The sequence below is a fragment of the Pempheris klunzingeri genome, chromosome 6 (assembly GCF_042242105.1).
Source record: "Pempheris klunzingeri isolate RE-2024b chromosome 6, fPemKlu1.hap1, whole genome shotgun sequence".
NCBI classification, from domain to species: domain Eukaryota; kingdom Metazoa; phylum Chordata; class Actinopteri; order Acropomatiformes; family Pempheridae; genus Pempheris; species Pempheris klunzingeri.
The window spans coordinates 4928627-5046712 of NC_092017.1; the positions used below are offsets into that span (position 1 = coordinate 4928627).

A 118086-nucleotide genomic window follows, 5' to 3' on the forward strand; every position below is an offset into this window, starting at 1 on the left:
ATGTCATTGGCATGTATCATTACTCTTCTCCTGTGATGTCAATGCAAAGTGCAAATGCTTGAATCAGCATCAGAGCCATTGGAAACACAAAAGATGCTCAGTGTGGTTGGACAGTGAGAGCTACTGCAGAGGGATTTGGTGCAATATCAGCTTTCTGATAAGGAATATTCTATACAGTGATGTTAATAGTTAAAAAGTAGTTTATTAATGCTTTATACATTTAAAACAATAAGACATTAATAAGGATATTTGGGTTGCCAGGATTAAAAAAAAAAGTGTATATCTGACTGTAGTTAGTACAATTTGCAATATTTTGACGCAAGCTAAGCATTAAAAAGTGCTTGTACAAATAATGATAATGATAATACTTTTAAAAATCCTCTAACTTGTTCTTGCTGGTTTGAAATAGACATCATCATGCATTGCCTGAGTGTTCTTTTCTTTAAATAGCTCAGCAGCAATTGTGTGTGTGTGTGTGTGTGTGCGTGCTGTTTACATAAGAGTGATGAGCACACACCTCAGTGTAATTCCACATCAACATCTCTTTTGGCATATAACCACGTGGGGAAGGTATAAATAGAAACCTAAAAAAAATATCCAAACGTTTGTAGTCCCAAAAATAACCAGCGTGACTGCTGTGTCTCTCAGCTCTGTGCTATATTTAACTACAGGCTACATCATTACTGTCTGTGGTGTGTTTTATCTCTTGTGTGTAAAAGCTTGCAGTGATGGTTGAGAGACAGCACGCTGCACAGCTTCAAACACACCACTGTTATTATTATCATCATGTCGAAACAGGCCGGAAATGTTAAAGAGCAGTGTAGTCCAGCAGATTGACGCATAGTTTATTTATAAAACCAAATGGTGTAGACCTGGCTCAGTGAATTTCAAAATGCAGTGTGTAGGAATAGATACAAAATAGTACAATAGTCAACCAGCACTGACATTTTTATACATGAAGATCAAGATAACAACATTCTCTACGTTTAAGCAAGTATCTCTGAGGAAAAAATACAAAGAAGAAAACTCCTTTAGACAACACTACCTGATAAAGGGAACGGGAGAGCTATGGCTCCCAGAGGACTGTGCCTAAAGAAGAGTGGAGCGACCCAATGAAACATACAAGTCTAGCGGACGACGCCACATCCCAGTCTCTCAGGACATCTTTACACCGCGACAGCTCGGAAGTTAAAAAGGCACCACACAATACAAGTCACAAGGAGATTTTGCCACACATTTGTAATGCTGTAACTGACAAACTTTAAGGCGGATGTCATGTGCAAAAAACATCTTGAATATGTGTCACACGTACTGCCCAGCGTCCTCTCCGGTGAAGTGTGCTTTGATTCTTTCCTTTACTGCTGACTTCTTTAAAAAATATTTGAAATGTGAAAGATTTAAAAGAATGATTGCATTATCACTATGTTGCTTGGTATCACAGGCATATTCCAGGCTTCCGGGTGTGGCAAGTGAGGGAGGGGGCGGGGGGAGGGCTGGTGGAGGCCTCGCTGTGGATTTAGTTCCTGTAGCTTTTACGTCCCTCTCCCTCCTTGAGGAAGGTCCATATGAGGGTGTTCACAATATCAGGCTGGTCCTGCTGCAGCCAGTGACTGGCCCCAGAGATGATGTTGAGACGGAAATGATTGCGGATGTAGAGGCGGCAGGCCTCGGCCATTTCCTGCTCCAAGAAGGCGTCCCGCTCGCCCCAGAGCAGCAGCACCGGGGACCTGACGTGATTCTGGCTCAGCGGGAGGGAGCTACAGAGAGAAGAGAGGAGAAGACCTGAGTGCAGCCAAAAATTATCCATGAGAGAACATAAAGGAAAAAATACATCTTAAAGCAGAATTTACAAGGTGATATTTCAGTAGTTATGGACGGTGAAGTCCATCCTACAATCTATGTTAGAAATTTAATTTGCGATGGCTGACCTCCATTTGGCCGCCTCAGTTTTAGGGTCCTAGTTTTATTCATGCTGGCTCACTGTCACACTGTCGTAGTTTATTGGATTTTCTTGGTTTTTTCATTCATTTATGACTTTTCCAACCAGGAACATTCCAGTAACACACACCCTCAAACACCTCTACTATCACAATTCTCTATTTCCAAAGCTTTTTGGTGGACTGGAGGCGAGTAACATCGAGTGGCAGCATGACATCAATGTCTCGTGTACGGTGGTAGAAGCACTCTGAAAACCATTTGAAAAATCTATTTCTGTCAGGCTTATCATATCAACTCCTCCACGTGTCAGCATTTTCACAGGCAGACAGAAATGTTCCTCATCTCAGCCTCTTTAGAGACTGCTTCTAATTCTAGAAAGAATATAAAACAATAACAACATATCAGCAGCAGCAGCATCATTGAAATCACACACAGTATTTGAATCATATCCTCAGTAGATATTTCATATTGTGGATGTGGAGGAGGCTCCAGCCCCCACCACCGTGGACAGGATAAGTAGATATATGGTATATGAAATGGATGGATGGACGTTGGTGTGTGCTTATGTATTTGTGTCCCTAGTGCTTAGGCACAGTATGCGCTTGTGAGGAGACTCATTGGGCATGGGTCCGTGATATTTGTTTACGTAAGCATATAAAAGCTATTCTGAGATAACTCATTGCTTGAGACGGGAGCAGATGGCTCGCTCAGTCATGCATGTGCAGTTCACATGTCAAAAATACATGCACTGATACTTTCTTTGATCTGATTTGTGCCAATCACTCTTGGCCAGCTGGTCAGTTTTACATGTGAGAACGACGGTATATGTGCATGTAAATATTTGACAGCATTGTGGCCTTTACAGAGGCCACTTCTGAGCTCAGACAGTAGATGGCGCTACTAAATTTGAATTAAATAACTTTATAAAAAGGTCTCTATGTGCACAGTACTCAATGTACTGTAGACCATCAAGTTTGTGAAAAATGCAGATCATATACACTTGCAGTGACTGCCTGATAACACTGAGATGCTGACTAAAAAGAATCTCAAAGTACTGCAGCAACAGTGAAATGGTCTCCTATGGCAACAGCATATCCAGCAGCTACAGTGTCTTAATGATGCACTGTTGTAGATTAAACTACTCTACAGCATATCAAATAGTTCATAGCCAGCTACAACAGCACAATGCCTCTCCATTACTGTGTAGCACCATTAGATACAATATTTCGGCATTATGAGTACTTTTACTTTGGATACTTTACATTTTTCTAATAAAAACTTTACCTGACTGGCATTTTCAGTGCAGGGCTTTTATAATGGAGTATTTTCATACTGCAGGATTGCTGCTTTTTACTTAATAAAGGACTGGGATACTTCTTCTATCACTGCTATTTCTAAATCCCCGTATAGAATTTCTGAAAGATCTCTGACATAATCCATCTTTTGGTGAGTGAACTATTGCTCACCTGAAGACATTCCTATAATAGTTGAGGGCTCCCGTCAGAGCTCCCGGCTGTGAGAGCGCATACAGATACGCCTCCAAGTCCTCTGCAGTGAGCCATCGGCCTTTCCTTCCAATCCCCGTGCTGCGGCTGGTGAACAAGTTCTTCAGAGCCTGCAGCAGAGACAGCCACACACACAGAGGTGAATTTATGTGACTGGTACAATTTGATATAGAGAACATTCACAGAAGGACGTCACTGTAACATGAGTCAGAAAAGGTACTTTGGCGGTGAAATCAGCTCTGATGACCTTCGGTCACAGCTCTGGCACCCTGACTTACTGCTGGCTCGACAACTTTACATGCTGTGCTTTTACTTCTGAAAACTCCAGCACAGGCATAAAGAAACATCATCCAATGATTCATTTAGTTAGCAGATATCTGAAAAATGTCACCATTAAATCAAATCTAAAAAGTGCCTTGTGAAGCCAAATCATTACAGGAGGAAGTCATTTAGATTTTAGAAAATTAAAGAAATCAGAAAACATTTTTGGGAAATATGCTTATTCACTTTCTTAAAGAACCATAAATATGAAACTGTGGCCTGTAACCAGTTAGCTCAGCTTTGCTTTGCAGAAAAACCCTTTGAAAAAATGACAGGCTGTGGTGTTCCGGGGGGGGGGCTTCTCCCAGTCTTTTGTGCTAAGGTCAGGTGTGGCTTTTTATTTGACAGATATGAGAGTGCTATCAATATTCTCATCTCTTGGCAAGGGAAAAAATATCACCCAAATGTCAAACGACTCCTTCAATTCATTGAAAAAAAATTCATGCATTACTAAAACTGGTAAAGTTTCAAAATTGTAATGAAATGACTGAATTTCAATGGTACATTTTATTATAAACAGCATGTTTGCCGTTATGTGCTCATCCAGTTTAGCATGTGATTGGTAATAATCTATCAGTTACCATTTCCTACAGGATTAGTTCATCCTTTTGTTTACTACTACTGACCTCTTTCACAGCAGGTTATTTTTAGTGGCACTGATGCAAACACTAAAAATAGCCTGACACTGTAATGACATGGAGCATACACCAGCACACACAACACTACACACACACACACACACCCAGACGCAAACACACACAACCTTGACCTTGAAACAGCTTAAGCCCACACATAAGAGACCACCTTGAAATCATTGATGGAGAGCATGAGCTCCGGGAAGCGGGGCAGCTGGAAGAAAAAGAAATGACTGGACTTCAGCAGCTGGCTCGGGTGACGCAGAGCGTAATCTGGAGGAGAAGAGAGGAGAGGAGAGGAGAGGAGTTCAGTTCAGTTGTTCGATAGTAATTAAAGGCCAAGTTTGGGGGTCGTAGATGTAACAACATTCAGTGACTTTGCTTCTCTGTTTGCACCAGTTAAACCAGCTGTTCCAGCTTCACATGAGCCTCCTGTAATTAGCTTCTCATCATCTTCCTCTTAAGGCAGAAGAGGATTTGCCAGATGGATGCAAACATGGAAGTGAAGTAATAACTCTTCCTAATTAATGATAATAATTATGGTAATAATCCAAGAGCCAAACCAGAGAGTCTCTAATTAGTATGAGGAAAATATGATCTGACGGTCCATTCGTTTGCACGTGGTGACATCATACCTGTGAACACAGAAGGATGGGGACAGTTAAGGACGATGAGTTTTGTCACCATCTCTGGGTAGTGAATGGCGAACAGCCACGCTATCGTCCCGCCCCAGTCGTGGCCAACAAGGCAACATCTGTTGTACCCTTGGAAGAAAAGCAAATGCACATATAGCAGTGCTTTGTTATTGTGGTAGAAGACAGCGACGCGCTGTTTATTAAAGCATGTCAGAGCCTGAAAATCAATACTGGTCTCACTTCTTTATAGCTGGCTTCCTCCCTCAGAGGACATTTACACCCATCAAATGGATGTATTTCATGACAAACAGCCAAATGCAGATCAAGGTCAGGGCATCCGTCTGAGGGATTCTGATCACATTACTGTTTCAATCCCTACAAACTAATCTCCTGTCCTGTACTAGCACCATTTACACCCACTGGTATGAATCATAGCAGGCCTCCTCTCAGCACAGATATCACATATGCTTCACAAAGTAAGTCTGGGAGCCACTTTTGGAAAACGACAGAGGGCCAGATCGGTCCGGTGTTTGACGTGAGATCTGATCATTTGTTACCAAGATAAGAAAAGGTTACATGCCATGTATGGTTAAAGGCCAAACCTCTGATGGGTGTAGCACTACTGGCTAGCTGTGGATGTGGACTGCATTGTGGACAGTGTGGGCTCCAACAGTCGGTGTAAACAGGGCTCTGTGGTCCAATCACAGAGCGGAGCACAGCAGTTATCATATGATCAATGCAAGCCTCCCACTTCCACTGCAATGACCATTAAATGAATCATTTGCACAGCAATATGCATTGCAGTGCCTAGCTCCTGGGAGCCTGTTGAGAAATTAACAATGACGGCTAGAACAATGCAAGAAGAGACACAACATCGACTACAGAACTCCCTCAAAAGCACTTTCTAAGAGAACGTAAATCTTTAATAAGGAATGTGCTTAAAAACCGGCTTGAGACTATGTTCAGGCCATTATGGTGCCAGTGGGCTGGTCTTTCTGGGCTTACATTTTTGCTGTAGCATTATTTAAAGCTGCGCTACTCAATGTTTTTATAATAGCACCCAAATTATTAATATGTGTAATGTGAAAGATGTCACTAATAGTGACAAACCCGCCGAGAATGATCACCTGATTCTGCAGTTCCCTCTTGGTAAAATTCTAAATTGATCGTGATATCTAAATTGTTGAGCGTGCAGCTTGGTCAACCGCCCTCAAGGGGCCAAAAATAGTTTGAAATATTGCTATTAATAGATAATCACAGTTCATTATAAACCAGTTCTCTTTTTCATAGCTTTGGGCTTCATTTCTCTCTGTCATGATGATGTACTCGCTGTAGTGGTCCCTGAGATCTGACAACAGACAACAAATACATGAAACATTAGCAGTTAATCAGATTATAAACACGACGGCAGATCAGTCAGATAGCTGTAACACACTTGAATATGACTAAGATGGAGCTCCCAGGCACTATGTGATGTTCTTGGAGTCATTACTGACATTTCAGTTCTAAGACATATCTCACACAGTGTGGAACCAGTGCTATAAAAAACTGTGATATGCTGGCCAGTGAAATAGCAAGAGAAATGTCATTCTGGCCAGATAATCATTAGTGGATGCTGGTGTGTGCAGACAGCCTCGGGATAGCTTCCTGCTAGTGTTAGCATGCAGTCAGCAGGCTGTGGGCTCTGTATCTGCACAATGTCCCGTGTTCAGTAAGAATGAGTCAGTGGAAGTTTGTCATACCACGCTGCAGGCCCAAGGCCTGTCCGCAGCTTATCACTGACAAACAAGTTTATTTTTGACCCAAGACACTGTCAAGGCGCTGTCCACTCCTCGGAGATGATTAAAAGTTACAGACACACAGTTCTCCTGTGTTCCCTCACCTAAGTACTCCACAATATCCTTCACGTCGGTCACCAGGTAATCGAAGCGATAGCTTTCGGTGGAGAGCGGCAAGTCGGACTCCCCGTAGCCCCGCATGTCGATGGCCACCACGCGGAACTCACTCTTAAACTCACGCAGCTGGTATCGCCAGGAGAACCTGAGGCACACAAACACAGAGAGAGATCTCTTACTTATTTCCATTTCCTTTAATTACTTTTATACTCCGAGAGACAGCTTTACAGCCTACTGTCATTTCCACGGGGTTCTCCAGTGATTTGGTATTGAAAGTATTATTTATTGAGTGTGATTAAAAGAGAATTGTCAAAGTCCATGCAGCAGAAGTAGATATCCTCACTTTTAGTAGGCCATTAAACAACTGTTTAATGGCTGTTTAATTGAACTTTATGTGCATCATTGGTGGAATGCCCCTTTAAACACTTAACACAGTTACAAACAAACCTCACAAACTTTTTTTTAAAGCTACAACTCAGCTTTCTTTCCAGCACAGTGAAGGTCACCTCTGTATAAAAGAAGCTGTTTTAGATTCTAATCCGCCCACTGATCATGTGGACTGGGACGACTTCCTCGCTGAAGATCTTGTCTGCTGTAGATGCTCCTCATCACAACTGAAATCCCCCTCCGCCACCTCCTCCTCCTCCTCCTCCTCCTCCTCAGCCGGGCGAGGGGAAGCAAGATGCAGAGCCCTGACTGTGATTCTGATGAGTCAGTATAAGATCCCAGCACTGAACCCTCAGATCTTAGAATATAGATGAGCTTTAAAGCACAGTAAGCCCCTTGGACCCCTCCGCCGTCCCTCTGACACACACACACTCACACACACACACACACACACGCGCTCTTCTTTCTCATTTCTAAGAGGGAATTAGCACATTTTCAGTTAGTGTGAAGAGTTCTTTCCAACCATCTCACTCTCAGCACGGTTCATCATTCATGTGAAGAATGCAGCAAGTGAAGCAGAAAGAGCTCCCCTCTACCATTAATTAATCCCTCTCCCTGTCAGCAGCTTAGATAGCATGTTGGAGATATGAGCAGGCTTACAGCTCTTGACAACCTCTTTAGCCCCAATCCAGGAGAAAAATGGTGTTGACACCATTTTTCATTTCATATCAGGAGGAAGAGATCTTGAATGCTTTGGACCATTCCCCCCTCCACCCCCCCACCCCGATGGCAAATCATGCTTGTGAACGAGGTGGCGTGGATTTGTTTTTGCAGCCCCGGAGCCAGACCGCAGGGACTGAACAGTGAAGCCGAGGATTTCTCACAGTCAGAGAGGTGACCGGTGTAACAAACACAGAGCAACTGAACAAGCATAATCTTACAGCAGCCGCTGAGTGCAGTGGAGCTAATACTGTTACCGCAACTGGCCCCCCCACCCCGATTTCCCTCTGACCTACCAGAACTCAGGGAAGCCGTGTAAAAACAGCATGAGTGGCTTTCCTCTCTCTCCTGCAGCGACATAGTGAAACCTCAGGCCGGACTCCTGGGTGGAAAGAAGACACACGGGTGGTTACGTATAAACATTACGACGATACTCTTATCTGCGAGTCAACACTTTCAAAAGACTACTACTGAGTGTAGAAGTGTGGAGATAAGGGGGCAGTAACAGAGTGAGCAGGGAAACAACACAGGAATCATTTCTTTAGTTCTGAATCAACACATGAGTGAGAATCAGATGGTGCAAACTGAGTAAATTTAAAGACCCCCTCCAGAAATGCTTGGAGACATAAAAAACATCCTGCTTTTAATGTGTCAGATATACATTTTAGCAAAAGATCAAAATGAATAAACTAGTTCAAACTTCTTGAAATTACATCTGTTCCTTCACCCTAATTGAAAAATACAGAGTCTATGAATATGTTTAGCTCTGCTTCACTGTAAACTTCTCAGTGTACGAGCACTGGAGGTTCACACCTCTGAAAGCTGCATATTGCACCTCGATTGGCCTCCAGGCCACTCGTGATGTCACTAAATCCTAGTGTACGTCCAGGTGTTTATCTGAGATTTAAGGGAACAACAGAGAAACTTCCATCTCTTCAGCAGGTGACTTTAAAAACGGCCTTCTAGTGTCAAACTCTGCACATCCGTCATTCTGCACAGTCGACCATCCAAGTGAATGTACAATAAGCACAACACATCCTTGAGGGGGGGGGGGCTTTAAGTTCCACTTTCGCAGACAAGGAATTTTGGGACATTTCTGTTAAGAAGCTTCTTGTGCCGTCGCTGATCCAGTGCCGCCTTCACTGAGCCTGTTTTGTTTGATATACTGGTTTGACAGCTAAATTTAGGATCAAACTGCAGGTGATGCAACATAGGACTAGCAGTAATGAATGCGCTCCATTATTAGCATTACATTTAGAGGTGTGGGACTGCTGCCTGCAGCTCAGCCTTGACCAACAGACGCTGCATCACATGTGCAGTATCATCAATGAGCTCCTGAACACAACATGGCTGTAACAGCCACAGTGGGTTCATATAGAAAGACTCCAGTAAATAATAAATGCTTTTTCTATCCAGGTGCTGTACTGTGGAAGCCGTAGACACGTCAGAGCTTATTCGTGATGTAAGGTGGGGGGTTATTAATAAGAGTTCACTTGAGTTATTAATCGGTTTTTGTCTTTGAACATCTTGGGGCTTTGCTCTCAGTTTAAACATGCTGCTCCTTGGATTGGATTGTGTTCCGTAGATACAGTAACAAATCTCACCAAACAGAAAATGGGATTATTGTGGCGCCTATTCTCTCTTGAGAGAATGGAAACCAACCCCACCTCCTTGTTTTCAGAGGTGGCTCAGTAAAACAGGTATTCGTCTCACTCTGTTGAGATTTGGGGTTCCATTACTGATTTATCAATAATGACTTAGCAACTTAGACCTGTATGTTTAGTCCTGCTGTGAGAGTGGCTGCGTCAGCAGTTTATTTGAACCGCTTAAATCACTTTTTCCAAACCAAACTCACTGGACAAATACATGCAACCCAACATCTTTTTCTTCTCTTTTCTTTGTCGGACTGTGATTTTTCTTACTTTTACTTTAGCTGCACTATCTCCAAACGGACATCAGCCACTTACCATGTAAGATCCCAGCATCAAAGCAAACACAGGCCATCTGATTTATTGCTAAACTCAGGTTTAAAACTCAGAAACAAAAACGCTAATAAGGTGCTTTGAGCAGCTGCAGCTTTGAGGTACTTCAACTTTCTACCACTTTCTTGTTTTGGTAACTTTACAACATGTTTGAGGAGAATATCTACTTTAGATATGTGTTTTTAAATATAAGCAGTGTTACAGGCTGAACTTCCAGACAGTCAGATGGTTACATTTAGTTCTCCGTGGAGAGGCTAGGATATTAAAATACTTCTCATGGTCAAGACTGTAACACAATGGTAGGGATCATACTTTCAGAACACTTGCTGCTGATAATACTCCATCTGTACTTCTACTTGTACATGTTTGTCACTGCTGCTCTCACCTCAGTCAAAGAATAATTACCCCTTAGGCTTTGGTGTTAGGTGTGTTTCTCGTGGCAGACATGCCTCTGTGTTCAATGACATCCTAATGCTGAGCACACACACACACACACAGCAGAGTGGGCTGTCAGGCGGAGGAGCTGTTCTTTCAGCACCACCTGAGCGCAGCGCCAGCTCACCGAAGAACGGCTCCAAAACACCAACACACGCCTCATGATGTGAGCGCAGATCAGGCCTGTTTGTCTTCTCACGACGCGGCGCGCCAAGGTGTTGTTTCATTTCACATCCCAGCATCCTGACGTGCAAGAGAGTCTCTCCCTCTCTCCCTCTCTCTCTCTCTCTCTCTCACACACACACACAATGGGCTTTTCCCCCTTACAGACAGCAGACACCTTCCATGTCCAAGTGCATGTGTGTGCGTGCGCGCGTCTTACCTTGATCCTAACATAACAGTGGGTTCCCAAGGACGTGTCATTCAGACAAGCCGGGGGAGTTTCACGAATCGCCCATTGGAAGGTTGTTGTCGGCCTCAAGATGATGTTCCACCAAAGTTTCAGCAGGGCTACGACGGTGCAGAGAGCACAATAACCGTAGATCAGCGACCAATACCCCAAAACTCTGATTTTCAGCGCAAGTCTGATGAGAAATAACAGCAAGTTGTGGAGCACTCTCGCCATCTTTACATTGCCGCAGGAAATCAATCCAGATCAAGTTACCTATCGATCCCTGCCTGTTAATCGCCTGCTCGTGTCTGAGCAGTGCTCCGACAATGCCGTTGTTTCGTTACCAGCGCATACGCACGACTGTCTGAAGGGAGGATCCCGACAGGCGGCTGAATGGGACGGTGGCAAGAGCATCACGTCAGATTTCACGCTTGCGTGTGACAGCAGCGGTTGTTCGGCAGGAGACGGTGTTGTTGACTATACAAGGCAAGTCCGAAATCGGGCAGCCAGCCAGTGGGTGCAGTCGGTGCTTTACACAGATTCGTGCACAGCTACGAGGCGCCGTTAGACTCGGAGGAAGCCCCGAAAATGACCGCAGAGCGCCGGGGCTTCTTCCGCTGTTATGGCAACAAAAGGCAGCATATGCACGTGGCCAACACGATTCCTGCCTTTATCAATCAGGTGGCTCGGTTTCTCTTTTTAATCGTCTCGCCGGACGGTTCTTCGGCAATAAGAGGCCGTCAGAGAGACTTCACTGGCAATTACGACAGGGCAGCGCATTAATATGCCAATCAGCTGTAATGCGGTCACAGGTGTGCTCCTATCGGGCCCTGTTAACACAGACACGGCCAGCTCAAGACAAGAGAACACGCACAATAAACCAGTTAACCAATTTCAGATTAGCCTAATCCGTCACGTGATTAGATCTATGACAGATTAGGACCTTTGTAGTCCTCGGGTCAGATACATGGTGGCCCTGAGCTGACAAAATGAAGTAAGAATGAGTAACACTGAGAGTCACTTAATCCAAATGGAGTGTAAAAAGAAGTGTAGAGCTTTTCCTTTAACCTCCATCCATTTATGAAATTGGTTTCTTTCATTGCTTTCATAAGAGCCTTTATTTTTGCCTTCATTTCTTTTGTTTATCTACCTTTTTTCTTAATTCCCTCCCTCCCCCAAGCAACATTTGGTGGTAGTTTTGTTTTTTCATCTCCCACCCTGTGTAAGTTATTCAACTAACAGTCTCATTCATTTATGTGTTCAGTGATATTTCTGACTTGCCTGATAACCTTTTACTACATTTAGTCTCTGTCAGTCCTCCAGAGTGAGAAGTTTCTCTGCTACAAAAATTAAACATCACCCCGGGCTGTTGGTCATGCCAGAAATAGTAGGCTAATCTGCTTGCACATAAAACAGGAAAAACAGTATGAATGCCAGATATGTACCCCTGCACGCTGTTGCTACACAGGGCAGAACCAACATTTCAGAGGTGAGGGTGGCAAATTAAGTCCTCTGCATGGCTCATATCTCATCTTTAAAGCATTAGTGAATGATCTATACACTATCAATTATTCACAACTCCTGAACCCTTCAATTAAGGCTGCTTTATTATTAGGAATCATTTTGCATTTGTATATTTATTGCCCACATTACTGCTGACACCTGTCTGCCTGTTACTCAGCTGTCTTTTGATGCTCAGGTGACTGCAGGGACACGGCCTTGCTTTGCCCGACTTAGACGACTCACTAACACCAGATCATTCCTCTCCCCTGCAGACGTAGAAAAGGTCCTCCATGCTTTTATCTCCTCCAGATTTGACTATCGGAACGCACTTCATTCTGGAATCAGTTGGCAAAACATCCATAGACTTCAGTTAATACAAAACGTTGCTGCCAGTGACCCCATCAGACCAGTCCTTGCTGCCCTTCACTGGCTACCTGTGAATTTTAGAACTGATTTTACCGCTTGTTTTTAACATCTCAGGCAGACAAACTCAGTATCCTCTTTTACAGCTTCACATTCGACTGCAAACCCCTCCAGTGTGTGATGGAGGCCCACAGAGAACATGTTTCACTGCCTGCTGACAATACAGACACAGCTCTCACTCACATTATAGAAGGATGGCTTGTAGTAACAGCCCACGTACCCCTCATATGACTCGGGGACTGCAGGGACATGGTTTAAGTCTTCATCAAATCCACTAAAAGAATGTAGACTGAATGGGAAAACTCCCATGACCCCCCCCCTCCGTAACCCTGCAAGGACAAAGAACTGGTCCACTGTTCCACAACCAGGACACAATCCGCTTTTACTTCTCTCCAGCACCCTGGCATAGGCGTTCCCAGAGAGGCTGAGCAGTGTGACACCCCCATAACTGGAGCACACCCTTCGGTTAAAAAATGAGAACCACCACCCCGGATCGCCATTCTGCATCCACTGTCCCCGACCCCCAAATGACATTCCTCAAAGTGTGGGTCAGCAGTTCTCTTCCACAGGCAAAACACAGCCTGAGCCAAGCGCCCAGCTTCCTCTACCGGAGTGGTTTGTCTCCAAGTCCATCTCCATGGCTTCCCTGAGCTCCTTTTTTACCCCAGTTCTCGCTTTGGCAACAGCCCCTCTGGCATCCCGATACCTAGCTGCTGCTCCAGGAGACCCCTGGGCCAGCCAGCCCAAAAGGCCTCCTTCAACACCACTGGTGTCCACCAGCAGGTTCCTCATGTTGCCACCAGGCACCAGCAACCTCCACAATGGACACTTGCCCCCTTGGTTTCCATGTCCTCAGCCTCCCATGGGATGCATGAGAAATTCTTTTGGAGACGGGGGTCAAAGCCATTGCGTCCCCTTTTCACATTTCATTTCTCTGAAGAACTAATACCCGTGTAATGAGTACACTAGAACTCTTTCCACCCCTGCTTGGAGAGCAGATGAAACAAAAAGTATGGCTGCAAACATGTAGCTCCTTTTTGCTTTCTTTTACTGGTCCAAGGAAGTAGGCCTACCTCCATACCTTTGCACATCACTGCTGCTCCTGTCCTGCTCTGGTTATCTCACAAATGACCTTGAAGAAAATGGAAAAAAAAACAAAGGTGAGGTGCTAAAACACTGCTAAAATTGTAGGACATACTATTAAAAAAAATATATGAAGTGCACATACTCTGTAACGAGCCGTGCACCAGGTAGAAAATAACCCTGCAGTGTTGTCTCCATGCATATTGTCTCCCAGCATGTCCCCGTCACATATTATGGTCAGAATAATTCAGATGTACTCATGTTTCTGCAGGGTAAATACATGGTGCAGCCATTGACTGTATGTATTGTATGTATGAGAACAAACAAACATATTCATACTGCACTGGTACAGGTCATGTACAAGTCTTAGATGGGACTGTAGGAATAATCTACTGGTGAGCTTTGGACTACACTGACATTACAACAGCATGTAGTGACAAAATAATAAAGATCCCTTAGTGAAAATAGCTTTATTATCTTGAGTAAGAAAAAAATATATACTTTAGCTTATACAATCTGTAACATACAGAATATGTTGATAATCTCCAAAAACAACTTTGGAACAGCCAGAACTGCATAAACAACAAAGTGCTATGTGTGTACAGTTAACACAATGTATGGCATTTTCAAGTAGTCAAGCAAATAAGGAACTGAAATTATTCATTTCCATGTTGGGAACGTCTTAAATTTCAATGTACTTCTGTGCAAGAATGTTAACTAAAGAAAAAAAAAAAAAAAAAAAAAAGTCATGCGTGCATGTAACATATGCATATAAACCAGTGTTTTGTCTACATTCTGTGTATTTTTGAATGAGGGTTAAACTGAAACATGGTGCTCAGGGTTCATCAATTGGGATAACCTAACAGAAGAACAAAACAACACCGCACATTTCAGCAAACAAGACAACAAGGTGGCATTTTAACAGCAGTGTATGGGTACTTTCATTAGCTTGTCATACACAACAGTGAGCTGTGGGAGAACAGAAAAACATGCACAAAAGACTCCGTTTTGACAGTGCTTCACCCCGATCATCTCACATTCAAGAGTGCATCAGTGCAGATATTACCAACCATTTCAACTACAAAATAAGGGCAAGAACCATTTACATTTTATACATATACATCTTTTTTTTCCCTACAATTACCAGTTTATTTTTTTGGGCTCAAGAACAAACTTCAGGTTGATGTGATGGTGGCTTTTGTGCCCAAGTAAGAACCAACAGCTCAGTTATTCTCTGAGACTAGACAAAGAACATCGTTGTCTCAAGTTGGTCTGAGTTGACTGTTAGTCCAGATTGAGCTCAAATGTAGTCATGATGTCCCGCTGCATAGTCATGTCAATGCCAGACATCTAGAAAGAGACAAACAAACCAGAGCAGCTGTTAGAACACCATTTGACCCATACCGAAACAACAGAACACTACATGGATGGCGGTACTCACAGCCTCTCTCCTGCGGCGCTCTTGCTCCTTTTTGCGGGCCATCTCCCTTTGCCTGTCCATGGGAGACTGTGCGACCAGAGGTTGCGTTTCTACTGGAGAGTTTGGCTTTTGCTGCTCAACGTCTTTAGGAGCATCTCCGGCAGCTTCTTTACAAGTGATTTCTGGTGAATCAGGATCCTCTTTAGCAGCTTGTGGATTTGTTTCTGCTTTACATGGGCCTGGTAAGCTACAAGGAGAACGTCCTTGTTAAGGGAAGCGATTTTAGCCTGGACATTTAAATAAAGAGATTCAAATTTGAAGCAAATACCCGTTCTTCTCTGGAGCCTCCTTCTCCTTGTTTCCTTCCACCCATTTCTTCTTCAGTGCCTTTTCGCGCTCTTCCTTTTCTATGGCAGCCTTACGGAACTGCTGGAAGCTCTCCTTTGAGGACTTGATTGCAGATGGAGTGACTGACTGCCTCACCAGTTTCGCCCAAGACTCTGCATTTTTCAGAACAATGTCCTAAACAAGACAGATTTCCATATTTAGCATCCATTTCAAACGTGGTGGGAGGAGGGGGCACCAACGGCGAGCAACTTTAAAGCTCCATTAATTGATTTTTGGCCTCTTAAAAAAAAAAAAAAACACCTAATAGAATTTCATTGTCATGGATAACGGCCTCTGGTGGTGAAGAGATAAAGTGCATGATACAAGTTTGAACTGATACAAAACATCATGCACTTAAATAACATCTGTACCAGGTAAGTTTGAATTGATACAGAGTATATACGCAATAAATCATGATGCAACTTTTAAAACTAAACAGTAAAACAATACAAATTTATACATTACTGTGGATCTTACCAGAGTTTAATATAAACATGCGTCATTTCGCCAAAAGTAACTTCACCTTGGTTCTTTAAAAGTAACTCTCATTGGTGCAACCCACCTGCCCTCATCTGCAGAATCAGTTTTCAACAATTCATGCCAACCTTTTTGGGAATGTGGGGTTTTTCCTCCTCAGTAGATTTACTGGCTGTGTTGGTGAAAGGCACATTAGTCACCGGACTGTCCAGAAAATCCTCAGCGTATCTGAAATCTGGCACAGTCACTTTAAAAATAAGTGTTCTGGCAAAGCACGGGTTACTTTTAAAAGTGTTAATGTGAGAGTAAGGGTCTTTTAGGGACTTACTGGACCTGGTCTCGTCTTTGGACTGCAGTGGGCTGTCTCTCAGAGGGGACAGCACCGGGCCCTGCTGAAAGGGGAGATTTAGCTTTGACATTTAAAATCTTTACGTACGTAATGCTCAACCAGCATTTCAGAATACTCCAAACAAATGGAAGCACTTTGATTATAAAACTCTACACAGAAAAACATTCTTGATATTTGTGGAATATTGTGGTTTCACCAGAAGCACCTCAAATCTGGAGGCAGCCCAGTCCAGCAAAACTCCTGGAGACGCCATGGGGGACAAAAGGGCGGACAAATCTGTCAAACAGTAAATGACAGATATTGATCCTCAACACATAACTACGTGAGAGGCGATGAGCTACTGTGCTTTTAGCTATACATTAAAACTGAAGGCAGGAAGAAGCATCATGAGATGGAGACTAATGGGGGGCGGGAGCCCAGAGGTGAACAGGCCGTGCTGGAGGAACATTTATTGGATGTTATACTAGTCATGATGTGGAGTCACAGGTAGCGAAGGAGGAATTAGGAATCTCAGTGAGAGATACTTTTTAGAAGAAGCTGATCTGTGAGCACAGGGTTTTGGGGAGGTACTGATGCTGATCTGGCACTAGGTCTCAGAGTTTGCTGGAAGGGACGGCTACAAAAGTCCAGGAAAGAATGAGAGGATAATTCAGGGGGGGGAAACAAATCTGAGTGTGAATGTCCAAAGACTTACTGACTCAATTTTTCTAAATTAAAATCACAATCTTAAAGAAAAAAATACTTTAATGTGCTGTGAATGAAATTAATGTGCTTTTTTTTTTTACAAATCTCAATCCCCTCTTAGTGAGTGGCACAAAGCACAAATGTAAGCAGTACCTGGTGGAGATAAAGTCAGCTCATCACAGGTCTGGTCTGCATTACGCAGCGTTGGGTGGCCTTTGCTTTCTGCTGCCGAGGGCTGCACAGGAAGAGGAGCCTCACAAGTCTTGACTGAGGCTTTTGTCAGATCTTTTGCCTCCAAGATCTGCTTACTGCAGGCAGCATGAGTCACCTTAAGAAGAAATCACATCCTTACTTTTCATTATTTCATTATCTAACCGTGAATCTCTTGACTGCAGTAAGAAAATACTGAACACTGAATTACCTTCCTCTTGACCTTTTTGCAAGAGTCTTTACTTTTCTGCTTCTTTATTTTTGGCACTGAAAGACATGAACATTAATAAGTTGTCTATATATCAAAAATAAAACAATGTTTTCCTTGAGTAATGTAGGAAAGGTGAATATGACAGCTAAGTCTAATACATTGCAACAGCTCTTGACCTCCATATAATTTGTAATGATTAGCTTTTCACATCAGTCTAAGATTTTACACCTTGACTTTTTTTTATTAAATATAAATTCCATGAACCTCTAGATCAGTTGGTATTCACCACTCGCCTGCTTCACTCACACACATGAAAATCATCTAATTTTTGTGCAATTATGTGAATCTAAACATTAAAAAGGCCTTAAATAAAATGTTTTAATGTTCAACTTTGTCGATGGGTCACAGTACAATAATAAAATGCTTTTTCCACTGTTGTACCCGATTTATGGCACTGCACAGAAAGTGGCTTAAAGTAACAAAGTAGTTGGAGAAAACATGACAAACCTCTGACCTGACAGGCCTCTGTTGAGGATAGAAGAGAGCAGTACAGCAAGAGTATGAGGTAGGGCGGTTACCCAAGAGGATCAAATAACAGAACGCTAAAATTTGCATTAATCCAACTCAAAGGGTAGGTTACGGTCTAAAAATAATATCCAAGTGCCTGTAAGTGCATTGAAACGATTGTAGTTAATTACAATCATCAGCATCCCATTCATACGGGCCCTTAAGTGATCCCTTATTTGTGTTTACGTAGGTTACTCATTGTTTACTTGATTAGCTGTGATGTTGTAATGGGATGCTGAAGCCTCATTTTAAAAGGATGACTGGTGTATTTTAAGATGGGCACTAATTCTTACAGAATTTGGGTTCCAGATGACAGGTAGGTTAAAAAAAAAAAAAAAAAGTTTGGGAATTAGTCTAGTAGGTTGCCTCAGCTCTGGTAGCTGAGAATGGCTGTAATGTAATCCTTCGGGACAAATGCATCAGATTAAAATCCAATATGTCCAATAAAAGTTGTTTTCGCCACCGACACTCACATTTGCGATGTACAAAAAGGTTTTTGTACCTCCCGGTTGTTTCAAACCCAAAATATGTAAATATGGGACCCTGGTTTAAAAATCCTGGACTGGGAAACTTTGGAAGGCACTACATTACTAAACTATAGAGACCAGTGACTGTGGATTTTAACCGTAAACACTGGAAACGGAGCGGGAACAGGAGTGGTTCTGTGCCACTGATGCAGAATATCAGGCAAAAATTAATGTCGGCTGCAATAAAACAACTGCTCTATCAAACACTTTACTACCATCGTCTCTGATGTCATTGTGGAAGGTAGGGGAGGGCAGAGCGCAAAGGGGAGGGCAGCTAACCTGATTCAGAGTCACTGCTATCAGAGGAGCTAGAATGGCTGCTGCTGCTGCTGCTGCAGTCAGAGCTGGACGACAAGCTGTTGCTGCTGCTGCTGCTGCTGCTTTCACTGAGGCGTAAAGTGTAGCTGAGGTCAGGAGATACCATAACTTTAGCTGTGGACAAAAAATGAAAAAGAAAAGGTGAAGTGCAATGTTTTATATTCAGTGGACGCCTAACAGTTGTGATTGCGTTGGTCATAAAAATCAGCTCTTACCTACTGGTTTTTTTTTCTGCTCTTTACTGACAACCTGTGATCTCCCAGCATTCTTTAGTTTTCCAGGCTGGACTCCTGTGGGCTTCGCTAGCTTCTTCTCTGCATGACGGAAGAGATAAAAACGCTCCGTTCTCATCACAAAGAGATGTTACAACATTTTATAGAATCAAACTAATGAAGCAAAGCTGCATTTGCCGACGAGCTATACTTACTGCTACCGTTCTTGTTGCATTTCCTCAGACACGCTGCAACAAATCTCTGCAGAGCCCTCAGTGTGGACGGCTTGAGCACTTCAAAGTCTACCTCAATCTCCTCTAGGGTGGAATCTCGCAGACACGACTCCCTGGCATGAATGATGTTCACCAACTTGCCCAGTTTGTCACCAGGCAGCTTGTCGATGTCCATTTTCAGCTGCTTCTTCTCCTGGTAACTCACTGGTATTGATGGGACCTCATCCTCACATTTTATAGGTACTCCATGCATACTGTGTCTGTTGCCGTGCCTACACATACACACACAGCATATGTTGTGGAATACAGGTCACCATTACTTGTCCTAAGTGTAAAATGTGAACCATACCAAAAAGTCAAATGGGGCTCACTTACAAAGCCAAGCTCTTGTTGTTGGCCATTTTCTCTACAATAGATTTGTATTTTGAGGATTTGTGCTTTAGCCGAGCGATATCCCTTTCTTTGGATCTTTTTTCCTTTTTCAACTTGTCTCTCTTCTTTGATTTCAGGGGCTCTTGGGTTAGTCTCTTCAGCTGATCACTGACAGCTTTCAACTGAGAAGCCAGCCATTAATGAAAGAATTAGGTAATGTGCACTGAAGTGAATAACTTCTGAAAAGCCACTTGCACGGTTACTGGCATGTATATACCGACCCGCTCCTTTAGATTTGCCAGCTGCGTGGCCACTTCTTCTGACGAGCTCTCTGCCTCTGAGGAGCTTTCACTTTCAGAACTCTCGGAGGTCGGCAGACTTCCAACTCCGTCTCCTTTTCCCTTATCATCTCGCTGATGAGGTACGAAACAACCCTCTGCTTCTTGGGGAACCTTCAGATATCGGGCCTCAAATATTTCCTGTTGATGATACGGACACAAATGTTTTGCCACGAAATGCAGGAGGAGCCTGCTAGCAAGCACGCATTGATGTTTGTTTCAAATTCCGTGTCTCCAAATGTTTTATGAGGAAAAAAATACATCACACAAGCACATTTATTTTTCCTTAAGGATTGGCACAGTGCATTTTGGTGTGAGAGTCAATAAAAACATAACTTGGTTTACAAAAATACTCCACATGGTACCAATTAGCATCGTCATACTGATTTGGTAGAACAAAGAAACATAATAAATACAAATTAAAAGAATGAAATACAAATTAATACCTGCAGTTTTCTTGCCATGTAGACCACCTCATGTGAAGGTGGATTATATTTGTAACAGTTGGAGAACATCAGGCGGAAGTCAGCAGCAAATTCTTTTGCATTTGCATACTCTCGTTGATCCATTTTTTTCTGAGGACAGAAGACTTTGTCAGGAAAACCTGGCTCATAGTGAAAATAATGCTCTATACTCTGATTAAAGTAGCATCATCATAATCGTCTTACCCTGATGGTGCTCAGGTCCATCGGCTGCTTGATGATGTCATGGTAGTCGTGCAAGCCCAAAGCAACCGCATCAACAGGGCTATAAAAAGGCCATGCGTACGCATAGTGTCTCTTTGAGAGCATCTCCTTCAGGATATCATTGCAGTACCTGAGCGGCTCAGGCAACCTGACCTTCTTGCCCTCAAAGGCAGGCAAGTCTTTCTTAGGAGGTTTGATGGGCCTTCCGCTGCCTCTCCTGGAGAATAATGTACAAGGTGCCGACTGGTCCTCAGACAGGGAAACCTCACTGCTGGTGATCACTGCCGTGGTGGACACTGGGGGGTCTGCTTTCCTCTTAAAACCCTTTTTAACCTGAATATTTAGAAAGAGGTCGCACATAAGCAGGAAGTCACGACATAACCTGAAGTTAAACAAAGCAGTACTTACAATTTATTTTGCATTGTTTTGATTCAAGTTTGTGAACCACTACCACTTTCACTAATGTGATGCAATGGAGAAAGTGGGTCCAACATGAGAAAGGTTATGCTGCAGTGTGGTATGAATACATGTTTGATGTCCTTGGCCATACCACCACAGAATGACCCACTGCTAGTGCAGCCAGTGCAAACATTTATTTTATCTCTGGGAGAAAAAGTACACTAACAAAACTAGTAAAGAGTCAGAACCAAGTCGTAAACTCTATGATACCTAGTTATAGTGTGAAAACATGCAAAAAAGAGGCTCAGCTAGATTGTTACTATTAGACAGTTGAGTTCATACTTTAAAGTCAGCATGTACACTGTGCAAGTTACTTACAAAACCAATAAAATACTTACTGTTGCATCAATGTCTGCAGAGAGCTGGATGGGTGGGATGAGTTGAGGCACATCAGGAGGAATGACTGTCACCGTCTGCTGGAGAACAACCTCTGAAACAAGGGGTCTCTGCTTTATTGCACCTGCATGACAGGAGGGAAAGAAGAATATATGCACAAGACTTTAAAATGGTAAAATTAGCACATCGACTGTCCAGAGGACGTTTGTGCAAAATTCTAACATGCTTATATCTGAGGGTGTTTGGGGCCGTTCAACTTATTTACATCTGAAACAATCAAACCAGGTCAAAGTCCAGTGAAACAGAACAGACCAACCGTGTGGCATACTAAACATGCAATATTAGACATCTTAAGGGGCTGTTGTTGTGCAAGATACCTGTATTTGTCCTTCTCCCTTTCACTGGTTCCTTTGCGGTGATTGATGTGATGTCACACTCCTCCTTAGGCATTTGTGACACTTTCTGCAAAAAAAGCTTCTCCAGGGTCTGTGCCATAAAAACAATGTCATCTCCGGGCTGTGGAAAAAAAACGGTATGCATTATAATACAATAAAAGCACTCGGTGTAGCATGTATTCTTATGACAATCCCATTTTAAAAAGCATAAAAACTTTAAGAGAACACTCAACACTCTGATGGCCTCTAAAAAAAAGCCATTCTGAGTGGGTGAATCCGAACTGCCTCATTTGCATTCGTGTCATACAACAGCAATGTTATGTCGGTTCACAGCCCTACAAAACTTCACAGCTAATTTTTGATACAGTATGTGTATCATTTCTACGTGAGCAAATACATTTTGCAGCTGTACATACATGTTGGTGTGTTATAAAGCACCGAATGGTATTCTCTTACCCGATTGTACACATAGCAGTTGGTGAACATGGTGTTGAAGTCTTCTATACACTCAAGTGCTTGCCAATAATATTTGCTCTGAAGACGCTTCATAATAGTGCTCAGATCCATAGGATTTGTAATAATTGTATAATAATCCTGAAAGACGACAAAGGCAAGAAATGCTATGACAACATCTCAACACATCTTAAAGCTGGGCTGTGATGCTACAGTCACAGTTTTATTACTTACTGGAAGACGCAGTGCCACTGCATCAACCGGCTGGCGAAAAGGCCACGAAAACTGATGGCTCCATAAAGCTTTGATGACCACCTTCTTCAGATACTGCAGCTGATTGGTTACACGTCCAGGCCTCTTGGGATTTATGACCTCTGGTGGAGGGGGATTTCCACTCACAGTGGGACAGACTTGAATATCAGACATTGTATTGTCCAAAGGCCATGAAGGGGGGAAACTGTCTGTAGTACACTCTGCTGCGACTTAGTGCTCATCACACGTTTTCCTAAAAAAAGGAGTGAAGAGTAGTTTCCAGTGCTTTGGTCAAAATGTTAGTTAGGGATGGCAATTTAGTCTGTCTGTCTGTAATTCTACAGCAATGCTGAAACCTATACTACTTTTGTGCCTTACGTCTGACATCCTTAAACGTGCTGCCTTTTACTGGTTCCTTTGTAGTGACTGATCCATTACCAGACACAGACCAACATACCCCCCCCCACCCCAAAAAAAAAACAATTAAAAAATAAAACTATAAATTTATACTCCATTTATTTTACTGCTTTTCAGAGTTGGGCTGAGTACCACAGAAAGTAGTGAAGTTAGGTTTTGCTCCTGGTTAATATGAAGGCCTCAACAGTTAGAGATTTGTCAAAAGTAAAAAGGTACCAAATAGTCACAGTTTCATTAAATGGAAAACTAAGTCGTATGAATGGAACATTTAGCAGCTCAGGATATAAAGTAGGTACAACTTCAAGAGCCATCTCTCATTAGAAATAGTCTCATCATAATCCACTTAAATCAAGAAGCAAGACTTAAAGCAAGAAAACTGCCAAGAAGTTCAATGTCAGCACTCAATAGTTTGTGTTTTTAGTTTGATCAATATTTTGTTTGATCAATATTGCTGACTGGCTATGAAATTACAAAAAGTCACTGTATTAATTATTCACTCAAACTGATGTTTGATGCTATATAGGAAGGAAGGCAAATCACTGCTGGATGTAATGTAAAATAACCAACAGTGCCACTACTGTTCTCAACTGCTCTCCCATTCATTTAATATGAACAAATCATTTTGCTAACTTGATGTGAAATCATAGAGTGATATCCACTACACAACTGTTCTAGTTAAAAATGGATATCAACAGTCTTACAGTGGATGCTCTAGAGAGGCATCCTTCCTGCTAAACATGAGTAATACTGCCACCTACAGCAGCTCCCAGAAATAGTTCAATTCAGCATTTTAGCTCAGCAAAAAACAATGTTTATGATGAACACGTTCAGTATTTCAAGAAGCACAAACCATATGTCATGCTCTACTAACTACAATGTGTCCTATAAGCACTGTTTGCACTACATTATTTTGCGCAAACATTGTTTAATTGGCTGAGCCATAGCTTTATCTTGTGCATCTATCTAACTTGGGTAAACCTCTGAAGGATGCTTATGCTTATGCATAGTGCACTCCTGCCTTTCAGTAACTGAGCTTTGTTGTTCAACAGAGCTTTAAAACTGATGAAACAGCCTGATGGTCTGTATCGAACACTTAAGTGCCATTCTTGCCAATTTTTCAATTCTTTCTCAATCTGCAAGTCGAAACGATTTTCTTATCACACAGCAATTATTGTTATTTGAAACCCAACCCATTAAATTTACATTGCAAGGACTTGATCTTACTTGCATTTTATTTTATAAAAAACAAGAAAATACCTTCATATTTGAATAAATCCAGTGGAGTCCAGCGCATCATATTTCTGTTCTCTTGTTGGTGTAAAGTGAATTTCAACTAGTATACGAGCAGTACTTGAGGTCCTAAATGATGAGCTCCTAACAATCTCCCCAGTCTTGCTGTAACAGTGACCTGGTGGTGAGTTTGTCCTTCACTTGCAAGACTGTGGGTCATATGCTATTTGACATTCAGTTTCATTTATGGACATAATACACGTGAAAGAGTTTATCAAGTAATTAAGAGAAAGGTATTCGTTCTCAACAGTTAGCCTATTTCAAAAATCAGTTATTTAACAAAATCAGTTAGTTATCAAATAAAACTGCTTTCAGCTTCTTGCACGAAAACGTTTTCTCGTTTTATGCATTTCATATCACTGAAGGCAAACAATTTGCCATACTTTGGGGAGCTACCAACAACTGTGAGGGGAATAGACTAACTTCTAAAGCAATTCACTGAAAACATAATCAAAATATAATGTAATGGATAATGCAGTTGCACCGAAACAATGTAAAGATGTGACACTATCCTACTGTGAAAGGAAGGAACGCAAAAGGGGTGTCTGACCAATGCAGCTCCCCAGAGGTAGATCCAGATCAGACCAATTATCCTACGATCACCGTTAAACTCTTGGTGTCCAACATTCAGAAGTAACATAACGCAGAATAGTGAACATAAGCACGGCTCCACTTCGAGTTGAGGGATCAACATACAAACTCCTTCCAACCATACGGGGCTGCCAGAACTTTCACTGCCCGGCAGATCAAGGTCATCACTTTTAGTACACATCAAGATGGTCACCACAAAGTATTTGCCGTAGACATGAAGTGGGATAGTCACTTGTGAGTCACTTGATCACAAAGTGCTGACAAACCCTCTCCCTGTGTGACAACACAAGCCTAATAATCTGGAGTAACTTGGACATTTCAAGTGCTATGAGAAAACCGAGCACATGACGTATCCAGCTTTCATTAACTATTTAATCCCTAGCAGCCATTAAAGCCCACACAGTGTGACTACCTGTATTAGATCTGTCCTGAATACCTTTATGTCAGTATCGTGACGGGCCCAATGACAGTAAACATCACTTCCCCTGTCTGAGGTTCAATGCTGCACCGTTACTTTATTTAAAAACGTCCATGTGTGACACCAATATCTTATCTCACACGTTTGGTTAATGAGTAGCGACATTAAAACTGCACATTGCGTACTATTGTAAGGTTGGAACTCTCCAATCTGACACCCACTGCATGCTTTCTCCTTTCCGTAATGCCAGCCCCGTAGTGTGAGTGCTCAGGCAGCAGCACTGCTCTCTGCACTGTTGACAGTCCTCTGCCAACACGTGAAGCCGCCACCACGCCCACCGGTCAGTGTAGCAACTTACGCTAGCAATGCTAACATCCACCTCTCTGAGAGCACGCTAACATGGATTTGAGAGGGCTGAGAGGGAAGGTAATGCTAGTTGTCCGAGCTGCGTTTAAAAATGTCTGTAGCTTCAATATCGTCCGACAGATTATGTAGCCAAATGACGCAAGCAAGGCACGTTAGCAATTCCGTAAGATGCAGAAAACGTCTGAAAGATGCTAACGTTAGCTAACGTTGCCGGGCGACTTTAGCTATTTTAGCCCGCTTGGTAGCTAACTGGCAGTCGGCACTGCGTTAACGTTAACTACTCATTTACCCTTTATTCTTTTAGCTGCCGAAATAAGATTGGCACGGCTGACTGGGTGCGTTTTCTCTTGAATCCATTCACGCAAGCATCTCGGTTAGCACAGCTAACGTTGACGCGTTGAGGTTAGCTAGCGTTAGCTTCTAAGTGTGGCTGCGTTAGCGGCGTGGGCTCTTTGCCAACTTACGTCAAGTGTTTGACTGAATGGCACAATCCCACCGGCTACCTTACTAAAAGTTTACGCGTGGATATCATGCCATTTCACGCCAGTAAGCACGGTCGTGCTTGCATTACCTTACGAGCTATCGCGGGCTGTTGGGTTGAACTCTTCAGAGGCAGGCAGACGTCTCTACAGCAACCGCCTCAGATTTATAGCCCTGTGCTCGAGCCTCTAGAACTGATTGGTCCACACTCTCACTCTACCTGCACGTGTTGCACTTTGCTTCCCTGCACAGAAACACGCTTTTACGCAAAAACCCACTGTGTCCTGCATGTGTGGCTACCTGGGTTTTTACAGCATTAGGGAAAGGTTTTTGTTAAGTTGTTCGAAACAAAATGGCAACTCGATATCACTGAAGGATCCCGGATAATTATCAGTCGGTAGGAATACTGACGGATCAGTGCAAAGTCACCAAACCTCCTGTGTGTACTGTGGCTCGTTTGACTGACTGACTGTCTGTCTGTCTGTCTGTGAAGGCAGGCAGAGGCTCTCTGGCCGCCGCGGGGCTGGAGGGGTAACGTGTCTGTGGACCGACAGGAACACAAAAGTAGAATCTGGGCGGAGTGGTGATTTCACGTGCTGACCCAGAAGCGGAAACCTGAGATTCGTTGACTATATAAACGCTACCAACCCCTCCCTACCAGGACAAATAACTATAGTAGCTGTCTGATTTACCACCATTGTGTTTTCGTTGCTCAGACGATAGAAAGCTACACATTGTATGCAATAACACGACTTGTGTCACGAATGTGGGGGCTGATGTGGTGTTTACTGGGGCTACTTGAACTAGGCATCCCTTTACTTCCTGTGAAATGAAAATTCACTTCAGGAAATCCTGAACAACTTGGCCGAGGATTTGTGTTTGTTCTGTGCTCATGATTGAATGGAACTACAAGATTCAATAATGAAAAGAAAAAAAAAAAAAAAAAAAAATGGACATTAATAGCATGAAAATCAGACTGAAATCAGTTCAAGTGAATCTGTATTTCCCAATGTCTCAGTGGGCTTTACAGAATGGAATGAGAATAAGCTATTGATTCATTCTTGAATCAAGAAAAAACAAAGATAACTTAAATCAGTTTTAGTCACATTGCAAACATAAATATCAAAGATGGACTGAATGTACTAACTGATATACTTCTGTCTGGGCTATGTGCTGTATGTAAGGATTGGTAGATCAGCTATGAAGGAAAATACAGCTCTGGCATGTATAAATCCAAATCCACCATTAATGAGTTCTGCAAGAGAGTCATTTTACTCATAATTACATTGACCTTTTTCTTCAAATCACAGTGGCTCAAGATGGCCACTGTTTCAGCTCATAAATGACAGGATTTTAACTACCCTCTTCTTGATCATGTACACCATCTGTCCACAAGATGGAGCCATTAGCAAAAGGCTGGCCTTTAGACTATCCTCCAGAGGAGGGAGATGTGATGGCAGAGGCTCTTTCTACTTTTTATTCTTGACACCCAAAAGTGATTGAATGAAACCATTTGCAGTTTTGTATAGACAAGACAAATCTAATAGTAACATATTGTTATTTCACACCAGAAAGCAAACAGGACGTGTTTGTAGATCACTGTTATGAAGGATTTAGTCTGTTACACCCACTGAACCTCTTTGTTCAAGGGGGATAATGGAATTCATTTTACTGCAGCCTGAAGATTTATAAACGGTATATAGGTTCTTTCTATACAATGAAGCAGTGACAAACCCACATAACTGATGAGGTTTTCTGTCCTCCTCTCTGTTGTAAATAGTTGTACGCTGCATGCTGTAGGTTTACAGGTGCTACAGGTCATCTACAGTCTCTACAATAGCAGATGAAGCACATATGCAACATAGCAGTCTACAACCCTGGCACAGGAAATAAAAGGCAAAGAGCAGGGGAGACTGAGAAAGTGAGAGGAATGGGTGGCGAGTCAGACTGTCACATGTCCTGAATGAGTGTCAAATCTGAGCATAAATACTGACACAGTGTTTGTTCGCTTGACAATGACAGGAAGCTCGTTCAGAGGGGAGGAGGTCATATAGGAAAAGGATCTGCCCCCTGATGTTTCAAATGTGAGGAGTAACAACGGGTATTTGTTTTTGAATGAATAAATATAAACTCCTCAAACCAAGTGAGGGAACAAGCAAAGTTTACACACACGACTTCTACTGCTACTGCTACTCTGTGGTAGAATGTAACCCAGTACGATTACTATGTACAACAGGGCTTTTAAAATACTTTACTTGAGTATTTCAATTTTATATTATCTCACATTTCTATAACTACATCTCAGATGTATGTTTGTACATTTGACATCACAGTCATTTAACAGCTATATAGTTTTCCGGGTTAAAAAGCCTGCAGTGACCTCGTGAAGATGTCATTTTTGTTGATGAAACAACCTAAAAGTGAATAAAGTAGTTACATGTAGCTCCACCTTGAACAGCTACAACTTACAATGCTGCCTTCACAGTAACACAACACAACAGCACTTTTACTTTTGATGCTTGAAGTACATTTTCCTACCAATACTTGAAGACTTCTCTCTTTAAATGCAGGGCTTTCACTTGCTGTCATGTATTAAACAGTGGTGTTACTGCTTTGACTTAATTAAATAAAGGATCACATGTCCACTACTGTTACTGCTGCTACCTACACTAATGTGTACATTTTTAGCTGTTTGAGTCCGTCAGTAGAGTTGGCCTGATAAGAAATAAGCGCAGCCAGGCCTGTGCGTCTGAGTATTACCTCGCTCCACATCCATCAGAGGGCAACAGAAGCCGCAGAATTGTGTTTACCAAATGGTTACCCCGAGCCACGAGTCCTTAAAAACTCTTAAAACATCAGATTTACTATCAAATGGCCTTAAAAGTATTAAATAGTCTTACATTTTAGGGACGAACATATTTTTTCACATTAAAAAACATATTGTAACAAGTGTTTGTTAACTTGAACCAGTTATTCCTCCTTACTTGTGCTTTAGAACAGACAGTAAATGCATTTGTACAACTGTATTTTCACATTTGATGTTTGTTTTTGTTGCAAAATCGGCCTTAAATTCAATTGAACAGTGGATTAAGAAGTCTTAAAAAGTCTTAAATTCAACTTGCTCATACGTGTAGACACAACTTTATTTATTCGGTTTTGAATCGTAAATCACAAACTGCTCCAAACGTACAGACACACACGAAGGCACTTAAAAAGCCAGTATTTGTGAGTACACAGAGAGAACAGGTGGGAGAGGTGCTGACAGGGATGACTCTGATTGTTAGAAAGTCATTTCAAAATGGACTGTTTTTACAGAAAACCAAAATAGACAGGCGGCATGCTTAATACACATGAATCTGTCATTAACTGGCTTTTCAGTTCAAATTTATTCTTAATGTGCCCCATATGTTGTTGGTAAAAGATGGGGAGTCTGCTCAAATAACTAAAGATGTGTGGAGAGGCCCAGGAGCATGTGGTTTGGGTTTTAGATGAATTAAAAGGAAATTCAGCATTTGAATAGAATTCAGATGCGTTTCTGCTTTGATTTAGAGCTAAAACCCAAGTATTACAAAAAAATGCACGCTGTACAACAATGAAAATCATCTCATCTTTCCTGCTACTGAAAGGTATTCTACTGTAAATCAAAGTAGGAGTATGCGAGAAACTGTCCTGCTCCCTTCGCAGTCATAGTGAAGTACCGAGAGGCAGCTGGAGTTTTAACGCTGGATTTGCCTTTTTTGTGGCTGTTATATGATTCAGCAATTATGAGACGCAGCTCCGTCGTCACTCGGGCCATCAGATAACTCCTGGCAGGCTCAAGTCTACGGCAATCTGTGCCCAACTCAAATATTTAGAGTGTCCCAAAGACGCTGCTGGAACATAGACAAAGCAAAGGGGATTTTCACAGAGATGACAAGTTACTGTGTTCATGAAAAACAATCACTGCAACCTGATTCAGTTAATAAAGTTAAAATAACGAGCAGGACACATTCAAAGCAAAGCGGGTTGTTACAGAACATGTGTCCTATATAGCAGGCATGAAGAGCTGTGGCTCTTTGGGCTACACAAACCATTGCTGACAGTTACTTTCTATGTGAATGAAATGTCCATTTAAACTCATTTAATTCAGGTTTCTCAGAGTCGGTTGAGTAAGTAAGTTATTTACAGCTTCATACAGCTGATGTGCACAGTGCAAAAACCGACTTCATGAAGTGACACTGTACCTTCACCTCATCAGTGTCCGCACAAGTTAGTCTTTTAATCCTAACTTGGCGTGATAGCATACAGAGTGCTTGAGATGAGGCTGAACACAGAGACTGACTTGAGGTAAGGACTAAATCATGGATGCTTGTAACCCTGCAACTTTACATTTTTCCTACATGTGCTCACATGAAATTCATATTTGACTTTATTTGGTTCTTCTATTGCACTACATCAAACGGTCTTTGGAACAGGACGGCACCACCAGCTCTAGTCACGGAAAGTGTATCCCCCTGCCACAGCCACAGTGGAACTGCACATTTGTTTTCTTTTTTTACAGTTTACTGCACATGAAATGACCTGACGTGGCTTTTCAGATTAAGAAACTCGAGTTTTCCTGTGCCTCTGATTTGTTTTTCAACTACACTTTCATTTCTTTTACCGAATTAATATCACTGCACCGTAACTGTACTTTTGCTTGCATTTTATCCTGCCTGCATCTTGTAACATATTTTCTTCTGTTTTATGGCTCTTTCAACAGCTTCTGTATGTGATTATTAATAGTTCTTAACTTTTATTCTATTTTTCATTTTCTGCTTCTCTCCACAGTGGCTTGCATGTGGTTTCAATGCGTTTCTTTGCATTGTCCAAAGCACTTTGGCTTGAACTGAATTGGATTGGCTTGGCTATACAAATAAAATGCCCTAAATACTCATTCATTGAATGTGTTTGTGCATTTTTCTTCATGGAATTGGCCCAGCCTTCTTTTTTATTCAAGAGTTTCATCAAATGGAATTTTACCTTTAAATAGCTACGGCTTCTTCCTACTGTGCTGTCCACCACATGATCATTATGAGACGTTAATAGTATATATTCACTCACTGCATGGACACATAGCCAAAAACAGAGAGATGAAAGCATTTCTTCTGGAAAATGATGCTCATATCAACCCCAATTGCCTCGAAATGCAGTGTGTTTATTGGTTGTAATACAATCCAACCGCATACTGAGATACTTGAGTTCAGCGTGATGTCTCTGACAGAGTAATGTTGGACTTGACAGCTAGTGCAATCAACTAGGTCAATACAAACTCAAGGAATCGGGTTACGTTAATGGAAAGTGAAGATCCTTCAGATTGCTCATATCTTTGATGCACTGTTACGCTTTCTATTCCCCTTCCTCTCAGCTGCATTCACAACCCTAACGCAGTGTAAATAAACAAAGTGGAACGCTTTAACAGAGACATGCATATGTATGAGATGTAAAATAATTTGATCCCTTTGAGCGTTTCCTTGTCAACTCTCAAAAGCAGCGCATTGAGTGATTTTGTGGGTTTGTGTGTGTTTTCCACAACAAAAGTTTCCTTCCCCCCTTGTCATAGGTGCCATCTCATTAGCGGTAAATCACTGAGCCGACATTTACGTTGTACCCAGTCACACAGCGTCTCCTTTTCAGTGGGAGTCTGATATCACAGCAAAGCAATGCAGTGTTTGTTCAGCAGGGTACAAGAGATTTCACACACACAAATCATTCTGCAGTTTAGTGCTTGTGACTGGAGTTGTGGGGTGGTGAACTGAAAGTGGGTGACAAAAAAAATGTCTCGTGAGAACTGAAAAAAAATGTTTTACATCCTAATATTAGAAGCCACCCAAAAAATTTAAATATGAGAGAAGCCAAATATGCATGCGATGTTTATCTGTCCTCGCGCTAATTCCGATCACACTGAGGAGCTTGAAATGAAAAAGAAGCTACTCTCAACGTCTACACATCACGTAGGAGGTTGAGTGCACTCATTACGGAGGTTTAAATGAATTTATAAGAAGCTTTCCCTGTCTCACATGAAACAAAATGTTGATGCCACACGGATGGCACCTTCCTTAGAGCCGTGTAGCAGTAGAACATACGAGTAAAGCAGGGCTCATGTCATTAGAAATCAAAAGCCCTATCCTGTCTCGTAACAAAAGAAAGAAAGAAGGGTATTTTTTTAATAGAACTACTTTACGATGATATGCATATACTGTATTGTCTATTGAAATACTGGACACTAATGTTTGCCTGCAGTAATCAAATGGAAATGGCAAAACTACTTGATTGTGGCTAGAATGTTTGAGTTTTGTTGCACATGTAGTAAGATGTTGGGAAAATATACCGCACCTTCATTAGCATATGATGGAATCTCTGCTGTACAATGCGCTCTCCTGTTATTGTAATTAACAGTGGAAAATAAGTATATACCTGGTAGTATAGTGTGGATGTGAATTACTGCACCTGTTAAGATTCTGGTATTAGGTGATGAAGATGATGGCTTTGTTGTATTCCAGTGTACCAGGTGGCTGTTTGCTGGTAATTCCAAACATGTTGAATTGACAGTGTAAGTTCGGCAGGTGAGGCTGAGACGCATTTCCTCCCACAATGTGAAACCTTCAGTGACATAAGAAACAAGTTCAACTCTGTGAATCCAAAGTACTCCTAGCAGGAGGAGACAGAGTATATCTTACTGCCCAATATGTATGAGCATGCCACAAACTGAGGGACAATGAATGAACAAGACACTCATACATACATACATACATACATACATGTTTGTACGTGCCAGGTGATAGACCGGTGACCCCCCTCACCCCTTGTGTGCTGGGACAGGCTCCAGCCTGCGGTGTAAATAATGAGTGGAGGGATAGAATTAATGGAACAATGTAAAAAGTACATTCATTTATAGAAATAATACTGAATAGTGAACATAATCGAAGTTTAGTGAGGTAGTTAATCAAGTCAAGTACATGCTGCTTGTTACTTAAACTTAATATGAGAATCATATTTCTTCCATCACCAGTGGAGTCACCCCAGGGTGACCTTCCAGTGGGGAAAACATGATGCAGCGCCATGTAGGCTTTGTTTTTGTCATTTGTATTTTGCTGGGCAGAATAAAGTAAGACGTAATTTGTAAAGAAAGGGCTCGTATTTCTGCCTTGAAGCATTTAAATACATTATTAATGTCATTTTATTGTCAAGTTATGCACATTGTTATCCCATTAACTGTAGAAATCTGATCTGATCTCATCTGATCCACTTCCTCAGTACATACGTGGTTGTTGTCACTGTGTAGTGCGTCTGTTACTCTGCCCGCAAAGCACGATTCCAGACCTGCGGCCTCGAGCTGCAGTGGTTTGAGTTTCAAATGACAAAGTGCTTGTGTATTAATAATAACATATTCAATACATTTCTCACACCAGTAATTTGTACTTTAAATACACTTGATAATCAAGTATTTGCTATTTTTGACAAGACACTTTTTGATGTATTTATGCACACACACACACACACACAAAGTGAAAAGGGGGGGCCAGACCTGTGTCTGTGACTTTGTGGTGCCCCACTGCATGAAGCCCTTTTTATTATTCCCTCCTCTGGCCTTCACACAGCCTGAGTCCTCCCGTTTGCCATGCACATTTATCAGCCCCCCCCCCCAACAACAGGACACATTTAAACCCTCTTTCTGCACAAACTGATGCCCCAGCTGAGGTATACACAGCACAGCATTACTAACAACTGTCACCACTCACTCTTGCTTGGCCAGACATTCTCATAATCTGGCATCAACAACCCCCCCACATAGACACAGATCGCTCCCTGTGTGATAAGAGCGACCTGTAGCACCCTAGTGCAGTAACATGTGGGGAGTCTGGGGCAGAGCTGCACATGTGTGTGTGTGTGTGTGTGTGTGTGTGTGTGTGTGTGTGTGCCCTGTACTGAGTGCACAGACTGCACGGACGGACGGACGGACATGGGAAGTGTGTGCAGGACCTGCTCTCGGTCTTGCAGGGGCTCCGGAGGGGGCCGTGCACCCCGCTTTGGGAAGCCTCAGTTCAGCCTCCTCGGGCGAAGGCCCGCCCCCAGATGGAGCCCTTAGTAAAGTGGCCACAGATAGTGGTGAACTGTGTGAAAGTTGGAGCTAGAGGGGCTGTCTGCCCACACTTCGCTCACATATCACGCCAGCTTCGTTACCTAAACCCCGGAGAGCTGTGAGAGAGGAGCCGCTCTGACACTCGTCCAGCGGAGCGACCCGAGCTGCGAACCGACTTTACTCGGGCTTTTTCTGGAGACTCCGCACGGTACGTCCGCTCCCCCTCCGGAGGCTAACGCTGTCAGCGCTCACCTCTTAGCTTGTTTCTAGAAGCCTGCTGTTTAGCGACAGACTGTCCTTGTACGCAGTGTCTGTGAAAGCTTTAAAAAGAGTCTTTTCCAGCTCGCTAAACGCCCCTAAAGCAGAGCCGAACATCGGACATGCAGCTCTCCCTCCTCCTCCTCCTCCTCTGCTCCTTCAGCTCCATGCTACTAGCTAACGGCTCCTCATGCTGATGCTCACGGTGGGCTCTAACTTAACTCCTGCATGGCACTAATAAACATGAGGCACATGTATCCACAGTAGTTATCCCCATCTGACAGAGAGCAGCATGTCTCTGGCTCTGTGTGTGTGTGTGTGTGTGTGTGCGTGCGTGCGTGCGTGCGTGTGTGTGTGTGTGTGTGTGTGTCTCACTGGCTGCCAGTCCTGTGGCATGAAACGTGACTGACAGTGTGTGTAAGATTTGACATAACAACCGAGGAGCTGTGCTGTCAGGTTGTTAACTGTGTACATGAATGACATGACCCTGATCAATAAGTACTTGTTAACTATGAGAGCTGTCTGATCTGAACCTTCCATTACTGATGCACTGATGCAAGTTTTCTCAAATGCGAATGAGCAGTCTAAACATTTGAATTGCATTTCAACATTAACATTTAAATGCCACATTGAATCAGATGTTTTTAATATACAGAGGCTACTAACAGTGACTACAGCCCGCCAAGGATTTCTTGTTTAAACTATCACTTTTTACGATAATTGATCAGTTGTTAAATCTGTGAAATGTCAAAAAAAAAAAGGTAAAGTAGCAAATCCTCACACCTGAGAAACTGGAAGAAGTTAAGAAAAAGACTGAAATGATCAAATTATCCCGAAAGTAGTTGAATTTTATTTTTTGACTTCTGCAAAGCAGATTGTATGTTTCGTAGCTGATTGCTGCAGGTACACGTGTGTGAAGAATCGCTGTGCATGGCGTCTGAGTCGACAAAGGTGCATCACTGTGGTGATCGGCCTTTCAGAGCTGTGCTTTTGTGATGGAAGGAGTGGGAGGTTTGGTGGTTTGACTCCTGAGCCTGTAGCTGCACATTCACACTGGAGGAGGAGAAGAGCTCATTTAAGATCATTCACCAGGTCATGTGACCACATGCACCTCTAGATGACTTCTGAAGCAAACTAGTGCCAGATTAGTAAGTCTGAACAACGTTCTCACATACCACAAGATGCTGTGTGTTACACAGACACTGCCTCGGCCTTTCGTGTTGCTGCTCTCTTTGCTTCTGGCTTTGCGATTACGGGAACGTAGAGTATGCCCTCTGGACGTAACAACACTTAACCCCGGTCCGCGCATACGTGATGACACAGATATAAGCCAGGCCTTAAACATTGAAGTGACCACAAGTATGTAGCTTGGTTTCGGTAATGTGCAGCACACTCAGTCTGGGGTCTGCATGTTCTGATGAACTTTCCAGATCTTCTTTGGGTGGAATAGTTGCTCGGCTTAGACGGTCAGGGTTGAAGAGAAGTCACATGAGGTGATTTGAGTTGTTGCTGCAACAAAACCAGCTCCGCGGCCTGGAGCTTTTTGAGTGAAACCTGCACGCTCAATTCAAAAAAAAAAAAAAAAAAAGTTGTTGCTGCCTTAAGTTTAACAAAACTCTGATAAAATCCTTTCCAAACTCTATGTGACCTCTCAATAGTATAAGAAACATTTTCTCATAAAGACCTCAGGTCCTGCAGGACCTCTGCAACTGCAGTATTAATCAACAGAGTAAGCAAGACCCTCTTGAATGCTGCTTTCCTTTCATTTGTCTTTGCCTCTAGGAAGGTATTGCAACGCAGTTAACCTTTGTTTAGTCAGTGAGGAGATGAAGGTCAAGGAGGGGCATAAATCAAACAGGGCACTGGCTCTCCCTGACTGGCTGAAAGTGTAATATTTGTCATGATCATCCAAAATGACTTTCCAGCCCCTGCAGCCGCCACACAGTGAAAGGCCCTTTTGTCCTGTGCAAGCTGCTTGCACTGCAGTGCGATGCACCTTTAGTAGGTTGTGCATCACAGCCCGTACAACCTCTATGGTTCACCACGAGTCAGATGGGTGCACATCTGTTTCTTCTACACGGCACTGTACTAGTCACACACGCTGCCTTTAAACTGTAAGTGAGTGCGATTCCTGTCATAGCACCTTCACTGTGGTTACCTTTACAGCAACGCTTTTGTTGATGTAGAAAAAAAACACCCAGTGAAGTAGTTTGAATAACTTTGTCTGTGGACCATATCTTTCTAACAAAAATGTTTTGGCTGTGGCTGCAAAACACACCCGCTAACAATCTAAAACTAGCCAGAGCCACAAACATACCAGTGAAAATGATTTTCAGAATAAACCAGTGCAAATTTAATCTTTCGATCATCCACTTTTTGAACCTTGATTCAGCCTTTAAAAAAACACGGCCCTAGATGATTGGAATAGAGGATAAATGTTAAGCATTGCTCTGTGCATAATATGCTGCTGTCTCCATCTGAATCTCACAGCTCACCGCTTTGATGCAATGGCATTGATATCTTTCCATCTCATGTTTTTCCTCTTCGCTTTACAGCCTCTTCGAAGTCAAGCCGACGTATATCGGTACGGGCGAAAACTGAAGTACAGAGAAGTTTTGTTTGAAGCCATTTAGAAACATTGAGGCCGTGATACAAATAGGAGCACTTACAATTAAATTTTTCAGCAAAAATGTATTTTCTGTACTAAGCTATACCACATTGTTGAGCTACAATTTGAACCCTTTTCACTTTTTGTGAAAAAATAAACGACAGGGATGCTGCAGCTATTGGGCACATTTCCCCATTTCTAAAAGAAGATCTAACCCTGTTTAGACATATTTGTGGAAACAGCATCTAGGTGTCAGTCCTCTGGGTGGGTTTTTCCCACGGCAGCAGCTGACTGACATCTGAGGGGTGGCTTTGCTTGGAGACACACCGACAGCTTCCGTGGTGCTTTACTGACTAACTAAACCCACACAGTGCTGGAAAGTCATTTAAGACATTCGAGACATTTTGCTTTTTGTCACGCTCATCCAGCTAGGAGGAGGAGTGGGTCTTTCATGGTTGCAGTTATAAAGCAAGGTGACCTGACTCACAGAGAACGAGTGGCTGTGTGACCTCAGCTGTCTGTTAGTCACCCAGTGATTTGAATCATCTCACAGAATAATGGAAAGAGTGCTCTAATCACAGATGGGACTAACCATTGGCTAATGATGAATAACCCCCCCACAGCTGTAACTGCAACTGAAGTGATAGCACTGTTAGGGGCTGCCCACACACATGTTGCACCAATCACATTACAGTTGGAAGTCAAAACAAACATGGGATCTGTAAGCACATTTTATTTAGCAACAATATATTTTAATGTCAGTTTAATTGTTTAATTTATTTTATTCAATTATTTCTTTTAGGTCAGTGAAGAGTAACTCTGAGTGTCTGAAAGTGTCGGTACGGTACAGTGCATGGACTTTTTGCCCCATCACAATGGCCAACGTGTGAGGTTAGATTGCTAAAGTTAAAGCTTCAGATGATGTCATGCTGATGAGTGCGATGGTAGCAAGCTGCTTACTCAAGACCCCGCTGGAGCATCCAGTGTTTCCTGACGCTCTCAATTAAAGTGCGTTAACAACCTGTGGCATGTTCCAAAGTGTTTCCCACCCAGCAAGGCAGCCGGTTATCCCCACACACTCCTCACACACTCTGACTGGCTAGGTGTGTGCAGCACCGTCCTGTGAAGCATGCGTGACCCCCAATTAACCCTCCTGGATTAATCCCCCCCCCCCCCCCCCCCCCCCCCCGCTCTCTAAACTGCAGCTTCTCTTGTCTCATCTCATCACTCCCACAGGGTGCATTAAGCGGAGCCCAGTCCCCCGCTGTTTGTCCGTGCTCAATACAACCTGCTTCTTCTGGCTGACTCTCTCTATTTTTGTTCACTTTGCAGCTGAGGCTTGACGCTGACTTCCTGTAGACTGCTTCGTAGAGAGGGAGACCTTTGTGAAAGCGGGAGAAAGGCCTGTTCGCCCACCTTCCTCACACTGGAAGCTGCAGCATAATCACAAAATGGCAAGAAGATCCCCAATTCCCTTGTTGCTTCTTGCAATATGCTGCCTAGCATCCGCAGGTAAGTCTGTCTCACTGTTAAGCTACGTTCACATGACTGTTGTTTGTTCACCCATACAAACTCTTATAGGTAAGAGCCAAAGTCAAACCCATGTGACTCTGGTATCAGCAATAAATTATACTGACTATGCACCAAACCTTGCAGTTCTGTGTTGTCAGACAACCACAACTTTGCCCATACTCTGGGATTTTCCACTGTTTCTCCCGGCATGCCTTTCTAGACGGTGCTTGTCAGGGTTTTGCGGAAGGGGGATTTACATTTAAGAAAGTGCTGACAAGTTCAATCTCAGTAAACAAACGCTCAGCAGGCCTGCATGTATCTGTCAGCCTGATTGGAATGAGACTCAGAAACTGCCAGATACCCAATAATTTACAGCTGTTCAACTACCAACCAGAGAGAGAGAGAGAGAGAGAGAGAGAGGCAGAGTAACGGAGCCAACGGCAGCTAAGGTGAATACAGGAAATGTAAGTGTGATATCAGTATGTCTTATCAATTCATGTAAGGCTCTGGATGATCATTTCCTGCCACAACCCACCCCAAGTGAGTCTTATCTAAGAATGAGAAATACTCCACCTCCCTCTTTGGGGAATGTGCATGTCACTATACTCCAGTAAGTTCTTGTGAATATGTGCTTTCCGGGAGCGCTGAGACTTCTGTGTGACAGCCTGCCACTTTGCTTACTTGACTGTCACAGTCACCTGTATCTTCTTTAGATTGCTCTCTTTGTTGTTGTGCATTGCTGAGATTATTTCTGGCTGCAGGAGGCAATGACTGACTCACAAACTCCCATGAGCGCGCAATGTCGAGGTTAATGTACTGATATCCAGCACGTATGATTTGGACCATGTTCACAAGTTTAGTTTAGCATGTTAGTTAGTGAATTAGCAGGAGCATTGAAACGTTGCAATTAGATTAACATCCAAAGGGGCTTTGGGACACAGCAAAAATGTAGAGGTGAAGGTGTGGCCAAAACCGACATACTGGTCAGATCGACCTTCTGACCTGATGGTAGCACAAGTTGAAAGACCAGAGGATCACCATTATAATTCATCCTTCATGGGGGCCTGAACATCTGCAACAGATTTCATGGCAGTCTCATAGTTTTGGATACATTCCACTCTGAACCAAAAATGTTTGTGGCACCAGATGATGTATCACTACATCAGTTCATGGAGAGTGGTGGACTGACTGATGGACACGCTGCTGTAGAGCCCTGCCGCTAGCGTGGCAAAAACCAATGCAAATATGTCACAGCTTATTGCTTTAACATAATTGTGTGTGCGGCACGGTAATGAATTGTGTTGCATCATTGAATCTGCCAATGATGTACAAAGTGGGTGGCTCCACAATTCACCAATCACGTTTCAGATTTGTCCCAGGCAGCTTCTCTTCCTCAGGAAAACAAATATTACATGACAGTCTAATTGAAAATGATCATTCAGAGTTATTTTCCCAACATGATTCCTTTTTGCTGAAATGAATGTTGATATTCTGTTTTCTAAGGAGAAGTTGGGTTGTGGTCTTGACTGGCTAGAAGTGGGTGGAGTTTCATGTTGTTACGGAGTGGGCCGCTAGATGTAATTAGAGGAACTGTCATTGCTCTAATGCTCTTATTGGCTCCAAGTTTCAGCAGCAGTTTGCGTTGCCTGGTAACGTGGGCAAAATATTCAATTTACTGACCTTAGCCTGACACTGAGCCCCACAGTTTGATGAAAAATCTGTCAAGTTGGCAACAATCTGGCACGAACCACGCTGAGAGCCCAGTGTACATACCTCTTTGCTATTTTTCAGATTGTGAGATGTCCTATTTACAGAGGCTGGTTTCATAATGTACAGCTTTGGACCTGAAGTCGCTCCAGCTCTAATCTGCAACATCCCATGTTGTTTTTTCGTGGTAGCGCAGGAATAATTGCCCAGTAGGAGGGTTAGCTACATAGCTAATGCTCCAAAACACTGCGGTTTGCATTTTTCATGCCTTCTACGGTCCATTTGCCACCGTAGGTTATTATTTCAAAAGTTCTCTGGAGGTTTGAAGTGCACCCCAGAGAGGTGACTTTTACTGAAACAATAGCAGGGTAGTCAGTATGTGCTGCGGGTAGAGCAAACATCATTTCTCCCACAATGCCAGGATCTCCAACACAATGAAGTCACGTATGAAGTTTTCCTCTAAACTCTTCCTCATACTGCACAATGCATTGTTGTACTGTGTCACAGGGGACAGATATTTACAGTGAGACAACCAAATGCCCTTTCCTCCAAAGTGCCCTGGCAGCGAGCGTCCTCTGCGATTTATGGACAGAACCAAGTTATCCAAACTGCTGCTTTCTGAACAGGTGGAATGCAGTTCAGTAAATATATTTTGGGTTCTTTTTCAAGATTATAAGACACTCCTCCATCTCCATTTGGCCCAGTTTTCACTGTCAACGATAAGCGAATCAATCTTTTTTTTTTCAGCACTCCGCCACTTCAGCTTATCTTTCACCTCTCTCTCTCTCCCTTTCTGTCTCTTCCTATCATCTCACAGCATCTGTGTAAACAGTCACATCTGCCCTCTAAACTTGTCAGGAGAGCTCTTACGTAATGTTTAGATTAGTCTGCAATGAGTCTTCTCTCAGCGTAATGCAATCCAGGATCTGGGCCTCCCATAACTCTTAAAAGTCAGACTGAGAGCACCTTGACGTCCATATTTCAAGTCTCTGCTCTGCTGCTTCACTCTATTTTTTGCTGTTTATAACTTTTTTCTCTTTATCCCCACTACCATTTTGTGGTTGCCTCTTCTCAGCTTGCCAAAGCAGTTATTTTGTGAAGGCTATATCATGTACATTTGGGCTGCGTTTAGGTTTCGTTGATTCTCGGAGGAACCCCGCCAGATATTAATTTAGGGCACTTGCCAGAAACAGCTCCAGCAGGATGCTGGTAATACTGGAGGCACAACGCTGGGCTGGTGGCTCACTGAAAAACACACGACGTTATGGATTGCTGAAGTACTTTCTCCTCCTTTTTGTAGCTTTTTCCTGATTTTACTTATGAGGCAGCTTGATGAATGATGGAGCTATTAATGCTTATCTGTCCTCAGCTATTCACTGTGGAACCACAGTCAGATTGTTAAAAACAATAACAGGAACAAGGAATTGAATTGTGTTCTTATTCACAGTTCGTATGTTCAACTTATGGATTTTTAACTGTAGGGTTTTACAGTAAAGTAAACAACTTTCTCTCAGTGTGCATTTTTGTATACTCTTGGCAGACAAGAGTAGCTGCGATGCCAAAAGTGGTTGTAATTTTTTTTTCCCCCCAGTTGAGCAAAAGGTTCGTTATATCCACAATACTTTCTGAGGGCCAGCAAGAGGGGGACTGCCAAAATGCATTGTGCAACCACTGTAACCTGAGAGGTGGGATAGCCAGGGGGAGGAGAGAGGCAGGCGCAGGCGTGGGTCGCCTGGTCCAAATCGACACACTCCACACACGTAGAGCGTGCCAAACCGACAAAGTCCCTTCCAGCATGCTAAACCAGATGTTGCCCTGTGATTCATGCGAGGAGCTGGAACAGCGCAGCACAGAGGCAGTGTGCTGCTAGGCAGAGTGGTTGGGATGTTTACATAGCAACGGGAGTCCCGTGTGTGTCTAATTACAGGTCTGCTCTCCCCCATGGTGAGGCCTTTATCTTAGCAGTGCCATCAAGGAGGAGGCAGCCTGTCTGTTTCTGGCCCGGTCTGTTTATGTCTTTTGCTTATTAAATAAGGATCACACCGGTATTACCCAGTTTAATTACCAGTGCTGCATAAATTAGATTGTGGATTATTGACTTTGATTAAGTCTCTCTTACTCTGCCTTACTCTCTCTGTCACTCACACAAGAAAGAGCACATGAATGGTCTTCACAGACAGCTTCATATCCTCGTCCAGGTCCATCATATCTCTATGCTTACGCAAATGTGAAGGAGTAAACCACCCCCCCTTCTCTCTCTCTCTCTCTCTCTCTCTCTCCCTCTCTCCATAGTTCCAGTAAGCAGGCGTGTAAATAATTTTGGTCAAAGCCAGTAATGAGAGACAGCTGGGGTGACCGTGCGTTTTCCATTGTGTTTCACAGCACTATGAAAAAAAGCCACTGGAGCTGGAGAGAGTAAAGTGAGAGAGTGACTTCATTGAAGAAAGAGAGAGTAATTGTAAAACACTGGACCCCCTCTATTTAGATTATTCTAAGGAAGCAGCACAAAGTAAATACTGTTGTTCTACCTCGTCCTTTTGGTTGAGGTGTGGTTTTTATTTTTCACCATAACCAGTAAGTTTAGTAAGTAACCAGTAAGTTTATAGAACTTAAGCTGCCTAATCACTTTTCAATGGTGCCATCTACTGAGTGTGTGACTCTTAATTTGCAAAAAAAAAAAAAAAAAGCCCTAATATGGGATTCTAGCTGAAAGCTACCAGGTGGTGTCTGTCATCAGACCAGCCCCTCCTGGGGCCTCACCTTCCCCACTGCGTTTCCACCAGATGAGTCCTGCTGAAAGACCATGTCCCAATTTTGGAAGAGTCCTTAGGAAAACTGGAGTGTCTGTCCAGAAACTGACAGAAGGCCCTTTACTTTGCCCTAAATAACAGATATTTTGGTTAGATCACAAACACACACGCACTTGGAAATGCTCTCGTTTTCCACTTGTTTTTCAAACTTTGATTTCAGATATCTAAGTTAACTAAGTGTGATACCTAAGATTTAGTAGTGCGGGTCTAGACTGTTATAGGACTAATATAATGAGCAGCTGCAGTGGTATACCCTTTAAAAAGTTATGGAATATAGCCTGCTTATCTCATTATTTTAGACATCTGCACAACAAAACAACAATAAAATCAGTTATATGAGTGATACCTCGGTAGCAAGTGAAAGTTTGTAGTGTTCCCTAAACGTCATTTATATTATCTGCTGAATTTCTATTTGTAACTTTTTCATTGTCTGCCGACTGTTCTAACAAGCCAGTTATTCATCACACTTTCCGTTTGTTAGCTCTCCAGTTAAGAGGCCCTCCCAGTGTCCTTTGTGTGTGTTAATACATGAGGCAGCATGGCATCTGACAAGTCATTCCTCTTTTTTGCCCTCCCTTTCCTGAAGATGAAGAACCCTGGAGGAATGTAGTCCCCTCCAGCTGGTGTGAAAACGCTGTCTGCCTTGCCCTTTCTCACCTCCCTGGCTCCCTCGGACCAGGCTCACACTCTGGCACAAAGGCCCAGCACTGTTTCACTCTTTGCTTTCTGTTGATGGCAACCTGCTGCTTCTCAAAGGCCCCTATTATCACATCTGAGTGATGGTACTTTCGTGAAATATCTCCAGATCAAAGACATCTTTTTGGGCTGGTATTTGATCGATGTCAAAAATAAAACAACACCAATCCCCTCAAAGTGCTTGCTATTATTGAGTGCCCCTCACAAATCACAGAGGGAAGACTTATCTGTTGCTTTTTCCTGAGTTTGTTCCTTTTGTAGTAGAACACATGGCTGAATAAGTCTCTTCTTGATACCCAAAATCAATATCATTGTTGTCCAGATCATCCAGTTGAGACATGATGTGGATGAAAAGTGGCGTAATAAACTTTCAAAATGTGATTTGAACATGAAAACATGTTCATTCTGCATTCTGCTCGTTTATCACAAATAGAAAGCATTTCAGCAAGCATCCTTCAAGCTTTCAGCTGACCTCTCTGTCTGAGGTATTGATATTAAATGCTGTATGTTGAGGATTTTCTGACAAGGCACATGATCCAACAGAAATGAAATGAGGCTCATATCAAGTAGGACAATACAAGTGTCCCTCGGGCACACCTCCCTGCCTCCCCTACTGGGTCCGAATCTTTGTGAATGTAGACAAAGTGGCTGCTCCCAAACCCCCGCCAAGCTGCTGTCAGAGAACATGGCTTTTGTAGGCATCTGTGATTGATGAGTGAGACGTCCTTGGAGCAGCAGGACAGACATTTCTCTCCACTGCCACGTTTAACCAGAAAAGACACCCCTGTTCGGGCACTTTTAATGCTGCTAAGTACTGCAAAGTGATAGCTGACGCAGTCCACTCATGGTATTGCAACAAAGTCAGATCTGGTTGAAACGTTCCCACGCCAACACTCCATAATGATGCCAGTACACATACATTTCATGTTTTACACTCGAATAACTAACCACATCCGGAGTGTTTTGTTTATACTCTTAAACGTATTGGTTTAGTTAACTGACACTGGACCAGTTTTGGGTGCTTTGGACTACCTTTTGGATACACTAACAGCCAGTTCTTGTTTCGTGACTGCGCTGACAACTTTCTTTGTTCCTTGACATTATAGGTCCAGACAGCACATGTCAGCACCCATCAGTAAAGACATACAGTGGTACAGCACAGCCAGTAAAGTCTTTAGTCATATGCACATATGCTCGGTCTCTCCCAGCTGTCTCACTTTACACAGTGGCTCCTGTGTTCCTCTGAGAATTAGCCCTGTCATCCATCTCTTCAAAGCCCTCAGATTTACGTCTGCATTTAGAGGTCGAGAGAAATGTACCCACTTCCCTCTCCTCTGCTTGCCTGTTGCTTCGTATGCTTCTCGTAATTGGTCAAGTATTTTTTTGTCAGCTGATGGTGATGGTTTACCAACAGGTGCCCACTTTGTCTGTCAGGGCTGATGAATGATAACCAACGCTGTCCTTTACAAACCGATCCTCTAAATTACCTGTATCGCAGTACACTAGCAGAAAGTATGCTCCTCTTCTCACACAAACACACAACTGACCAGCTCCAGATGTGATCAGCTCTGAGGTGATCAACATGTTTATTGCATCCCCACAGCCCTTTTTTGACCTCAGGCAATATAGTATATATATAATTTAGTAGAGGTTGTTGGGGTGGCCTTAGTATACTGCAAACCCCTCAAGCTGATTTCTGGGTAAAAAATCCCCTGATCTGATCAAACTGAACATGAATGAAAAATGGCAGTAAATGACAGTGCTCTTTTTAGTAAACATGTTTTATTATTTATTTATTTATTTATTATATTTATTTTAACATAAAGTATCAAGTTTCTAGTAACCAAACTAAATATGATGACACTTATTAATAATAATCATAGTATGCTAATAATAAGACTATGAGGTTGACATTTGTGGTTTTGACTCAACAACTATTGACGTCACAGACGTCACTGTCCACCTCAGGATGATCAGTAATCACTCTGGTGATTCCAGAACTTCCCTAATGCCTTCCCATCAACCTCTGCTGTACTTTAGTGCTAATTAGCAAATGTTAGTATCCTAACACACTAAACTAAGATATGGTACATATGGCCTTTAGCTCAAAGCACCATGGTGATTACATACAGCCTGACAGAGCTTCTAGCATGGCTGTGGTCGCTTATTCTTGTTTTTGTCATACTACCGCCATGATGGAAGCTACGATAACCAACTTTGTAATTATTTCTTTACTAGACTGTTATACATCTAGCCATCAAGGAAGGAGTCTCTGTACGTCTGTCCTTGGCTTATCTCGAGAACAATTCATGCGATCACACAACACTTTGCTGAAGTATTGCTGAGGACCCATGGGAGTGCAGTGTCTAGTGTGTAGTCGATCGGATGAGCGGTTCTCAAGAACACTGCAAACAGCACTTCAGAGGGCCAAGCAGCCGGCCTGCACTGAACGGACACAGTCCAAACATTCCCGCCCAGCACTAGTGTACAGAAATGCAGGAAAGTGCATGCACCTTTATTGTGCCCTCTCCCTAACCTATGTGCTGCATATGAGAGGAATGCATTTTTACTGGCACTTTGTTTTTCTTGTAGTCCGTGTCTTCTCTGTTGCTGTTTTTACATCCACAGGGATGCCATTTATTGTCTGAACATCTGTTCATATACTTAAGAACCAACAAAAGCTTTGCCTGTATATCCATACTCGCTCCACATCACCCACATAAATAAAATACAATCCGTTGAAACTCCTGTCTTTTAACTGTTTTTGTAATTATATGCCAGCAGACGAGATTATGGTGGATGAATCTGCCCATAAAGAGTGTTGTGTGTGGTTATATTAAGTTACCGACAAGTTTGCAGGATATCTGACTTCAGATTTCACACTTTGATGAGGGAGTTTACGACTTCCCTAATAGAGTTCAGGCTCACCCCTGCCCTCCTCCCTTCATCCCATTCCAGCTTCCTCCTCTTATGCCTTCAATTTTACAGTCCAGAGATAAATCCTTTTCATAGTCAGACCAATGAAGTGAACTTACACTACCCTTATGAAAGGCTTTACTCACTTCCTGTAGTAGTGGCTGAAGGTTCAGGGGTGAGTGGGCTGCGCTAATGTCAACACTGCAGAGCTAGTGATTCTGTAGTCCAAAGCCCCTTAGGAAAACAAAAGCGGGCAGAATATTACGTTCCCTAAACTGGTTTGTGTGGTTCATGGTCCATGGGAATCATGCCCTGCAGTAAAAAAGAAAGAGACCAGAGGATTCATTTAATCCCGTTGTTCATATGGGAACTGGGATATCTTAGGTAGGGAGGAGATATATTGAAATAAAGAAGCCCCTTTGTGTTACTTTGTATTTATTGTAATTGAATTGGCTTTATTCTGTCTTTACGTTATTGGAAAAATGTATTTAAAATGCATTAAGTGTCATGGTTGTCTTCTTCTGCTCCATTGTCTTTTCATGTAGGGAATGATGGTATTGTTTTGTGAAACACGTGTTGGCATGTGTGAGGTAATCTTCACTGCTTTGACTTTCTCTGGAGAAACACAATTAGCCTGCCTGCTGAAGGATACTGGGAACTGGGCATGTGAGGATGTGTATACACACACATGGGGAAGGTTCTGTTTGTTTATCTTCGGAAATGGCTTTGTGGGAATATCAGATTTGTCCCTAACTGGCACACAGACTGACATCACTTCCTGTACCCAAATCTTGGCTCGGTGCCGCTGTGCGGAAGGCAACAAAGTGCTTTCTTTGGAAACAGAGGCATTTATCTGTGGTGAGATAGGACTGGATTGATCAATGCACCCAGCATGGAGGGTCCTACTTTTTGTAGTCCCTTAATTAATTAAGTATTCTTGAACTTGTAGTTCCATCATAACTTTGAAAGTGACAGAAGCTTTGATGATGAGTATAAAAGATGGACCAGTTTGTCTAGACCTTAAACAGTTAATTAAGCGTTCAGTCAAAGGAATAAAGACCAGGAACTTTTTTAATAATCAGTTAATAAATACTGCCCAGACTTTTTCATTCTCTTTCTGTCTCATAGTAAACTCAATTTCGACTCTTGCTCGAGCAGAACAACATTTTGGGCCTCATGAAAAGGCAATACATATTTTCCTGAATTCAATGAAACAGTTGCAACCCTAATTCTGCCGTTATTTTTAGTATCTGATACTGGCACAGTGCATGCATTCTTTAGTTATTCTTTTTTTTTTGTCATCCTCTTAGTGAAAAAAAAAAAATCTGTTCCATCCATTACTCTGGTGGAGTAATTACAGATATCTAGTACTTGATGTAATAATGGTGATAATATGACATCAACCTACATTAGAATGAAGCATTCACTACATGATCTTTGGAGCATTGCTAATTATTACAGCATTACATCTATTCTGTCTCCAGGTTCAGATTCCCCAAGTTCTCGTAATCCTTCAAACTCCACTGATGTTTTTGCAATTGCGTTTGTGGTGGGTTTGTGTTACTTGAAAATAACTGTTTCAGACAAATCATTTTCTAAAACTGCAAGAGAGCAAGCAGCCTGCATTATGTCAGTTTACCTAGTGATTGGTTTCTGCCCTTGAAATACGATGTGGATACACTTTGAAAAGTAAGTAGCCTGCAGGACTTTCAATCATCCTCATTTTATCATGTTATAATAGTCTAAATTACAACATATCCGAAAGAGATATTAGTACTTAAATCATGAAAGAGGTTGTAGTCCAATGGGAGCCTGCCAGAGAATGTGAAAAGTATCTAGCGTCATCACTGCCTGGACCTCACACTGTTTAAATATATTAAAAGTGAGTATTTATACAGTCTCTCCTTCCTTAATGTGGATTTACTGTGTCCACTTCCTGTCTTACCTCGAACACTACGACAATCAAGCCTAAATGCATTTTAGGCAATGTAGAATAATAAAAGAGTATAATTAATATCTTTTTACAGAAAATAAATTCCACTTGCACATGGTCTTGTAATGCCATATCCGATGTTGTCGTTAGAATCAGCCTGTGTATATTTAGTACTAATCCCCCAAAAAGGCGTAACTGTAGCAATAACTGGAGGTGGTTTGGAGAAAGAAACGTAGTTTAAAGGTTCACATCAATCACACAATTGCGAGTTTCTCACATTCTTGTCTTTTACTTCTTGTGTGGAATGAGTGACGCTGCGGGGGACCCTGGTCACGAACTGCACAGGAATGGACCACCGTTAAAGCTAATAACTGATGCATATTGAAATAAAGGGCACCTGTTTTCTAAAACACTAAAAACAATAAGTACTGCACAGTAACTTTAAATTTGAAGTTCTGTGAATATGAGTTTCAGATGTTACACTTCACCTGCCTGCTGTGTGCACATTTGGATGGTTTCCAGTGCTCCAACTGCTGCTGAGATTTCCACTACCTTCGTCTACCTACCTTTATTTCAACTGATTTAATCTTACTCTTCAATTCAACCCCCTTCCTCGCTGTCCCGAAGAGTTCATCTGATGTCAGTGATTACACTTCCAGCTCACTTTCTCACTTACACTTTCAACTCTTGCTAGTGCTTGAATTTCAATTGAGTCTTCAGCTCTTTTCAGCACCTTTAACTCAACTGCTAACTGCTACTCTGCTTTTATTCAGGGCTTCCACCTAAACTGAAACTTCAGTTTCCTTTAGTATATCAACTATTTCAAATGTTTCAACTACACTAACTGCTTGTTTACCAGACACTGAGTATTGTTGAGCAGCTAAAACTTCAGCTGAAGTCGTGTAATTTTCTGTGACTGTGCCCACCTACAGTCAAAGAGGCTGAAAGTGGTGATAAGTATACATAATCTGAATCAATCTGTCATGTTTTCCACCTAGTTAACTCCCTCTAACTTCTTCATTTTCTTACACCGCTGAATGTGTTTTTTACACTTGTGACATTTGCTGTAGTTGCCAGTTCTAAAGCCTGTGTCTTCTAAAGCCTCATTTTTCGGGGGAATTTGTTAAGTGCTGCCTGTCAGCTGACTCCAATGAGGACAATCCTCACTTTGTATTTACAAGAGCAAAATTAATGCTTAACATTTCAGTTTGATTATGTACAGATGTGCCAAGCTGATATGCTGGATTCTGGATAGCAGCCGATAACAAGCATCTTTTCATGGATCCTATTGTCAAAATCAGGTCTGATTCATTTCTGATCTGATGTGTATTTGCTCCAAGGATCCCTCAATATCTGTAAAAAATGTCCAATATAAAATACAACAAAAAACTCAGATCCTGCTTTCAAATTTTTAAATAGTAAAAATCTTACTTAAACATTCAAATCATAGTTTCAGTTACATGAGTTGTGAATGTGACTTGACCTCACAGCTGGACAGACGGGTGGGATTGGGGCGACGATGAGATGTTGATGTTGAGTCTGTTGGGCAGGATCAGGATCTTGTCCATGTTAGCTTTTTGGTCCTAAAGCCTCGTCTGTTGCTGATTTAGCCTGAGCTGGAGAGTCCGATGAGAACTAGGCCCCAGTTCTGTGAAGGAGAAAGTGAAGAAAGGGGTAGATGGAGCTCTCCTGCCTTTTACTGGACTTATTCTACGGGGTCAGTATGCTGTGGTTGAGTGGATTGAGATTGGTGTACAATACAATGAAAACATAGGATCGTTCTTCTTTGTGCAGTATCTCAGATATCGTGCATCACATTTAACCAGATTCTTGGGGAAATGAAACATCTCACCACTTTATTCCACTACTTTAACAACTTTACTCTCTGCCAGTCGTCTTTTACACAGTAACTCCTCTCATCTCTCTGACGACGTCTCATAGATGATAGCGATTACTGTTGTGGTTACCATTAGCTGCATCTGTTGGGTTAAGCTGGTGTTTGTATATAGTATAGTTTGCAGGCTGTGTCCAGGCTGGACTTGTTTTTCAGACAGATTGAACAACAGCTTCTCTCATTCCTCTGCTGTGGGCGTTTGGCCTGGCCAGCTCAAAGGCACTAGTAGGAGCTGGACAGGACATACTCAGTACTCCACCGATGACTGAGGAAACAGAAAGATGGCTGGGGGGGGGAGACAGAAGCGGGGGAGAAAGGCAGACAGACAAGGTGACAGAAGACACAAAACTGTTCATGGAGGTTGTAGGCTGATGGTAAAAGCACATGTGATGGGATTGGGACTCAGTTACTTTCAAATAGAACAATTGAATGAGTGTTGAAGCCCTTTGTCTGCTGTTATAAATCTTTTTAAAGATTTATTTTAAAGGTTTAGTGGTACTTTTATAGGCACATAGACTTACTATAGATTATCACAGGGAAACTACTACGTAGTTCCTACTACATAGTAAGCTCATTGTTTTGGTTTTGGTGCCTGCAACTTAACTGCTTTGATTCATTGTCATGGCTGTCATTAGAGGAGTTACCAGATGCAACAGGCAGCTGTTTTGTCAAGGTGTAAGCTCTGGTAAACACACTGTACGCTACCTGTCTAGCACCGAATGACTGACAAAGTTAGCAACTAGCTAATGAATGTATTTCCAAGACCAAACCAGAACTAAAAAGATAATTTGCCAATAGACTAAAATTTTAACCACTTTGGTGCAAATGAAAGGTCAGGGAGGTCACCAGCATTAATAGGAATCATCCTCTGGGGACAATGCATGTCTATGGATATGTTCACAGAAACCCAGCTGATGTTTGTTGAGATTTCGTTCTTTGGAGCCAAGTATTGAACAGACAGACTGACTGATATTACATTTCTGAGACTCCACAAATACGATGCCACGAAAGTTTAAATGCCCTACTTTTTTTTTTCCTCCACGCCCCCCTTGTCTGTTTCATTTTCTGCTATTTAAAAAAATCACATCATTGCCCCTCATGTATTGTAATCTTTTGGCAGTCTCCCAGAAAGAACTATGTTTTTCATTGTTTGTCTGGCAGTTGTTTGTTATTCTCCATGTGTGAGGGGAAAAAGTGAGTTGGAGTGCCCTCAGACACGTTTGTGGGAGGGAGGCTTGACGACGTGGTTAGAGACGGAATAGGCTTCGGTCCTTTGGGAGGAAGGGGGGGGAGGCGGGGGTTGAGATACTGATGCACCACAGGTTTTTACCATTAAGCCTTGTCATTTTATCGCATATGTATATATTTTTTTAATACATGTATGCTTCCAATAAGAGTTTCAAAGGTAATCTCTCTGGGCTCGGAGTGGATTCACAAGCAGCAAGAGACAGCACAAGTCCAGGTTGAGACGTCTTTCAAGGGCTTAGGATTTATCTCAGAGACAAATATGGTAACAATAAAGCCTGTGTTTTTCTCACAACAAGGAGAGGGGAGCTATGCCATACATGGTCTCCGACTTTATGATGATCTAACATCAGGCTTATTGGACAGCACGGAAAGAGCAAACAATAGCTATGTGTTCTAAGCAAAAGAACGTTTCCCCCCTCGCTGTACCCCGCTGCTGAGGCACCATGTTTTTGTCAGTCAGTTGGGGAGAATTTAACATTGTTATCTAACTGTCTTTCAGTTAGACTTTAATTACTTCCAAATGTTCCATCTGATTACTATTGGCAAGCTTTGCATGTTTAGCGTGATGTGTTTGAAATGTGAGCGGGCCTTGGCTGGCACAAGGCTGTGGGGTAAAACACATGGTCTGACCCCGGGAAAAAAACCTGGCCACAGACGTTCTCATAGGATACATGACTCTCTAATGGAAAAGGGCTGTTTGGTACTCTCTCAAACCTTGGCACTGTGCTTTTATGCCACCCTTACTTCATGTGAGATGGGTGTGTTCTTGTATACGTGAAGAAGATCTCAGGCTGTGGTGAAGCTTGTAACCACCTGAAAGCTTGTGGCTGATGAAAGGGAAGTTCCACATGATGCAAGAGCAAACGTGGATGATAAGTGCAATCCCGTAAGCATGAGTGAATCTGTCTTAAAGTCGAGTAGTCCAGACGTTCACACATCACTGAACTGTTCATTACAGCTGACTGTGCAGCAGACAAAACACTGATAGAAACCCAGCGGACTGAGCTTCGGTGTCCTGACACCCCGTGGAGTGCTTTATTTGATTGACCGGGTTCAGCCACTGTTTGTAGTAGTCGTGTCTGCTGTGATGTCGGTGACTGATATGAGAGCATCTCCTAGAGGGTAAAAGAATAAGTGTCAGTCTTTGTTCCTTTTTTCTGGTAACGTCACTAACGGCAATAAAGATTTTCATGGCCCATAAAAGCTTTTTTAGTTTACCCTGTTTATTTTCTCATTGTCAATACAATTTCTGAAAACAAGTTGTATTTATCATATTGACAGACATTGTTCTTTATCTTTTCTTCTCTTAAAAGAGCGCTGCGTCAAATTACCGTTGCTCTTCTATGATGTCAGGGCAAAAAGCACAATCTCAAAATCGAGCACCTACGTTACCCACAATACAGCTCAACTGCCCAGTCAGAGATTGGGTTGATGGTGTGTTCTGCTAGTACAAGCTGGTTAGTAGCAGTAGCAGTTCAGTAAGCTCTCCTCCTTCTAACTCCACCCTCCTAGATTTTTTTCATCTTCAGACTTTGTCAGCCCCAATGATGCTGACTCAACTGACATCGCTCGAGGACACTAATCAGACTTCCCACACCTCTGCAACCGCAGAAGACTTTATATAAATTTCCCACATGCAGCAATATGCCCAACACCTGTAAACATGTGTGTGTTGATGTGTCAAACTGGTAGAGTCCCCCCCCCCCCCTTTAAAGAGCTAACATCCTCTGATTCAGTCAAAATAAATGACTCTACCCTATTATTTTTAGAAAGTCTGGTAAATTCTAGTTCTCCTAAGTGGTTACAGGAGGTCAAATTTGACCATTCAAGGAAAATGAAAATGGTTGACATTGCCTGAAGAGAATTGTAATTGGAACACTGTGTGTTGATTATATGTCTCACATATTACTCAGCCTATAGCTAGTCAGTGATTGCTCTTTAGAATAAGGATTTGCTCTACAGGAAAAACAGACACCTCATCAAACTCAGAGATCCTTGCACATGCTGTGGCATATGATTCATACGCTATATTATTTTCCATACTGCAGGGCCATTGTTTCGCAGCCCATGTGAGCTGCTGCCGGTGGGGATGGGTCACCCGGTGCAGGCCATGTTGAAGAGCTTCACCGCCCTGTCAGGCTGTGCAAGCAAGGGCACCACCAGCCTCCCTCAGGAGGTCCACATCATCAACCTGAGAGGACATGCTCCAGAGAGCCCAGACAACACCCCAACAGAAGTGAGTCATCGTCAGTAAAAGGAGCCAAACTTGAGTTGTATTTTCTACCACCATAATTAACTCTCCAATAAAAACAGCCAAGATCAGACTGTGGCCTAAGATAGCACATAGAGAAGCATTCAACAATGCTCTAAACCTCTCTAAATATTCTAATGTAATAAATAATCGTACAAACGATGTACAGGCAAGCAGTTGTGCACTGTCCTTTTAACATTAACAATATAGTCCAGTGAGAGATGATCTATGTTAGCTCATCTTCTGGTGACTTTATTGTTCAGCCTGATAAAGGGTGCAAGATCTGCTGCGCTCAATATTCTGCTGTGACTCTCATAAAGGCTGCCAATCCTTGTCCCTTTTGTTAAGAGGAAGCTTCTTGACCAGAACTAGAGAGAAAAGGTCTCGTCACATAAGAGTGACACAGGGAAGTTCATCCACATGTCCTGGCAAAACAGGCGGCACAAGAAGCTCGTTGACAGGGATTATTGTTTTAATTATTATTATTAAATGAATTGGTTTTGCTGAGAAATTTCACAAATTTACAAATGGTGGTTTGACAGAGCTTTAACACATTATAAATATCTGTTGGGTGTCATTTTTAGATGTCATTGTCATTTACGTCCACTCTGCCTTGTGGTTCCACAAGGTAAAGTGGAATACAGACTTAAAGGACTTTCCAGGGCGAGAAAAACAAGACAGTGGTTAGTTCGTCATTTAAATGGCTGTGCATGGATATTTCCAATAACTCATTTGTTTGGAGCTGATCTCTTTAGTGCACTCATTTAAACTGTCTGTACATCTCCGTACGTCTCTGTCTCCTGATAGTGTTGCAGTGGTTCAAAAACCACTCCCAGTCCTCAGGTGTTACACAGCATGCGTCACGGCAGGACTCTTCAAAGTTAGCCATAGTTAAATCATGAATCATGGTGCTCACGGCTTTTGAAAACTCTGCATCTGGATTTGAAACTGTCCCAAGTTCCCATCCCCCTCGGTCACAGCAGTGTAAAAAACAGCATGTATAGACTTGCCATTGCAATTTTGCTGCTGATGTAGGCTTAAACATTGCCACGGCCAAATAAACAGAAACAAAGTGAGTGTGAATATGCTGCATCAGCAGGTAAATACTGAAATTAGTTAGAGGGTATTGTTGTGTGTACAGATACACTTGTGTCAAGGTGGATTATGATTAGACACAGAGAACATACACACAAAGTAAACTGAGTTGGATTTTATTTGGCCAGAGTGCCCTTTCATGGGACACATTATTTAGTGTAAGGCAAAGTCCATGCGTTAAGAATTTTTGACATAAATGATCTTTTCTGTTTTTAAACTTTTACACAGAAGGATAGATTTAAAGCAGAGATATAGATTATCTGTGAATGATCACTCACAGCACAACCTTTAGTTTGAGAGTCTGTGAAATCCATCTCTTCACGTTAATTCATCCAGCTGTTGGTAACCCATCACCTCCATGGTCAAGTGAGGACTTTTGTGGAGGAGGCAAAAAAATCCAGCTGTCTGTTCCCCTGCCTACAGCCTTGGTTGCAGAAGGTCACTCCGGCTCTGGGTGAGATTAGGCGGCCCTACGGAAGCTCATTCTGCAAGATCCCCTAAAGGACACTTGGACTGGACACTCTGCTCACTCCCCTTCTGGTCCTTGATTGCATTTCCACCTGCGTCATGGGCACAGATTGGCCTATACGGACACAGGCAGCCTCTTCCTAAGTGCTTAGCCTTCAAAAAGGCTGTTTTGGAGGACACGTCGTGCGTCAGACTGGGATCTCATTGACACAATCTGGCCCTGATCTTTCATGACAGGAGGCGGCGATAATCCAGTGGAAAAAAGGAATCACAACTTGAAAATGATTTTAAAATGCTTCGCATCCTTGGACACACTTGGGCAAGGACGCTCTTGCCTAAAAGGCAGTGAAAATGGACCACATTGCTCTTGATTCTTCATGCTTGACCAACACAAGTCTAAGGCATGAAACCGATTCCTCATTTATGAAGCAAATTGAAAGCAATTTAAGTTGGTTTATGTCACCAAGTGGAAGGTTTCTTTTACAAACTTTTCCAAAACATGAAACGTGACAACTACTTCTCTTAAAGGATTAGTCCACTGCAAATGAAATTTAAATACGAAGCAGTAACACCTGTAGGCTTGAAAGGTGGCTCTGAAAAGTCTGTGGCTTGCTCTTTGCTGTAGGAGAATAGCTGTAGTCAGTTTGGACTGACAACAGTTGCTGTGGATTCCAGCACCACCCCAGTTTCATGACTCCTTACCAATAAAACACCCACATAAACTCCTGAAACCACTCCATTCCTCCTCTGTCCAACTGTATTCTCAGTTTGTGCCAATGACTCACATTGTTGCTAAAATATGACTGTGTGTGTACAGCTGGATTTATTGCCAGTGCGCATTCAGATATGTTGAGCTAACCGACAGACAGAGAAAAGATGGCCTCTACTGGAAGATTGTTTTAGACCAAAGATGTTTAAATAGCCTTAATTCGCTTTTTGTCGAGAGTTCGATGAGAAGATTAGTAATTCAGTGCTCTCTCGTCTGTTTAGCAGAAAGACTTGAAATAGGGGGAAACAGCCACCCTGGCTCTGTCCCAAGGTAAAAGCACCGACAGTACGAGCCCCTAAAGCTCACTAATTAACACAGATGTTTCATGTAAAATGCTGTGGTTTACGTGGATAGCTTGATATTTAGCGTGCATACACCAGAGTGGCTGTTATGGACCTTGATATTTAAATCTTGGCAAGAAAGCAAAAAGGGTATTTTCCAAAATGTTGAACTATTCCTTTAATTTTAGCCTTTTTAAGCCATTTTAGTTGTGATGAAGATGTGGAAGCTGGCAAATTGATTTCACTCTCAGTAATGGGTCTTTTCCCTTGTTTGCTTTGGCATATTTATCCTTTGCTTATTTTCACAGTCAGAGAGGTGGCTGGTCAGTCTGTGATTATGTAGATTTTCTTTAAGTTCTCCTCTTCACCTCCACTGATGGGGGAGGAAGTGGTGTCTGGGCCGCAGAACAGATTTGGACGTTTTTGTATGATGGCAGTACAAGAGGTGCCTGTGGCTGATCTTTGCTGTGCTACACTGGCAGTGTGGGCTGAGGGGCCGCTGGAGAACATGATGTGCCCCAGTGACTCCTCACTAAGTGTCTGCAAAGACAAGCCTTGACCAGGTAGGGGAACAAATCTGCCGTTGCACATGGTGTGTATGGACTAATGTGGACGAAGCGGATCACATGGTCAATTTCAGACAGCATTAAACACACACACGAGCAGACACACATCCTGCAGCTGCGATGTGTGAGGCCTGCTTCTGACACCCTCGCTTTCACATCCATATGTGAAAGTCGCAGCTTGCAGTTTGTCCATATTTTCAGTAAAGACGTGAGAGCAATGAATTGTTTCCTGCCTGCACCAGTGAACCCATCCTGTATGGGTATTAACTAAGGGGTATGAAGTGTTACCCACAGAAAGAAATGCACAGCTGGACCTGACTCAGAATACACACTTTGGCACCTGGCCAATCTCCACAGCAAAGCTGAGTTATTAAGTGCAACAGAACACCTCAGTAGTGACTGTGCATAGTGCTTCGTCTGGGATATCCTCACATCTACAGGCCGTGCAGTCACCGTAGAATAACACACCAGAAGGAGAAAATATGGTAATCATTCATTCAAGTAGCCCAAAGCTAGAAATATCCATAATAATATTTTGAATAGTATTCTGGTGATGTACAAGCCATGTGTTCAAATCTGCTGATGTGAAAGTATAGCAGTTTATTAAAAGAGGTTTAATGCTGTATGACTGACGTTAAAATGGCACAAGTTATGATGAGGTCAAATTTGATCTTACAGTTCTAGATGCATCCCTAGCAAAAGCAATATCTTTAGAACCACTTGCATTTAATACAGGTGCTGCTGATTTATAGCAATGAATCACAAGAGCTGTCGGGCTCTTGTATGTATAGAAGATAAGAATTCTGGAGTTGGTTTAGTCTGGTATTGCAAGATAGTTTTTTCTGCGTAGACATAAAATGACTGAAATCAAATAGAGCTTCTGAACTTTGGTGCCCAGGTGCAGCGTTTGATTGCCCTGTTACTGTCCATAATGTCCACCAGTGAGCAAGTATTATGCCTTTATTGATGCAGCACTGAAACATGGCAGTAGGACAACAAGTAGTGTCGGGTGGAAATTATAATATCCTTGATGCGTTCAGTCAAATCTTACTGTGGTATGATCACGCCAATTATACTTGATCTCAAAAAGTATTGGATGGATTGTCATGAAATGTTGCACAGACATTCATGGTTCCCTGCTGATGTACCCTAATGACTTCGGTGGTCCAATGACTTTTGTTCTGGCACCCTCAGGAGGTCTTTAAAGAAATGTTGAATGAATTGTCGTGAAATTTTCCTACACACATTCATGTCCCCATCAGGATGAATTGATACAGTTTTGGTGATCCATTTACTTTTCAACTAGGGCCATTATCAGGTTAAACATTCCGTTTCTCCAATATATTGATTTATGATCAAGCACTCGATAAAGTAACGACTTTCCCATCAGTCTCAGCTGTACCACATTTTGTGCTAATTAGCAAATGTCTGCATGCTAACGTGCTACACTAAGCAGTATTCTGGCTTAACAATAGCATGTTAACAATGTCATTGTGAGCATGTACCATAGGAATTAGTACCAGTGTGTGGCTCAAATCACCTCATACAACTACTAGCCTGGCTGTAGTCTCGTTAGAAACTGATTTCAGTGGGTAAATCAAAAGAAAGACATTTCTTTTGTTGTTTAATAATATGTCTTTTTGATATTTAAACAAATGAGATCATTGCTATTCATTTTCTTTTGCATATCTTCAAATGACATCTGCCCGACCTGACAATGCCCACTGAGCACTGCCAGACCACAGTGAGGGAGATTTGTAGGCTGGCTTTGCTTCGCCAGTTTGTGATTTCAAACTAACAATTTTTCTTTTTATCATACTCTGGATTTTTACTCAAAGCTCCTTTCAGACAGTGGACTGTTTGTTTCATCGATTCACAACTCTCCATTTTCATAAAATGACCATTTCTCAAACTGGCTCATCTGGACAATAAGTTTTTTTTGCTCCTCAAGTGTTATTCACATTTGTCTGAAATAAAAAGTGATGATTTCTTCAGCTCCAGTGGTCGTGATCAAAGTAACAGAAGCCCCTTTTCTCTCTTAAACCTATGTGGGTCTATAGAGAAGACAGCCCAGGCTGAGGCAGTATCCTGGAATAGGACTAATAAAGTGACTGCTCTGGGCTGGCAAGTCACAGAATGTGTGTCTGCGGGTAGTGAGTTCCTTAAATAATGGAATAATAATTTTCACATTTTCACAAAGTTCTATTAGATTGTATAACAAGGATCTAATCTTCTAGAGCAAAAGAACAAATGAGAGTTACAGTCAGAGTGAGCTGTGCTGCAGAGTAGACCTGCCGCTCAAATTTCAGCCAAGCTCCAAACCCCTTGGGATTTGGAGGCAAAATATCTTTTCGTCGGTTGACTATTGACCTGACAGTGTTGGTGTTTTGCCACTTAAGCTCTACCAAAACAGTGACCTCATCCTGAAGTGTGCTTTTCTGTTCCCCCTGCTCTGGTTCTACGATGTAGGTATCAAGTTTGAACATTTTTCCACATGTTCCCTCTGACACACGCTATAGTGGCTTTTTTGGACCCGGCTAACAAGCCACCACCACATGTGCATCGCTGCAGAGCTTGGCACTATGGTAGACGCTTAGCTCCCTAGTGACTGCAAACTGTAGAGAAAAAATAAGCAACTAAAGAAAAAGGGAGGCCTGTCTGGGCATACAGTCGGGTGATAGGGTAGAAAATAAACAAAAGGGGCCGGTGGTATCTCAAATCGGCCATCTTTCTCTAATCAGCTTACCAAAGGCAAACATCAAACACAGCCACTGGCTCTGAATTGGGGGTGAGGCAGAGCAGATGATTGTTTTATCAGCTGGAATCCGCAGATATCTTTGACTGTGTGAGTGACTTGCTGGAGGAGCTCACCAGGCACAAACAGCTGGTGAGAGCTCAGTGTCAGATATGAGTTGAGCTCACACACACGACATACTGCACACTCACAGCCAGCAGTGTTTTTATTTAAACATGCTTTGGGGCTTTTGTATGGCCTCACACTGTTATCAAATGTTATACAGGTCTTGATCACTAGGTCTGATTTTTCTCTAACATTTGATGATAATAAACTCACAGCAAATGGATTTTAAGACTGTATCCACATAAAGTCTAAGTAGAATTTGAATTCTCACTTTTTATTAAATGAAATCTAAGCTATAATGATACTGTGGCAAGTTCAACACTGTTCAATTGTTCAGCGCTGGTTTCACGGTTCCAGCTGTGGTGACGCAAATGACCAGACTGACAAAACTCGCAGCATCATGTAGTCCTGTGACCTCATTCTGTACTTTTCTTTTACTGTTAACATTCGAGGTGACGGAGGAACGTGCTAGAATCACAAATTAACTTTTAGCAGTTGATTAACTGCCTCTATATAAAGTGAGACTACAAACTCTTATTTTTCTTGCCCACACAGAGATAATCGATGAAATTCTTATCTTCAGTCGGAACCAAAAGTCCTCTCCCCCTCGAGAACACTAATGTCGGGGGCACACAAGTCAAAACAAACTCCAAGGTATAAACTCCTGCAGTATAAACTGATTGTTTTGCAAAGTGGATTATAATTTCAGCTCGACTCTAATCAGAGTGTAATCTCCACCTGACCCCCGCCCTCCCCCGTCTAGATGCCGTGTGATTTTCTGCAGCCCTGCTGTTCTGCCATATCACTCAAAGATTGCTATCCAGAGGTCCCGTCTCAGTTTGACGTCTTTTCAGGCTGTTCAGGCTTCTTGCAGTATGGCGTTGAGCTGAGTGCAGACTGATTAGCATCACAGTCGAGGGGAAAGGCTCCAGGTAGCATCCCCATCGCACTCAAATATGTGGGTGGCACTGATAAGAGCGGTCAACAGGATTTGCTGTGCCTCCCCTCCATCACTGTGCTCCTTTGCCCTGGCCCCCTTTCCCTCTGTACACCCTCAGTGATCCAGAAAGAACCAAGATCCAGACAGACAAGACACACGCACATACACACACATCAGATAACACAGTGTGATTGGTCCCAGGCAGTGCGCCTTTCTCCTCTTGGAGCCACAACGTTTCAGTTCTTAGTGTTCCAGTGTTTGTTGTAATCTATTTTAACTCATACTGATCCTATTAAAACATGCACGTTATTCAGACGCTGCTCGCCATGTCTCTGTTTCATGTCAGTGAATATAATGTGCTTTCTTTCTTTCTCAAGTTGATTGTTATTTCCTGGGAGGGAGAGTGTGTTCCCAGATTAGTTTTACTTTATGGCTAATTAAAGGATGTTTGGGGTTTTCTCTGAATCAGCAGGGATCATCAGGCACTTAATTGGCTCTGTCAATAAAGGAAACTGCGAGAGCTCTGAGCCGCACTGATACTGAGCTCTGACTGCGGGTGTCAATGTTTGTCTTTCAAAGTATCGCATTACAATGCTGCTGCACAGTGTTTATGAAGCACACTTGAAACTTACTGTGATTTAGTTGGCTTGAAAGGTCATGAAATTGCAACCACATGCTAAGACAGGACAAACAATTCACCCATTACAATTACAGTGCCACAGACATCAGTGGGGTTTAAATCTAACCATGTGGCTTTGTTATACAATAAAGGCTTGTGTATGATTCATCATTCGGGTTTTCGTTTCAGCTGACGCTGTATTTGTTGTCGAAGCTGATCTAGAGCTTCAAGCTGACTCTGTGTTGTTTTTTTTAAAACCTTTTCATTGTTTACACATGCTACTACTACTAATGGTATGCTCTGTGACGGGCCCTGCTTATCCTGCTACAGCTGTCGTCCCTTGTGTGGAGTGTAATTTCAGCAACATGATAGGTCTCCATCCGTGGCTGCTGGCAAAAGCGCCCCGTAACTGTAATGGACACCGGACCCCCAAATCCCTGTGCCAGCCTCCCGTTAATCAATCAGGCGTGGCCTCCCGTCCCCGGCAGACCCTCTCCGCAGGGTCCAGTGAAGGACGCAGCACCAGGGACAACTCAGCGCCACCTGATCCTTGTGAAAACCATCAGAGGCACTTTGACGCCTGGCTTCTCTGCACCTCCTCTCTCCACACCCTGGCTGTGTGACAGAGTCGGTTGCTATGGGCACCAGTCTTATCAAACCTTATGACAGCAACTCCGTGGGCAGAGATGCACACCAGCTGCTTTTCAATCCTGATCATTGTGTAACCCAGCTCTGGTCAGCACTGATATAGCTCGGCGTTATCACTGTTAACTTGCCTCTGTAAACCTTGAATAACTGCAGATAATTGCCGCAGCTCTCCCTTTTTCACCGCGAGCGACTCTTTGCACTTCCTCCCCTTAGCGCTCTGTTTGTGTTTATGCTTTCAGGTGACTCACGTCTCCTGGAAATGTTTCTGTCTGGGTTTAATTTCCTCATCTTTTACAACTCTCTCCCTCACTCTCATTTTTCTTCTGTCTCCCTCTCCCATCTCTCAAAGCCAGGGCCTCAAAGCCAAGCCAGGTATGATTATATCTTGGTTGTTGTTATTCTCAGAGGAGCAGTGCACACGCTTTTTCCGTCTGGACCAACGGAGGGGGGGGCGGGGAGAGTAGTGAGTCTCTGATCTGGTTGTTTGGATGGCCATTCAGTTTACCTCATAGATAACTGTTCAGTAATTTCTTCCAGTTTCTTCTCTCAGAGAAACCTTTGAATGATTTTTGCAGCACTTTCATGGGCCACATCACTAAACAGTCATTTGTGTTGTCCTTCTCCAGGGCCTACATCTGTGGAGGACAGATAATTAGGCCTTGGTGCTTCATGTTTCGGATTGTCTATGCTGTCAGTGCCTCTTGTTAAAAGGCTTTATGCGGCATCACTGTGACAAGTCTGCCAGATGTGCCAGATGATAGAGCTCACACTTACCTGGATAGATTAGTTCTCTAAGGGAGGCAGGAGTCTAGCATGCAGTTGGTTTGGTGAAGCATAGAGAGTGTGGGTGTGAGAGAGAGACATGTACAGCAATATCCGTCATATCTTGCCTACTGATGAGGTCGTGACCGTTTTTCTGACCAATATGGCAGCTTGAATTTAAGGCCCTTCTTGATCTTGGAAACAATAGTCTAAACTGAAGATTAATTTATTAGCTGTTCAAAAGCTTTTGACAATATCACGTCATCTTCATCAGCAGGCAGAGTTTGCCTGGTTGTCATTTTTTTGAAGTACACTTATTGGCTCTCTTGTCCAGGGTTGGATGATTTATATAAAGCCATAGCCAGCAGGCAGTTACTTTAGCCTTGCATAAAGACTGAAAATTGGTGGCAACAGCCTGACTCTGTCCAAAGCAGCCAAAATCCTCTTACCAACACCTTTAAAACTCACTAACATGTTATATAACTTGTTATAGCTCTCTTTTGTGACCAACCAGTGACTTCGGCGGTTTCTGCACATTGCCTGGCAACCGTACTGTACAAGATTCGTAGATTAAAGATTTGTTTAAAGTTTGTTTTGAGCACAATCACAAATCTATCTTCTATCTTGTTTGTTCGCTTACACTTGTTTATTTCAGTGAACTTTGTAAAGCACTGTGAGACACTCTGTTGTGATATTGGGCTATACAAATAAAATTGAATTGAATTGAATTAAAAGAAAGGAGATAAATGATGCTGTTGCTTGTTGTTTATGCCCAGAGTTCTTCTCTGACTTTAGGTTAACTTGACAAAAACAATTTAGCTACATTTAGCTGACAATGCATAGTGATTTTGAAATGACATTAACAAGTGGGCACTTAAAACTAATCTAATGTTGTCAAGCCGATGGTAAATCAGCCTTACAACATTACAAAAGAAAACGTGTATACGTGCAGAAAATATTGTTTGGATGAAAGTAAACTTTTCACTCAGTGACAGACTATTACATAAATTCTTAATTCTATCCTGATACAAGTCACTCTGAAAGAGTACAGTATTTGTATGTGAATCTTGATCGTTGATTTGTAGTAATTGAAATAAATTGCTTATGAGTGTAGGAGACATGCCTTGTACCAGAAAAATGGTAGTGGTTTCCATCAGAGATAATCATGGATAATGTACGCACAACAACCACATCCAGACAAATTATTGGAATGAATGTTTTCTGAAAGTTTTAATGGAACTCATTCAAACACTCCTAATATCAAACTGTCAACTCAGTTTTACAGTCTTCACCATGGTAATTACAGATCGTTTATTCCATTATTAGCTTCAATGGAAGTACAAAGGCTGTATTTATTGGGAAAAGCAAAGGGCCAATATTTGTCTGAGTCATGACTGATGAAGTTACTGTTGGGGTCATTATATCATATAATGTGAATCCTTGTGGGCTGAGTTAGTGATTTACTACTTTTACTGCTGACACACATGATGGGGCTAATATGATTAGTCTGGGAATAGGGAGGGGAGCAAGTTTAAAGACTTTCAAACACACCACCAGACCCTCCAGTGTATCACTTTCATTCAAGCTAGAGAGAACAATCGAGAATTTTGAACAGCCCTTGAGTAAGCTTTGGTTATGACTTAACAGTACTCATCTGTGAAGAAGATGATTGACAGCCTGAGATGAGTTGAGTTCGGTGCACGCTCAGGCCATGAACCATCTAACTGGATTTGATCGAAATGGTCCAGATAAGTTGAGCACTGGAAACAAGAAAACAACAGTTCAGGTCCCAAAACATCAAGTTTGTTTTCCCCATCTATCTACCAGACTGTGAAAATCTATTTTAACAGCAGCCTGAGAACCAAAGGCATAGTTGCATGCTGTAGAGATGGTAACAGAGAGCCGCCACTTACAGTTTTTTCCCTCTGTTAACAAAGACTCCACTGTGTGAAAGTTCAGATCCCGCTGAGGCTACATATCAGAGCTAAGCAAGTGCCTTTTAGGGAGAACACAGCATGCCGTCTTTGTGAGTTTATCAGCAAAGTGAGTGCATAAACAACCACAAAGCCTGATAAAGAACAATCTACAGCATTGTGGCACTGCAGTTATTCCAGGATAGTGACTGCATCGCCTGATATTTTTGGTTATGTTTCAGTGAACATAAGAAAATTAAAGCTTTGACATTTTCACAGTGTAGCTTTGTGAAATGGGATCATTTGACTACTGTGACTGATCAAGCAAATTTTCTCTGTGTAGGCGCTTGTCTCTTCCTCAGTATAATGACACTTTTTTTTTGTTTTAACCAGTGTGTTCTTCCTTTACGTGACTCCTTTCCCTTTTGTTTACCAGGTTGAGCTGCATCTGAAGCCCATCCAGTCTTTGCTGCGCCACAAGAAGCCGCTGGTCTTCGTGCTTAACTCCCCCCAACCACTGATCTGGAAGATCAAGACAGAGAACCTGGCCCCGGGCATTAAACGTACCTTTCATGTGAGTCCAGCATCGCTAAAAGCCTTTAAGTCCTCCTTCCTAAAACTGTGTATTCATTTCCTCACAGGCTAAAACATATTTCCATTTCAGTAGCCTTCTTTGAGTGAAACATTTCCAGTAGTATACATTTACAGAGGAGGCCTTTCCATATTCCATAAGAGGTTTCTCATGATTTGATCTTGATGGCATGCAGTCACAGTCATCGTGGCGAGGCATTCATCTCTGTGTACACATATGTAATGTTTCATCTGTGCATACTCAGCTCCAGCTGTGCACTCATCTCAGAGCTTAACTTTTTCTTAAGTATGATTGTAAGACACGTGTGGAAGTAATTTCATATCAGCACAAGTTTTATTGATGAAAATATTGCTTGATTTGGATCAAATGATTCAGTATGTAATTGTCTGAAAAGATGAAAGCTGCTTTGTCAGCTTTATTCACCCTCCATAACCACAAGGCTGTATCCCCACCCCCCTTCCCTCTTCCAAAGAGTCCTGTTGATAGCTTGGCAGCTGTTCAAATCTGACGGGGCGTATCCATATACCGCAAAAAACCCTAACAACGGGGAATGTGTGGTAGCAAGCACTAAACCACTAAAACTCTGCTGGGGAAGGAGCTGATTTCTCATCTTATTTTATCTAAATCCTAACTTATTAGTTATTGTCAGTTTTTGTAAATAATGCTAATCTTTATAGTTGCATTTTGTGTCAAATCTGAGGTTAACTGATCCAGATGTGTAACATCAGCAAGACACTTCAGTGGCACTTAATGGGCAGTGGCTTATTAAACTTGCCTTCGTTTCCCAAGATTCTCTTGAGTCTGTTACTTCAAAAGCATCGTCATATTAATTCTATGCCCTGCTAAAATGTAGTGTAACAGGAGCACAAGTAAAGGACAGTCATAAAATCAGCGCACAGGCTCATTATAGTTAGTCACAGCCTCTATTTGAAGTCTGTGAACATTAGCTAACATTAGGCACCACAAGCCGCTGGTCACACTAGACCAAGTAAGGCTGTAGAAGCAAAATGTCAAGTCTTGACGATCAATACAAGAAAGTGTGTTGAAAGTGTTTTTTTTCTTTAAAAAGTGACATGGTCTCAGTTAGAGGTTGTTTATTTATCAAAATAACTCCGCAGAGGTTTATGTTAGGACCAGGGTAGATGTGGGGGAGGAAGAGAAGAAGTTTTGGTGAGGGACATGTCAGTGTAGTTGGAGCCCGGTCCCCTGGAGAGCCCGCCATATTTAGCAAAGGTACCATGGGGCCCTGCTGGGAAACCTAATAAAACATGTAAAAACAGAGTGTGTCGGTGCCCTTGTTCAAAGTCTGTGCATCACATGAGAAAATCAGATCACAATGAGACCCAAAGGCTTCAGCCAAGGCTTAACTATTGCGAAGAAAACATTTTCTTTGACTTTATATGCTCTGAAGGCTTTTTGTATTTTTGGCTTCCCAGAAGTAATCATTTTCAATTGTGTGTTAACACCACAGCATTCTGCAAGAATGCAGTATCAGGTACACTAATTCTTTCCATATGCGGCCCAGTGTTTGCTTGCTTACTTCTCATGAGCAAAACATCCTGCCGTGAAAGTTATTGTGACACGGAGAGTAATATACACGAATTGCTGAATCCCTGGGTAATGCATCGGCTCATCTATACACACACACACACACACACGTTTTACACAAGTACACTAGTACCTTGTGTTCCTCTCACGCTCTCTGCGTCCCAGCCCCTTTGACATTTAGGACAGCCAGAGAGTAGTAATATGCATTTTCTACACCAGTTCATGACATGTCACTTTGACCACACATATTAGTAAGTCATCACCTCTCCTCTCTCAGTTTCAGGTTCAGTTTTATACTCGTCTTGCATCTAGATAAGTAGCTCTTGTAAGAGAATTCTTAGAGAAATTTAGACAATCTGTTGTTGTAAGCAACAGAGGTGTCTTTAAAGGTGATGTTTGAAAACCCTGCAAAATTGAAAGTGAACAGGAATGCACCAGAAATCGTGTGTGTGAGTAGGATCATAACTTTCAGAGTACACAACGTGAAGACATGAGGCCGAAGTGCCAAATACACCTTATAACTACCATTTCCTGTAGTAATGGGAATATTCTCATGTCTAAAGAAACTGACTCCTTTCATGCTGATGAATGTGCAGCTGGCCCGGTTATATTTTCCTAAGCTGTGATAATGTGTGGCCAGTACGATGTGTGTTTTGTAGAGAGCAGCAGGTCAGCATCACAGTAAATGTCCTCCCTTGTCAGCAGTGGCAGACAGAACACAGCTGACGGCCATCATTAAAGCCTACAGTCCAGGCAGAGCTCTATCTCATAATGTTGGACATCCGTGCTTTTGCAGAGCAAGGAGTTTTCCCTTCTTCGTCTTAAACTCGTATGAAAAAGTCTGTTTTGTAAGTGCTTTTCAAATGATAAGTACAGTAGCAGTAGTAGTAAAACATACTCGGCCTACATCCTAAGATAGTTTTTCTGAGACTGAGGTATTAGCTTTCTCTGTTTCAGTGTGACACATAGTTGAAGTTTTCAAGTGGGGCAAGAAGAGACTAAAGGAATCTGAACAGTGGAGAAAGAGGCCCTGCAGTCAGACAAAGCTGATCTAATGGCTTTGACCGACTGTAAGGGCCTCCCCTGAATTAGGTGTTAAGTATTTAGTGTTTGAGGGACAGCCGGAGCCCTGTGGCAGTGCAAGCTGCAGGTATCTTACCCACCAGCCTGACTGCACACGTCCGTAACCCAGAGGGAGTCCCAGACGCTGCACAGGTTCCTCTCAGTGATGCCTCGATGACATGACGTGCCCTAACACCACACAACATCTGCTGGAAGAACAATCCCCAGCCTCCTCTTATCTCCACTCAATCTTTTCATTAATAGTAAATCACAAAGACCTGGCTCCCTTAGTTACTGTTGCAGCGCCTGTCAAGCTTCCCGTTCTATTATAGCAGATATACAGTTTACAGTCATTGACTTTGCCGACTGAAATTGGACAGTCGGTTTAGCTAAGTGCCAACTAAATTAAAAACTTGTATCAGGCCACAAAACCAGTGACCGCGGATGTGAAAATCCCAGGGTGGTAGTGACCTTTCCAATTCCCACATTGTAATGCGTGCCTCGCAGGTGGAGAAGTTGCTGTGGTGAGAGCCTGAAGTAACAGAGGCAGGAGGAACTGGTATTGGGCTTAACACTTCAGAACAGAAACCCACTGCCAGACCTCCCTCACACTGCTTTTCCATTGGAGAGGCTGCTTCCTGGGACTAATTGGACCCTGAATCAGGCCTGCCAGTCCTTGTTTCCTGGTCCCAGCTCTCTGGGCTCCGCGGACACAGATGGGCTGCCTGGAAACGCTTCAGAGATGTTGAGCACACTGTTGCTGTTGGCCACTGGACCCTGTCGTCTTTTAAAATGCCAGAGTCCAGACTTTTGTTGTAAAACATGTTCTCCGCAGTACTCCTTGTCAATCAGCAGCAGGCAGGAACCATCAGGGGTCTAAAGTGACATGAAAAATGAATGTTGAATCCAGGCCAAATTTTATTTTACCAAGGGACACTAGAATTCCAAGTGAGACACATGTGCAGAGTGTGCTATGTTGACTCTATGGCCAAATGTATATATTTCTTTTTGGGAGTTGGGGAGGAGGGCTGTGTTGCATCTCTGCTTTAAAAAGGCTTGATGTGGATCGCGTGTTTTATGACCCTTGATGGAACAGCACTGTAAAGTTTTGCTGTTGGCTCGTGTTGCCCATTGTTTGTTTGCCAAGCTTTGCCTTTTCACTCCTGTATTTGTTTCATTAGTTGAAGGCTCGTAGTATGAGTTCTTTCTCCCTCACACACCAGCACTCTCCTCAGTGTAATTGTTAATGGAAACCATGGGTAGCCACTATTGGTTTTTATTTGGAGTCAGGAATGGCAGAGGAACGCTCCAGAGTGGCGCTGAGACATATGGTATTGTTTTCTCCACAACAGAGCCCTCCAATTCGCACGAACGCACGCACAACTTCAGCGTGATTACCTTCACATATCTCCTCGAGAGAGACGAGCTCAAATCAGCCACAAATGCATTTATCACATTAACATCACCAGAGAGTTATTGCATGCTCATATTATCTATCAACCGTTCCTGCACTTTTCACCCTCCTCCTCTGTTTGCAACACGTTTTAATTTCCAAACAGCCTCTTGCAATTTCCCAGGCTCAGGGTGTTGCTCAGTGAGAGCGCAGGAGGATCACAGCTCAGTGATAATTGATCTCAAACATTTGGCATGCTTTCTTCTTAACTGCACATATGGCAGTAATATGTTGATGCTTAAAGGCAGAAAGAGCAAGAAATATACTGCTAAACGTTTTGGGCTATGTAGGGAGCTCAGTATTAGCAGATGTACTTTTTTCACAATAGATAATGAAGTGTTATCTTACAAATAAAAAGTCAGTTTATTAGAATGCTGCTTTAAGCAGATATAATACTGAACTAACACTGGTTATGTTATGTCAGTGAAGACAGCAGTCACCATATAAGTTGCCTGCCTGCAAATACCATTACAAACATTTACATGAGTTTCTACCATTACGAACATGAAAGCGTGAGTTTCAGTCCCCATGGTATGTAACTTCTCCTCTACATTCTTTGTTTGCGGTCAACTGCCAAGTCTGAGGAATTCCTCTTAAGTCAAGGTAATATCTAGTTTTCATGTATTTCGACTTCAGAACACATTACAAAGCCTTCAAAATCTAACTTCAAGACAGTTTTTGGCAGTAATAGCAATAGATTGCTTAGTAAAAGATGAGTTCTATTTTCATATATTGAGGTTTTGCTTTACTTGGCAATGGGCTGCCACTTGCAGCTCTGAAGAACTCTGGATGGACATGAAACCTGAGAGCTGGCTGGTCACGAGGCTAAACATGAATCCAACACAACACTAGAATTTTCTGATACAAGCATTAATAAAAGGAGTTTCAGTAATGACCAATCACATGAGCTCCCTCAAGAGATTTAAATTCCTAAATCAGTGAAGGTATCCACGCTATGCCAGCTGTGCATGAAGTAAGCATGACTTTGGCACGGTGTAAGTGGGATTTTCTACCATGGAGTTTGTTCTGAGCAGAAGAAAACTCAATTGAACATGATTTACTGAAACCATGGAGGGTGTTTTTGCCTTCACAGTCTTCTGTGCTAGTAAAAGCCTTGGCTGGTTTGTCCCATTCTAATGAATGTGATATCTCAAGAACACCTTCATTAGATTTCTTCAGATTTGGCACAAACGGGCATTTAGACTCAAGGATGAGCTGATTAGATTTTGGTATTCAGAGGTCAAGGTCTCTGTGACCTCACATGTCTCATTCACGTGGACAAGATATCGCAGGCACACCTTGAAGTACTTGAATTAATAGATTTTGGTGGTCAAAGATCAAGATCAGTATGACCTCACTAAACAAGTTTTTGGCCGAGGAATTCCTACATTAATTATGACGATGAAGTGATGACATTTTATGTTTGTCCATCCATGTCTCTCTTGTGAATGCAATATCTCAATACCTCAAATTTGGGACAAACATCCACTTGGACTCAACGCTGAACTTTTGTTGAAGATTTTAATGTTGTAGATCGCTGTGACCTCACGTCTGTCCCATTCTCTTGAACGCAATATCCTCGGAATGCGGGAATTTCTTAAGTTTTTACTCAAACGTTCACTTGTCATGATCACTATGACCACACAAAACAGGTTTTTGGCCATAACTCAGGAAGTCATTCAACCAAAAGGTCAGAGGTCAACCTCACTGTGACAACATAAAGTACTCCAAAAACACTTTTCTGGCCATTATTCAACGGCATAACTCAGGAACAGATTATGTGAGCATATTTCACGTTTGGTTGGATATCGAATTGGTGACACAAACCGTGGGTCTGGACAGAGATGAATATAAACTGTAACTTGACTGGTTGGTGAAAGCATCCAACCACGAGGTGGTAATTGTAGTTTTTTTCTATCATTATAACCTCCTGCCGTTGTACGGACCGACAGTATCCTGCGCCTTTAGCTTTAGCTTTCATAGTCCAGAAACAGCTCTGATTCTATATATGGTAATAGGTCAGGTCTGGTCTTTGCCGGTGATGGGCGGGTACAGGTTTGCAGAGTGGACTCATGTTACAGAGATTAAAACACCACCTCACGCTGAGCTTCTATAAACTTTTCTGTAAATATTTAGAATAACATACATGTTTCTGGTTGTATGGATACGCTTCCATGCACAACTACAAATATTTATAAAAGTGACTGCTAGTCAAAAATGTCAAAATGGAAAACTCACTGTAACAATACTCTTGACATGACAGACAGAATGTTTCAACTCTCCACAGAAAGTGATGTTTGGAATGTTTCTCATGATAATAATGTACAGACTTCTTTGATTTAGTGAAGCTAGCTCACCCTGAGGACAGCTGCGTTACTTTAGGTGACTTTACTATTAAACTTGAAGCTTTCCAGTCTGATGTTATGTGCCAAAGTGAACACCAAAATTGCACCACGCCATCTAATCTAAACTGGCCCATAAACACAGCCTCAGATGTGCCTCTCCTCCCACCTTGGTGCAAAAACATTTATTTGGTGCCAGGAAGTTACCAAACAGGCCCAGACTAAGAAAAAAAAAGAGGAAAACTGCATAAAAACTGCAGTTTCCTAATGCTGGCTTTGTGCCTGCAAGAAAATAGAACCTGAAGTCTTTTTGGTCTGTCAACTGCGCATGCAATAAGAGCAACAGAGAGAGAGAGTTTGTTAAAGCCCAGAGAAGGTCCCTCTCTCTCCCATTTCAAATTCCTGAGGTTTTCAGTGCTCTAGAAGGCCTGGAGCTAATTTGGCTTTCAGGCTTTCCCCTCTAATTCTTTGCGACTAATTATAGTCGTATTCCCGCAATTAAACTGATAAACTCTGCTGAGCTTGGCAAGGATAGCGGAGAAACCCCAGCCCCTCCCCACTGGCTCAGGGTACCACCTCTTCCCCCATTTTTCTCTCTTTCTTTCTTTCTGTCACTTTCTGCTGTAGTAAACACACTAAAAATAAAATCAACCTGAATTCTTCGACAGAGTCAGTCTCCTAGGCCCTAGTATTTACTGCCTATGGTGACAATGCCAGGAACACTGAGAGGAGCGTCCAGAGGTCAGACAGATGTTACACATGAGGGTTTTTGAATAGTTATGTCTGAAAAACCCAAACACCCCAAAGGGATTTTATTCTATTATCATTAAAGCATGATTGCAATTTAGGGACAACTTCATAACATCATCACAAAGAAGTGGGCTTACGTAGTCCTCTTGGATTCAAATGGATTTAATTTTTTAATTGGGCCTGCCAGCACTGTCTCAGCTCATGCATACAGATAGGATACCAAGGGAGAAAGAAAAACAAGCATGGAAATAAAATGAGGTAGGCTGTCTAGACCGTGTGCTCGGACTTGTTTGGTTGTTCGGTAGGTTTTTCAGCACATGTGAATGTTTATCTCTCTGAAATGAAGCATATGGGCTGAGCTCCATTAAGTGCCAAGGGGGTGGTCCCTCCTCGGTACGGCTAGGCCAGTTTCTCTGTCAAACCCAAATCAGCACTTCTCTGCCATCCGTATATATAAGACTTCTCCCTCATTTCTGCCTTTTTGTGACTGCTTACATGTCACAGCTGGATTCAGTACAGCAGCCACCACTTTCTGTATATCACAGTAGTATTCGATGATCTATGGCATGCAAGAAGTTATTGTGCTCTGGCAAATGTTTTTTATTCTAGCAGTTTATGGCCCAAGTAGAAGCATATGCCATAAATGTGAGTGAGTGTTTTACCTCTTCTGAGTGTGTGTGCCCACCTACTGGCCTTCCTGTGTGTCAGCCTGTCTGTGTCAAGTGTTTGTGTTTTCTCTCGTACCCCTTGTGGCCATTTTGACGCAGACCTACACATTTGCGATGACGCACTACAACGCAGTACTCTGTATAAACACTGGAAACCAGACACCTTATTGTGTGAAGGAACATGTGTGAAAATACACGGGGCATATTTGTAGAAGCTTGGGTTGGGATGGAGTGTGAAGGATGGGTTTCACCAATGTTTTGGAGAGCAGGTTTAATTTTGGAAAGGCTGAGCCCTTTTTCTCAGCCTGCCAGCAGGTTCTTCATTTTATTGTTCTCACATTTCATTTAAAATAGGAAAGCTGAAGCTAAAACAGAATAGACATGCATTTATCTCTCTTTTTATTGCTGCATTTACCATCACATCACACAGAACTGAGATAAGAGCTTGTCACTGCAGTTATTTTGTCCTCTAATCCTCCGCCTTTTTTTTCCCCCTCTTCAAGGTGTCTGAGGGCTCAGAGGTCCACTTTCCACCAGGGAACTTCTCCCTCTCCTGCCAGATTCAGAAGGAGTCCCTTCCCCATGGCAATGAGCACCTCCTCAACTGGGCCCAGAGGAAGTACAGGGCAGTCACCTCCTTCTCTGAGCTCAGGATGACTCAAGACATCTACATCAAAGTCGGAGAAGGTGTGTACGAGATTCCCAAAATTCCCAACATAGCTGTAGGCCCCAAGGCACGCCCCCCCCCCCACTCGCTTTTAGCTCCCATAACCTAACTGAGCTTTTGTGTTGGAGCCATTGCTGGAGGTTTACATGCATTACTGAGAATAGATATTCACACTATTTAACAAGCGTCCTTTGGTAATAGTGAGATGTGGCTGCTTATAGCTTTAAGTACTATTGAACCCCCAAAAATAAAGGAAGAGTACAGACTATATTGAGCATTTGGCCTCAGGATCGGTGCATTCAGTGCACTATATACTGTAGTTTACTGTACTGTACTCTACTGTAGTTTTATGTACAAACATGTACTCTCTCTCTCTCTCTCTCTCTCTCTCTCTCTCTGGCAGTCTTTAAGATCTTTCTATTACAGGTGAACTGATTTGTTGATTATTTATTATATAATTTATTTATTTTCTATCTTATGAGATAGTAAAATGAAGAAGCTTTGGATTTGGACTGTTCAGACAAAACTCAGTTTGAAGATGGACAATAGGAAATTGCGGCATTTTTTTAAATATATTGTGATGTTTTATAGATCAAATGATGAAGATTCAAAGACGAAATAATTTATAGAGAATCAATAATGAGAATAACATTCAGCTGCAGTGCCACTTTTTAATGTGCATAGCACATGTTGCTGCATGGTACCTTTGAGAACAGAGCAGTGTTTTTCCCAGAACACATTGTGTATCCTTGAGGTCTAACAAACATATTTAATGTATGTACTTCCTTGTAAAACACCTGCTCATCTGATTTTTTGAATATTTTAGGTCATGTGATAATTATATCCATGTTTGCTAAGTAGCTGTTGTCTTTACTGTTTATATGCATGTTACTGCTTCCATCTGTCAGTCTCTGGAAAGTGGGAAGCGAGTGTCAAGACAGCGTATCACGCGCGTGCATGTGCGGCTTTGTGTGATGCAAAACAGTGGTGTCACTTCCGTCGTTCTCACTAATATGAGGCTGCAACGAAAACAAAGGGAAAAAATTGTGGTGGGCCAGTTGTGAGATGGAAAAAAGCAGAGGTAAGTAGGAGATAGGCCATGACTTACACATTTTTCCAATAAGTAAAGTGAGGGGGGAGTGTGTCTGCAGTGAAGAAGTACTGGGGGACTCTCACGAGAGGCTATGATTGATCTCCACACATGTTTGAGTCGCGCACTTGCGATTCTTCACTCTCCACTAGCCGCTCCATACAGTGAACAGACGGCACGTCCAACTTCACAATGCATCAGCTCTGAGACAGGACATGTTGTTTTTAATGAGCATCTTTCACTACATGGAAATAAAGCAAAGCTCATGTCTGGAGAGAAATAATGACTCCACTACTGCCGGAGAAAAGTTCTCTCTGTGTGTAGTTAGTGCTGTGGAGAACAGAGTGGCTGCTCTGCCTTCAAGTGTTTGGCTCGTGTCATTAGGGGGCTGTGGTTTGGCAAAAGCCCAGAGTGCCATGATGTTTACTCCAAGCAAAGAGCTGTAGATTTCCACTCCTTCACATCATCAGTAGTGTTTCATGAAGATGGACAGATTCTCTCTTTGCTTCCTAACCAGGCCCACACCAGTGCCACAAGGGTTCCGGAGAGGAAGGTGCCAACCTTCAGTTTACACTTTGTCTAAGGCTCTGTTTGCCAAATAAGGAAGCAGCTGTCTTGTGTTTTCTCTGAGTGCTGAGAAGGGGCCTAACTTCTCGTGTTCTGAAGGTGCTTTCTTAGAAGTTAACACATTTTCGAACAGTCATGAAAAGTGGAGGAAGAAACACTGGGAGGTTTGATTAAATGTGTTTATGAATATTATTGTCCTGCTTTTACAGAAGAATTTGATTATTTGATTTCTTCATTTTTCCCACGTAATTTCCCAGTCGATAAGAAGATTGGTCATGCCATCCAGAGCACGTCCAACCTCATTGGAACACAAAGCTGGGCCCAGTTAGCGTGAGACAATGGGAATACCAGCTGCAGGGCTGTGTAGTGAAGTGAGCAGGGAAACGGTTCTTCAGCTGGAACGACTGGCTCAAAACAAACATCCTCACAACAGAAGTCTCCGTGAGCAGGACACTGAATTCCTCGCAGAAACAGGGGGTGCTGTTAAGAAGCTGGCCTTGGCTCTGACCTTCCTGTGGTGGAGGGGAGACAAAAAGTCATTTTCTCCTTTGTGGGATCAAAATAGCCTGGCATAACCCCCCATGAGTAACATAAACATCTGTCCACTTTCAGATGCAGTGTTTTCTGACACCTGCAAGATTGATAGCAAGTTTCTGTCTCTGAACTACCTGGGCGGCTACGTGGAGCCACAGACATCAAAGGGTTGTGTGCTCTCTGGACCCGACAAAGACCAAGAAGTCCACATCATTGAGCTCCAAGCCCCCAACTCCAGCAGGTGAGCAGTCTAAACCACCAAAAAACCAAGAAAACATGTTGCCATGGTTTATTTTTGAAGTCAAGATGCTCACACTGATCTCTGAGGAGTTTGTTTTGGATGGAAACTAACACGAAGGTGGGGGGCAGCGGGCAGGGGTCCTGTTCACTTAGTGGTGTTCTTTAGAGAAAGATATTTGAAAACTGGCTCTCAAAGTCCGGGGTTGCCAGATAATCTCCTCTCTCCCTCAGTGGAGTGATTATTTCGTACACCCAAAAGACCACAAATCTGGGAACGTGTTGGTAGCTGTATCTCATTGTGCTGCTATCTGGTCTGTCGTGCATATGTCTGCTTTTTTTCTGGGAATGCATCCAGCTTTCTAATTAGTTGGCCAGACACAGGCAGCATGATAACACCACGTCGACCTAACCCTCCAAAACTCTCTGTCTCCCTCCTTTTTCTGCAGTGCTTTCCAGGTGGATGTCGTAGTGGAGCTACGGCCTCTGGAGGACGATGCCCCGCTGCATCGTGACGTCGTCTTGCTGCTCAAGTGCGCCAAGTCTGTCAACTGGGTCATCAAGGCCCACAGTGTGATTGGCAAGCTGGACGTAGTGGTAAGCAAGCAGCGTGGTAACAGATAAAAGCTTTCCATCTAGGAACATCTTTTTTTCTTTCCTTTTCAGACTGCACCACTGAGATTTTATATAGTCTTATCACACAAGCCAGTAGCTCACAAGCCAAGCCACAGACAAAAGTGTCATCACTTTGCACCACTGACCAAAGACTTTGTCACACCCGAACGTGTGTTCACTTGGCACCCGGTCCCTGCTGCAGGACAGGGTGCGGATAACAGGTTAGGAGGAACTGTGAAATTTCATCTCGGCAGCTCCAGGCATTGTCATCACATTCGGAGAGCCGGTGGCATGAGTGGTGGGGGCATCACATATTTTCAGAGCCAAGGCTACCGCACAGAGCCTAAGCTGCTCCCCATCAGCCAGAATGTGAATTGTGAGCAGCGCTTGCTTGAGGCACTTTCTTAAGCTGCAAGCTGCAAGGGCCTCCTCGCCACACACAAAAGGCAAACAGTGACTAATTACGGCAATATATCAGAGTGTCCTTTACTACGCTGAATATGAGTATACAGTTTTGATATTAAATCTTCATTAATGTTACTCAAGTCTCTCAGGACTCCGAGGAACTGTTAGAATATGACACCTAGAGCATGTGCATTTTGGAGGAATAGTTTAACTGTAGATCATTTGGATGGGGAATTGGCAGTTGTCCAGCCAGTGTAATTGCTGAAGGGGTGGAAATTTAAACGCCATTTCTTGGATTAAAAAAAATGCAGTGAAATGTCAAAAAAAGCCAATTTTTTACATTTATCAAAATAATTCAGTTTTGCTGAGTCTGGAGACATGTTGTCATCCACTGGGTGTTGTTGTGTGAGCAGTTAGCCTGTGTGCTGTTAGCGAAGTGCTTATTTCAGTGTTGGTGTGTTGGGGGTTCTGTGTTTCCTCAGTGTGTAATGCTGATACTCCTACAGGGCTGCTGCAGCCATGACACCGCACTTTTGCCGGGAGCGGTGTGTTTGTACAGCTGCCGGGTCACTGCTGTACAGTAAGTCAGTCAGGTTGTATGAGTGTGATGCCAGGTCAAAGCCTGGACTATTTACACAACAGTATAAGTGTATGGTGATGCCTCCGGTGAGGTGCCCAGCAGATTTATGTTTTCTTATACCCACTTAGCACTTTGACCTTGGAAACAGTATTGTAGTTTGGGTTAGGAATGTAAATCATCTTTAGCACGGCTCTATGGACAGCAATGTCGGTCTGTTCATCAAGTCTGTCCTGTTAAATCAGACTGATCTCAACAACTACTGGATGGATTGCCAAAAGATTTTGTACAGACATTCATGGTCCACAGATAATGTGTCCTACAGACGTTGCTGAACTGCCTTTTTCAGCATTTAATACATGCACATGTTCACAACATACTAAAGGGCAAGGAGAATGGGTGTTTAAGTGGTTACCTTTAATTTTTCCCACTGGTCTGTAGCGATAAAAACACTCAAAGTTTGTTTGTGCTCACACCAAACCAGTACCTGCTACAGGCAAAACCATTTTCAAGTACTGTCATACATTATCATCAGTTAAACCAGACAGTTCCCAAATAGCTGACATTTTGACTTTTTATTTGACAACAGTGGTACACAGGATGCCGTGCTTGTGCAACCAGTGTTTGGGAGAGTGTCAACTATGCATGTGATATGATAGCCTCGTAAAAGCGAGGCCTCGCTTCTGTCAGTGAGCGAGTTCGCCTCAGTGTTGCTCAAGAGACTTGAATGTGTGGGAAATGGCTGTGAGAAAGAATCATTGCTCCCTCATACAGGGAGGGTACGCAGCAGGGCAGGGACAAACGAACATGCTGGTCTCTCAGCATTGATTGAGCTGTGACACGCCCATTACCTCACACTCATGCACATGATTCACAGTTGACACAGAATGGCTGCAGGACTGTACTTGAAGTTGAATATCTTTGGTAATACTTGAACAATAAATCATGTCTTTTGTTTCTGACAATCTTAAAGGAGCTCACGTAAAAGTACGGAAGATTAACGACACCTCTGCTTACTTTTCCACAGGCCTCTGATACCGTGAGTGTTAGTTCAAATACGGAGAGACTGATGCAAGCCTCAAAGTCCCCCAAGCAGCACTTGCCCTCGGGGTCACAAGCCTTGATAAAGTGGGCAGGGGAGCATGGCTACAGTCGAGTCACGTCTTACACCAGCACTCCTATGGCTAACCACTTCAATATCCGACTCAGGGAGCCAGGTGAGCTGAAGAATCATCCTCTGAATTCTCCACTCGGTATCATTTCTCATGAAGCTGAGAGAAAAGGAGTGTTCAGTTAAATTAAAGCTAAAACACTATTCGAACACATACAATTTAGCAGCTGCTGCAGCTTTTTTTCATGGCTAATACTGCACATTTCACAGTTCTCATAAAGAAACTAGCGTGAAATTGTTTTATAGTCACGGTCCTGTGTAATTTCCCTGCCTGTAAAATCAGCCTCGTGAGGTTCTAACCATGTGTGATTCCAGATGTGGTGGATCCTCTGGAGAGCATGTTGCCTCCAGAGCTCTCCATCCTGCGTGACTCCGGCCCTCATCCACGAGTGGGTGCTGCTTCGCGACACTCCAGCCTGCCTTTTCCCTTCCCTCCACCCGTGTCTGACGGCCTGCCCTACCTCCCTCTGCCCTCCTCCCTCGATGACCGTCCCTGGGAAAACGGAGAGCCCGAGGAGCACCAGGGCATCCTGAGCGTTGGCCTCAGCGTGCAGTGCGAGGAAACGAGAATGGTGGTCAGCATCGACAAAGAAAGCCTGCAAGTGAGTGGACAGCGTGCCTTTATCTGTCACGGAAACATATCGAGCTACAACTAATGAGCGTTTTAAATAGTTCATTTCATTTCATTTTCTGTCTCGAAGCAAGAATAACACACAAACACACACAGCATGAAAAACACTGGAAACAAGCAACACAGACAATTTACAAGTAGCATGTAAGATAAGGTGTAAAATAACTATACATTAGATTGTTTTTAAATACTTATAATATACTACCACAAACTACACATTTATTAACTTTATATTCATAATTATAATTCTAATGATATGAAACTGAGAAGAGCAAGCAGAGCATATGTAAAGCTCTATAAAATAAAAATCAATATACAGATTCAACAGGGCTAAGGGGGTGTTGAGGACTGTTCCCCTCTAATGTCAAATAGACAGAACAGTTCTTTTCTCATATTCAGTGCCCAATGATACTTTATTCCCTTGTCTGAACACCAAAAAAACTAAACAATTTCAGACTTCAGTTTTCCAACTAGACGTTTAACCCATCCATGATTTACAATGTGATTCATACATCTGATTGATCAGACCATGAAACAATTTTCAGATGTGGGGATCGCTCTTGGGGATTGTGTTTTTACATCTCTGCTCTTGCGACACAGACTTGATGTGACAAAAAACAGACAGACAGGAAGCAAGAAACATGGAGGGCACCCAAAGAGAATGCCAGTGTCTGCACCAATTAGGGGGCAGAATAAATGTTGATAGGATAGAAACACTGGTAATACAATGAGAAAATGAGAAATGAAACAGGCTGACATTGAAGCAAGTAGGACGCTTAGCAACATTTGGCGTCCGATCACGGGGACAGCACAGTCAGCCCACATCACAGAATGGAAACTGGCATGGACTGTAATTAGGAGAAGTTGGGGCTGGAGCTAGACCACCTTGTGGGATTTGTTTATTCCTGGGAACTCAAAAACTCAAAGTCTCACACAGCCACTTTGACTTTTTAGTTTTCTTTTACAGTTCTGAAAATGAGTTAATAAAGGAAACATTTTTTTTTATCTGTATCCAAAGATATTTTTTTTCTTGATGTTTCACCAGGCAAGTGGGTTTGCTCACGCCAACCTCACACTCCAAGACCCAGCTTGCAAAGCAACAGTCAATGCCACCCACTACACACTGGAAACTCCTCTGACCGGCTGCCAGACCACTGTGTATCCCATGCAGGGCAGCCCTATGGCCCTCTACATCAACTCTGTGAGTACAGTACCTGTTATTACATTTTAGTTAAGATAAGTCAGGCCAATGAAGCTGCTTAACCTGAGCCATTTAAAAGTGGCTCCAGTCAGTTGAGCACCATAGAAGTCAACAGCATGTTTTGTTGCAACGCCAGATATCAGATGTCAATCAACCGCTGATGGGAAAGGCCCACACAGAGGCTTGAAGCTTAAACACTGTTTTATCCTATTTCTTTGGATTTTCTTTTTCTTTTTGGATGAGCGAGGAGAAATCAATTTTCCATTCGACTCTAAAGTACATGTTCATGTAATGATGAAACACTCAAGTGTTTTTATGGGACACAGGATTCACATCAGACATGCCTAGTTATCTTCATTATTATGGAATGCATTCATTCAGCATGTTTGTTCTAACAAGCAAGGATGAATCACTTCCTCCCCAACCTTTTCAAATCTCTTGTGGAGACAATTTGGAACAACACATTTTCTGTCTAATGCAGATTGAAAACCTGGGCTCTTGTCCAAGGTCGTCTTTTGTGTCAGCACTTGGATGCAGGGATACCCTCTGACCTCCACTCAGAAGACATATATTTTCATTGTGTCTCTCTACACATCAAAGATAATCTGTCTTGGCTGTTGTTTCTCCTGACCTGTGACATGTTGATTTTATTCAGCAGTGGCACCAGCGTTGGGGTCGAAGTAACATTTGGTGCAGACCTCAGAAAAACACTGTTAGTGTCATTGAGATTGTCCTCTCACCTCATTAAATCAAGATTTTCTTAAAGCAGCATGCACTCATCTCAGACCCCTGCATTCCTCTGCTCTACTGAGAAATCAAAAGTATTTTTATGTTTTTGTCCAGGATGAGTCCCACTGCTGAAGCCACAGGACATTCCCACATTTTAAATCCAACTTATTGGTTGCAGAATGTTTTGGCGACCCCTCTCAGATTCAAATCTCCATGCCTTTGGCTGACTGAACACACAAGAATTAGGCAACACTACTTACAACTGGATCTGTTTTAAAAAAGAAAAAGACGTCTTTAGAGGTTTCTTTGTGAAAGTTTTCCTGATGAAGTTTATGTTTTGTGAGTAAGGAACTCTGTGGATTGCAGGTTTTGATAAGTCATGCTGAGACTAAGGATGGGAGTGGTGGGCCGCTGGATTATGAGGATCTGGAATCTGGAGACGTGCTGCTCCCAAGAGACCCAGTGGAGTTAGAGAAGACGTTTGCGGAGCCCACAGAGCACCCGTCCGTCATAGTGGTAAGACAGTGGAACCACTGTGGTTCTGTCTGTGTGGGAGCTGCACTTCATTGTTGGGCGAAAGTTGACACACTGATCATTTACATCTCTATGTAAATCATGAGGGCTGGAAGACACTCCACTTCCCAGGGTCCCTTGGTGCCAGTAAAGACTAATCTCGCCCCTAAAATCTCCCTGTCTTTCCATGATATCTGTTTTATGAACCTGACCTGACATTTTCCATTTTGAAGTTTCCCTATCTCCTTCCCTCTACTGACTTATTTTCCTTTGTCTCATCCATTCCTCGTCTCCTACTCATTGTTCTTGTTTATACAGCATCTCTCACGTTCCTTCACTATTTTCTGCTCCATCTTAGTGCGGTTAAACACTGACACACAGTCGTGTAGGGTGATGGTGCTTAGCGGTGGAATCTGATGTCTGATCCCTGCTGATATTTGTGTTGGCTTCGTCTTATTCTCCCCCTAGTTCAATTGCACGTACCGAATGAGCCAGGAAACCACCTCAGAAACACTCCACAGGATTGTACCGGGACCAGGGAGGAAACCGGTCAACAACATGACGTTTAACATGGAGCTGTACAACACACTGCCCTCCAACAACCCTTCACGCCAGCCCTTCTACACTGTTTCACAAAATCAGCAAGTCTTTGTGGAGGTATGCTGTACATTTCTAATACATTACCGCTCATCAGTATTGTCTTATGCAGCTTTTGCTTTTGTCCCTAAATTAAAACTTTGGTGAGAAGACTGTGCTCTGTGTACTCTCTGTCTGGGACTTTAGCTCTTTCTGCTTTGATCTCTTAGTGTGGCGTCCACGGGGTCAATTTGTATTTTGTCTAGTTGGGGCTAAAAAGCTGACACTCGCTTTCACCCCTCATATTCACCGGACCTCCTCATCCTGCCTGTCTGGCTCAAAATCCTGTCTGCCTGTTTTGTAACACTAATTATGGAGGTCATGTAAGAGATGGCAAAGACACATGCTCCTTTTGAAGAGATGATTTATAATGATATCAGCGGGAGATGCCTCACAGACAGTGTGGACGCAGAGCCAGCTGGTTACAAAGAGTTTAGTGTGTGCAAGAGCTTTCAAAAAAGGATGTCATCACTGACGATCCGAGGGAAAGACAGGGGATAATAACTGAAAGGGCTGTGTCATGGATGGAAAGGTATCACTACCATCCTAACTGTGACTGAAATACTACTTGAAGAAACCTGTTGACGTAACTAATGTGTTAGCAAGCAGTTGTTACACATCTAACAGACCAAAATAATGATCTGAAAGATGCATCACGGCTTTGCAGAGCTGAGGGAAACAGGGTTTTGTCACTATGAGCAATCCCTTCCATAAGAAAAGTCATAGAAATATTGCTTTTTGCTGCCCTATGGATGCACTTTTCGAGAAAAACTCCAAGCCTGTTTTCCACTGATCTTTAGTGTTTGGAGTAAGCAAAAAACAAAAAGGTTTTGAATAGATCATTAGAAAGTGGGTGTAAACTGATGTATAAGAGCAGCAAATAATTCCTTGTGTAAACAAGGCATTTCAGCTAGGCTGAGCAGGAGAAGCATTGCATTCTTGTTCAACTTTGTCATTAACAAACAACTTCAGTCATCAATCAAGGATTCATGAAGAGGCATATCAAGACAAACGATCCATGCATGTGAAAAGCAAATGTTTTTTTCTTCTCCCCCATCTCCCAACCTCCCCTCAGGTCACATCAACCGCAGCGGATCCGGAGCTGGGGTTCACCATCACATCGTGCTTCATTTCTCCCAACTCCAACCCCAGCGTGGCCTCAGACTACACCCTCATTCAGATGGTCTGCCCCACGGACGACTCCATCAAGTACTATCCTCGGAGGGACTTCCCTATCCCTCACACCCAGATGGAGAAGAAAAGTTTCAGCTTCACCTTCAAATCAAAGTTCAACGTGTCCCTACTTTTCCTGCACTGTGAGATGTCTCTGTGCTCCAAGAGGTCTCAGAGCAACCAAAGACTACCGCCGGTACCCGCTATGATCTTCTCCAAATCACTTTTGTTCTTTAGCATGTGTGTTTGTATGAGTTTACTGTACTCGCCGACAACATTTTTTAGTCTCTTCAGAGCAATGTATTATCAGCCGCATTTGTTTGTTAGGATTTGAAGTCAGCCTACTAGTGTACCACCTTTACTTCAGCTGACCTGAGCCATTCAGTGTCAGGTCTGCGCCCAAAGCTAAGCAGGAAGCATGAGTCGATATACAGTTTGCCAAGTATCCTGTTGCAGAACAAAATAAGCATCTGTCTTAGCCATCATTTTCAGTTCTCTCTTACTGTGTTATCTGTCCAACTCATACAATCTCTCAGAAGAACTTTCCTCCACTTTTTTGACCTTTTCGCTTGCACAAAGCTTTGCTAATGTAGTGGCCTGAGGCTGACTTGTGACAGTGAAGCTGATTTTTATATTCTGATTACGATCGGGGCCAGGTTAAGGCTCACCAGTTGGTCATTTGTTTGATTTCAAAGTTTCTACTTTGGGTCTGGGGTGACAGAAGGTATATACATTGAGAAATGTGAATGTTTGCTTATGTGTAGAAAATGGCTGAGCATAAATGGATATTACTGAGTGGCAGTTTCTTTTTAAGCATTTAAGTTCTTCATTCTCTTTGTTTCTTAATTTTTATCCGCACAGTGCTTACAGCCCAGTGAGAACTGTGACTCTCTATCTTTGGACAACATCCTGGCGATGATGATGAACACCAAGACGTCTACCAAGCCGCTGGTTGTGGTGGATGGTTCTGGTCCACCGGACATGGCAGGTTAGTTTAAAGGGGATAAAACACTTTTTACTCTCACTTGGACCTCTCGCTGTCGTCCGTGTTTCTCTTTTAACATCACCACACATAATGAAATAAGCTCTGATTTCCATTGTTTTGAGTACAACGTGTGATAAGGAAAGTGGAGTAAAGAGAGAAGCCGGTCTGAGAGCGAAGGAGCCAGAAAAGGCTCGGACCGGTTCTCTGAGATTAGACCAAACCACAAAACAGTGCACATCACTTCCCCACATCTGGTCATCATTAACTGCGGTGTGTGTTATGTGATTGTGTGTGCAGGTGTGTGTGTATGTTTATGTGGTGTGTGCGTGCGTGCATGCGTGTTTACATTAATGTCTGTATACACGAGTGTGTTTTTGGGTGTGTGTGCATGTTGTGCTATCATGTGGTGAGTAAAGGGGAGTGTGCTAACGCTGAGGCCCAGTTCGGCCGCTCTGGACCAGTCCATGCTGAGGGAGAGGTGGAAAAAGAGGAGTCATACAGAACCAAGCTCCAGTTGTTTTCACTTAGAACCTTCATCGTGGCCTCCTCTTTTCACCAGGGAGGGGGCGAAGGGAGGAGTGTATGTGTCTGTGTATGTGTGTGTGTGTGTGTGTGTGTGTGTGTGTGTGTGAGGGGGGTGGTGGTCCTCTTGATGGCTTTGGGAGTCCACTCAGAGCATAAAGGCCCCTCGATCGTCCCTGGTTTAGTCGCTCATTCGCTTACTCGTTGTATTGCAGAGCCTGTACATGGAGGCGGGTGGGGGGGTGGGGGTGCCTGAGGTAACCTCCATCACATTTTACTAATTATGACCTAATTTGAGATGGGGTGATATCATGAATGCCCGATCTCTGGTGGACTGCCAGAGCATTTCCAATCAGCATCTCCTCTGAGCAATGACATCAACTTTATTGAGTCATGAGTTTATTATAAATCACATCATTTTAATCGGTGTGAGCTAGAGCTCAACTGATAGATCAGCTCGGCCGATACTGGCCAGTTTTTAGAGAGAAGATGCCCAAACAACATGTTTTCAGGAATTTGATAGTGTCACATTGTCCACATTTGTCCACCAGGAAGGACTGACAAGCAGTGTGGGTTTAAGAAATGTGAGGATTTTCTTCTAGCTATAACACATCTATACTAAGATGGTAATAAGGATCACATCGATGTGAAACACCCACCCTGCACGGACGCAGAAACCAGTGTTGTACCAGAAGGTTTGAGGTGGCGTCTGTGGCGGCCAGTCCGATTCACTTCTCAAATATCGATATAGGCATCGGCTCCAAACGTCCGGTATCAGTCAGGCTCTAGTGTGCACAGTCAGAGCTTGGTCACTAAATTGCAGAACAGAAATGGGTGGATTTATTACATTTTAATTAGATGTTGGGTTTCACTGCTGGGCACAGAAGTCCCAGTGTTGATGTTGGAGAATCTGCTGAAGCTTGGTGAACAGGGAGTTATTAGTAAGTGAGTGAGCTAAGCTAGTCCGGAGTCGGCAGCAACATGCTCTGCCCACATCGCTGTGCCAGTGCAGCCGGTTTATTTTCCATGGAACAGATTAAGTAAACACTGATATGCAATAAACACAGTGGGGGGAAAAAAACTCAATTTCAAAGGCCCTGTTTTATAACACAAAGGCATCTCTCATGCTAGCATGGCAAACAAAACAAGCAGCCTTTTCAAGGGCCACAGTTGTGCACTGGATAGCTTCCCAAAGAGCTGAACTCGATCTACAAATCAAAGAGGGCCACTTGTAGCCAACTTGGTGCATGGAAAAACATAACAGCTTCAAAGCCCCCCCATCAAAAGTATATTTACTGCTTCACAACATCAGTAAATTTTAGCCCTTTTTACGGAGCTGGTAATGCTCAGGAAAAGTTGAAAAGCACTTATTTGAGAGGCTGGCAGCGTAGATTCTATCATTACACCAGTACAAGTTGACATTGTTTAAGAGTAAAGGAAGAAGATGCAAAACCTGCAACATAAAATGTAGTCTGCTCTTAGCTTTAGATATCAGGCTGACTGTGTTAAAGAATACTGGACGGGCTAAAGGTGCAGCATATGAATTATACTTGGCGAGTGATACGTTGACCCTTCAGGTTGCTTATCTCTTTAAGAAGCAGATGTATAGAATAAATATCTGTGGTGATGCATCACCTTAACATCTGCTGAATGAGCTTATTTTGCTCTCTACATGGGCTGCTGTATTCACTGGCAAGTTACTATATCACTAAAATTGTCATAGAACCAAAACGTATCATTTTAAAACTCATAAGAAAAAGATGTTTCGACTTGTACATGAGTTTGGATTTATGCCTTAGTAGACTGTGGCCATTAAACAAGTATAAACCGTAGAGAAAGAGAAAGATGTGCGAGCAGAGCCTCTATAAGAACCTCGTGTAGTTATATGAAAGCTCTGTATATTATCACTTGTATGTGCTGTTAATTGCCGTAGTGAGCTTTGATCTGCAGAGTTCAGCCTTTATAAGTACGAGCAACCAGTGTCAAGACTCTTGCGGAGGTGACATCAGTGGTTTCTGCGCTCTGTGAGGAGGGGTCAGAGTTGAACAAAAACAAGTCATTAGGCAGGGGAGCTATCTCATTCCATAGCAAGCACACTTTCATAAACAAATGACGTTCACAGAGATACCAGAACTGCTCCAACTTTGGCAACAGCTTAAAGCAGCAAACTTTAGTCATGAGTTTAACTTCCAGGACGCTGTCCGGTTCTGTTAACACAGTGAACTACAGTCAGGACCTGACTGAGCATTGTTTCCCAGAGACATCTATGCATCATTTGAAAAGCTACATCAAGTTTTCAGCTTGGGTGTTCTTAGATGAAAATCATGTTTCTCCACAGAAAACATGACAATCCGTAAAGTCAAGTTTACAAGAGAGCATTACACGCCGCTGTCTTTGGCTGGCCTCAGCTCAGCTCAGCGTGCTCTTCCTCTCTGGTGCTTGTGGGGCGTTACTGGCCACTCTCTGCATTCTTAGCATAACAAGTCACACGGGACAGATAACACGGCAGCGATGGGATCAGGGTGAAGGGGTGGCAGAGAGGACGTCCTCTGGCCATCGTCCCCTCTGAAATTAAAGTCCTCCCTGATGACCTGTCATCATCCATTATGCGAGATGAAAACTCAGAGGTGTTCTTTCCAAGAATAGCACCCATTGTGCCGGAGTCTTGGACATGTACCAGGCTCGCCTCTTGAGTTCGCCCGTACACAAGCGCCTTTGTGTCGTTTGTTGAGACATCATTACAGCTAAGTTCACTTTTGAAAGCCGTCCAGTTGGTTTTAAATAAATGGGTAAGCAGAACTGATTGGAGTCAGTAGGTTCATCCTTTAGGACGCTGTCAGCTTACAGAATAACGGCTCTTGGAGTGATTTCCTGGTTCAGGTTTCTGTTTCACATTCCACAGAGAGTTACTTATCAACACAAGACAATATCGGCGATCTGCTGATCGTGCTTCCTGTGGCTGACAGGCTGACTTCGAGCATGTATTGTGTTATTTTTTTTTAAATTAGAATTTATAATGTGTACTCAGCACCACTATATTTGATGGTTAACATACATTAAAATTATATTTTCTTTTATTTTGCAGTTACTCCCACTCCCTCACAGGATCCCCCTGACAGTAAGTTATCTTAAAAGAGTATCATACTATATTATTTTATGGAGTCCCAAAATGTTCAGTATTGAATAGGCAGATAAGACCGTATGTTATCGCATCAGTTTTGTTTTCATAATTACAGTATTCCCTAGTACATAATGAATTATCATAACTGTAATTTAGTTTAATTTAATTCAAGTGTACTTTATTTGATTATAGATTTTTTATTTTTTTTTTCAAAGCACCATTCTGATTTTATTTCATGATGTCACTTTCCATGAGTAACATCACTAAGTGGATTTGGCACCAGTTCCCTCCATCTTACCTTTCAGCCAAGCACGTGCCCCCAGCCACGCAGCAGGCTGTCACCCCCCCCCCCCCTATAATTAGTTAATTTGTATATTTAACACAGTTAATTGAAGTTATGATTTATTTAATAATGTCTTTGGAGCTCCATAGACTTCATGTTTGAGAGGTCTTAAATGTTTCCAAGCTGTCGTGTCAACATGCATGAACTGCTTGCTGCTTTGTTCCCCAGACAGGCTGTACGTGCTGGACACTCCGACTGTGGTGGGGATCGCCTTTGCAGCCTTCGTGATCGGGGCTCTGTTGACCGGAGCCCTGTGGTGTATCTACTCACACACAGGTAGGTCCTTTACCTGCTGGTCCACGGCCCCGGCTCACCGCCCTGCATTAATGAAAAGATAAGACGCTAAGGAATGTCCGAGTGTCTCAGTGCCAGAAATGTGCTGCTGGGATTGCCAAACATCCTGCTGCTGACAGGGGCCAGTTCACAATAACATATTGACTCCTCAACTGTAAATATATCCTGTTGGTCAGCAGCAAGAGCTCTTCTCTTTCCTGCCTTTGAATGTTTTGGGGGCTGCGGGGTGGTCACTGAATATTCTCAGTACAATGGCTGGAGAAGAGTTGGAAATTCCCCTTGTTGGGTTTAGCAGCCCTCAGGAAAAGACATACAATCTGTCCATTAGATGCCAAGACCTTCCCCATCGTCCCCAGCCTGCCGACCCCAGCCGACCCCTGAGAGGAAGTGTGCTCCCAGCAGCCCTTTGAGTTCACCGTTGCATAGAGCTGCCCTGTTCTCGTTGGCTTCACTTCTTGACTCGCGATCCGCCATGCCACTGACCTGCTGCCCCGTGGCTGATGTGTTCTCCATGGACGCCTTTCATAAACGGGGTCAGGATGTTTGAGAGGAGAAGTTGGGGCTTTCAGAAAATAAAAGTTTATGCTGAGTTTACAGTTTGGACCAAGCTCACAGTTGAACAGTGTTAGATGGTTGGGTTAGTAAATCATCCTCCCTGATAGCTGTGAATGTGGATACAGACACTTGTCAGAACTGTTGCAAACTGTTTAACGTTCCACTCGTGCTAAGTCACGAGTGTTTACTGAACAGGATTTCATGCAGCAGAAAAGATCAGCTGTCAGATTTTAGTGCCCTTATCTTTATCACAATATTGGTATTGGCTCCTTTTAAGAAAGCCACTTTATTTAAGCCGTGTGAGTTTCCTAGAGTGACAAAGAAACACGTGCCTTGTTATTGGCTGGTTTTTCCCAAGATATTAGATGTTAAAAGGGAACAGTGTGCATAGCAACAGGTGTAAGGATAGTAGTAATGGAAAGCCTTTCACAACATAGAGATAAAGGCGCATGCTCCTGCTGATGTTATTAAGATAGGCTGTAGTCGGGCGTGTTAGCTGTCTGGCTCAACTGGCCTTACATGGTAACATTGGCAGTTCCGTGTAAACCCCAAGAATGCAGATCCCCAAAAACAACCACCGAAAATATCAGTTCAGAGTGTATTTTAAACCAGTGTACAGTGATGAAACATGAAAACAGATCTGAGTCCATCCCCTCTGGGTCTGAGGACAATGTTCCTGGCCTCTTGAGAAAGAAACTTTCCCCCTCTTTTTTAAGTTACATATACTCATTGGCATTATATTTAGGGTGTGTATCCATTTCAGTTTTATTCCCTAAAAGGAAATTAGAAGTATAAATACTTTCAAGAGCACCCACAGTATATTATTTGACATTTTGCTCATTAACTTGGCACATACAAAAGGCCTGCACTCTGCCAGGGCTGCAGCCACGTCTGCCAAGAGATCTGCTCTCCACCTCGGCTCAATTTGTGAAATAATATACGAATGAAAGATTCAAACCAATTGTGCAAACAGGCTAAATCACTTACATGGGGAGAAATTTCACACGTTATCTGCTCTGAAATCCACCCAGATGCTACAAAATTAGAAAATGATGGTGATCAAATGGTAAATGCTCTGTATTTGTATAGACCCTTTCTAGTTATTTCAACTACTCAAAGCGCTTTACATGACATCCTCATTCACCTATTCACACATCATTCTAATTCTAATTTGGAGGAGACTATTCTTTCATACTCATTCACACACTGAAGCCATGCAGTGTCTTGCCCAAGGACACTTGACCCGACATGTTGACCCATAGGAGCTGGGGATCGAACCCCCGACCTTCTGATTGAGGGACGACCCACTCTACCACTGAGCCACAGCCGCCCGTGATCAAACACTGCACAATAGTAGAATAAGTTGTCTCGACAGAGAAAACAGCACACTAGCTTCTTTTGTAGCAGTGCTGGCATTAAGGCTCTTGGATTGGCAGTGTTTGTCGGTCCGTCCCTTTGGTACAGACTGACGTATCTGACTATTAGACAGATTAACATGGAATTCATGGTACCCAAAGCATGGAGTCTAATGACTTTGGTGGTCCTCTGACTTTTCCTGTTGCGCCACCATGAGGTTGGCCGACTGTCGGGTGGACTGCCATGACGATGTTCCATTGTTATATGACCACTACTTTGGTTGGAGACCAAATCCCTGCTAAACCAATGACATTCTCATCAATGTCTGCTGTAATTGGCATTTAGTGCCGATTAGCAAATGTTAGCATGCTAAAGGGCTAACATGGAGATCATGTTAAACCTTATACCTGCTAAATATTAGCATGTTAGCATTGTCACTGTGAGCATACTAGCATGCTAACATTAGCATTTAGCTGAAAGCACTACTCAAAGTGCCCTTGTAGCCAAACAGACTCAAAGATATGCTGTGTAATCTCAGCCAGCTGCCACAACCTTCGTCCATTCAGATCAGATTTTTCCCATAAGACAGGTTAGTCTTACAGTTAGTAATGGACTAGAAAGATGGCTGAGACTGAGGCAAGTCAGACATAATAGAAAAGGTCTTAGCATTTGATTTTAGAGGCCGGACTTCTGCTATTGTAAACCTCAAGCCTTTGACTCAGTTTTCTGTATCATATCTTGGGTTATTTTGTTCAAGACATCGTACGTGTGGAGTGTTGACTGTGCCAAGAGATACGGAGTCGTGCTTCTGCTTTTGTGATTGCCTCGTCCAAGTGTTAAGTCAGATTGTCCATAAGGAAGTCATCTGTTGCAACAGCTGCATACAGAGTTACAGTGTGTTTCTGTGACATTAAAGCAACCTTTATCTCTCCTATCTAGAAAGATAATATTGGACTTGGGAATTTATAGTTTCTCAGACAGATGAGGTGAATCCAAGTCCCTTTGTTTTGTAGAGCTCTTGGTCCTGTGAGGGAAAGACCGCTGGCAGCTCTGCTCTGGTAAACATTAGCAGAACTTTGGGGCCCCGATGAGGGAGCGGGATGCAAGATCGCCTGTGGACACATGTGCCTGTCATATACGCAACCACTCGTACACGCACACACAACCTTTAGTACAAACCAAGCCGTCCATAGAAAAAGTCTTTATTTAAGAGAGCAAATTTTATTGTGTGCCCTCCGTTTTTCTGGGAAGACCAAAGCTAGGAAGCAACCAAAGAACAGACTGCAGTGTTAATACTGCCAAATACGCAAATTTAACACAGACTTGGCTTCACTTCAATAGCTGTTCATTGTCTGTCAGAGACGATTTCTGTAAACAAATGTTAGCACTTTTATTTCCCCTTTCATTTTAAGCATTGGATTCGGTTTACGAGTTTACAAAATGAAATGCTTATTTAGTCAAAGAACAATAAACCAGTCAGCGGTTAGAGCTCCAGTCAGAGGGTCCTGTCTTGTGTTTGTTCTGCTTTATCTACTAAAGGCAGGCTAATTGATTCCAGATAACAAAAGAAATGAACTGCATGAATGGGAATCCTCCTTTTGTCTTTTTGTTGAAAATATCACATGTCAGATAGGACGTGAGGGGTTGTTTCTGAGCTCCCTGAGGTCAAATCTTTTTGGGCTCTAGCTGTTGAAAACACTTAGTGAATCTGCGGCGGTTTATGCTTGAAGATGGTAAAAGTTCAGCCAGATTAAGTCCAGATTTCTCTTTGCTTTACTTGCTCATTTGCCAATTGCTTTGTACTGAAAACAGCATGGTTTTCACTCGCGCTTGAGTAAGAATATCAATCAATACAAGGCTGTGCACAAACATCACGATAAAGAATTTGATTTTATCTGAAGTATGAGGCTCATGTCAAGTAGTGACAGTCCTATTAAACAGAAGGTTTTTCTGTAAGAGCACAGAGGAACAGTGGAGTTTCAGCGTCTTTCAGCATGCAATTTGTAGCTTTAACCAAACCGATTTGTCACGTTCCTGCCTACCTCTGCCTTTCCGTCACTTATATCCATTTTCTCTGTCTCCCTTTGGTCTGACCCCCTCCTCCCTCCCCCTCCACTCCCTCTCCTGCTCTGTGTCTAGGTGAGACAGCTGGCACACAGCAGGTCCAGAAGTCCCAGCCTGCCTCAGAGAACAGCAGCGCGGCCCACAGTATAGGCAGCACACAAAGCACGCCCTGCTCCAGCAGCAGCACAGCGTAGCCCAGGACACGACCCAGCGGGACGCAACGCCCTGCCGCAGCACAGGAAGAGCCCCGGTGGCTCACAGGGACCGGTTTGTTGATCTCCTTCCATGAAAGGAACTATTTTGGGGGATGCAATAGGAAGGAGAAAAGAACGATTTAAAAAAACAAAACAGAAGAAAACACATAACCTTTGGTCCTTATATAAATTCTTTTTGTGCCTTCAAGTGAGTGCCAACAAGTATACTGTCCTGGTGGTGTTGGTCTGGATTAGTAGTGAGCTTGGCAGCCTCACCTCAGACCTAGTACAAAAAAGTACAAGAAACAAATGTGAGTTTCCACCAGGCATTTCTTTCTAATCAAAATGCTGCTTTTCCTGACCGCAGCACAGCCTCCTGTTTTGACCTTAAATGGTGTGATTTAGGCTCTTTGTAACAAGCAGGTGTACTCCAACGGCAAGGAGATCAATCAGGCTGCAGGGATGTCAGTGTTAATAAGTGAGATGTTGATGGCTGGACTATAACACATTACTTTACGACATGCTACCCTGAAAGTGGCAAAAGGAGCAAAGCAACCACTATAAAAAAGCGGACTAAAGTGCAGTATGAGCAGAAGTCGTCATCTTGACACAAAGAGAGATAATGGCTTTTAAAAGACAGTGTAGGTATTGAATGTATGCAGAAGAGTTAACGCCAAAAAATGTGAAAGAAAAATGTGAAAGACGTTTTATAAGCCACGTTTTCTAATGAACTCCTTCTTCCCTCATAATGGATCTAGACACACAGTGCTCTCTATACAGTAGTTACAGTAATGCATAGTAGTAGATGGGGGGGTCTGCATCTCAATTTTATTGACGTTACTTAACTTCATAGGGGCTTTATGAGATATTATCGATGGAATAGTTCAACATTTTGGGAATTAATTAGCATTTTAACTATAAGGCAGATGAGAAGATCGACTTCTCTCGTGTCTTTCCATGAAGCCTGACACAGGAGGTGGATACCCTGCAGCACGAAGCTCCAGCATCTTATTTTACATCTCTGTCTGTGTACCGATTAAACAAACCACATACAGGTTTAGAGATGTTGGTAGGTGTTAGCACAAAGACTGGAAGCAGGGGGAAACTAGCTTGCTAGTGTCCAAAGCTGGTGTATTTTTTAAGCTTTGGACAGAGCCATGCTAGCTGTTTCCCCCTGCTTCCAGTCTTTATGCTAAGCTAGGATTATCATCGCTGGCCTGGAGAGGCACCTACCAACACCTCTGAAGCTCATTTTAACATGTTATATCTTGTCTGTTTAATCTGCACACAAACAGAAATGTGAAACAACAGTTTGGTGTTTTGGGGGGAGTGAAAAAAACTCCTTGAAGCTAGCTGGTTCCCTCTGCTTCCAGTTTTTCCGCTAAGCAGAGCTGCCCACCTCCTGGCTCCGGCTCCATCCTCATGTGCAGACATCAAGGTGGAATCAATCTTCATGTCTCCCCCTCGAAGAGTAAGTGAAAAGGCGTGTTCCCCAAAATGTCAAGCTATTCTTTTAAGACCTGTATATTTTTGTGAATATTGTAAATACTCTGTAATGTTCGGAGTGCGTGCAGATTCTGTGTCTGTACCAGTGGATTAGACACCAGTGTGAATGGTTAATACCATTTCTCATTTTAAAAGTGGCAAAGTGTTGAATGACAGGTTCGACTTAGGGTGTGATTCAAGGACATGAATTCAAAATCATGATTCAGTATAACCGACGTAGTTTGGGTCCTACTGTTTGTTTCTATACACTAGGGCTGCTGCTTGTTCATTATTACAGTTACGATGAGTCATTTAGTCTGTTAAATGTCAGGAACAAGTGGGAAAATGATCGTCAGACTCCAAAACCCAAACATATGATTTACAAAAGCAAATCCTTACATTTGAGAAAATTTTCGCATTTTAGCTTCATAAATGACTCGAATGAACGATTGATTTAATATTTTATTTTTATCAACTGCCTGATTATTCAACGTTACACACTCAGCTGATTGTCCTCTTGTCAGACAAAGCCTGGGCAAGAGTAGGTTTGTTACATTATAAAGCCAAATGTGCAGTTAATGGGTTTGTGTTTTTTTGTACTCCTTTTCGTATAAATGTTGGCACTGACAGTGTGATGAATAAGCTGTAGCTGAAGCTCATTGTTACGGACATTTATTTTCATGTTTTCTTTAAACTGCAACGCCACGACTACCCCACCGTCTCAGAATAATATGAATGTTTGCTGTAGTGCCTTCCTTCACCCTGTGTGTGTTCCTATCAGACTGTGTGTGGGACTAACTGGGCCCTTTGAATCCGAGGAGGGAAGTTTCCCTGTAACGATTTAACCAGAACAAGAAAACCAGAATGTATATTATCTCAAAGCTTTTGATTTATTTTTTTTCTTATGTAAACATGTATAAAACTTTTTACAGAGGGAACAGAGTATAAATATATATATTTGTGTATAAAATTATATTTTGGAATATATTTACCAAGAGAAATTTATTGTCTTCTATGTGTGTAAGTACTGTGAACTGTGGATGTGCTCATACATATGTCTGGGGGGGGATTTTTTCACTTTATTCATTCAAGTCTCGTGGCATGTTTTATGACACTTTTGTAAACATAAAATATTCATAGTTGTAATACAAAAACATTAAGCTTTATTTTTTTTTAAATCCCACTTTGAGTCGTTTAACTGACTGACAAAGTGAAAAGTATGGATCTTCTTAGCAAAAAATTATATAGACCTGTAATTGTTTAGTAAAGAATGTGTCATAGAACATGTTATGAGTTTGTCATGGATATTATATATAAATGACCTTCTGTAGATGGAACACAACTCTCTTATGTAGTCTGTCGTCTAATATTTGAGTGGAACTTTATTTCCCCACTTGGCAACACCGACTCACTATGGAAGTTGTAGCAGATTGATTTTTTTATTTTCTATAGATAAAGTGTTTACTAACACATTTTCATATGAAGTAAAGAAATCAGATCATATAACCATGCGAGATGAATATATCTTAAATGCAGAAGCTGAGAAGCTGTAGACATAGTTTTCGTAAATGATGGAGTCAGTTCCACGCAGACTTAATGCTCGGTTACTGTATTGTTTAGGTCCCTCTGTTGTCACAGCAATAACAATATATCCTCTGAAAATACTGAAAGAAAGATGAAATCATGGTGAAACCACTGATGGCAGCAGTTCAACCAAATGAGAGCAAAATGTATAAGTGTGTATGTATTCGGTAAGAACGGAGGGCGGAGAAAATCCAACTATGTGTTATTATGTTTCTGGAAACTCAACTGTTTTCAATAACACTTGAGAAATATTTTCATTGAGTTGTATTAGAACCACTTGGTTTTAGAGCAACATTAGAACTTTGTTTGTTTCATTGGGCCTCTTGCCAGGTGTGTCCATGCCAGAACCCAGTGGAAGCCTCCCTTAAACAGTAAATATACAGCAGTGATGTGTCTCGTACTGTTGCTGTTATCAGGCAGCATCATTGTGAGCAGCAACAGTGTCCCAGTGTGCACAGAAAATGCTTAGTGAAAGATCCGTGTCTTGCAGAGGGGAAATGTGCCGCAGCCTATAATCAGCGGTTATTGTGGGATTAAGGCTTTCTGACATTCCTGTAGTTTTGAGGTTTCTCTTATCGACTGTGGCAAATCCAGCTCCCATGTGTAATTATCCCCCCCCCCCCACCCCACCCGCCCCCGTGTCATGCCGTTAAGTGGCTCAGCCTCAAGTTATGTTCTGGATCCAATCTTCTCATTTGAGATAATTTGGGGATATTCTTTCACTCAAACTAACTGTACAAGTCAACAGAGTTGCCGGGCAAACATCAACATTCCTCACTGCTGTTTGTGGATCAGTGTGAAAGAGTGATGCTGCGTCAGACAAAAGGAGCTCTGTCAAAACAAGTGTGCTGAAGTAGTAAAAGCCTCCACACCACATGACTCGTAGTTAATGCTGAACTGGGAGCAGCTGTCATTGGAGCACAGATCCATATATCTAGTTATTGATTGTATTTCTTCAACCATTTGACTACCTCATGTTTTTCTATGAATGTGTAATTTGTGTATGTGTGTGAGTGGTTTCTGTGCCTCTGTTTGAACTTCAAGTTGAGATGCTTATAGACTACGCTGCAGTTGGATGCTTTGTGGGGCCCCTACGTGGTTTTATTGCAGTTTCACATTTATTTTTCAGTCTCAAAACAAAACGATGAAGAGTCTGAGCTCTCCCCCGTGGTGCCAATGTAAATGTGTAAAACTTTGGTCAGCCCGTATTGTTTTCATTTTGGTTTTTGAACCTTTTTATAAGCTGTAAATACGCATGATATTTGTATACCCATTATGTCCAATAAATTTTCAGAATAATTTACAAGACTGTTGTTTGATGATTTGTCTGCCAGCGTAAGGGCGCTCGATGGTGAGCCATATGTGGCGTGTGTGTGTGGGTGGGGGTGGGGGGGGGGTAGTATAGTGTGGACACCTCCTATATGGATTAGATTTAGAACAATGAGCTGTAATAATGATGTGTTAGGCTTGGCTCTGTTGCAGTGAAGTCATGACTCGTCCCTGGTGAGCTCATAACATGATACAGGCCATGTGGACTTCTGCATGGAGGTTCTCGAGGGGTTGGGGGGGGGGGTGGATAGATGAGTGCATGCATGAGTCCATAACCCCCGCCCACCGGCGTTCGCTCCATCTTTCCTTTTGATTAGTGCTCCTTGGAGGCGGCTGTAAGCAGCATGCCGTGGAGTAGATTTGAAAGGCTTTGCGATTATAGCACAAGACAAGGAGGCCAAGGGCCAATGGTGAAGCAGCCTCTTGTTATGCCAGCCCAGGTTAGGGTTGGCCGGTCCCAGACCCCACTGACCCCTTTAAGGCCTCTGTGCTGCCACATGTGCAGCTCTTCTCCCAGACTGCCCCTCATGGAGGAATCCTCATGCTGCGGCTCTTCTGTCCAACTCATGACCGATTTACTGAAATTCAAACAAACAAAATAATCGTCCACCTCATCAGGCTAGAATGCAGATTGTGATGTAATTATTTTCATTTCCAGCTTTCCCCTTCAGGTACCTGGAACACACATTTGTTGTTTGGCTTTCACAGCACATTCTGCAGCTAATCCATTTAGTCACTGATTGCATGTGCCCCAGACAATAGTGCATGACAAATACAGGATTAGATTAAAAAGGGCTCTGTTTTTTTTAGGACTCCAAACACTGACGCTAGGGAGGCTACACTAATTTAGACCAGACCTTTGCTCCTAAACACGATCACTTCAATTAAGTGATGTGGCTGGGGGGGGGGGGGGGGGGGGGGGGGTATACCTACCCTCACAGTACCTCTTCCTGTCCCATGGCACACAACTGTAATGTGGTTGGAACAATAACAGCACCTCCTGTAATGAACTGCAGTCAAAGAGGCAGACTGATGTTTCCTCAAACACACAACATACAAACACACACAAAATGAAATGCATAAAAAAATGAGCAGCAAGTCGTTGACACTGAAACCTCCTGATTCATTTATCAGTAAAAATTGAGCCACTGCATTAGAAATAACATTTTTTAAAAAGGTCAAAGTACAAGATAAGTTAACTACAACTCCCAAGGTGCATTTTGGTAATAAACATTAGGCATATTTTCCCAGTGAATAACTTCATTTCCCACCAAACACTTCAGAAGTTTCTGGGTGTGTGTTTTCCGCTGTGGTCTTCGTTTGTTTGAAGGTCAGTTGGAAAACAAGGCGATGACACGTTCTTCCATGCACCAATCAGGATCTGGCAACATTTGAATCAAAATGACAGTTGTGGGGCTGTTTGCTTATGATGCCGCTGTTAATAAAATCTGATCAAACAGTCCTGATGGGGCGCATGAGCTTTGGACTATTACCGAGGGACCTTTTTCCTAATCTACATCTGATTGTTGCTTATTTAGCTATGACTGCGTAATGTTATAGAAAAATACTTTTGAATAGGTCTAAAGTTTTCATTGGCTATGTGACTCTTGCAGCTAACAGTGGGCTCAAACTAAAAATGACGCTGTTGAGACAACCTAAAGTACATTGATCACATTGTGCGCTTTCATGTTTTCATACTTTAATTTTGGATGAGCTTGGCAACTACGACTGGTTTGTCCTCAACTACAAGAACAAAGCGTTTTCAGTTTGCTACCACTCTACTAGTAACTCTGATAGAGGCTCATGGGTATTGTAGTTGTGCGATTGTTAAAGAACATTGAGGATATCGTTGTGTTCAGATAGGGAAACATCTCACTTTGCTGTCTGCAGTTATTTTGAGTCAGTGGCACACTTGAAATCCTCCTGGAACTCACCTCTATGTGTTGCTATTAAGCACATGGTATCCCTGAAAAGAGAGGGGTTGACATGCAGCAAAGGACTAAGCCTTAATGACATGCGCTCTACCAGGTCAGCTACCAGTGTTTTAAAAATCAATATGAAAAATAAGCCCACCAAGAGTCTAAACTGGGTGGTGAACTTGAGGGACACCGTTCACATTGTTCATAGTCGTCTGAACCACTGTTGATAGAGAACATGCTGATAAGTGTTTTTCAGATAGAATAAGAAACATAAAAGTGCTCATCTGGTCCAGTTAGCATTCTTTTCCTGCTGAGGGAATTCTGAAACCGTAGCCCCTGACTGATGTACGCTAACTTTAGCCTCTCATCACAGCTGGTTCTTATGCTGCACCAAAATATGACTATGCTGCGTTTCATATTGCTGCCAGAGTCCATAAAGCAGTCTCATTTTGCTGAATTGCAAACCCTGTTTTGATTATGGCACATGGGTACTGCATGTGTGTGTTTTTTTTTGACATTTGAGGCCCTCGTACTTATTGCTGGAAAACACAAGAGTGTTTCCAGTTGGAAGAAAAGAAAGAAAAAAAACTCTGTAGCCTAAAATTACACTGCTCATAATGAAAAGGCTCAATCATAACTAGCTTTATACCACAAACATCTCCCAATCAATTAATGTTAACGTTTCTTTTTCTCTGTACCCCCTTTTCCTTCACCACCAAGCTGGACCTTTTCATGCACATGTGCAATATGTGTGTCCATGTGCACTCACACACACACACACACACACACACACACTCACTAAACAGGCTGCTTCCTTTATGCACTAAGTTTTTGCAGACTTTTTTGCTGCCCAGGCTGCAAATCCAAACTGAAAACAACAACAAAGTGGAAAAAATGAACCGGCCCTCACTCCTCCTCTTCATATGTCTCTGAAGTGTTTGGACAAACTGACTTATCTGAGAAAACTGATTACATATCTGCTTCTCAAACTTCAGGCCCTCTAATGAATCATTCAAAATCTCCCCAATCAGACTCATCGCATAAGCATGCTTTACTGTTCCTCTCCTCCACTGCATCCACATTATATTTACACCTTCCCCCACACAGCAGAGGTGTGATTGCATCGACCCCACAGTTTCCTGTGAAAATAACTTTTTTTTTTCTCCTGACGTGGTTGGGAGTTTATGTTTCCGCTGGTGTGGTCGAGGTTGTAACTTTTTAGGAGGAGCAAAGCGGAGCACGTGGCTCGTGCAGACACATCATTCATTTACATTTGACCAACTTGCGGCCTCAACCCCAAAGTGTCCCAAACCACCACAGGAGGCGGTTTTTAATATGTATGACAGATAAACAGATTAAAATCTTTATGGGTTTATGGGTGTTGGTTGCATTTCTACTTGGCTTATTATCTGTTGGCAGATCTGAAAGGTGGCTGTGCAAACGAGCTGATAGATTTGGTCGTGACTTATTGTTTGGAAAATTTTGATCCATAGACAGAATTTAAACTTGAGTGACTGTTGAACCATTCTGAATAACTGTTTTTTCCTCAAAACTCATACGGAGGGGGGCGGCCACTGTTTATTTCTGACAGAAGGAACTTTTGCTGTGCTCATTTGGATTTGTGCCAACACAAGCACATCATCTGTGGAGCAGATGACATTCGTGCAGCAGACGGTGTGTGTTTGCTAGTTTGAAATCCCTCTTTTGTGCATCTTGGTTTGTCAACCAGCAGTTTGAATTTACAGATAATAAGTAGTTGAAGGGGGTTTGAATGCACAGTTCATTTAAAAAGAAAAAAAAGAAGCATTTATTCTTACCAAACCAACCTCAGTCCTGCAGAGTCTGAGTTAGGAAAATGTGTTTGTTAACGTGTGACACTGAGTGTACCAGGTTTCTAGATTACACTTATTTAGTTATTTACTCTGTTTACTTAAGGAGAAATTCCACATCCAGTGTAGTCAGCCAGCCTGCGATGTAATTCTCATTATTCAGTAATGAAAAAGAGAAGGCGTTCACATTCCAAAGCTCCGAGTGATGAGAAGAAAGAAAAAACTGGCAAGTAGGATAAAATATTGAATGGTTCGCAGGCAGTGAGCTTAGGTTACAGCATCCAGTGGAATGTTTTATAATATCAGATGCTAAATGAGTAATATTCCTGCAGAATTTTCCAATCACATGCAGAGGATCTGCGTTTGTAATAGTACAGGTGGGATGTTGTTGTTGGATTTATGTAACCTCGGTATGAGATTAGTATGATACATACATAGAGGTGCAGTGAGCTCTGTGCATCCTAATGCTTTGGATTAGTCTCTACTTTGTGGAAATTAAGTTGAGATGAAAAATTCTCAACAAAGCCAGAATTAACCCTTTCGTGCATAGAGGTCACTACAGTGTGCAGCTATTCAAAAGCTGTCTTCTTGTATGTGCATGAGTTTTGATGGCATAGTTGCACATAAGCCACCACAGTGGATGCTACTGCATCATCTCATACATTCCTACCCAGTGGGAAGCCATTGCAAGTGAAAAAAAAAAAGAGTGAAACCAAGATGGCCGACAGACAGCCAGAAACACCAAGTTGCTCATTTTTTTCTGTTCAAAGCTTCTATAAAAAGAGACCCTTGCAGGTAAGAAAAATATGGTGACAAGTAACATCTAAGGAGTCATGCAATTGCTAATTTTTTTCTTCTCCTTCTTTATAAAATATGGGCTGAAAAAAAATAAAGTTCAAACCTTGTTTTTCATGCCTAAAGATGAATAAAAATAAAATCCTGACTGAGGTTATCATACTTCATGCATGAAAGGGTTAAGGCCATATGTGCACGTTGAACAAAACCTTTTGTTTTGAGACAAATGCTACATGTGGAATATGTGGGAGCCAAAGATGCTCAGCGGAGGGCTGGTGCTCCTCCTGCTGCCACTCAGGCTGGTAGATTCAAAACTCTTCAAGAGCAAAACAGATTGTGTGAGATGTGCCATGTGTCCCATTTCCTTTTGGACTGTACAAATTATTATGATTTAAGAGAGATCAGTTTCCGTGAAGTGGCTCGGCGAACACGGAAATATTCTGGTGGACAGATGAGCAGAAATTGGAACAACTGCTTAATTTTGATGTATTGAAGTTTGTTAACGTTGTCTTGGAAGTTTTGGAGAGGAGGCAAGGGTGAAAGTTTATTTTGAGGTTTCTCTGATTTCTGCTATTTTCTGTAGTAGATCTGTGAATGTTGTTGTGGACACTGAAGGTCTAAAGCAGGGGTGTCCAAACTACGGCCCGTGGGCCAACTGCGGCCCAATTCTAAAAATGTATTGTACTACAGCCCACACATGGAACCTGCCCTGGACTGTGTTGTACTTCTTAGTCTCACCACCAGGTGGAGTAACTGTCTTGAACAGGCAGCTTCTCTATAAAATGAGTAATAGAAGAAGAAATGTGCTACAGGTGACCCAAAATGGCAGAATTAAGGAAACGTAAGAGAGCAAGTGAGTGTAGAAAGTTTCAGACGCGGTGTGTGATGAGAGCACAGCTAATAACTAATGAAGATCACTTCTGCATTACGGAGGAGCTGCTTGATGTTAGCAGTCTAAAGAGCACCACGACGGGTGAGGATGTTTTTGAAGCTGTGCCAGATGCAGTTGGCATGATGGGAGTTAAATGGGACGAGCTGTGTGGAGGTACGACGGATGGAGCTCCAGCTGGGACAGGAGCGCAAAGGAATCTACGGTGTCCGCCGAGGAGCAAGAAAGTGGAGGTAAGGCTGTTAATTCGAGCACCAGGGCTCTAGCACAGACTATTTCAAGCTTCCCTCTCTGATGCTGGTGCTGATGCTGGCGCTGATGCTGGGGGGTGGGGGGGCTGCTCTACCATTCTCATGTGCGCTGGCTAAGTCGTGGCTCTGTGCTGCAGCGGTTTGATTCCCTGAGATCAGAAATGGACCAGTTTTGAAGAGAGAAGGACCTCTTCATGAGCTCAGTGACCCTCTCTGGTTGGCATGTTTAGTGGATCTCACTGATCACCTGAACACACTGAACAAGAGCCTACAAGGTAAAGACCAGCTTGTACCACAACTAATAAATGAAAGAATGAAAAGAAAGAATGAAAGAAAGAAATAAATGAATAAATAAAGGATTAAAGTTAGCAGTATAGCTCACTTCTAGTGAGTGGCCCAGCCCTTTGGATGTTTTTCTGTATGTGGCCCTCAGTGAAAAAAGTTTGGACACCCCTGATCTAAAGCCTCAACTGTTGACGTGTCTCATTCATTCATTCATTCATTCATGAAATGTTTTTCATAATCAGGGCAGTTTGCTGAAGATATCAGAACAGGGGACATGTGACGGCCCTTGTAAGACTCCACAGGCTGTTTCTCCAGAGAAGACTCACCAGGAATGTCTGGAAATTTTCTACAGACTTAATCCAGTGACTGATATTAAGGTATTTGAAAAGATTGTTTGGAAGATTGTATTTTGAGATAGCTGTTGAAAATTGGAAAATATATCACTGTTGTACACAGTGGGTTTTAAATTGTTTTATTACCTTCCCAGTCCGGTCTATAAAGGTTGCTCCGTGACAGGGTTTGGGATGTGTGAGTTGTCCCATAAAGGTGTGTATCTGAGTCTTAAGAGAGTGGTCTCTTGCCATAAAATGGACGTGTTGAGTATTATTCGGTTCGCATTCAGTCTGTCAGATATCAAATATCCGATATCAAGCCATAGCCATAGTGGTCTGGACTGTAGTATTCTCCATCCACCTTTGAGATCATTTTTTGTGTGCAAAAACACAATAATAACCTTTAACACAGGGGACAACCCTTCTGTCAGTGTCTCTTCTGTATAACCACACACAATCTGACCACTGGTCAATTTTCCTTCGACCTTCCTGATGAAAACACAGCTCTTTTTGCCGTCAGGGCCCCGCAAGCGCCACACAGCACAAGTTGCGGGAGGGAAGGCCAGACTTCATTAAGATTTGTTTTTCCATCTAGAATCCTGCGCGGAGAGCCGCCTCGCCAGGCCTCCAGAGTTCAAATCTGCACTGCAACCAAACCAAATAATCCAGGTCCAAGTACCCGCTCCTAAACGCAACCAGATGTCTGCCCTCAACTCATAATCAGAGAAAACACAGACCTTTCCTACGATTGGTCCAATGGAAGCCCCAGCTGATCAGTGAAAGCTGTCATCCAGAAAACAGATGTGCAGAGTGTGAGTAGAAATTACGCTCGCAGCCTGAGGCCGCACTGAAAGGTGAATGGAGCAGAGGTGTAGTTAAAGAAAATAGTAAAATATAGCATGGGAGGGAAAGCTGCAGACGGGCTCAAATCTGCAGCTCATACTGACGCTGAGAGAAGACGACCAGAACCCCTAGAGGAGAAAACTAAAACTGTCGTATCCCGAAAGAGAAAGATTTAAACACTCACCCCAGAATCACCGCTATCGTCACAGTCATTGATAACTGATATGTCTGACTGATTAAACTGTTTACTGCCTGCTTGCTGGGTGACATGACAGAGCAGAACCGCCTTAGTGTGGGTCAGGTGGGAGGCACAACATCAAATCACCCACAAAGCCTGAGGCGGCCCTGAGGCTGAGAGAAACGTTCTCACACAAAACCCATCGTGTGTGTGTGTGTGTGTGTGTGTGTTATATTGAGCACTGAAGTTCCAGATAAAATACATATAAATAATATACAAATGATTAACTTTTAATCACTTCCAACAAAGCAGGAGGAGAGTCCGGCACATTTCTAGTACTATTATGATATTATATGTGAACGTGAGGCCTGATGGGATCATTTGGCCTTTAGAGGACTGCAGTATATTAACTACGAGCTACACTCAAACCCTTGTAGTCCACTGTGACTGACTATGTTTTACAAAAGCAGTTTCTGGTTAAAGGGCTATTTCACCCAAACCACAGAAAAAAAAAACACATGTTCCTATTTATCATTTTTAGCATCTGACCAAGAAGAAAGTGAAACTCTGATTCTGGAAAATCACACTGCTGCTATGCATTTTTTTAAATCTGTTTTCTTGATGTTTATGATGGAAGCAGATATACCTTCTATGTTATCTCATTGAAATGACTAAATTAAAAGGATTCACAATTCAACCCCAGTGACTCTGAGATCACTTTGAATAACTTGATATGCTTCTCAAAAACTATCATGATGAAAGCATAGTTATAAAAAGGAGTAGGCAGCACAGACCAGAAGGCAGATAACACATGTCGCATCATCATATTCAGATGTAAAGACAGAAACATTTGACAATGATTGTGATCATTATTTTTGTAAATTGTTACTAAAAGTTTAAAATGGAACTAAATTTGCTAAACGGTGCTCAATGACTTGGGACCTCTTGGCCTACATTTCAGACCTACTTCCAGAGGATGGCATCTGCAATACCAGTGTGAGTTAAATGCACAGAAAGCATCTCTGGAATAGCTCATATTTGACATTGCAAACAGTAAGTAGTTGCTGCAGCCTGGTACCGATCAGCCTCAGAGGGGAGAGCTTACGTCTGTTTTTAGAGTGTCTCAAGGACAAATGTGGAATATTTTTTCCTAATATTGGTCACGTGCCTGGCAAAGAAAAATATCCGAGTACAATTGTCAAAGGTATCCCTTTAAGGGGCCCTCTAAGCTGGCTGAACTGAGCTAAATTCCACAGACACGTTACCGTTAAGACTCCCTGAGGAGTTCTCATCTCTTCTCTCAATCTTAATAACAGACCTGGCTATGGTTTGTCTCTCCTCCTCCATCTGCGATTGCGAGCCCTCTCCTTCTCTTAACAAGCACATTTCATTTCTTCATCCAGCCCTCTGTAATTCCTCATCCCGGATTGGTACAAAGATTCCTGGTGTTTTTGAAGCGAGTCATGCGAAGAGCTAATCATTACGAATCTATGGTTTATACAGCCTTGACAGCCGGGCTCGACTCGCTCTTGAGTTCCCCTGAAGATCAATAACGTCCTGCAGACAGCAATGGTAGGATTACATAAACAGCTCTCGTGATGAGGGCCCCATACACAGCATCACAAGTCGCAGCACCTTTCGCACTCGGATATCTGCTTCTGTCTCTCTGGAAGCCGTCAGGAGGAGAAGGGGCAGCAGCATTGCTAATTTATTAAAAGAATAGCAGTGTTTCTTATAAAAGTCCTGCAGGTCTGATTGCTCTGGTGTAAACACTTCTTGTCCCCTCTCTGCAGATCCAGCCGTGCTCCGCTGCCCTGCAGAGAGTCTGCTCCCTATATGGTAAGCATAGTAAAAACACTCAGGGTTAGGACCCAAAACAAATTATTCACAGGGACCACTGTTTATGGAAGTGTCACCGTCTTGAGGTTTCACATTTTTGTGAGGGTTCCCGTCCTCTGCCAGAGCCCAGCTGTACAGGATTCCACTCTTAAAACATAGGAAAGTGAAACATTAACCCCCATAGCCAGCGTTTAACGGCACATCTCAATGTCATAAATCCCTTACGATCGATTTGTCACCTCCACAGGATTAAAGTTGACGGCCATGAAAACGCCACGCGCTCCTCAGCACCTGCGAGACCTCCTCAGGCCAGCAGATGTTGCGCACCATCAGGTTACATCAGCTGTTCAGATTATTAATCATGCACATGTGTTTCATTTGTTCAGCATTTTCCTATAATGAGGGGAATTTACTGGCGTGCTGACACCTCCGCGCTGATATAAATCAGACGTGGATACGATGCAGAGCAGAGCGCCGTGACCTTGCCGGGCAGCGGTGAGAGCCACTAGACACACAGACAGTGTTTGGGTTGATGTGCTAATGCGTTACCCAGCTGGACCCACCCCCACTCTTTATTATGGAGGTCTTGTATGAGTGGCCCTGGAAGGTTGGTCCTATCAAACCTGCTGCTTTGAAATATCCAAATTTTCTTTTTTTTTAAAAAATATATCAAGAATAGAATTTTCACCTTTCAAGTTAGTTAGTTTATTCTGATGTTTTCATTGGCTGTAGGGAAACGAGACAAGTGAAACTCAGCCCAGTCGTTCTGTGTTGATGTTAGCCACAGTCATTCATTTTACCACCACTGGATGGCGCCAAAGCAAGACATTTTGAAATCCTACACATGGTGGCTTTAAAATAAATAAATCAAGTGAATATCCATTTGTTATCATGTAGCATGCACTTTTGCAATACTCTTTGACAAGCTATGAATGCTTTTTCATTGGGTGTTACCCAGTGATTCCGTGTTTCTTGCAGTGGAAGTGAACTGCTAGTAGCACTTTTGGGTAGAATGACGCCTCTCTGTTTCTCCTCTTCAGTCACATTTCCACTTAACCAGGGTCCTTCAGTCTCCACCAGTTCACTAGATGCCCTTGGACAGATCCCTCCTTTCCCCATCACCAGACCGCTTCACCCACCCGCTCACCTGTTTCCACTTCCTTCATGGTGTAGATACTTTGAGATTTGAGTCTGAACCTGAGCCTGACTAACCCCTTTGACCTTTGATTATTGGACTGGATTCCTGGCTGCTCCTTTTTGGACTCATTCTCCTGTTCTGCCTGCTTTATTACTACTCTGAGAGCTGTTTAATAAATAAACCACTAAAGTGCACTAGCGCTGCCACAGATATCTCCATTTGGGTTTTATGTTCCTATTGCTTTGCACACACCAGTTATAACATGGCATGGGTCATTTTGAAACTAATTCAACAAATGAGATGAAACACATCATATCTTCATCAAATATTCATCAAAGATGAAGTGCCATAACCTCAGTGATACCCAGAACAATATCTGCCAGAGCACACGATGTGATCTAATGATCCAGCGTGCTATAATCCAGGGCAACTCCATAGTTAGATGAGTAGTTAGTTCCGTGGTTAGTTACAAAAAACATACTAACCCAATAAACCCAATCATGTGTCACAAGTGTTTTATTTATTTATTTTTGGCCGTGCTTTATCCAAATCCAGTTTTTTTTTAGTCCCCAACCTTGATCCCAAGTACAACTAGCAGTTCAACAACATCACTTTACTTGTGTTTCATAAATATTCAGTGAGCTCAGAGGGCTTTATGTTTGTCCACGCAAGCTTTAGTACATTATGTATGTAGCACATTCACAAGAAAGATTTCCATATTCTAAGCCCAAGATCACGAGCCCTCAAACATCAACTTTACTGCTCGCTCAAACTGTCATCCATGAAAAGTCTCCCAGTAAAGCTGCCTGTGTTACAAACCCACAACATCCCAAAGACATGGAAAAAAGTCTAACTTTGTAAAATGTTCCACTTCTGCTGCCAGCTCAGTATACATTAGCATTAGTCCTCTGTGCCTCATGGAAGTGACTGAATCCTGCTCTCTTGGTCTCTGTATGTTCACAAACACTAACTGGATTAAAGCTGTTATTATAAGAAAGGAATGCATCCAAAAGACAAAACCATGTCTGGCCTTTCTGGTCAGGAGACATTGCAGTGCATGAATCACGCTCAGTTTGCCCCCATAGCGCCACGGCTCCCTCCAGCCAGGTTCCTTTAATTCTACACGTATGTTCAGCGACCTTGTGTTGTCCAAGAGACAGCCTTGACACACCTTGGCCCTTCCTCCAAACAATGTGTTTACTCCGTAGCCTTGGCAGAGTAGCCTTACTGTGTGAGTGCTGCCATATTTCTGGCTGTAAGCCCCCCTTCATTTGTTGTACCCCGACTGTTCCTCCTGCCTCAGCGCTGACTGGTTGGGTCTCTTGAGCTCCATTTTCGCCTCGCTGCCATTGCAGGCGCTGCACGCATCAAGGTTAACTGTATCGACTCTGTCAGCGTCTTCTCCAGCTATTCCTTTGTATAGCTACCATGAGCTTTGGCATGACGGATTTTTACTCCTGTTGACTTCCTGTTCACCATCTCATCTTTGCAGGACATAACATTGATCACTGCAGCGTGTTTAATTTGAATAGAGATATTTCCTTTGATCTCATCGTTTCATTCTTTTCTTTTCATTTAATTCAAAATGCACCATTCTTCAATAATGAATGTCCTACGATGACTTTCTGGGAATTGTTGCACCTCACACCTGATGGCAGTGTCTTAATTGACATGACATGAATCATTTTAAAAAAACACCTTTAATTTAGTGATGCTCCTTTTATCGTCTTTGATGACTTCAAAATACAGCTAATATCTGGTAATCAAAGAATAAGGGATGAAATAAAAAAGCTTTAAAAAAAAAGCAGAGCATTTACCAGCTTGTGAGCCAGAATTCACGCCGGTCCACGCTGTGACCTTTCCCGACAGCCCGGGCCTCCAGATTGATGATATGATTCGTACTTGAGAATTCAAAGCAGCCCTTTGAGGCAACGCACAGAGCTGCAAATGTGGAACTGTAACACAGCGGGCTCTGTTGTCCGTGTCATCGGGGACTTGGACAGTCCACTTTGATTTGACAGGTTCGCTGCTTTCCCATTGGGCTGTCTGTAGTCCTTCAAGAGCTCCATCAGTGCCCTGCAGGAGCTAAACGCATCGCTCCTGCTCTTCATCTCTGGCTCCGCTGTTGATCCAGCGACTTCTGTGGTCAGTTACTCGCAGATGCAACGCCTCTTTCATGTGTTAGTATTAAACATTCAGCAACTATCCCCCATATTCCTTCTGATCCATATGAACTCTGATTTTTTTGAATGATCTGTTACTTTGTTGTTTGTGTCCCCTTCAACTTTGTTTCTACACATTCCCCTTACGGAAAGACAGGCTTTCATATGCATAATGTACATAATAACAGTAATCTCTGCACAAACTGCAGTACCCACCCATAATAGTTCACCCCACTTAAAGTCACGTGATAGTGATTTTGTTTTTGGATAACAATCCCATTTGTGCCAGCTCTCTGTGTTATTTGCACGCCCCTGCAGGTTACTGAGCTAAGAAGAGAAAATAGTGGAAAGATACAATCTGTATACGGTGGTCAGGTTCTGAAATAAATAGGCTTTTAGTTGATATATTTAAGTGGGCCCGTGATAGTGATAAAATACATTCATGACTATTAAAAAGACTTAGCGTAAAGCCCTCACATTATGCCAGTTTAGCCCAGGTCTGTATCACAGACTGCTTACAGCATCTGATAGGCTGCGGTGCCAAGGAAGTGTAGTGTGTTGTGTAAAAATGCAGACCGCATGCTTATGGCGGGCTCAAAGCGGATATGGACCTTCTTTGCTATAAACTGCACGGTTAATGACGCCAGCGTAGCTCGTGTGGTAGCTGGGCCGCACCAAATCTCCGTTCCCAGGGGTAAACGTAATCACATGGGCAGTCATTAAGATTCAGGCTCTGTTGTGATCAAAACTGTGGCATACACACCAAAAGCTCCCCCTGCTCTTATAAAGCATATTTAGACTATTAGATAAGCCACAACTGACAATTAGGCTGCTGGCTAGCTCTCCCACACACATTTTCCTGAGCCTGGTTCAAATTTTAAATGCAATCTTTGCACGGAGTGTGCACGGGGCTGCTTTATCAAACTCTTTAAGTTTTTATAGCGGTTAAAATGTTGATTGTGCGTAGATATATGCAGGGAATTAATCCTGCCGTGCAGTAAATCATGCTCTTTGTTACCGAGTGTCTTTGTGTGCTGTGATTTGATTGTGTGTGAGCAGTCCATCTTATCCGAGCCAGATGTTTCCAGGTTGAAGCCATTTTAGTTCATATGACTTAAAGGGTGTTAAGTAAAGGAAATTACATAAGCTCTCCGTTTCACAGACAGACTACTGTCTCATGTGTCCTCACTTTCAGCCCAGTAAACAGGAAATGGCTGGAGAGAAAAACAGATCATTTAAATGAGCTCCATGAGTTGCAGAAAACTTAACAAAGGGTTATTCTTTTTATTATTGCACAACTAAACAACTAAAGATTAACGTTTGAACAAAATGTCCAGAGAAAATCGCTGCAAAAGCGTTTGAGGGTTGGATGTCACTTTTGTGAATGTGGCGTCTGTTACTTGTTGTTGGGATCTTTCATGGCTTTGAAAGAGTACGTGGCATTTTCCCAAACTGCTCCTCTTCTGAAGGCTGTGGTCTACCTGCTGTCCGACAGCCACCTGCTCTTCCCCACAGAGTAGTAAAACATCTGGGACCTGGAGGGACTTGGCTGCCTGGTGTAAGCCCAGTGAGCAGACACCAAATCATAGAGGGGAGAGGGGGGGGGGTAATATATGGAGAAATAAAGAGGGACTCGCAGATGTTGCATTGCAGATTAATGCAAATAATCTGGAAAAAAAAAAAAACACAGTGATCCAGATGTGTGTGGAGGAAGCAGCTCCCAGGGGGAAACTCCTGTCTCCTCTAGACGGGACGGAGAGGAATAATTCATCCTCACAGACTCTGCTTGTGTTGTGTTTGGGCCAAGGGGTCACTGTGGATGTGTAGTGATCAGCCTCAGATAAACCTGGCCTCGCCTTAGTCCATCCGCCCTATCAAAAGAAGATTGAGACAAGTTAAAGGAAATACTTCTCCTTCCAACTTCCAACTTGCCTTCTGTCATTCCAAAACCAAAACCACATGAGTGAGAGTGAGACAGTCTTTCAATCCTTCTGCCACCTGGATTCTTACATGATCTTGGACTTGACCTTTCCAGCAGCTCTTAACATGACAACCTTTAGTACCATTTGTGCAAAACTCAACTGGATCTGATTATATTTAATGTGCCTATTCGTTTAATGATTACCTCAATTACCATTGTGGAAGAAAAGCTGTATTTCCATGGCCACCATGAAGTAGTAAAACTCTGACGTTATTGATCACATAAAAGCTACTACGTGTTTAATGTGAATTCGATATTTTCCTTGAACTCACCAGTTTCATAAAAGAAAAGGTTGGGATTCCATGGCCAAGATGATTATCTGGGAATTGTTGATATGATGTGTACTTGAGAATTCAAACAGAGCTGCAAATGTGGAACTGTTGTGCAGCGGGCTCTGTTGTCCATCTCAACTTTTGGCTTTTTTGGTGACCAACTTCCAACATTCCCTTTGCTAGAACCAGAACCACGAGAGTGTGTTTACCTGCTGTCTTGCTGACTAGCTTAGTACCCACCTACAATAGCAAACACGTGTTTCATGCTTTCATGGGAAAGAGCGCAACATTAACTCACTAGCCTACATTAATTTTGGGGTAACAGGTTACATTGAAAGATAAATTAGAAGTCTGCTTTTGTCTACTGCTGTCTGAAATAATTTTTTATTTAAATGAATAGTTTTGAGTGGCACTTTTGTCACTATTCTAAGTTTAAACTACATGTGATGTTCTCAGTGCAGGGAGAATCTAATGGCACCCGGATATCAGTTATCAAAAATACTACTGTAAATAGTGACATTGGCTATTTACACCCAAGTGTATGCTGGAAAGAATGAATTTTATATTTGTGTTTGACTTATTGTTTTAACTCAAACCTTGACCTTTTCCTAAAACTGACCAAGTAGTTTTGTTGCCTTAACCTAACCAAACTGTGACTAAAAACTGATGATAATAAAAGAGTGAAAGTTTGTAAAGTGAAATATAAAAGTTCACTCACTGTACAAATCAGTTTATCGCTCTTGACAGCCTCCTTCACATGGGATTTGAACCTTCTTGTTAAAAAAGAATTTATCATTTATCATTCATATCATTGCTGGACTGGGCGTAAATAGCCAAATAGCAGCTGCTTGACAATTTGCACCTCGATGCCAAACAGAGGCAGAGTAAAGGCAGGACTTTCATTATTATCCTGGGAAAAAAATCTGGAGCGACATTTTTGATAATTCTCACCACTGACTTAATCAAAACACCAAATATTACTCCAGCAGAATTATCCAGTAGAACAATTAGAGAATTATTGAGAGCATGTGATGCTTACATGGTAAATTAGAAACCTCATTGTTCATATCCCTGTATATATGATTCAAGCAGTATCCTTTTGTGTAATCATCATGTGTGGATGTGTCTCAGCCACTATGATCTGTCCTAACAAAACACCTGGACAGTCACCTGGACAAGGCGTTTACAGATCACTCCAGGTAGCTTAACCAGGTTTCTCAAAAGTAGGATAAGTCACAACCAGAATACTAGTATGTATGTAACTACGCACTTTGCCGTGGAGCAAAGGAACTTTGCCGAAGTTTGTGGGGGCCCGACACCTTACTAAGACACTTTTTGTTGTTTTTGCCTTTAATCTGTCATGGATTTGTGCCCAGATGATGGTTGCAGAGGCAGAAGAACACACATCTACAGTACTTTCCCTTCAGCTTCCTCCAGCTACTCCTGAGGCCAGCTGGGAGATGTAGTCCTTCCACTGAGTCCTGGCTCAGAACCAGGGCTTCCATCCAGTCAGTTGTGCTTGGTACTCCTCCAAAAAGAGGAGTGGCATCATTCAACACCTGAAATGGTCTAATAATTCTTAATATGACTACAGCTGCTGATCACCACTCAACAGCTTAATGAAAGGTCAGAGAGGAGCATGGATCGGGTTCCAACACAAACAAATATAGGTCCTGTTTACTGATCATTTAAATCAGGTCATTATAAGGGGGCAGTGAAGCCATTACTTGTTCTTGCTTGCTCAGAGAAACCTCCCTGGGATTACAGATGGCACAAAGTGTAGTTTCTGCTGCTGCCTGAGATGTGTTTGTTGGCACTGCCGAGGGCCGTGGTAACACACTGTAGAGGCAGAAAAGGTTTGTGTTGGACAGGAACCAGCAGAGAGGGTTGCGCAATATTAGGCTGAGCTCACCCTGCGTAATATCTGGGATGAGGAGGGACAGAGGCAGCGGACAGACCGGCAGAGAGGCTCGAAGAGGAATGAAAGGGAAGGGGAGCCAAGCTGGTCCAAATCCTCTAATAAAAGGTGATGAGTGGAGTGTAATTCAGCCTTTGTCATAGAGACTTTGTCAGAGTAAGCTGACTCCAGGGCTCTGAGTGTGTATACATGTGTTACTGCATACAAGAGGAAAAGAGGGATTGTAGGGAGGTGAAACTGTAACAATGAGCTCATTTTCAGCTGTGTCAGGGCAAATTGTAAGATGAGATAACACCCACAACATCATATTTGTCTTTGAGGTTGATGTGCTGAGGTCAGTGTAGATACACTACACAACTGTGTCATCACCGCAGAATTCAGGTGTGCGAACACACACACACCCTGGCGTCGAACCAGTTCTTTGTAGTTGCACGCACACATGCTTGCCAGATGCACATACAGAACACTATAAAGCATACATATGTGAATGCAGGCATACATTGAACCAACAGACTTGCACACACTATGAACAAAAAGCGCGCACAGAGATAATTCAGAAATGCAGATGTTGCTGCATATTATACACCGTTTAGACAAAACACATATACGAGTATTATACACAGATAATTCAGCATCAGCAAAGGCAAAAATGGCACAATTTGCACCCACCCCTCAGCTCTGCTTTATTGCCAGGTAACCATTAGACGGAGGGGCCGCAGAAGTAAGGCCACTGAGGCAAATTTGCTCATCTGCAGCACCCTCTAGTGCACATAACATGCCATTAGGGCTCACAGCAGGATAAGCGCCTCTGCTGCTTATCTGGGTGATAAATCTTATATACTTAGAGAAAGATTATCACAGTCACTTGAGTTATAAATGTGCTTTTTATATGTGTTTTTCTTACTTAGAAAAAAACCAAGACAGTTAGACAGACAGCCATAACATAACACAGAGGAGTAAATCCAATGATGACAAAGGAGAGGTGCAAAGTGTTTGTATGTGTGCATATACATGTGTGGATAGATGGTGAAATAAGTGTTTTGATAATATCTGATAAAAGGGACAGGGGGGAAAGTAAAGTATTCATTGTGATGGTGAGTTATGAATTCATATTGTGCCAGCTTGAAAAATCGTTTACCCAAGGGCATTAAATCATATTGTTTCATTGCATTTGGCTGGACTTCTTTTCTAGATTCTTCATACATACACCATCCTCCACATCTTTTACCACATCTGGGCTGTCTATCAACAGAATGAGCAATAAAATAGCTACAAACCAAAGCAATTCAAACCTAAAACTTAGGCTTGATTTAGAAGATTTGTCAAATATAGTATTTTATCTTCCAAGATTTAGAGAGAAAAATAATAAATGAGGCACTTCAAAGTATTTACGATCCGACTGACCTTGTGCACACAGTGCGCTAAGCCTTCTCTCACTGTAATGCAAAAAAAAAAAAAAATGGTGCAGGATACTTTGAGATGCATCTGAACTTGATTGAACCCCTCCAGCACAGACAGACACTTCTGCAATGAGAGGGATGAGTGTGTGGAGGAGTGCAGACTGCGACCCGGAGCCAAAGTCTGCATTCCACAGCAGTACAGTACAGTCCGGAGTACTGTAGCACATTTATTACAGCAGCTGGATGTACAGGAAGCTGCTTGGCTCTTTGCGTGCTCTCATCGTGCCAAAGCGTGGGGAATAACTGGCCAAGGCCTGTGAGCAAAAAAAGTACATCATATGCTGCCACACTCCTACTAACAACAAGTGAAACTCCTGCACCACTACTGTCTGGAAAACAAAAAACTGAATCTGTGATATTGAAATTGACACGGAGCAGCCAGTTGGGTGCAAACATATATATCCAACTGGGATGGGATTTCACAGTAAAAATGATGCCTGTGAATAACTGGCAGCACATGGCCATTGCGAGATCAGAGTGCAAAGAGACTCAGTTCACTGTGGATCTTAACTTTTCTAGCGGGGGAATCATTAAAAACAGTCCCATTGCTTGATTTCCCCCATGGCAGTGTGGCCCTTATACCCAATTGTTTCTCAATTAAATTGAAAGTGTTGCAGCATGCAAGTGCAACAGTAAGTAATACAGCTGCATGAAAGCTAAAAGACTGTCAATCAATTATCCCATTAGTGAAAAACTTTACAGAAGGGCCCCAAACAGGCCTTGTTTGTCTTGTGTGATTACTAACTCAAGCGGACTAGCATGTCCCAAAGGGGCCACATTCTGCGACGGATTCATCTAGTTCATTTGAGGCAGCGGCCCACGATAACAAGGCGGACAGGGGGTCCCACTGTAACCTCACTGCTACCCAAACCAGCAGCTGTTATTTTTTTGCGCAAAAGCATTAACTTAACAACAGAGCCAGGGTCATCCACTATTCTCTTTATAGAGCAATCACGGGAGGCAAAATGGGCTTATTGAAATAATGAGCATGCACACACAACTTCTGACACACACTCACAAGATTTCTCTGGGCTTTGAAGAGAACAAACACATCGGTGAAACTTTAAGCATTCTCTTTATTTCTCTTCCTCAGATATGTTGCGAAAAAGAAAACAAATATCATTGCAGACTCCAAAGCACTCCTTGTCTCCAGTGTACAAAACTAATCAGCCTCTGTTAGTCGCCCAAGGTCTTCCCATTTTTCATTAGCAGTGTTCAGCCCCCACAGTGAGGCAACATGAAAGAGAAAGCAGAGTGCTCAAAAGATGGCTTCGTATTTGCAATTTATGTCAATCTCGCTTGCTTTAGCGTGTTTACAGAGAGATCAATTCCCAAACTCCGAGGGCCAACATTGTCAAAAATGAATAATTTAACAATGATAACCTTAAACTTTCTGTTTTGCTATAATTGCCTCTGTAATATTCTTCCTGATTTTTTCTGTGCCAAATAGACATGACTGGAATCAAAGCAGTGCTGCTTGTTTATTTCATAGCGGTGACAAAAAACTGTGTTTTTTTAACGACTCTGACCTTCAGCTGTTAACAGATTTGGAAAGGAGGCCTGCATTGCTTTTGTCTGTGAAGCCCTGATGTCGTCTAATCAATGCTAAAGTCTACACAGGTTTTAAATGACTTTGCTGGTTCATTTTCAAGCATTTTTAAATGAATGCAAAGTTCACACGCATTAGTTTTCCTCGCCCCCTACTTAGCCCTTTCAATCAGTCTGAAGTACCGCTGAGGCCTGCAGCCCAGCACCATGCCACTCCTGTTATATCCATTCCACAACTCAGAACTCTTTAAGATCTTGCATAAGCATTAGGATGTGAATATCTGCGCTCCACATGGCT

The 118086-nt window shown here is 42.6% G+C and overlaps 3 protein-coding genes across 3 annotated transcripts; 1 reads left to right on the plus strand and 2 right to left on the minus strand.

The window, feature by feature from the left end:
* Window positions 1-1516: 1516 nt before the first annotated feature.
* On the minus strand, window positions 1517-11078 carry ephx4 (epoxide hydrolase 4). The gene is made up of 7 exons (XM_070832887.1): window positions 10836-11078; window positions 8333-8418; window positions 6917-7074; window positions 5035-5163; window positions 4569-4672; window positions 3405-3553; window positions 1517-1757 (listed from the first exon to the last, which is right to left on the minus strand). Exons 1-7 carry the CDS (start codon window positions 11076-11078, stop codon window positions 1517-1519), a joined length of 1110 nt encoding a protein of 369 aa, XP_070688988.1.
* Window positions 11079-14771: 3693 nt separating this feature from the next.
* On the minus strand, window positions 14772-22913 carry brdt (bromodomain, testis-specific). Its single transcript, XM_070832056.1, has 19 exons — window positions 22722-22913; window positions 22491-22628; window positions 22017-22155; window positions 21642-21763; window positions 20827-21177; window positions 20605-20733; window positions 20102-20299; window positions 19824-20002; window positions 19431-19720; window positions 19219-19317; window positions 18965-19117; window positions 17592-17647; window positions 17324-17498; window positions 16692-16762; window positions 16466-16529; window positions 16266-16372; window positions 15602-15795; window positions 15295-15520; window positions 14772-15203 (listed from the first exon to the last, which is right to left on the minus strand). The coding sequence occupies exons 1-19, from the start codon at window positions 22911-22913 to the stop codon at window positions 15138-15140; spliced, it is 2949 nt and encodes a 982-aa protein (XP_070688157.1). The 3' UTR covers window positions 14772-15137.
* A 15695-nt stretch (window positions 22914-38608) lies between these two features.
* Window positions 38609-94639, plus strand: tgfbr3 (transforming growth factor, beta receptor III). Its single transcript, XM_070832071.1, has 17 exons — window positions 38609-38780; window positions 54033-54220; window positions 65593-65730; window positions 74075-74258; window positions 76508-76670; window positions 77116-77263; window positions 79291-79480; window positions 79750-80036; window positions 81111-81266; window positions 82362-82511; window positions 82977-83165; window positions 84220-84513; window positions 85179-85305; window positions 88910-88942; window positions 89457-89564; window positions 93633-93995; window positions 94033-94639. Exons 1-16 carry the CDS (start codon window positions 38720-38722, stop codon window positions 93749-93751), a joined length of 2535 nt encoding a protein of 844 aa, XP_070688172.1. The 5' UTR covers window positions 38609-38719; the 3' UTR covers window positions 93752-93995; window positions 94033-94639.
* The last annotated feature ends 23447 nt before the right edge of the window (window positions 94640-118086 follow it).

Bases quoted from the DNA above. Each gene is read 5' to 3' on its own strand.
- brdt (XM_070832056.1), bottom strand. From the start codon at position 22,913: ATGTCTGATATTCAAGTCTGTCCCACTGTGAGTGGAAATCCCCCTCCA. The intron at 20,734-20,826 runs GTAAGACGATTA...TTCTGTCCTCAG, and splicing joins TGGACCTGAGCACCATCAGG to AAAAAAATGGATCAACGAGA. The intron at 15,521-15,601 runs GTATTTGCTTCA...TTCTCCTTGTAG, and splicing joins GAGGCTCCAGAGAAGAACGG to CTTACCAGGCCCATGTAAAG.
- ephx4 (XM_070832887.1), bottom strand. From the start codon at position 11,078: ATGGCGAGAGTGCTCCACAACTTGCTGTTATTTCTCATCAGACTTGCG. The intron at 8,419-10,835 runs GTAAGACGCGCG...CTTTCCACCCAG, and splicing joins ACTGTTATGTTAGGATCAAG to GAGTCCGGCCTGAGGTTTCA. The intron at 7,075-8,332 runs GTAGGTCAGAGG...TGTGTGCCTCAG, and splicing joins CACGGCTTCCCTGAGTTCTG to GTTCTCCTGGCGATACCAGC.
- tgfbr3 (XM_070832071.1), top strand. From the start codon at position 38,720: ATGGCAAGAAGATCCCCAATTCCCTTGTTGCTTCTTGCAATATGCTGC. The intron at 54,221-65,592 runs GTGAGTCATCGT...TTTGTTTACCAG, and splicing joins CAGACAACACCCCAACAGAA to GTTGAGCTGCATCTGAAGCC. The intron at 85,306-88,909 runs GTTAGTTTAAAG...TTTATTTTGCAG, and splicing joins TGGTCCACCGGACATGGCAG to TTACTCCCACTCCCTCACAG.